The sequence below is a fragment of the Periplaneta americana genome, chromosome 3, assembly GCF_040183065.1.
Source record: "Periplaneta americana isolate PAMFEO1 chromosome 3, P.americana_PAMFEO1_priV1, whole genome shotgun sequence".
Lineage (NCBI taxonomy): Eukaryota > Metazoa > Arthropoda > Insecta > Blattodea > Blattidae > Periplaneta > Periplaneta americana.
The window spans coordinates 165,319,628-165,463,806 of NC_091119.1; the positions used below are offsets into that span (position 1 = coordinate 165,319,628).

The window sequence follows — 144,179 nt, forward strand, 5'->3', positions numbered from 1 at the left end:
TTTAAATATTAGGGTATCCTCTCAGAAATTTTTTATAGAATTTCTACACTTTATGTCTGATAATTTGTTAATATATCAAGTTTTACAAAACTAAATTTTTCTCCAAACTATTGTTTTGTGCCTTAGGTCGTTATAGAACTCGGCATCTCAATTTTTCTTATCATATATTGATTCCATAATTTTATTAAATGTAACTAAAATTTGTAATCCCTTTTTCAAACAGGTGTGGTGATAAGCACTAATCCTGACGGGACACAAGGTGTGTATTACTTGACGGAACAAGAGGCAGCACAGATGCTCCAGAAGCAGCAGAAACAAATTGAACAAATAATAGCTGCACCGATGAACATGTTGCAGGCTATGTTCAGCAGCTTCCCGTTCTTTGGCTAATTCAGTCTTTTTAAGAAATTGTAACATTAAATTAGAGATTAAGCTACAAAATAGCTGACAAAATGTAAATATCTCTTCAAGAATTTTACTAAATTAGGAATTACATGTTTCTTTATAAAATATATATTATTTTTAAATATCAATTACAAATTTACTTTTATGAGATCATAATAATACATAAAAAAAATATGTCACTTTTCTTTTGAACAATTTTTTCCCCCTTAAGAAGTATTGTATACGCGCCGGTAATAAAAGTTTTCGTCTCACATATCACCTTCATAAGAATAAAATGTAGACGAATATAAAGTATGAATTCAATGAAAATAATATTGGGGTTTTCGATCTGATGCTATAGAACACAATAAATGGGTAAATGCATATAGAATGAGGAACATGAAAGTGTAAAGTATAAATGTACCTAGCGTAATAGAAAGTGACCTTTGATACAATTGATAATGGCAAGACATTACACGATGTAACAGTTTCCCATGTTTCAAGTATAAATGGAAATATATACTGTAAGCTTACTGTCTTAGCCCCTTTTCTTTCAGTGGACAAGTAGACTCATTCTGAAGATATACACATACAGAAAACCTCAACTTAAATAAATGCATCGGTATTCTTACGTGTGTGGTGCAATAAATTAGTGAATGTTATTTTGTAATGCACGGACTTTCAGACTTAAGATTTATTCACTGTAAAAATTAAGAGAGATAAGTACATGTGATATTTTTTCTTCCCCATACATACCTGATTACATTTTTTTTACTTATCTAAATCTAGTTGCAGTGGTAAGTAACATGGTATCATTCCAAATTTGATGTTACTTATCTAAATCTAGTTGCAGTGGTAAGTAACATGGTATCATTCCAAATTTGATGTTACTTATCTAAACCTAGTTGCAGTGGTAAGTAACATGGTATCATTCCAAATTTGATGTTACTTATCTAAATCTACTTATCTAAATCTAATTGCAGTGGTAAGTAACATGGTATCATTCCAAATTTGATGTTACTTATCTAAATCTAGTTGCAGTGGTAAGTAACATGGTATCATTCCAAATTTGATGTTACTTATCTAAATCTACTTATCTAAATCTAGTTGCAGTGGTAAGTAACATGGTATCATTCCAAATTTGATGTTAACGAAAAATTTGAGAATGGAACAGATTTTGGAATATTCATCTTGTATATACCATGGTAGTGTCAGAATTAAAAATCTTACAATATTACAAAGTTAGAAACACTCTTATCTCTTACCGGTACCAAATTAAGCCAGAGTTCAGATTTCTGTATGTATAAAAAAAATAATTACCTACAGGTAAATAAAAAAATTGCCATCCATAAGAAATCATATCGGTACCTAATTAACTTGGAAAAAATTAGTTACTGTATATTACCAGCCGACTGTTGTGCACATGATGTTTGAGGTGCAACCTTAAACCTGTATGTCTTACTGTCATGGGTTTGAATCCCGTCGAAGGCACGGAAGTTTTTTCATTGCCATTGTAGTGTCTTCTATTGTTTCATGTAAAAGTCTCATACGGTATCACTTATGATATTTCAAAATTACACCAGTGTTATAGGTTTAAATCTTTTGGTTTATTAACTAACAAATTATCTAATTCAGTGCAAAACAATTTAATATTCTGAAGATGCAAAACTCAACTAACAATTAATGTCTTTAAACTACTCAAATCTTGTTTCCTCCAATTAATAAACTTAAATGATTAATCAGTACATTCATCACATACAAACTGAAAGAAATATGGAGATACCTAAATCACGGAATATTAAAATATTTCACAAAAGGATAATTTTCAACAAAATTAGATTGCATTGGTAGGCCTAAATGATAAATCCAGCATAAGAACATAATTTTTATTTAATGTCAAATTGTTATGGCTTAATTATATCGAATGCGAGTGTTCGAATTAATTGTGACTTTGCATTCATAACAGATAATTACTTTCATCATACTGTAAAGATAATGTTCTCGAAATTTTAAGTTCCAGTTCCTTACAAGTAAAATTAGTAGTGTACTGGTACTGATTATGTGTGCGTGTGTGTGTATTTGTGTGTGTAAGCCATATGACAAGAACTGATATTTGATTTCAACAATTTTCATACTGAGAGAATTTGTATTACCAACTGTGTAAATAAAATTCTTATAACAATGTTATATTTTCATTATAAGGAGAACCTGTTGAACCTACAGACATACCGGTATTGTACTTGTAGAGAGGGAATTTATTGATCAGTCAGTGGCGTATACTGGTTAAAGGGTTTGGGCTACCACTGACCCTATTATTACACAAAATATATTTTAAAATCCCTATAATAAAATTCCTTACATATTTATGTGAATTCCAGACGTCTTGATTGGGACGAAAATACGTTGATGACTTCGTCCTTGAAATTACAGTTGGGCCGCTTGCAAAGTTTCTGTAGAAATGACTTTTCAATGGATATTAGTGCCAAGCCGGATAAACGTTCTTGTGTATGAGTTGATCTACAGTAGGACTTTATTCTCTTCAACGCAGAAAATGTTCTCTCTACTGATGCTGACTTAGCTGGTAGTCACAATTAATGTTGCCAATTTAAGGACTTCAGGAATAACTTGGTTCAGCTGGTTTTCATATATGGCAGATAATATTTCATGGATAGGTTTGTTCGAAAAATCAAAGACTTCTGCTGAATATATTACACTTAATTCATTTTCCAAACGTACTTGATCAAAGTGACTGTTATAGGACTGAAATAATTTGTTTAGTGCCTCATTCGGGAAGTTTTCTCTATAAGCAGAAAATTTTTGAGAATCTAGAAGATGTGTGAACTGAAGCATTCCATAATCAGAAAATCTGTCAGTAATTTCCATGTGCATACGATCTAGTATGCTGTAGTACAGCTGCCTGTATTTCAATTCATCATCTCCTTTTCTTCACTTTAATGGTGATTCCATTGTATTGGCTGAAGAATTTTCATTTTCCATATTACTCCATATGGACGGAAACCCACTACGTCTGAACTCGGATATAGTATTTTTTTTTTAACTTTGATACCTCATGCAAGCAGTATGCTATGTCTAGACATTTTGTCTGAAGAATATTGTAGAGCACATCTGATGTGCGAACACTCTAGCATAGACTTCAAGAAGAAATATATTCTGAAACTGTGTGAAAAAATTCAAATATCCTTGAGCCTGCACATTTACAGCATCATCCCAGTTTTCTTCAGAGTCATTACAAATGATATTTTTAAAGAAAGCAGTCCGTTTTTCTCTGTATTCCTTTACTGTATTTACAAGCCGAGATGTAAAATTGCATCTAGTTGGTGCTACTTTTGGGAGTTTCTTGTTCATAAATTCTTTGAGTTTTCTGATCTTTTAGGAGATGATGAGAAAAATGCAGTTAAACCCGACAGTGTTTTGAAAAAAAAAATGCGGCATTCTGGAATGGATGAAGTAGTTTGTTGCAAAACTAAATTGAGAACATGGCTGTAACAATGGACAAATAGTGCTTGAGGATACTTTCCTTGAACTTTTGTTTTTAAGCCATTAATATTTCCCGCCATAACTGAAGCACCATCGTATGTCTGTGCAATTAACTTATTGCCGACATTGTATTCTGCTATAACACCTTCCACATGCTGAAACAAAGCAGCAGCAGTTTTGTCCGAACTGACATTTGTGAATCCTATAAACCTTTCTTGAACATTAGCAGTACTGTCGACGTATCTTAAAACAGTGGACAATTGACTCTGATTAGAGCAGTAACTTGTTTCATCAACAATAATGGCCACAAAAGGTTTTATGTTCTTTATCATAACCCCACTTATAGCAAATATTAAGTCATTCTGAATTGCGAGACAAGTTCCACGAAATACTGTTGAACTCTCAAGATGATTGGCCAGTAAATGGTCAAATTCACTTAAGGAACTTAAATATTCAATATAATTTCCTCTATTGTCTGATTCCACACTCTCGTTATGACCCCGAAAAGCCAATTCTTGTTTTCCTAGAAAGCAGACTGCGTTAATAAGATGCAGTAAAATCTCCCGATTTTTTTTTTCACAAGAGCATTGTGTTGGTTGATGTGTAGAGCTTTTCGCTTATCTAGCTGTAAATCAATTCTTGTCTTCCCAAAGTTTGCAAAGTTCATGCTACCGGTACTACAAATATGAGCTTTTGATTTGTCGTATTCTAGGACTGCCGTTCGAAGGGAGTTCATATTAGAAAACCCCTCTTTTGACCACACATTAGTTTCGCGGCTAGGTAACAAACATGGCCAGCAAAATAGTTTAGACAGTTTAGAACTACCACACAACCAATTCCACATACCATATGATGTTGAAGTGAAATGGCGTGTGTACTCTCGCTGTTTTTCTTTTACGTCCATGGACAAATTTAACTCAGGAGTTGGTCTTTCCATTTTCACAATTTCAACTTTCTCGTTGTTATGTACGACGGTTAAAAGGCACTTTTAATAAACCTTCTATTACACAGTCATTTTCAACACAAACCTCTCCAGAAATTTGTTCTGCCATATTTTTCACAATATCACTTAATTGGGAAATTAAAAACTTAATAATTCACAATTAATATAACTCTCAGACACTCGAACAAATCACAGATTTAAAATAATGCACTGCAAGAACACAATCACATTCAATTGCTAGCGTACTAAGCGTATTGCTGCTTCGCACCTGCGAAGAAACCGATCACGAGAGCGGCAACTCGCCCGGCCTACAGTGCACGATGGAAACAGAAGGGAGCGGGGGGGACGGGCAGTTGTGCGAAGGACAGCGTGAGCGAAACGGTCACAGGTTACCTCATGTATCAAGCGGTTTCTCCAGCGATGCCGCCTTGACAACTTGTTTCTTTTTGAGAGCAGAGAGCGCATATAAATCTAACAATTACTTTAATTTTAATTACTATGGTAAAACTAATAATACAAAATGATTACATTATGTTATATTATAAACTTTTTCTTTTGTAATTTCCTTGGGCTACTGCCGGTTGCCCCGGTAGTCCGCAAAATACGCCCCTGTGATCAGTGCTATAGAATTTATATATGTATTCGTTGTAACATTGCATTAAATATACAGTAAATTGTTTGTAAACAAAGTTTTGGCATTGTGTGTTTGTCAGTGAAGTCAGTAAGTACTGGTAAGTAATTAAGCGAGTAAGTACCTAGGATAATTTTGTTTTATTTGCCATAAAATCCTGTTAGCACATTAGTTTCGTCAATATAAGTACAAAACGAGAATATACAATTAATACAAAATAATTGACACGTAACTACATGCATAATTAATACTAACAATAGTCATCTAGACTATAATATAACATTTCTCAATTTTGAAATCCTACTATAGTAACATTTCTCAATTTTGAAATCCTATTATAATAACATTTGTCAATTTTAAAATCCTTTCTCCTAACAATTTTATATTCCCTGGCAATTTATTGAACGGTTTTCACCTGTAGTTATTTGGTCTCTTTCTAGATATTTTCTAGTATATACTATCCCATATAGACCCAATTTTTTGTCTCATATTGGTGAATATCGCTGTTTTTCAACAATGATCTAATTCATTTTCTCCTCCTTAATAGGTTAACTATATATAAAATAAATTGAGGTCACTGTTAATACTCCTTCAGACCTGAAAGCATCTCAACATACAGTATTTAATATAAGTACACATTATCTTCATAAATTTTTTCTTATGCAACACTGAAACTGGTTTTATGTTTGAACTGGTATTTCAATATCATACAGTAACTTACTGGTAAGTTTGGAAAAATTACACTATAAATACATAATTTTTTTAGAGTGTGCTTGTTGAAGTACCTGAATAAGAATTTTTAGTAGAAAGTTTCCTATTGTATGGTACATTCTTTTAACACTGATATAATCACTGATTAACAATAACTTTTTTACTGTGTTAATATTATAAAAATGCCTGGCTTACTAGTTTCGAGGTGGTGTCCCTCATTGTCCTAAGCCTATTGAGATCTAGCGCTATCTTCTGGTTTCCTGTTGTGGTGGAGTGTATTCATGATTGTGTCGAAAAAGGTGTGTGTTTTGAAATTCAGTTGAGTGTTCAGGATGTGCTGTGGGTGAGTTTTTGTATGTTTGTAAATTTCATATTGTACTAGTGTGTCAGGTTTTTGGTTTTTTGGCTGGATGTGTAGTATTTTCATGTCAGTGTCCATGTTACTGTAATTGTTAATGGAGTTTGTGTGCATTACGAGTTTCACGTGCAGTCACCATTTTAAAACTAAACTATATCACAGCCACCTAACGGAAAATGGCGAAACTATATCACGAAATGCAGGAAGCTTTAAAGATGATGTGTAATAACATTTCATTATTTTCCTATGAAAGGCAGGCGAGAAAAAAAAAATGATGTGCATTCCTTATTGAACCGCTAACAGAATGTGCTTAAAAGGACATCCTGCAAAACGATTTCCGATAATTTAGAAATCTTAACCTTATGTTGTGAGTACAGTACATTCTTTTCTTGATGATGTTTCATGTTAAAAATTAAAATATATTTAGGAAGAAAAAAACATGTATTGTGGGTCCCTATCACCATGGCATGGTGCATTCTCAGCTTGTGAATAGAGGAGACAGCCTCCAGATATGGAGGGTAGCTGCGAATATATTGAATAAGCAGTTTCGGACAACTGATAAGGAGTAGTCCTCCAGCTTGGGGGTTGGGCGAAGGGCTAATAACCCATCACCGTAAAAAAGAGTTTGTTACGAAATCTCAACATAAAAACCGATGGTGGGCTTATGTGAGGGTAGCAATAAACCTCCGGTTTCTCTACAAGCCATTTGTATGTAAACAAATAAGTAATAATGAGAACATCTATATAGTAATTTTAATAAAAGACACAAATCAGATCTTCATCCATCCTCTGTTAATCTTAGCTGTTACATAAAAAAGTTCACTATTCATGCATTGCCTAAGTATTTTGAAACTTTGACGAGCAAAGAGATAAAGTTTGGAACAAAATTAACAAAATTTCTCCATATTCACACCTTTTACTCAATTCTGATGAATTGTTTATGGTTGTATATTAAATTAATCTACTTACATTTTGATAATAATTATTTACGGTTTGTTACCTATATATTTTAGTATAATCTTTTACTTGTTCCACAACTCAAAGCTATATCCTGGTGTAATATCAATGCAATACAATAAATCATATGTAAGTTCCTTTCATCAAGTAAATTAACCGTCTATTTCATGACTGATAATTGACAAATATCATACGATTATTGTTTGCATAAGGAGATAAAGTAATCATAGTCCATTAACACAAAATTTCATATTTTACAGATTAAATAACATCACAATAAATTTGAGAACATTTTCAATAAAAAGGTACCGGTAAGTATTTTGTTTATCATACTCAAAATAACATATAAAATAAGATCAATATATGAACATATGCATTTTAATATAAGGGAAACAATAATTTTCATGTCTATATGTCTGTTTGTTTGAGCTGGACTTTCATTGCTCATTAGGATTTTGGAAAGAGTTCATATTGTTCCTAAAAGGTGTAGCGTTTCACCTACATAGAGTTATTTTTAAAGAATTCATTTGTTTTGAATAGATGTGAGACATTTTTTGTACTGTCCCAAAGAAAATTTGCTTTAAGAATCGTATCAACGTATGAACATGAGAGTGAAGTAATAAAATTGAATGATTTGTTTCCAGAACCTTTTTGCTCAAAACCCGATTTTGATCCAATAACATAAGAAACATTTATTACATTCTGAACCCAATGCTAAATTAATATTTGAGGAGAAAAATTCGCTCCGGCGCCAGGGATCGAACCCGGGTACTTGGTTCTACGTACCAAGCGCTCTGACCACTGAGCTACGCCGAATTCAATCCACAGCACCGGATCGAACTCTTCCCCTACAGTGGTCAGAGCGCTTGGTACGTAGAACCAAGGACCTGGGTTCGATCCCCGGCACCAGAGCGAATTTTTCTCCTAAAATATTAATTGTCATTATAACAGATATTATTCTGTTGGACCAATTAATAACATCTTTAGTAAATTCCAATGATTTTTTGCCAATTCCTGCTATTTTGGACCATGAACTCATTTCGCCATCATTAATTCACATATCATCATCATCCATACCATAGCCCCGGTTAAGTTCACAATGTGGAGTCTTGTACTTGTCCAAGAGCACAGCCGTTCGGCTACCCAATCATTCATAGAATAGGAGTGGTAAGCACAATAAGCCTCAAGCTGCAACGTAAGCCATTGGGTCCCTCCTACGTACAAGAGAGAGAGGGGGAGGAAAAATAAAGGCATCATGCTTTGGACCAGTATTAGTGGTATGGAATGAGAGCTGAAGGAAGAAATTTCCTCATGACAATTGGAACCAATGCCCACCCAGCATTGTGAGAAATTTGGTGAGTGACATCACATAGTGTAATTCGGTTTCATATGGTAACTATAATAGATAGGGGGACCATCGTGTTGACGATATGTTACCCATTTCCTGGTTGGATGATCTTTCATCTCTACTCAGACATGTGGACGTGGAGTATGCTAGTCGGTTTTGACCCTTCATGGGCTGTCGCGCCATCAATTATTATGCATACAATTTAAATGTAGCCCACATACACTTTTTGTTACCTTATTTTATACATTTAATTTTATATTAGTTTTTCTGTGTTAACTATTACCGTACATTAATAGCTTGTACAGGAGCATGTACATATCTTTCATGTCTCACTACGTCCAGTATAACTATTTTTTGAACTGAAGAGGTACTGCCCATATAATAGAACGAAGTACGCTATTGAGTAACATATAATTCAGCTTCGAAGCCAAAGTCTTGGTTTTTCTCAGTAGTACTTCCAAGCAAATACTGGAACTGTTCTTCGAAATATCCTTTCAAAATTCTCTTCTCTCCAATTCTTAATCATACCAATCTCTTACTCATGCTGAAACATTCTGCAGCTGAAACAATTGTTAAACAAAGCAATTAGTAAAGTTAATTAATTGCTGATAAGTGATAACACAATTTTACTTACATGATACTCGTACAATGCAACTTTTGCTGAGCAGAAGTCATTCGTTAGAAAAGCAGAAACAAAGATGGATTTGAAATTACCATACTGAAGTACTAAATGACATTAAGTAATCCTATATTTTTATTGGAAAGAGTTGTACATCCCATCTTTATTTACATAAAATTTACAAAGAAGATAGTAGGTACCGGTACCGGTAATCAGAAGCTACTATTACATATACCTATATATTTTTTGACTTCACGTGAAATGTTAAGTAACATAATTATAAATTATGTTGAAGAAATAACTGGGTGTATAACGACATAAATAATCGTACGCAAGTTGATGTAACATTAACATGTACAATTAGCCTATTAACAAGTAAAGGGAAAATACCATATTCTAGTCACCAAATTGATTAATCTGTATTTCTTACTTTTTCATTTTCTTATCAGCCAACTATAATTATTGTCAGTTTCATTGTATGTGGCTTATTCTTTTATCGAAGTTAAAAGAAAGAATAAAATAAGTTATATGTATATTGTTTGTTAGGTACGTCTAAATAGGATGCATTTTGCTACACGTAAATTTAACTTATATTCTTTTGTATATATATTCTGTGATTAACAGATATATACTTACCAAGCATCGAACATATTGCTATTTTAATAAGGTACCAGTAGTGTAACAATACATTGATGTATTCCATATAGGTCTATGCAGTACCGGTACCGGTATATGTATATTTTTACCGGTACACTTTCTGTATGATATCCTTGTCATTTCATTTCCTCCTACTTTCAGTACACAATTAAAGTGTTTAATAGCAAAGGAATCTGATGTAAGTAACATTAATTAACAAGAAATATATCTTACATTTTTTAGTGATTTGCAAATTGAAAATTGAAAGTTACAAGACGTGCTTGTGAATTGTGACTAGGAATTTTAAGTAAATTTCATAATTTAGATAACTTATCTTCTAAATGAAAATAAAATAGTAACAATAATAATGAATTATAAATATTAACATACTAAAGCACTTCACCCATGAAGAAGTAAATAATCCTGGCTTAACTATAAATACATAACCCTTAAATCTAAAGATGAAAATAAATAGGTATCGGTACCTAGGTTCTGTTTCATACTCTCGTATATGTAACACTTATTCGACAATGCATACCACAGTCTAAAATAATATTTAGAATATGAAATACTAGTAATAAACTATAGGTAAGCCTAGCAGTACAGATACAAAGAACATTATAGTAAGCTATCATATAATAAGCTGTAGCTACAAATTCAACTGAAAGATAGTGTTCTGTTATGATGTACCATGCAAGCATTTACTGAAAATAAACTTATAATAAGCTCTTTAATGAATACCTACAAAATAATTCCACATAATGAAAACGATTTTGATATATCTGACATGCAAAAGTTATGGAAATAATAAATTAACATTATTGGAATATTTTGGTGGTACTAACATTAAATTATACTAAGTGACAACAATAAATCAATATGTAAGAACTCAAGACATTCAATCTTACATATTTTATGTTCTATACAATGTTATATGTAGCACAATTTTTCTTTGTGTTTTCAGGAAAACTCAATCATTTTCTTAAAATTGGCCACAACCTTCATTTTTGCTAGCTGTAACCGACAGTACGGATTTAAAAATCAGTGTAAGGCACAATTGTCCACTAAAGGCTAAAGTGTTACTAAGTGACAGACCCATTCTCTACCATTCTCGTTATGAGCCGGATATGCATACGAAACCAAGAAATTAGCCAGTATGGCATACCATTAATAAGACTGATGAAAAGTGAATTTTAATTATAATACTTTTATATAAGGTTATCATCCATCCCAACAATTCGTTTTATTTAGTTTATATTTAATTACATATGTGACCCGTTGCGCGAAAAGGGACCTAAAGTCGTGAAAGGGAATTTTACAGGAGAACAAAATAATGAATTTGCGGTATAAAAACTGCATTTCTCTTTTTTGACATCTTGCGCTACCTGTAGGCTTTTTTACATACTAAACTAGGACGTAGTTTTACACAGTGGTTCTTAAATACTTATAGTTGCTAAGGAAACAAATGAAAATTTTAATTTGCATTTTTCTCGAAAAGTACATAATGTAATATCAATATTCAATAAGTAATATATTAAGAACTATAGCACCTAGAACCATGATTTTTTTTAAATGCTCAGTATTTCATTCTCTTTTTGAAACCACAAAAACAAAAAAATGAAAAACCCGACTTTAGGTCCCATTTCCTGCAACTAGTCACATATTATGAATATGATGAAAACTCCTTTATATAAGACACTAATTTTAGTGAAGTTGTTATAAATTTTCCATGTAATGGATCAACAACTTCTAATAATAAATTCGGGATGTAATGATTCATATACCAAATGGTAGCTGTGACTGTAAAATGAGGCAACCTGCTGCATGAACAATCCAAATTGCAGGGCCTTGTCGATTAGACTATAATTTCTCATTACAGTACAACATCAAATATGTATAAACCGTTTTATTCTACAAAAGCCACAGCCTGGCTTAGATTTCTGCACGACACATACAGGTATCTGTTTCAGATTTTATTAGACTAAACAACGTGTCCATACGCGAAAGAATATATAACCGTGGAAAGTTGTGACTCTTGTGACTTTTGGATAACAACATTAAATCTAAGAGTCTTACCTTTTAAATAAATAATATAGTAAGGTATGATTATCTTTCCATTAGTATAATTTTTAAATGTCCACTACTGTGGAACAATAGTTAGCATGCCTGTGAAATGAGCTGGCCTCGATTTAACTGGTTGATACAAGTTACCTGGTTGAGGTTTTACTAGGGTTTTCCCCTCAACGCATTAAGAGCAAATTCTGGCTAACTTTCGGCGCTGATCTGGACTCATTTCTTTGGCATTACGTATCACCCTTATTTCCCTCACGTGCTAGATAACCACTGCAGTTGATAAAGCATCGTAAAATAAGCCAATTAAACAATTTAACGTATGTTACTTGCTTATAGATTTCATAATTTAAATTTTTAAATAGGCTTAATTTTATGAACTGTTCCATTTTGAAGTCAATTTTTGTAAATTATTATGGATTCTCTTGAAATGATCGCTTCTACTCTTATTCTAAACACTGATTCTCCATATATATAAAAAAAATTACCTACGTAAATAGTAAAGTTAGTTAACGAACCACTAAGTTATTTTACTGCAGTAATGATACCACTAAAATTTGTAATAAATTCAGGTAACTTGTAATGGATAAAACATTAATTAATTAATAATACCACTTATAAAATTCTTATTACGGTATCAGTAGTTAGTTTCAACGTGGTATCTAATAGCAATAAAATTAATATTGTACAACACATTAGACATCAGTAATTTAAAGTGTGCTTTCTATAAACTGTTTATCACAGCTGTTCGTGTTTTTTATTTTAATAATAAATATTTGGCTTTTTTGTGTAAAACATGAAATTTTGTATATAAAATTATTTCTGAAAACCAGCTGTTACTTTTAATGTATTGCTTGACCAGGGATGTAGTTTAGCCAGGGCAATGTGAGGAATTTTCGCATGTCTAATAATACCGGTAAATATACACGCCATATTATAATTACGAGTACAAATATGTTATGATACTGAGAACAACGAGCATACACTAATTTGCATTTTGATAATATATAGAGCAATATGTAGCAAGCAATGTTGCAGCTGTTAGTTAAATAACGTGGAATTCAAAATACATTCGACTTTCATAAAGAAACTATACTATTAACACAAAATATAATATATTCCTGTAAGTTAAAATCTAAGTATAAAACATACATATCATCGTTGTTCCTGCAATAACTCCTTTGTGACATATTTATCGATTTTTAGATTTTTGCTCTCTTAAATAATTTAAATAGTAATTGCTCAAACCAAGAAATGGATTCGGAACACCTCAAAATCTGTGCTTCAGTGGCTGGCCATGATAATATCTTTGAAAAATATTGGAGTGCAAGAGGTCAAATGACTTTATTGTCAAATGCCTGGCATTAGAAAACAACAACAAATAGTAATTGATAAATCAGTTCTATTCAGTCAATACTTAACACTTTTTTATGTTAAGTATTGACTGAATAGAACTGATTTATCAATTAACATTGAACTTAACGGAACCAATATGCCTTTAAAATTAATCATTTAAATAGTGTTACAGCAAATAATAAAATCTCCTATAGCCTATGTAATTATATTTCTTTGTTTCGAAAATGTAAGAATTCACGGTCTCCTATGTGTGGCTGCCATAGAATGAAATTGTTTTTTCGTCCTACTGAAAAATTTTATATTTTGCACATAGGAGTTATTGCAGGAACAACGACGATATTCTATAGCTCTGACATAATTATAGGTTTAAAGAAGTACGATGAAAATTCAGTCAAGAGTACAAGAAACAATTCTAAATATCTCTATGTCTGAATTATAGAATAATAATCATACATTTCAAATAGTCTCTTCAGGATTTATTGTTTACAAATAAATACATACATAATAAGAATATGTATTATTGTCAAAACACTTAGTTCTTACATAAGTGAGTTTTCAGATACGATTTTAATACAATAGAAAACATATACCATTAAAAAAAAATCTAGAGACCCACCCTCTCTAGTATTGTTACAATTAAGTATAGGAATCCTGGCTCTTCGTATGCTACACCCCTGGGCTTGACCAGACTGAAGAAGCTCCAGTACGCCTCTAAATAAATTATTTGCCCATACTGTTCTTAGCTGGGACCAATACCTTCGAAAACCTCCTCCATGGAATACTGACAGCATTTTTTACATTCAAATTGCTATCGATGTAGTTCTTAATTTCAGGAATAAAATATTAATTTCCGTATGTCCTCCTCAGGAACACAGTTCGATAACCACTGGAGTTGAGTGGGTGGGTAGATATCAAAGGGTCTAGTCATATATTGCATTAGCATATAAAAAGTGTTGCTTGGAGGAGGGACTTGAAAAGTTCTTTGTTTGTTGTTAAAATGTTCCGGAATCTGTTTTCACAAATCTTGATATTTTCTCAACCAAGCACTCTGAGAGATGTTGTTGCTAAAAACACTACAGGCGCCATCGGTACTAGGTATCTTGCACCATTATCATCATCGTCGTCGTCATCATCGTCGTCATCACCATCATCATCCCCATCTCCATCGTCATCTTTTTTGTCATCATTATCATCATCGTCGTCATCATTCTTATCCTTGTCATCTCCATTATCTGAAATTACATTTTATTTTATTTTTAACTTGAAATATGAAAAGAACTATAGTTACATGGAGGCAAAACATGACAGGGGATTTTAGGAAATTCCTATGATTGCATACAACGTAAGCACAGGATTTAGGATAATAGAATTAGGATAAATAAATACAATTTGCTGTAAGATTTAGGAGTAACCTATCTAATGAATGGAATTAGTAAACAAGCTGCAAATAACAGTCAATTCTCCAACGAAATAAAACAAAACAAAACAAAACAATAATAATAATAATAATAATAATAATAATAATAATAATAATAATAATAATAATAATAATAATAACAATAATAATAACAACAATAAATGTATGTATGTATGTATGTATGTATGTATGTATGTATGTATGTATGTATGCATGCATGCATGCATGCATGTATGTATGTACCGGTATGTATGTATGTATGTATGTATGTATGTATGTATGTACCGGTATGTATGTATGTATGTATGTATGTATGTATGTATGTATGTGATAATATTTTTATTTTTAAAAAATCGTGATACTTTTAATACGTACTAATCAAAACATTCATAATTTTAATATAAAACATAAACCAGATCTCCATCTACTCTCTGTTACTCTCAGCTGTTGCAAGAAAAAAAGAGTTGAGTTATTCATGTATAGATCTTCAATGACTGACTAATTATCTCAAAGCTTTGAATGGTCAAGAGAAAAAAATTGAGAACAGAATTAACAAAACTTCTCCACATACCTTCTATTTAACTGTTGAATTGTTTACGCTTGTAAAATGAATTAATCAAATTTAACTAAAAATAAAATGTTGCACTGCACTGGTGCGACAATCAGTACGATAGTGTATAGCCATCTCTGTGGCACTGTCATCTTTGTTTCCAACTGTTCGTTTTCTTCTTCACAAAAGAAATCAGAAACCATAACCATCTCTAAATACATGATTTCTGGCCAACAATAGCAAGTGACTTAGTGAATTTAAAAAAATTCTTGAAACTGAGGTTTTCTTCAAGGGATATGAAATCTATCAAGAAGAAAGCTTGGAAAGAAATCGTCAAAAAAAAAAAAAAGTAATGTATCCTGTGTCCTAAAGCTTCATGCACATTTCAAAAACAGAACATTTGGAATATTGTTAAAGATCTGCACAGTACGAGAAACAAAACGAAAAAATTCAATATTGTTCAGGGTAAAACCATACATCTGGCAACCTTAGGCACTCAATGCCCTTAAACTCTGTACATTTTATCACCTCCAGGAGATATGTACCGGTATTACAGTTTTCAAGATTTTTTCGAAGGTAACTTGATAGGTCTATGTAAATCTAAGTTACAAAACAATTCAGCATTTTATTTTGAAATGCTCTTTCTGAACATTTCTAAAGTTATTGCTTTCAGAGAATACCTTGACAGACCTGTGATTACAGTTCGGCCTTTCAAAGCACGAATTATACAGTACTGATAAATTGTATCAGGGCATATAAATGTGTCAGTAACCCTTTTGAGGGTCTTTACATGTCACCTCTGTATACCAGATTTCTAGGAGAAATAGCTATATATATATATATATATATATATATATATATATATATATATATTGGCAAGGACTGTACCAGTACGGTAACGTAAATGTCATGGTTTAGGTATAATTTACAAGTATCTTGTACATAACAGAGGGAAATTTTGGACTGTCACACAAATTTCCTGATTTGCAATTATAAAACAAACGAAAAATTTCTGTTTTACATTGCAAGTATATTTCTGTTTTAAAGATAATTATAAACCCTTACATTTTAATTACATTTATTTGAAAGTTTTCTACAAAATTCAATATAGTCTACCAACTTTGAAACATCTTTTAAAGTTTTTGTACATAGAAATATAAATTTATAATTTTTACCCACAACAAATAGAATCTTATTTTTTCTGTTATTAACTTATTAGTAAATAAAAACTCGAATTTATATAACTTATTAACTATTTAAACTGCCTATTGTATAAATCATTTTAGCAGTATGCTGAAGACATGGTGTTATACAGATTTGCCAGATCCTGCCATCACAAATTCAGGACAGGTGATGGTACTGTGAACCTTAACTTGACTACACATTTGAATTAATTCAATTTGCAATACAACTGATTTTGTTCGTTTTAAGTGTATTTCAACTAATTAAATAGGACCTGCCTAAACTTTTAATTTTATTACATTTTAGTTAGATTGTGAAATATGCTTTGAATTATTGATAAAGTATGGAAAAATAAAGTCAAATTACAGCCAGATCTATGCAGAAAAAAATGCATAATACAGTGTTTAAATCCTATCAATAATAATTAACTTGCAGAAAGAATAAAGAATAAAGATACCATATAATACCTAATACATAATATAGTATTATTATCGTTTACAACGACATTCAACATAGGTTGGACAGGGTCTTGAAAAAATAAATAAGACATTTTAAAAACAGTTTTACAGAAATGAGCAAAAAATTGTATTTTTCCAATTTTTTTTACATTCCAGGATAATATCTCTCACCCTTCTATAAAATTGAGTACTGGGTCTTTCTCGGGGGTAAAAGGTGGTCAGAGCATGGTGCCAACCACACCATCTCATTCTAGTGCCGAGGTCATGGAAAGCATGGGGCTCTACCTCCATGCCCCCCCAAGTGCCATTATGGCATGTTACGAGGATACCTTTACTTTTTTTTTTTACCGGAACAATATAGCTGAATCCAGAACATACGACACAGCATTAAAATTAAGGATAATCCTGGAAAATCCAGGATGTCTGGCAACTCTGGTGTTACCGTATATCTAATTTAGATTAAATAAGAAATATTACTAACGTTATTCACAGCCTTTTGAATTATTGCAAATGTAATACAGTACATGTAATGTCTTTTTTTTATACAAACACTCGGATTACATTTTAATTAGCCTACCGGTAAAATACTTATCATAAATTGAAAATTGAGGGGTTGGATGCAAGGAAGGCACTTCTCTCAATGCGAGTTTTGAGAAAATTGATGTTGAAAATTCAAACCGTAATAATGTTATCTATGCACGCCTTTACATTTTGGATACTTCTGTCCTCTGTGATCATAGTTTTGAACTACAACTTGGTGATCATATGCATAACAGATAAGAGAACAGAATAAAGCATTTTACTCAAAAAGGGCACATCCTCTAAAATGCCCTTCTTGCATCTAGCCCCTCAATTATATACTATGAATTGTGTCTAAGGTTTGGATAGTGCTTGAATATTTTATTAAGAATTTGCAACGGTTAAATAAAACTGTAGGCATCATCTTTTGCAAAGAAAATTATAAAATGTCATTTTGAATAAGATCAATTATCTTAAAAATATAAAATATATCACCTCCACTGGCATCATTCTTATCATCTTTGTCATCTTTGTCAGCATCCCTTTTCATTGGGAGCTTGGCACTCCTTGCCAGACCACTCATGATGAGAACACTAAGCAGAAGTACAAGCCACAACCTCATGTTGCTGCTATAACAATACAAAATAAAATACTTTAACTTAAATTACAAAATACAAGAAGTTAGTAAATTAGTTACCCATACATGCTCTGAATATCAATATGGCTGAAGCAAGTGGCTAGCAACACGCTTCTTTCGTATATTTTTTTTTTAGTTGGTTATTTAACGACGCTGTATCAACTACTAGGTTATTCTTTCATATTATATTCCTGAAGAAAATCTACGAGATTAATTACTTTTCTTCTCTAATTTACACATTATGCACTGTAATTGTTTTTCAATTAAATTACCTCTAATTGGAATGACAATAGGATAAAAGTAATAAAACTCTCAAGAAATTCTTTAGAGGTCAAGGTCTCATAAGATCCAAAATACTCATAAACAAAATTATACAACAAATAAACACTTTCAATTATCTGGGATGCACAATCTCTTATGGAACAGAGAAAGATGTGGCAAAATTCTCTAAATTTTTGCAAATCATTAGAACTTTCAAACTTTCCATGACTTTACAATAAACTAGGTTAAAATATACAATCTAAATACACATGACAGGATCACAAACGTAATGAAGATGTTCACAAATCACAATGAATTTAAAACTGATCCCATTTTGACATACATTAATAAATGCAGTACAAAACCAGCTGGATCCAACATGTACAGAGAATGAACAGGGACAGAATTTCACAGATGATTCTCAAATACAGACCACGGGGCATAAGAAATCAAAGGTGTCCTCTGAAGAAATTTGTGGATGACTAAGGCATATGGCTAATTCTATGAAAGTCCTTGATGATTATGTTGCTTATTGCTGCATTTCACAATTTTTTCTGGATGTTCCGCGAGCTTACATTAATATAGGTTTTTAATTATCTAGATTATAATTTAAATAGTTTTCTGTTTACCATTTTAACTAAGTGATATTTTTTTCATCTTAAATGATAGTCTTCAATTTTATAATTTTGTGAATTGCAGTTCCTTTATAATCTGCGTACGTCACCTTTCCTAAATCGATGTATTTCTTTTTATCTTTTCTTTTAATACAGAAACTTCATTTCTTCTGCCTATACTGGTCTTAATGTTGTAGTCTGCTTGGAATATAGGATCCACATCTGTACCATAGTGTTAGTGATGATGATGATGATGATGATGATGATGATGATGATGATGGTGGTGGTGGTGATAATGGTGGTGGTGGTGGTGGTGGTGGTGGCGGTAGTGATCCTATATATGTGATATAGGTAGTAGTAGTAGTAGTAGTAGTAGTAGTAGTAGTAATAATAATAATAATAATAATAATAATAATAACAATAATAATAACAATATAACTGCTGAAGTGTTGGTTTTTGTGCAGGTACTGGTATTTGCTGTTCTTGTGAATATGTTGGTGATGATATTATTATTGTTGGTGACTGTGGTGGTGGTGGTAGTCGACAGCGGTGGTGATAGTGATAGTGATGGTAATGATGCTAATGATAGAGGTGATGATAATGGTAATTTTAATGCTAGAATTGGTTGATTTTTAGTAGGTTATTCAATGATGCGGAAACTGCCAGCTTATTTTGCGTTGAAGGAATTAGCGATAGCAAAATAGTATTTGGCGAGATGAGGCTTAGGATTCACTTTATAATTACCTGACATTCACCTTACAGTTGGGCAAAATTTCTGAAAAAAAAAAAAAAAACAACCAGGTTTTCAGCAGAGCACAGCTCCAGTCAATAGGTAAACTCATTATTGTTTTTGATTGTGAATACGATAGTGTTGGTGGTAGTAAGTGATAGTGATAATTATGACGATGGTGATTGTAATTTTGTAGGAAATGTGGTTGTTACAAGGATGATCGATGTGATAATGGGTACAGATATGTAAGTATGGAATAAACTATTGTTTCATATTGTAATGTTAATTTAGTGACATTTTCATTTTCTGAGGATATTCAGAATCTGTGAAATGATACAACAATCTGAATGCGACGCTTTTTAACATAGCAATAATGATAAAGTGATGATGAAGAAATTGTGGAATGAGAGGGCATGAAACACTGAATATGTCGGAATAAATCTCCCATAAAGCTCCCTATTTCACCATTAATATCACAGTTTTTTTCCCCTCAAACGTACCTCCGATCCCAGTTGACTGATCTGCAGTTACGCCTGCCTTTAGATTTCTTAAATTAGCAGTTTGTCATAAAGATGCCTGCTTTCTCATAAGAGTCGTTTCTTACTGTGCTGCTTCACTATACAGGTTGGAGCTTCTGCAGTTTGGACCCAGGCACCTATTTTAGTTGGCGACGAATTCCACAGACGTATTCAAAATAATGTTACAAGGTACTTGGCTCTATCTCTTCTTACGGGACGTTACAAGCCTTGCATTAAATAATAGACTACATCAAATCTTGAAACATTACAATTTTCAAAGATATTATTAAATAAGCGAATGTGCCCATATTTGGAAAGTAAGAGACATTGTCTTACTAAATGTATTGTTTATTACAATAGCAATGCAGACAAACAGGTCACCTTTCTGTTTTATTTTAAGCATTCTGGGTCAACTTGGCTTATTGTCAACGGTCACATTCAAGGTACCGTTGATTTTAAATAACGTAACGCAGTGCCAAGTTTCTTCCTTCTTTTTTAAATTAGGGTGACCCGGGTATATCGTTACTCTCCAACAACAAGGAAGTGGCTCTATAAAGTATTTGAAATCGTTCCCCTGTTGATTCAGTTACTTGTAGTAAAAGTTAACATATCATAAATAAAGAATCGGCGTCATTAGGATGATATAAACATTCCCACCATACGTTTTACTCACTTTATAACAATTCAGTTCTTTATCATGTTACTTCTTGAACCACTATTTGTAAGATACACGGAAATGAAATAATTTATTGTGCCCCAAAATAAGAAAACGAAGTTTCTTTTTCTGCATTACACACAAAAGGCACTTTTATACTCTCAAAAAATCAGAAATCTAACTTTATTTATAAGTTGTACAGTATAGGTAAATGTGTGTATTAATTCTGGATAATTTCCCATAATATAGTTTTTTTGCTTTAATTGCTTGTAACATTACTTTGCTATTAAGGAGACTCGATATTTAATATTAATAAATATATGAAACATATTAGTAGTTTAATAACAACTGAAGAATGCATGTGCTATAACAGCGCTGACTGTACTCACTACAAGTTTCCAGACCATGGCACCCTCTATAAAGGAGTGCCGGTAGTTCCTCTTATACAAAGTAATCAGAGTTTGGACACAAAAAATATAGGCTATGCTAACTGTAAGTGCTATACAAAGTTTCATACAAAATCTGTTAGAGAAGTTATTAATTTTGTCTAAATGCACCCCCTACAAAGGGGTACTGCCACTTAAACGTAATCAGAGCTTGTACACTATATATATATATATATATATATATATATATATATATATATATATATATATATATATATATGCTACCTGTAACTTCTGTACAAAGTTTATAAAAAAAATCCGTTACATAGGGGAGAAGTAATTAATTTTGTCTTCTTATACAAACGTAATCAGAGTTTCTACACAAAAAATATATGCCACCTGTAACTCCTGTACAAAGTTTCTGTTGGAGAGGAGAGAAGGTATTAATTTTGTCCAGCTAGATTTGCGTTCTGGCTCACTGTGGGCCGTACTGAGCCACGTGAAATAAAAGAGAATAGATATGTTGCTACTAAAATTCGTGACTATATTCTTTAAGAATTGATTGCAATATTCAAGTGCAAGGTTTAGCAAGTATGTGGTGGTCTTCTGAATGCACTAAAAGTAAATACAGATTTTGAAAAATATTATAACATTATCAGAGCGAAATGAAAGAGAAATTTAATATGATGTGGTCCAGGGGAATATCATTGAAATCGATTACTGTTGCATGAACTGTTAATGTCTACAGGCTGCAGTTCTTAGCCTCATAGAGAGCCGAACATGCTCCCAAATTCTTGGCATAGTTTTTATTGCCTGACAGCTTTGCAGAATCTGCTGACTGAGAGTTCCTTCATTATCCACAGGAGTCGAATACACCAAAGTGCCCTGACACCTAGATCATATATATCCAGATAGGTCGGCCTTATAGGCTTTGAGGTTAACAACTTTTGTCAGGTTTACTACACTGCCATCTAGTTGTTACATAAAGAGTCACGTCATAATTCCCATTTGAATTGCATTAGCGACTGTACTGCCATCTCGTGTTCGTTTATGGCAGACGGGTGGTGATTCTGGTGGTTGTTCTCTTTAAAGTGCTGCCGATTTTAACATAGTGATGAGTTATCTGTTACATATATGATCTAGGCCTGACAGAAATAAATGCAAAAGGTTGAGATCTGGTGAGCGTGGAGGTCAAGCATGTTCGGATCTCGATGAGACGACGAACTGCGGCCTGTATTCAGGCAGGAGGTGGACATTTTGAATAGTTCATCTAAGGAAATGTAAACAGAATGCATCATAATAATTCCAGCAAACAAACGTACTGGAGTGCACTATGATCATATTTGCAAGCCGTACTCAGAAATCAAGTATTTCCGGATACATGTTGACATAATCATTTTCTCTTCTATACATATGAGCAGGGAAAGGATTTATATGTAAATACATATTTACTTATAAAGCTAATATAATTTATATTTTGCTTTATCTTTATGTTTCACAATGTGTAGGGTTGAAAAATCCTACTTTTATTTTCCATATTTTTCCATATTTTAGAGTTTAGTACATATTTTCGTTAATTTCCATATATTTTCCATATTTCATATAAAACAGTCCATATTATATTAGGTTTAACAATAAAACAAAACAAAATTCCATTAACTTTTAAAAATACATTTCAACAATAGAGATTTAAACACATGTTCAGTAATCCCTTTAACATCAGAGTTATTTGAAAATTAGCAGTCCTATCAACAATGGGAAAGTAAGTTACAAAACTGTATTAATTTAATTTAAAATTTTTAACAGACTTCAGTTGTGCAGCTCAACAGTTAAATGCCAGTCAGAGTACACATAGGTTCAGTTTTGTAAATCATACTATAAAGACGGTAAATATGCCAAAAGTACGTCATTCAGTCAATTTAAAATCAAAACTAACAAGTTACATTTCAGAATTTAAAGAAGATGGTTTATCAACTGACAATAAAATATTATTTTGTAATTTGTGTCAGTGTGCAGTATCATCTACACAAAAGTTCCTGGTGCAACAACACATTACAACTAGTAAACATCAGGCCAACAAACAACTAAATTCCAAGCAGAGACAATTGTTTTTAACACAACCAACAACATCGAATGTAAGATCTGAGTTTAACATCGACCTGTGCCGTTCTCTCATCTCTGCTGATATTCCTCTCTACAAACTAAAGAATAAGGTCTTCAGGGAATTCCTTGAAAAATATACTCAACATACAATCCCGGATGAGTCAACACTTAGGAAGACGTATGCTCCATCCATCTACGATGAGACAATACAGAAGATAAGAGATGAAATTAAAGATAGTTCAATTTGGGTTTCCATTGATGAGACTCCCGACAAAGAAGGTAGACTTGTTGGTAATGTAGTTATCGGTTTGTTAAGTGAACAATATTCTGAACGAATTCTTTTACATTGTGATGTTCTAGAAAAGTGCAATAACAAAACTATAGTTAAACTGTTCAACGAAGCTATGGGTATCCTGTGGCCAAAGGGTATTATGTACGATAATGTGTTATTCTTTATTAGCGATGCTGCCCCTTATATGGTCAAAGCTGGACAAGCATTATCTGTTGTATATCCTAAATTGACTCATTTTACTTGTGTGGCGCATGCATTTCATCGTGTGGCAGAAGTGGTCAGAGACAATTTCCCTAAAGTAGATTTGTTGATTTCATCAGTGAAAAAAGTATTTCTCAAAGCTCCCAGTAGAGTTAACGTGTTGAAAGAAATGTACCCTGAAATTCCATTGCCACCAAAGCCAATTTTAACTAGATGGGGTACATGGCTAGAAGCAGTTGAATATTATGCCGAACATATAGACTCTATTAACAATGTTCTCCTTGCATTGGACTCTGAAGATGCAGTCTCAATTGATACTGCGAAAACAGTTACCTGTGACATAAGTGTGAAGAATGACTTAGCTCACATTCAGCATACATTTTCATGCATCATAAAAACGCTCAAAAGTCTCCAAAATAGGCACCTTTCACTATCTGAAAGTTTTGAAATTATAAATAGTACTGTGGAACAACTGAATCGTGGTAGAGGTAAAGTTGCAGATGCAGTAAGAGCTAAGGTGGACACTGTACTTTCAAAAAACCCTGGATATGAAGAACTACAAAAGGTTGTTGCTGTGATGAGTGGTGAATCAACAGTGAAGATTAACTTGGACTTATCCCCAGCAGACATTGTGAAATTGAATTATGTACCAGTTACTTCTTGTGACGTCGAACGCTCTTTTAGTCAGTATAAATCTATCCTCAGAGACAATAGAAGAAGATTCACTTTTCAGCACTTGAAAGAAATGTTTGTAACCTATTGTTATGGTAACAGACAATAAAAATTGTGTTTTGTTGAAACTACATTGGAAGATAAGGTACGTCCATTATATTTTTTGTTTAGTTTGATTAAAATGTACCAATATTTAACGTACATAGTCATTTTTTTTATAATTTTAAGTCCATATTTAATTCCATATTTTGGTAAAAATCCATATTTAATTCCATATTTTGGTAAAAATAACTACATATATATTTACATATTTCATATATTTTTAGTCCATATAAATCCGTTCCCTGCATATGAGCAATCCCTACCTGAAGTTTTACACACATTTTTGTTGCACCCTGTATATCCATACGGGTTGTAAATAATTACAATTGAAATTCAATTAAGGGATTTTGGACAAAAAGAACAGACTTGTTTAATCTTGTATTTCGAAAGTAGTATTTTCATGGAAGCAAAATAGCGACTATTATTGTTGTGCGAATTATGACGCCATCGAAACATTTTTAAGTGACAGCTTGTACTTTTTTAATATCATCTGAAAGAGCGTACATTTTTTTGTATCACTTTGCAATTCTTAATTATAGTTTTATACAGAACCACTATGGTTATGATTACTGTGATAATAATTTAAATGTTGATGCATTTTGTTAGTCCTTGTGTTATGAAAGCAGTTTTATTAATGAAATCAAAATTTAAAAAAAACGACTGAAAATGGTTGGCCGAGTTGGACGAGATCTGTTTTTTTTTACTTGCTTATTTAACGATAGTGTATAAACTATTTGGTCATTTACCGTCAATGGAATTGATGATAGTGAGATGATATTTGGCGAGATAAGGCCGAGGATTCGCCATAGATTTCCTGAAACTCGCCTTACGGTTGGGGAAAACCTCGGAAAAAGTCCAACCAGGTAATCAGCCAAAGCGGGAATCGAACCCACGCCCGAGCGCAACTCCGGATCAGCAGGCAAACGCGCTACAGCCTCAGCTACGATGATAGCTCTATGACTTATGTTAAAAACTGTGCATACCTCTTGTTGTGTACATCTTTTGTCATAAAACTATAATTATCAGGATAAAAAATCTCTTATTTTCTGTTAGGAATATCTTGTTTTATGTAGATTTCATTAATAAAACTGCATTCATAGCACAAGGACTAACAAAAATATAGGCCTAACAATAAATTAAAATACCATCCATAACGATAGTGCTTCTGTATAAAGCAAATGTCGTAGGCCTAATGCGTAGCATTACAAAAAATATCCCTTTTCTGATGGTAATAAAAACTATAGGTTGTCATTTAAAAATGTTCTCGATGACGTCATAAGTCCCGCAACAATAGTCGGTAATATGCTTTACAAGAGCGGTATGTTGAAGTTTTCATGTTCGAGGAAAAGTTTGAAAAAGTGAAACGTAGTTGAGCTTTTTTAATTTCCGAGAATTGAAAGAAAACATACCGCTCCTTTATCGTACATTATTTTGTGCGAAGATCGTTTATTACATACCTGAAAGAGGAATTGCTAATTAGTTGTAAAGAAATCTCCATCTTGGTTTCTGTTCAATGACGGCAAATTTGCAAAACAAAAATATCTATCTTCAACATTGTTGCTTTAAAATGTTTTCTGTGTTTACTATACTCTAGCAGGCCGTGATATACGTCTGTCTTTTTTTCCCCCAGTCTATAAATGCGAACTTAAAACAAACGGTAAGGTTATGTAATGATTAGTTTTCATTTTAACATTTTAACAATAGTATTTATATAACATATTGCAGTAATAACATCGGCAAGTTTAATTTTGCCGGTCTTGTTGATTTTTTCACTGCTTCCTTAATGTTCTTGCATCACGAATGCAGTAACTTTAGTGGAGTTGTAGTTTACTTAATTTTTGCAAATATTTAAAAACAATAATTAACAGTGCAATTTAGGTGAAATTGCAGTGGTAAGTTTCCAATTTATAATTATTACTATATTGAACGTCTCTAAAAAATAATGTTAAAAGCCCAAAGCAGTAAAATCAATATGACACTTAAGCGGTAAGAAGAGGGAAATTGTTATGTGTGTTAGGTTGGGAATACTGAATGTGGAATTTTAGACTTACCGCGGATTAGTTTTGTACGGAAACCAAGCAAATACACACGATCTCGCACAAAATAATTATCTTCCCATAAAAATATTCCTTTCTAAATGCAAGGTTTAGCATATCTGAGCTTTCTATTCAAAATTCCCTCATTCAATTATTTTAATTGCAAGGCCCAGGTTCGATTCCCGGTTGGAGCAAGTTACCTGGTTGAGGTTTTTCCGGGGTTTTCCTTCAACCCAATATGAACAAATAGTGGGTAACTTTCTGTGCTAGAGTCCAGTCTCATTTTACCGGCATTATCACCTTCATCTCATTCACACGCTAAATAACCTCAGATATTGATAAAGCATCGTAAAATAACCTACTAAAAATGTTACCTACTATTAAAAATTAATAGAAAACCTGCAAACGCTCCTGATTGTAGGTGCTTTCATTTTAATATAGTATATTTAAAAATTGAAGTGACATTGCAAAAATAGACACAAATTGGCAATTTAATAATTCCGTTTATGTAGTGAAAGAGTTTTAATTTTGTCTGTAGCACCAATTAACAAGTTTCACATAAACTCCACAACTTGATAAACTCGTGAAAAAAATCATGTAATTTGTCGCACTTCCGTTTTGTTCCGATAATACGTTGCACGTGAGCATTGCGTCGAAGTTATAAAGACACGATTTCCACTTTCTACCTTCATGGGACTATAAAACTTGTTCGCGGAATATTTTGCAAAAGGAATTTGGCTGTACGTTAAGTACCGCGGTAATGATGTAAGGATTGGAAACATTAAGTTACACAACATTTCCTTTCTATTTATTTATTTTTAAGTGGGTTATTTTACGACGATTTATCAACTACAATGGTTATCTAGCGTCTGAATGATATGAAGGTGATAATGCCAGCGAAATGAGTCCAGGGTCCAGCGCTGAAAATCGCCCGGCATTTGCTCTTAATAGGTCGAGGGAAACTTCTGGAAAAAAAATTCAACCAGATAACCTGTCCCAACCAGGATTTGAACCCGGGCCCGCTCGTTTGACGGTCAGGCATGCTAACTGTTACTCCACAGCAGTGTACTCTTTTTATTTTATAAATATACTTAAGATGAAGGGAAAGTATTGTGATGCTGTAAGAAACAGGGCTCAAAATTAGGATGCTATAGTATTTTTAAGAAAAAGAACTTAGGATATTTTCCTAAAAAAAAAAAAAAAAAAAAGGAACTAATTAACAAAGTCCAACAAGACAAACACTTGACATATTGTGATGAACATTTACCTTTGTATTCTGCATTCAAATGACTTTTCGATATTCAACTAGGTACGTCTTTGTATTCAATACAGTAGGTCGCCAATCGCTCACTAACGAGATCAAACAAAAAGTCTTACATTAGAGTCGCTTATAACTTCTAAAAAAATGAACATAGCTAAAGAAAAAGTATACCACTGTGTAGAAAAAGGAGTCTTGTAACCGTAAACATCCGCATGAAACCGGTCGGACTCTGCGCCAGGACTTATAAAAACACTTTATTTTTTGTTTCTGTAAATGATTTAAATGGCTAAAATTGATGAGAGGTCTTAGAAATTAAGATTAAAATATTAGTTTGGATTTTTAGACCAACCAGGTGTCATAAACATAAAAATATATAAAATTAAAATTGATATTAAACGAGTTAACTTCATCCTATTTAAACACAAATGCATGTTCTAAAACTCAAATGTGAGCGAAAAAAAAAATGAAAATTAGGAAATTTTGAAAACTATTCGTACAGAATTAAAAAAAATTATCAAATATAACTTTACTATCCGACATTTTTAAAGTTAAAAAATTTCTATTTCATACGAAAATGAAGATATAAAAATTTCCTCAGTTGGAATTGTTCATTAAATTACGTTACACATATTATGTAAATTTCAAATGACTATCCTTAATATTATTGCATTTTGAAGATTGAACAATGTACAAAATTCTGCTCTGTAGAAATGAAAAAAAAAAAACATGTATTTTATACAGTTAAATGCCTCGAGAGCGCGCATAACCACTTAAAAATAACTGGTAAGCTATTTGGCGTCATATTTTCTGTTTTCTTTAATGGTATTTACATAGATGAAGGGATTGTTTATATACGTAACACAATTTGTTATATTTGGTCAAATTTTGTTATTTTATATAGATCCTACCGGGCGCACCGTTAGCTGAACAGCTACAACAGTGGTCGGCAAATCTAGTACATTTAGTTTAGGTCTCGCAAGCAGGGAATACCGACGGAAGGAATGCGAATGAAACAATACGATAAGGAAGAGCGGGCGACAGGAAAGGTTACGAGATAGCTTGAATGATATTCAAGAATACAGTCGGAAGAGAAAATGACATCGATAGAATCAGTCTTGCGTTGTGATAGTTACATTACGACTTTAGTTTGTTCCACTGCATGTGAATACGTGTCTTGTATCGCACGGTATTATTATTTCATTCGTAAACATATGTTGCGCGTTTAATTAGCTTCGAATTTTTCTCTTCTACGGTCTTTATTTCCACAGCGATGTCCTCATTTGTTTATATTCTTGAAAGAGACAGTACTTCCATTGGCCTGCACCTCTCGCCTCCTCGGCGTACCTACATACAAACGTCAAAACAGACAGCAACGCCACCATTGCTTTTCGGTAATCGTTCTTTGCGCGATACTCCATTTTATTTCATGAAGTGCAGTTCGGTGGCTCCTTTGAACACCCACTTACAGATTTATGACTTCCTACACAAATACCTCTGACAATTATTGTCCCCTCGTCCCAAAATTGCACAGTTGCCACAATCCTGGTGACCCTCGAAATGAGACTGATGGAATTCTTGGAATTCGGAAAAGATGCGGCAACTCTGTCTCCATGTGGATTTGACGGGAACCTGTCAATTCTTCTGAACGAGGGTTGTGACTGGTTACTGACAGGAGAAGACAAGATTTCTTTCACAGTAAGGAATACATTTATTTATGACAACCAATTAGTAGGGGGCAGTAGAAGGTCTGTCGTCAAAGTCCTTTCTATGAAACTGCACTCCATGAAATAAAATGAAGTATACAAGGAAAAGAGCATATTGTGACCTTGTGTTACTGTTTACATTCTCCAGCTATCGACTGCGTCGATTGTACGTTATACAAGTCGAGTGTACGTTATACAACTTACATTGTGACCTTGTGTTATTGTTTACATTCTCCAGCTATCGATTGCGTCGATTGTACTGTAAACTGGGGTTACTTTGAACACAGAGGAAATTTTGAACATTTTTTCAGAAAATCATATTTAGGTTTTTTACATGCTGCACGTTATAGATGGAGGTAAATTTGATATGAGAATGATTTTTATGATAATTTACGTCCATCTATAACAAGTGCAGCATGTAGAAACCTAAATATGATTTTCTGAAAAATTGTTCAAAGTTTCTTCTGTGTTCAAAGTAACCCCAGTTCACGGTGCGTTATACAACTTATATCAGATGTAGCTACTTCTCATACCACTTCGACAGGTGGCCCGGGTGACATCCGTGTATCCGACCTGACAGGTGGACCATCCTGTCGCAGCCCTGAAAGAGACAGTTCCCATTCTCAAACGAGTCCCTGATAAGCCACAGAGACCCGGAGTCCCAAGCCCTTCTTACATGAGCAACGGAAACCCGTACTATCCCAAGACTTCCACCCAACTGATTTTTACTATTGCAGATGATAAATGAAATGAGGGGGAGGTGAAGAGTGTTGGCGGAATGTTAGAGGAAACGGGAGTACTTCGAGAAAGCTCTCTGCAACGTTTATTTTGCCCACCACAAATTCCATCAGGACCTGGTTGTGGAGGATCAAACCCGGGTCGTCTAGATGGAAGAAAGACCAGCGCGTTATCACTTGAGCCACAGGCGCGGAAATTTTCTGGGGCACTACAGTATTTGATTAATCTCTTTACTTGCCTTTAACAGACAAACCAGATGTTTCGCGTTACAGTTGAGAGAGTTTGCTGCTTTAACTTCTGTAGTATGTCAGTGTCTGTTATGGATTGTGTGTTTTACTCTCTGCCGATTATAACACAGTACGATAAAAAGGGTCGAAAATAGAATATTTATTTTGTACTTGTTCGACAGTTCTGGTTGATGAGAATTGAAGTCACGGAGAGCTACTTCAAACATGTGTACTCCAAGTCCAATGGCATTGTAAACGTTTTATGTTATTTCTGGATCATCTTCGGTGATCTAGTCACTAGTGGATTAGCATGCTAACCGTTGCGTTCAGAGATTCATGAGTTCAGAACCGACCGAGGATAATGAATTTCGAAGGTCGATAAAATCCTTGGTATATCTTTCTCCGGGAAGAGAGTAAACCTGTGGACACCTACACATCCAAAATCCCAGCGAAAAGTTTGGACAATTTTATTTATATTGCTAAAATCCCAAAATAGTCTACATATCGTCGATGATATTATGAAACCTCCTATGTGACAGTACAGAGTATCATTTTTCAGGAGGAAGAAAAAATTAATTAAACGTCTCTGATCCTCGATGATATCATATTCACCAACATTTTCTACCGAATTATCTAATATTTTTATGCAGGCTATTGATATTTAATTACTTTTTTTTCCTCCTGAAAAATATTATGCTTTGTACTGTCGCATAGGTATCATAAAATCAACGACGATATGGGGAATAGGCGTAAAAAATCCATCATACTTCTCCTGAGTTTGAAAAGTTGTGTTAGATAATGACAATCCATTTATTTAACTTCCTAAGTAATAACAGTAATGTATGAATCTCTAAGGATTTTGTTCATATTTCATAAATTAAGAAATTAAAAATAATATAAACAGACGTTAATTCCTTAGAGAGTATGTTGCATTATTCTTACTTACTTATGCCTTTTAGAGAACCCGGAGGTTCACTGCCCTCACATAAGCCCGCCATTGGTCCCTATCCTGAGCAACATTAATCCAGTCTCTACCATCATATTCCACCTCCCTCAAATCCAGCTTAATATTATACTCCCATCTACGTCTCGGCCTCCCCAAAAGTCTTTTTTTCCCTCCGGCCTCCCAACTAACACTCAATATGCATTTTTGGATTCGCCCATACGTGCTACGTGCCCTGTCCATCTCAAACGTCTAGAATTAATGTTCCTAATTATGTCAGGTGAAGAATACAATGCGTGCAGTTCTGCGTTGTGTAACTTTCTCCATTCTCCTGTAACATCATCCCTCTTATCCCCAAATATTTTTCCTAAGCACATTCTCGAACACCCTTGACCTCTGTTCCTCTCTCAAAATGTGAGTCCAAGTTTCACAACGATAAACAGTAACTTCACGTACAACTCGCAATTCCCGCAATAAATCATTATGTTATAATCACGATAAAAATACAGACAATATTCCGTCTGAATAAAATTGGTAAATTTAAATTTGAGTAGCATGCCAGATCTGAATAATATTTCCAATGTACCAACATAACAATTACAAAATTACTATCGTGATATCTGTAACCAAGGACGTTTTATAGTTTAACCTCTGTAACATACGGGTACTGGAATAAGTGCTACCAATAGTGAAGTGAACCTGACAGCTGGAAAAGCACTAGATTTAAATTGATGATCAAGTAAAGGGAGAAAAATATTAAAGTTGTATTTTAGTACTTCACCCATATGCTGCGTCCACTATACATGAGATGTGAAAGACGTGCGTATAGTCTAAACTGGTGGGCGTTCCACAGTACGTTGTTATCCAACTGTCCGAAGACAGGTTTGAACCTCATAAGAAAGGAACGGATTCATATGCACTAAAAACGGCAAAATATGCATGCACGTATGCACTTAAAACGAGTATATATATGCAATAAAAATAACAAAATATGCACTGTTAAAAATTGAACAAAAAATAATAACTTTTCGATTTTAACAAATTTCCTATTATTGATGATTTTCCTGTTATACATAAGGATATTGAAACATAATTTCATTTATTTCTGCTGGAGTTGCATATTCTTCTAAATTTTTAGGGAATAAGCTTTTTATATTGTCCACATACATGAATCTTTTTAAATGATGAGAAGCTTCTTTCAAAATCAGATGGCTTTGTCGATTGCCGCGGAATTGCCCACAGTGATTCGCCGATAACAGTGCAATAAATAATATATATATATATATATATATAATTTGAACTGGTAATGGAAATTACGGGAAAACGGCTGAACGGATTTTAATAAATGACCCCTCATTTTGAAGCTTGAAACTCAAAGTTTTTCAGAAAAATAGTAGTTTTCAGTGAAATGTCAATTTTTGAACATAATTTTCCTATTTTCCAAAATCCATCTGTCGTCAGTTTTGAGAACTAGCTAATTGCATTTCAGAATAAAACAAAATACAAACTATAGTAAACAATATTACACGAAGGCCATGATCTGCAAAAATGCTGACATATTTAGAGCTCAAATTAAATTGGTTATTAAAAACTTAACTTACTAAAAATAATTTACAGGTTCGATTCTGTGGTGTGTAATTTTCTGGGTACCGGTACAGCTGTGTATTGGATATTAAAAACTACAAAACTTGAGGTGGTTTGATGACATTATTACCATTATAAATGAAATATTATTGTAGTTAATGCCATGATGTGACTATTTTTCATTAATTATACATATTAATGCTATATTGATGATATGAAAGTGAAACGTTTTGGGGTTATATAAATAGATGTAGAGAATATCTTAAATTAGATTTTGATTCCTACATTTTACTGAGTGGCGGCTATATAGTATATGTTACTGAAAGCTATAAAACTTACGTAAGATAATAATATTATTAAAAATCAAATATTTTTATAGTTATTAATCAAGTGGGGTTGGGTCTTTTTCATATATTTAATGGTGGTATGGTGTCGATATTTATATGCGTGGTTCTCTTCAGTATTGGCTAGAAAGAGAGAGAGAGAGTATCTTTCTTTATTATAGAAACAAATAACTTTCAGAATGTCTGGTATTCTTCACTGAAATAAATCTGAAAAATGTTTATTTGAACGTCTAATGAACTTAGTTTGCAGCATTTGCTGCACAAGCCACTAGTATAACTGTAATGTATTTCAATGTTTGCGTTTCTTCTGTATTCCAGTTTTGCTGATTTTCCGTGTTCTCAATCTTGGTTTAAGCACTAGAATACTTAAAAACAACAAACTATCCTTTTATATGCGCTTAAAGCTGAAATCTGCATTAATTTGACTTGAATAACATTTATAACTGGGCGTTAAAGCATAGGATGAAAATAAATGGTTCTAAAAGTAAATCTATAACATTTTGTAAAACCCGAGAGGAAACTAATCTTAATTACGAATTCAGTGGTGTTGTAATTCCGCAAGAACAATGTTGTAAATACCTAGGAGTGTATTTAAACTCCAAACTTTCTTGGGGAGAGCATGTTGATAATGTTACAGGGAAAGCATGGAGGGCACTTCACTTTATTATGAGAATCTTGAGAAAGGCTAGCCCCAAATCGAGAGAAATAGCATATCTAACGTTAGTGCGACCGTTAATGGAATGCGGAACTACGTGTTGGGATCCCTATAGAATATATCAGATAAATTCCTTAGAAAGAATCCAGTATAGGGCAGCTAAATTTGTTAAAGGTAAAAGAGAAGATGGGAACGATACGATAAAAGAACTTAAATGGGAAACTTTGGAAAACAGACGTAGGAAAACTAGAATAACATCATTGTATAGAGCACATCTAGGTCAGAAAGCATGGGTAGACATAACGGCTCGGTTAGAAAAGCCAACGTACTATGGTAGGAACGATCATGATTTTAAAATCAAATGTAGGAAACAGAAAACGGATGTAGGTAAATTCTCATTTTTAAATAGAACTATAAATGATTGGAATGACCTACCTGCAGCGGTCTTTGAGGGCTGTCCTTCCTTAAGGAGATTCAAGAATAACTTAAAAAGTTGTGTATAAAGTGCAAATTAAAATTAAGGTGACATTCAACATTTAATTTTTTAAGGTGACATGTATTTATCTAGCCTGACGAGTTTACTTCCTTGGTTTGAATTGTAAATTATTTAAAAATAGCGTGTAAGAGGGCCTTAGACTAGAAATGTTTAGTTTAAATGTAGTTCTGTTTATAAGTATGCATAAGGATGCAATTATTTGAACTGTTGTATCAGTGAAGAGAGGTGAGTCAGTGAAGTTATGGTTTTACAGTGCAGTGAACAGTTCCGATCAGTGATAATTTATAGCGTCAATGAAATGTGTTCTATAGTGTCAGTGAAATGTGTTACAGAGTGTCAGTGAAATGTGTGCTAAAGTGTCAGTGAAATGCGTCATAGTGCCACTACAGGGAATGAGATGAGAGTAAAGTGAAAGAGTATTGAAACTTATGTAGGGCCTATACATAATTATGTAGGTTGTGTTGTAAAATTAGGTGTTTTATTTTATGTTTTATTATTATTGTGTTAAATTGTATTGTGTATTCTTATTGTATTGTGTATAAAATTGTATATGTGTTGTAAATTGTATTATGTATTGTAAATTTTATTGTGTGTTGCTTATCATTTTATTGTGTATTGTTAATATTGTATATACCACTGCCACCGGGTGCTTGCCCACTTGCAGTGTAAATAAATACGTACAATTCCTTAAATATGCATAATAATATGCACTATAAATTCTTGACATGTAGTTGCAAATAACTTTATACAGGGTGTTAAGGGTGTGAGTACACAAATTTTAACAGGAGATTCTTTGTAAGAAATAGAACCAATACTTCTAATGAAATATTTTTCCACAACGCATAGTTCAACCAATAAAATATAAATGTGTGGAAAGTTTCGTTGCCAATGTTTTCATATCTCTTTAAAATATTAAGGTTTACTATGCATGTCGCGACAGATATTAAAAAGATTAACAATTTATGCCTTTGTCTTTTTTTTGCATAAAGTGAACCGTTTATTCACAAATTAATTTTGAAATTTTATTGTCTGTACGTTCCGTGTAACTAAACCATTAGTATTGTACGTGGTTCATTTTATGCAAAAAGACAAAGACATAGCCTAAATTGTCCCACATATTATGTGGATCATATGAGGCGACAAAGAGAAAGGTAGAAAATAGGAAATATTGGAGAAAGTGGGTTTGCAGTGAAAGACCTGCCCTTGGACAGATCACTGAATGAATGAATGAATGAATGAATGAATGAATGAATGAATGAATGAATGAATTAATTAATTAATTAATTAATTAATTAATTAATTAATATTAGTTTGTGTTACTACTGTAATCGACAATATTTTTTTTAGTTTTATTCTCTTAATCTCTTCAACAGTAACGAATGCGTTGCCAGACGACGATAAAAAACAAAAATGTGAGAACATATAAATGACCTGACCGGGTGTGGGTAAGGGAGTGAAACTTAAAATGCGATTAACACTAGTTATAAACTCCCCCCCCCCCCAATATCTAAATTGACGTATTTGTTTGTTAAATTAAACTTAATTGAGATGGTTATTCAAACTGGGAACTTTTGAAATGAAAGCCCTGTATATAAACAGTAAGCGATTGGACACATTTGTAATTAAACATTATTATGCTTTGATGCTTTCTTTGTGAAAGGAAGTCAAAATCTCACATATTAACAGATTGATGAAATGATGATGTAAGTAAGAATAAAGATATTAACAATTTAGTAATTTGAAGAAATATTTTATATGACAAAAAGAAGAAGAAAAAGAAGAAAACAGAAGACTCATAGTATCCCTATAATTGTGTCAAACGTCTATGTTCTCGGTTGAGTGTTACCATAATATTTGCATTTGTAATTAACTAGTTTATATGTATAACTGTAATGATTATATTTATGATTCAGAATGAAATGCATATACTTAAAATAATATAATTTGTGTGTTGTATTATTAATTATTATTTTCCCCTACTTCTTTACTGAATATTTACTATATATCTGTATAAGTATTTACAATGGTATTACTAAGTTTAATCTGGTTCACCGTTGTGGCTGAGGGGTTAACGAGTCTAACCCAGCGGTCTCAGGTTCGATTCCCGGTCAGGACGAGTTGCCTGGGTGAGGTTTCTTCGGGGTTTTTCCCTCACTCCTATGGATGAATATCATGTAACTCTATCAGGCGATTGGAACCCCACTCATCTTCGCCACTTCCTTTCCTCTCCCATCATCCTTTCCTCATCATCCCGTTTCTAGTTTTTCAGATCACTCTACAGGCGGCCTCCCGAAGCTGCTGACTCTCTCGACCGGCCTCCGTGGAATGTAGTTCAGCGACGTTGGATGGCTTCTGCAACGAGCACCCGAGGTGGACCTACTCGGGGGAGGAGTTTCGCCTCGGACGAACGAGCTAGAAGAATATTCTAGCTCGTTGCCTCGGACCGACGGGGGGGGGGCCTTGGGGGAATTTGCCGAAGCAGGAATGGTATATGGATTCTGTCGGCTGTAGGGACCGGTCGGTAAGGGAGTCATGTGGTTAGGGTGGTCCGCGTAGGGAATCTGTGGCACGCAACTCATTCCATATCGAGGGTTAGCGCAATAGATCTCAACAGGTCGCAGTGCTGGGCCATCCGTGCGCCCCTCAGTTAAATTAAATTCCATTCCATTCCAAGTTTAATCTGAATTGGTTTATTGGAGAGTCGTTAGCATGGGTCTGTGATAACAGAAATAAGAAATATAATTCATACAGTGAAGTATCAGATTAGTGTGGCGTAACTCATTGTAACTAAAATGGCAAGTAAACACTGACCGATTCATTAGCTTCGTAATTAGAACGCTAAAGTCATTCAAGTGATTGACAGCGTAATTAAAACTTCATGGATCGTTGACTGGAGTATACATACATTCGCGTTCTCATACCAGCATAAAATAAATGCACCAGAAATGCAATTTAAATTAATAACTGAAGTGGCTATTATCTATAAATTGATTTTATGTTATCCCCTCATTACGGCATACCGATGGTTTGTGATGGGTTGGGCAGTTGAACGTAAACGCGTGACGGGCAAAGCCAAAACAAACGTTAAAGAATAACATTCACCATCCATCATTTTAAGGACAGATTCGATCAGAAAGTTCGAGAGGAGAGGAGAGGAGAGGAGAGGAGAGGAGAGGAGAGGAGAGGAGAGGAGAGGAGAGGAGAGGAGAGGAGAGGAGAGGAGAGGAGAGGAGAGGAGTTCAGCAGTGGAGAGAGGAAAGGGAAGAAGATACATACATACATACATACATACATACATACATACATACATACATACATACATACATACATACATACATACTGTCCGTTACTCAGAAGAAGACGAGCGGAAAGAATGTGACCGTCTTGACTATCGCTGTTGATTATTATAAACATCGCTCAGATAAGCATCCCAGTAGCCAGGTTATTACTCGTGCAGGAAACATGAGTAACAATGCGTATGGAAATTAAAGCTAAGTTGAACAGAAGGAGACCTAATGTTTCCGCTCACTGCAGTACAAATATTGCACCTGTTGTCGTACGTTATTTGTTCACATCCCTTCCTCCTCAGTCCGCTCTTGTCTTCTCCTGAGTCACTGACAGTACATACAGTCGACCTGGTTGGCGAGTTAGAATAGCACTGGCGTTCTATGCCCAAGGTTGCGGGTTCGATCCCGGGCCAGGCTCATGTCAGTACATTTACTGGCATGTAAAAGAACTCCTGCGGGACAAAATTCCGGGGCATCCGGCGACGCTGATATAACCTCTGCAGTTGCGAGCGTCGTTAAATAAAACATACATACATACATACATACATGCATACATACATACATACATACATACATACATACATACATACATACATACATACATACATACATACACAATTCTTAAAATCGGCTATTAATAGAGCTACATCAATTCTATCTTTGGGACTGGTGATATTGAATTGATCTACAAGGTGAACCTAAATTTCCGGAAAGCCCTACGTAGCATGATTCATCGTAAAAATGAAAAATATTATAAGACAATTTATATTTGGTGGGTTTTTGTTTTAAAGATGGGCTATCAAATAGGATCTAATTTCCTTAGAGATAAAACGTTATGAATCAAGTGTTAAATGAGGTTCTTTGGTGTCAAATATTTATTTAAAACAAAGATACTATTTAAAAAAAAGATGTTCAAAGCTTCCCCCCCTGATCACATAAATAAAGAGTACTATGGATATAATTTGTATTATATTTTATATAGTTTTTAAGGAAGAATCACTCTATGCAGAAGTGTAATGTGGATCCAGCGCCTGTAGTGCACTCTGGATAATCTCTGACAAAGTAAGTACTCTGTACTATGTACTTATCGACATCTATGCGCCCGCTTGTAGAGTCGGAGCGAATAACGACAAGTTAAGTGTCCTGCCATTGGACAAAAAAGAAACTTAGCAAATAATTTAATTTTGTTTTTTCAAGTTAAATTTCAGACCACAGTTTTGACTGAAGTAATTTCTATTTACAAAAACACAAACAGCAACAGAAACGTAATCATGGGAGGAGAGGAGAGGAGAGGAGAGGAGAGGAGAGGAGAGGAGAGGAGAGGAGAGGAGAGGAGAGGAGAGGAGAGGAGAGGAGAGGAGAGGAGAGGAGAGGAGAGGAGAGGAGAGGAGAGGAGAGGGGAGGGGAAAACCCATCAAATATATCGAAGGAATTTTTAGATATTTTAAAATATTCATTTCTCATTTTAATCCAAAATGAAACTAAACTAGTCTCACGAAACACTGGTTTTAGGAGGGAGTCATACGAGAGCTCTGTCAGGGAATCTTCGTTTGCTGATGTTAGGTTCATTTTGTTTAAGTTATTTTATGCCAAATGCTCCTTGATCCTTTCTATGCCCTCGTCTATAAAAAGGAAGTAAAGTCTAAGGACCGAAGATGCTCTTTGATACATTCTGGGGTATCTGTATCAACTGTCATTCCACCTGAGTCGAAGAAGTCATTCATCAGCGGAAATGCATCAGTGTAAAATATCGCTTTCATTCTTCTGTTGATATTTTTCACTTCACGAGTCATTACAGTTGCAAGCATACTATTTTATTATAATGTTAGCTGTCAAAAATTCATTCACATTTATTCATTATTCAAACTGAGTAAACATTATTTTTAAACCAAATAAGTTTCGATATTTAACATCTCAGATCATAGGCGGAGAGAGAACCGTTTCCTTGGGGGGGGGGGGAGCAAAGCAAAACCATAGAATTACGATATAACGAGATTACGGGGGACATCATTTATCTTCTACTCCCATTATAGCTTGACCTTGGTACAGTATATCGTAATATGATCTATACTGATAATAAATCTGTAGCCGAAATTGTTCTGGTAATTTTCGATTTTCCAAAAATAATTGGTCCTAACATATATAATTAACCGCCCTGAAACCGAAAATCGCTTTTTTGAAATTTTTGTTTGTCTGTCTGTCCGTCTGTCTGGATGTTTGTTACCTTTTCACGCGATAATGGCTGAACCGATTTATATGAAAATTGGAATATAAATTAAGTTCGTTGTAACTTAGAATTTAGGCTATATGGCATTCAAAATATTTTATTTAAAAGGGGGTTTATAAGGGGGCTTGAATTGAATAAATCGAAATATCTCCCTTATTATTAATTTTCATAAAAAATATTACATAACAAAAGTTTCTTTAAAAGTAATTTCCGATACGTTTTATTCTATGAAAAATTTTGATAGGACCGCTATTTATTGAGATGAATGAGTTTCAAAATTACAATAACAACGCCATCTAAGGCAGTGTCATGAAATAAAAAACAAATGACTTCGTCTATAAGGGGCCTTGGACAACAACAATCGAAAGCTATGAAACATAGCCTACAGAGAATGTTTTTGTGTTTGTATGAAGTAATATCGGAAGCTAAATTAACCGATTTGTATAATTAATTATTAATTCACCATTGGAAAGTGTAGTTTCTCTAGATGGACATAATGCTATAATGTTATTACAGTAACTTCTGAGTGAATCGAGGACAGGTAAGATTAAAATAGCTTCTCATGCACAGAAAACTTGATAGGCATTCGTTTCCTGTATTTCCTAAAATAATTTTTATGACCAGATGAGTGCTCTCTGGATCAAAATGATCGCATTTTAATTTTTTAATACAATTTAAATTAAGTAATATAATAAACGATTTATCCTTCTGTCAAACACGAATGTTCCCTGGATCAAATGTCCTATTTTAATTATGTAATTACTTTATATTTATTTCCAACGGGTGTAGCGGAGCACACGGGCACGGCTAGTCATTTAATAAAGGTATTGTAAAATAAAGTAATATTGTAACAAAATATACAGGCAATTTTACTTTTTTTTCCCTCTTGTAACGAAAAGGGATCCGAAGGCTTGCATTGCAGCCTGAGGCTTATTGTGCTTACCACTCCCATTCTGTGAATGATTGGGTAGCTGAACGGCCGCACTCTTATACAAGTATAGCACGCCACATCGTGAACTTAACCCGAGCTATTGTATGGATGATGATATGTGACTTAGTGATGGCGAATTGAGTCCGAGGTCCAAAATCGAAAATTACCCCGCATTTCTGCTTCCATTGGTTGAGGAAAAACCCCGTAAAAACCCCAACCAAGTAACTTATCCAAACCGCTCCTTTCATGGCCAGACGTGCTAACAATTACTCCACAGAGGTGGACTAATTTTACATTTATTTTATCTGCTTATTTAAAAGAGCAAGATATCACATGAAATGTAAATTCTAATTATTTTATTTAATCTCGTCTTTAAGTTTGACCGGGATCACTTTTCTTTTTTCTGTATTGTTCATTCATTCATTCATTCATTCATTCATTCATTCATTCATTCATCCATCCATCCATCCATCCATCCATCCATCCATCCATCCATCCATCCATCCATCCATCCATTCATTCATTTTATTCCACAGATCTTACATGAGCAATGAAGCTTTAAGATGTGGAAGAAGTCAAAATTTTACAATATTACAATTACAATTTTTACAAATTTTTACAGTTTTACAATTTAGTAATTTTCTACAATTTTTACATTTTCATGCAATTTTTTACAATATTTTGGTGAGATGTAGTGAGATGAGGTGAGGTCCGAGGATTCGCCAAAATATTTCGGCATTTGCCTTTTGGTTCAGGAAAACCTCGGAAAAACCCAACCAGGTAATCAAATCAAAGGGGTTGATGCCGATGTTGTGCAGTATGTTATTCATACTTCTTCAAGCGGCTGCTTGAACATTCCTCAGATGAGATATAGAAATTCTTATAACAAGGTAAAAGGTAAAGGTACCCCCGTAACATACCATGAAGGCACTTGGGGGGCATGGAGGTAGAGCCCCATGCTTTCCATGACCTCGGCACTAGAATGAGTTGGTGTGGTCGGCACCACGCTCTGGCCGCCTTTTACCCCCGGGAAAGACCCGGTACTCAATTTTATAGGAGGCTGAGTGAACCTCGGGGCCGTTCTGAAAGTTTGGCAACGAGAAAAAATCCTGTCACCACCTGGGATCGAACCCCGGACCTTCCAGTCCGTAGCCAGCTGCTCTACCAACTGAGCTACCCGGCCGCCATAGAAATTCTTATACATTCAGAAATTTAAATAAATATTATAGTCCAGACACATGGCCTGAAGACAATAATTCGTCAATTTAAGCATAGAAACTTAATCATAAACAAAAACAAGAAAAATCTTTTGAATTCAATATTTTCTAACGTTAATAGAAAAAATAAGTGTACGGTCAAGTTTGGGGGGGGGGCATTGCCCCCCATAACTCCGCCTATGTCTCAGATTAATATCTGATTTGTGACTGGCGTTGTCTCGCGACCCACACTCTGGGAACCGCCGGTTTAACATATTATATCATGCTGGATATTGGATCCAAATTTCGCGGGTTGAAGGTCAGCCGGGGGCGATGGAATTTAAAACGCGATAAAAACCCTTAGCATGGCTCCCTGCGGGAGGGAAGTAAAGATTTGGGGGGCCCCATGTCCCAGAATTATGGCACAACACGTGGAATATCCCTATCCCTGTTAGACGGCTGCAGACGAAATTTGTTGGATATTTCTAGCCTACATTTAATTTTGACACGGAATAACATTAATAACCTTAGCAGTGTCGTTAAAGAAAATACCATTATTATACTACAACATTAGGGAATATGATATGCGATTTTTTCTGGCTTTGTCTGGATTGAACAGCTTCTTCAGTCGATACAGTGTCGTTAGGGTTACCATCCGTCCGGAAAAAGAAGAACATGTCCTCTTTTTTAATCATTTTATCCTGTCCGGCAGGCATTAAAAAAAATTCGAAATGTCCGGCATTTCGCATTTCAACTAGAATTAATATGAATATTGAATAATGTGCGATATTGTGCATAGAATATCTAAACAAATGGTGAAAACCTATGAAAGAATTTAACTGCTTTCAATGGTTGAAGCTGGAGCACATAAAAAAACATAAAATATGATGACATATTGACATGCATTGAATTCTTACACTCTAAAAATGTCACTATTCATGATTCTAAGCTACTTGATCAATTCTGCAATGTACAAAGATATGCCAATCAAGTTAATTTTGGCAAAGATTTAACTTTAGATAAACAAGGGTGCAAATTCTTCAATTCCAATAGTTCTGCGAGCACTGAAACTTTCTCAGAACTTTAAAAAATATTCCAGTTCTAGTTCTCTATTCCAAGTCACAATGGAAGTGTTGATAGAATATTTTCCCTAATATCTGCTCAATGGACAAAAGAATGAAGTAGCATGCTAACGGAGAGTCAGGAGGTATCATCATGGTGAAATATAATTTCAAGGACATGTCCTGTGAAGAGTTCCATAGTTATTTGTTACAAGATAGAAGTTTGTCTGTGCAGGCTCTTGTGCACAAAGTGGGCTCCACCGATAAGTAGGGTACAGATGTAATACTGATCCAGCAACTAGTGAGAAAACTGACTAACGATGAAAGAGTAATGGAACGGAGAAAAATTCTCTCCGGCGCCGGGATTTGAACCCGGGTTTTCAGCTCTACGTGCTGATGCTTTATCCACTAAGCCAAATCCCGGCGCCCGCCGGAGAGAATTTTTCTCCATTCCATTATCTTTCATCGTATGATGACGCAAAATATCTGCATGGAAATATCATATGTACTTCGGTACATTAAAATAATAATATATAAAACTGACTAAGGTGAGCCATTATTTTTATCTTTAATTTTGTTCCTACTAATTTTTAAAAAGTCTTCTTTTTTCAGCAATGTCCTCTTATTTTAGATTCCATGTCCTCCTATAGAATTTCTTCTCATGGTAACCCTAGGCACGTGAAACATCCCTATCGCTGTTGGACGGTTGCAAGAGAAAATTTGTCGGATATTTCTAGCTTACATTGAATTTTGACACTGAATAACATTAATAACCTCTGCAGTGTCGTCAAATAAAATGCCATTATCACTACAATATCGGGGAATATGATATGCGATCTTCTCTAGCTTTGTCTGGATTGAACAGCTTCTTCAGTCGGTACGACGTCGTTCAGTAAGCGAAATGAATATAAATAGTACGTGACAGAAGCCACTGTTGCACGCACGTGGGGGGCTTGGAGGCGGTTTGGCAGAAGGGGCCGCTGAAATGTGTACTATTTGTGTTTATCCCATTCCAATGGCGACAAGAATAGACGCACCTCGCCGACATTTGTCGCAGAGACTTGTGCATGGCATTGTTAGCTCAACGACACGTTTTTAAACGGACATGAATAATTAGCGGCCAGATGCAGTGGGGAGGAGCAGTCACATGATATGATCCGTTCGCTCGATGCTGTGGCGGGGGTGTAGGTCACTGGGGCAATGTGACGATGACGACACAGTACCTAGGACTTCGTCCAGGACAGTTTCGAAATGCATTCCGCATGCTATCCCCATGCCTTTAAGACGGTAGGGCTCCCCAGATGGTTGGTTAATACCTTAGATCAGCGTTTCTCAAACTATGGTCCGCGGACCACCTGTGGTCCTCGAGGTCTGTCCTTGTGGTCCTTCAGAAACATAGAAGAAAAAATAAAATTCAAACGAATTGCGTATCACACTATAGCTTAAAATCTCAGAGTTTGGAAATGACACATGGCAATCGAATTTGGATTTTTCTACAAGTACTGACATTTTATGAAATTTATTACACTACCCGTCTATCGACTTCTCACTCTACTCTCAGCAACAAAATTGGGATTAAAGCACTATACTCGTGGCGTTTCTCGCCATCTTTTCCCTGGACATCTGGCGCCGCGCCTATAACCCTGCCAGGGACCTCCCGAATTCATAACAGAGGACCGAAGTATCGAACCTTAATTCAATTTTAAAATATAAGTATACTGGTATCAAAATATGTTATGAAAATGATAAATTTGTTTTCGAAGGGAACAAGAGTAACGTGGTCCGCGGAACTGTTCTGACTTTAAAAAGTGGTCCTCACTTCAAAAACGTTTGAGCAACGCTGCCTTAGAACAGTGGTTGTCAGCAGTCGCTGAAATGGGTAAAGGGTAACGAGTGCATCGTAATATGCACCGACGTGTAGAAGGGAGAGGCAAAAAGCATATCCGCCAGCAGCCACGGTTGCACGCTAGTGCAATGTCTTATCCGCGGGTAAGAGACGATAGCCCGAGGGTGCACTGTGTTGACGACCGCTGCCTTAGATTAACGTTAGGTAGAGTCAAATAGGGCTATTACTCGTACGATACAAAAAAATCAATCTTTTGCTGTAATTTTTCTATCAAAGCATATACAAATTTTAAATAAATAAATACATACATAAACAAGGGATGATTGATTGATTGATTCTTTATTCTATACATAACCATATACATGGATGTACACGTCAGATATAATTACATTAAAAATAAGAAACACAATAGGATTAAAAACACTAGGAATTAAAATACATTTAAAATAAATAATATATCAAGTAGTATTATACATATCTTAATTTGTAATTTAGGATTTTTTTTTTTACTGAATAAAAACATAGATCAGTTAAAACCTGTTTAACTTTCACTTTAAATTTTGCATAAGGTAAAGATTGTATCTGCAATGGTAATTTATTAAAGTACACCATGCCAGTATAGGCAGGCGATCTTTCATATTTTATAAGTCTATGATTTTTTATTGTAACCAGATGTGCATTTCGCGTGCTATAATTATGATAATCTAGATTATTATTGTATTTATTGTCATTCTGTTTCAAGAAAATTAGGCAATTGTAAATATAAATGGATGGAAATGTTAAAATTTTATATTGTTTAAAATAAGGTTTGCATGAGTCAATACTATTTAATTTAAATATGGATCGTATAATTCTTTTTTGTGCAATAAATATAGATAGATAGATGGATTTATTGAGTAATATTATACATATGGATTTATTGAGTAATATTATACATATAGATTTTTATATTATCATAGTTTTCTTTAAAATCCAATGCACGGGTCTTCTGACCGTACGTGCTTTGTACCTAAAACAAGTTCTATTTTGTAGGTTTCACCCCCCCCCCCACCTACGATTATATCCACTACTCTGTAAAAGAACATACATATTAAAATGAAAATGGCACACAAAACATATATATAAATATCCTATTAGCATTAGTAGAGTTACCCCACAAGAAGACGACATAACTGAGGTATGCATAAGCAAGTGAGTAGTAGTAGAGAAAGAAGAAGTGAATGAGAACTCAAATAAATAAATATAAAAAGGATAGGACAGAAGAAAGGTAGGAAAGTAGCAAACAATGAAGACGAAATAGATAGATAAATAAATGAAGAGAAAAGAGAAAGTAATAAGTGAAAGAAATGAACTTAAAGACAAGAAAGACAAAAGACGGGTAGAGAAGTAGCAAAGAATAAAGGAAGACAAAATGGATAAATAAACAAATGAATAAAAGAGAAAAGTAGAAAATTAAAATTAAAAAGTAGAATTTTATTAAATAAAGATAAAGACAGAATAAAGGCAGAGTAGTAGCACAGAATGAAGATCAATTGAGAAATAAATAAACAGAGGAAGGAAAAGGGAAAACAAGTGAAAGAATGTAAATAATTTAAGACACAAAAGACAGAAGAAAAGTACTAAAGTTGCAAAGGAAGACGAAAAAGTGGAGAAAGAAAAGAGAGAGGAGGAAAGAAAAAAACACAAAGTGAACAAGCAGAAAAGAAATTATAGAGTTATATCACAGTCTAGTATATAGTACCGTACAGTCACGAAGCTTGAGTTGTGAGGGTGCTAGGAACAATAGACTGTGCCGGTACTATTTCGCATTGTCTGTAATGAGGCGGTATTAGCGATCCTAGTGGTTAGCAACTATTTATGGATGCATATTTACTACGTATTGAGCTTCGTGACTGTATATAGTAGACTGTGGTTATATATCGGGGAAAATAGAAAAAAGTCAAGGAGGAATTAGGTAAAGCAAGAACAAAAGGAGCAGATAAAGAGAGATTTAGAGAGAGCGAGAGAGAGAGAGAAACGAGTTTAAAATGAGAGAAAGAAAGTAGGGAATAAGTAAAAAGAGAAAAAAGGAAGAAAAAATTAAAGATGAAATAATTAAGGCAGAATAAACAAAGACAGAGAGAAGAAAGAAATACAGGGGCAATATAATAAAGGAACATGAAAGACCAATTAAATTAGTGGTTTATTTAAAAGACTGGCTTAGCGTACGAACCCTATCACAGAAATCCTAATTTTCCCTCGAAATTTTCTGAGATTAACTTTTATAAATTCAGAACCACATGAAATTATTATGCTTTAATACACTAATCATGAACAACAAAATATATTTTTCGAACAATCATTTCATTTCACTTAGTGTTCCGCCCAAGGGCAGGTCTTTCACTGCAAATCCAGCTTTCTCCAATCTTTCCTGTTTTCGAACAATACAGGTGTTAAATACGAGTAACGACCATTGGAATAATGGTATTCCTCCTTAGTGCTCACACAGGTAAAAACAGTAACAAACACCTTTTCTAAATATACATAGTGTCGGCGGGTGGGGAGGTCATTGCTAATGTTCGTTGCGTCATTTGGCTCCGGTGATTACCAAGTGCGTATATCGTACACGTTTTCAAACAGGTGACAAGTGGTGAATACAGGGTGTATCGAACCTCTGACGTCTACAACACGAAGACAGCACGTTGTCCTGTTTGATTAGGTAATATTCATGTATAAAAGATTGAAAATACAGGAAAATCTCGTTAATTCGAACTCCCACAATCCATATATCGCTTAATATGAACAGCAAAAAAAGGAACCTGCGTAAAAATGGGAAATGGAAGATTTTGAAAGCGGCTGAAGTCAACAACTGAATTGATCATATAGCTCTGTATCTTAAGGGGTTAGGTACAGCTTACAATAGTAAAATTTTTGGAAATATTCTACACATTTTTTTCCTCCATTACTGTATCTTGTACAATAATGAAAATTGGTATGTGTAAAACACTGCCCTTCTGCTACATGAAAAAATATTTTTACGGTTTAAAAAATTATTTATAGTTTTTTTTTTTTTTTTTTTTTTTTTTTTTTTTTCAAAATTCAAAAGGTGGCAGTTCACTGTGCAGTGATAAAGCATTTCCCTCATAACTCATAAACTTGTTAACTTTTTCGTGTTGTCTCTATTTTATTTTATTCCTAAAACTCGTGTTTACAATATCATGCTCTTTCGACCACATTCCTTAATAAATAATATTTTTTTTATTTTGTATTAGAAAAAAATACTGATATTTGACCATTTTTAAATGAATTTATTTTTATCAGACAATCTATCAAAGATAGAGAAGTGATTTTGCGTCACATTGTAGATATGGCATGCATACATACAAACAACAAATTTCATCACAGAATGTTGGATAGTTTTTTTAGTTATGAGGGAAACGCTTCATCACTGCACAGTGAACTGCCATCATTTTGAATTTTGAAAAAAATATAATTTTTTTTAAATCGTAAAATTATTTTTATCATATAGGAGAAGGACAGTGTTTTACACACACTAATTTTCATTATTGTACAAGATACAGTAATGGAGGAAAAAATGTTGAATATCTGCAAAATTTTACTGCTGTAAGCTGTACCTAACCCCTTAAACCAGCCTTGTCAGACAGCCTAAACGGAGCGGAGCGCTCCACTATAACTCGTTGCGTGCTCCGGTGCTTCCACAGACATAAGCAAGTTCACGCTCCGACTGGACGTCTCTAGCACCACAACCGGTTTCGGAGCTTACAACTCTGACACCACTGCCTTAAACCAATTTCTGCAAGCAAGAATTTCGGCCAATTGAACACATCATCATAATTATCACATATGTACACTACATGTCATGCATTGCTAGGGTTGCCAACTTTTTTGAAGAAAATACGAGAGATTAAGAAATCGACAAAATTTCACATAGAAAATTAGCAAATTATTCAGTTCAATTACTAAAAGGCAACTTTATTGTACACATCTATGCTTAAATTAAGAGCATTTTGAGAAATCTTGTTTCGCATAATAGTTGAAGTCTTTCAGCTCTGATTTGATTAGATGTGTCGTGCTCCTGTTTCGAAAATCTGTCCAATTATTGCTCATGAGTAGAGGGAGCATGTTGATTAAAAGTCATCATCTCATTTTTCACATTAGGACGATGCCTATTAATATAGAAATTGTTTCTATGTAAATATCAACGTAAAAAATAATTTCTTATATTGAATTTTTTAAATTTTTTTTTACGTTTTTGAACTAATAGGTCATTCTTATATTTTTTCGGCATATTTTGGTCATTTTTAATACTTTGAAGAACTTTTAGATCACTTGGAATGCATTTTCTCTCTTCTTTATCGATAGGTCTGTTAAATCATTTTCTAAGCAAATAGATTAGTAGTAATTACCTACTGAATAAGTGAATAAAAGTGAAGTTTGAGTTTTATAGTTTGGAACAAACTCTAGTCCATCCCTCATTCCACTGAAGGCTTCACTTCATACAACGGAAGTAATATAAAATACTTGACAACAGCATAGTTTAAGTGAGGACATTGACAGCTACTGTTCTTTTGTCAGTACGAGGGTGTCTTTAGAATTTATGTTTGGAAGGGTGGAAACTTTCACCGTGTCCTGGACAGGAGGTTGTGTCCTCAGCATGGTTCGGTAGGGATGTCTATTGTAGTAGACAGTATTTTTAACACAAAGATTGCAAGGATGCATGCTGCGCCCACATTTGTTTTGTCATTCACACTCCCTCATCTGGAAGATCTGGTAACAAAAGTGAAGAGCGGAATGAGGAGAGGAAAATGAAGGCACTGACATGGACCACTCCTGATTGAAACACGTTGTAAACCCTCATTAAAATCTATAGTTTTCCCTTAAAACCTTAATTTTATTGCATGTTCTTTTCCTTTATCTTAGCCAAATTTCAGGAAGTTGTCTCCTCTGTCCGAAATTTGCAGGACAGTCATTGAAACAAGGTGACTAATTTTAAGAAGTTGTGGTGCGAGTACTTTGAATAATATTTAAATGTCATTTTCTTTTAATTTTATGTCATTTTTCCATTAGTTTAAGGGCATTTTAATGATCATTTTAAGTAGATTTTTAGGTCATCAACATCCGCCCCCTAGTCATGAGATAAAACATCCTCTTTGTATGAGCATTACTACTTGGTATGCATAAAACAAAACTAGCCAGTTTTTCCAAAATTATAATATTAATATTGTTTGATTTCAAACAGGTGAGCACTAAAACCCATTTCTGGCAGCATTACCTTCCGAAAAGACGGCACATTTCAATGCATCTCTTGAACAACAAAATTCATCGTATAAACAGTCATCATTCACGGCAAAATCAAATGTTTAGAATAATGATTTTTACACTGCAAAAATAAGGGAGAAAATTCTCCAAGAGAAGAAAAATACGGGAGGCGGAAGACTGTTAAAATTAGGGGCAAATACGGAAAATCCCGGGAGGATTGGCAACCCTATGCATAGCTTTGGAATGAAATGGCATTTTCGGGAGGGGGACACTATGGCCTAGCACTGCGATCTTTCACGATCTATTGCGCTAACCCTCAACTTAGGAGCATTCCCAAACCCACACCGGCTGACTACACTAAGGTTCGCTTCGTACCCAGATTTCGAGCAGGTAACCCCCCTCGTCCCTAGGGCATCCTCTCCATGCCTCACCAGTCGGCTATGGAATGATGACGAAATGGAGAAATGGTGATAGAATGATATAGATGCCTAATATACAGAAACGGGAGAATCCCGAGAAAGACCCCAACTGCGACCTTGTTCGCCACAAGTGCCATTATGGATTTTTAAATTAAAAATTCCAGACCCGATCGGGACTCGAACCCAGGCCTCCTGCGTGACAGGCCGGGGGTCACCATTTCGTCATCATTCTATAGCATTTTCCGATCGCCAGCTGATGACGCACGGAGGGGGCTGGCCTAGGGACGAGAGGGGGTTGCCTCTTCGAAACCTGGGTACGCAGCGGCGTGGGTTTGGGAATGCGCCTGGCTTGAGGGTTAGCGCAATAGATCGTAACAGGTCGTAGTGCTGGGCCATAGTGCCCCCTCCCGTAAATTCCATTTCATTTCATGCAAGTACTCATGCTGACTGCTCTGTTTACAATAAGAGTTCCCCGTCTCTGATCTACCGGAATCTTCCCTGCCATTATATACTACTTTCTGTCGAAATAAAAAATTCTATGAATTTTTTCCTTGCCTCATTCCGAGACCTTCAAAGAATAAGCGGAATATCCACTAGATCTGTAATATTTAATGCTGTTTTCTGTAAATTTCATATGAAAGCTTCCTGATTAAGCATAAGTGTTTCTTGTTGTATTACTTCCTCTGACAAGCAAATGTTCTGATGGGAACAGATAAAAATGTTAATTTTGTTCTTCCACCATGTTAATTAATGTCAAAACAAGTGCTTATACAAATTTTGACCACTCGAGCGCAATTACGAAAGCCCCCCAAAAGTAAGTTTACCTGTCTCCGTTTACAGAAAGAAAACACAATTTCATGGAAAGATTTATTGGAACAGATACAGATATTGTTGAACTATTTTTCAACATATTCCCCACTGGAACTGAGACATTTGTCATACCGTGGGATCAACTTTTGTAGTCTGCCGTCTGGGATCGGAACCAGAGTGTGAAAGCCGTCTGCACCTCTCTGTTGATCCCAGGGTATCATTTCCGGTGGGGAATTCCTTAAAAAATAGCTGCACAACTGCTGTATCTGTTCCAATAAATCTTTCCATGTAATTGTGTTTTCTTTCTGTAAACGGCCCCAGGGAAACTTATTTTCTGGGGGACCCTCATTATTGCGCTCTAGTGGCCAAAATTTTTATAAGCACATGTTTTAGCATTATGAACATAGTGGAAGAAAAAAAAATTAACTTTCTTATCTGCCCCCAAGAGAATGGTTTCTTGAGTGATAATTGTACAAGAGGAGACTAGGTTTCAGCTTTTTCTGCCTGAATTCAGAAAGAAGAGTTTTCTAAACATTCTGAATATCACTGTCAATAAAGACTAACTGATAATATGAAAGCACATAGGCTAGCTAATTCTTAGAAGCTCCATACAAACAGCTTTATAAATAAGCAGCTTCCCCGTCCTTGGATCAGTTGGGATATATTATTACATTATACCGAGAAATATATTCTTCTTATGAAATAAAAAGTTTCAAAGACTTGATAAAATGTATCTTACAGAGTATGCACACAACCAGCGACTCCTCGGCGTGAAACTAAATCCTTAATACAAACATATTATAACAACGTTAGTTAACATTCAATCATATACCGGCACGTGTGTTTGCATCCTCAGCAGCGCGTTTGCATTCTCATTCATTTACTGTTAGTCTCATTCATTTACTGTTAGTCTATTGAATTTTCTAGTTTGTTTACCATCTTGATGCAATGCGACATTCGGCTTCAGGGTCGTGAGGGTTTGGAAGAGAAATCTTTAACCACAATAAATTATACTTAATCTACTTTTTCTATACAATTATTTTAAATTTGTTTAGCAGTCCCAGCATTGTGTTTCTTTGGGGGGATTACGAACACCAAATTCTCTCTGGTATGTCCTTTGAGTAGCTGTAATTGAATTCGTAATCCAATATTGCTTCACAAGAGCCGTTGATTTAATGTGTACTGCATTTTCAGTGACTAAAACAAAATGTAGAAAACAGCTGTCAACAATAAGTGAGGAGCTTGGTATCAAAGTTGGACAACTCCACTTTTGCTTTTTTTTTTTTTTTTTTTTTTTTTTTTTTTACAGGAGAGGCGAAAAACTAGATCCTTGGAAACCAATGTCACTGTTGTACGTACATTTTTTTAAACATTCTCATGGGTCATAGAATGTAGTACATTATGCAACAAGCCTATAATGGTAGTAATTAAGACGCGAGTATGTTTATGAAACGAGCGCAAGCGAGTTTCACAATTTTCATACGAGCGTCTTAATTACCATTATAGTCAAGTTTCATACCACTTTTTATGCTCGACCATATTTCTAACTTGAAATTATTCATAAGTATTCATATTATTATCTGACTGAGGAGCGGAACTGACCTTGTGCAATACCTCGTAAATTGTGAGATGTGCGCAGACGTGAAAGTATTGATTTTTTCCGAGAAACAAATGTCGACATTGACCTTGATATAATCTAGAGAGTAAAATAAACATTAATCTTGATATAACCTTGAAATTGAATTAGACATTGAAAAACGAGATGACAAATTGAATTTATTTGAATATTATTTACAATTAACGCTAATTATTATAGTAACAGAACTAGTTGTCTTTCGATTGCATATCCGAGAATAATCGATACTTACGCTTTCATATTGCTACAATGGTGTTTTCTGATTGGTGGAACACCTGAACTTTAATGAATAGGCGTACTTTAATGAGGTCCATTAAAGGGCTGCTACCAGGTGTATAATTACTACATTTCGGCATGGTCGAGCATAAACATTTTTTCAGTCTCAAAATGTGATTAAAATTAATATTCAGGTCGCAATTTAAGTTTAAAAAGTGGAGTTGTCCATCTCTGAAACTAAGTCATGGAGTTGTCTGTTTTTGAAACCAAATGAAGCCTTGTTTAAAGTGATGTTGTCTGTTTTTGAAACCAAACGGAGCTTCTCTCTTCCTTTTGAGGAACTTCTTTGACATGAACTTCCATATTCTTAGTGAAATAACGATGTAACATAATTTTACAAAGAAAATTTACGTAAAATAGTATGTCTTATTCATCCACAAACCGATTATATAAACAATCAGCCATGTTGGATTCGCGATGCTTGATGGGAAAAGATGGTACGAATGTGGGCTTCTCATTGACTACTGAAGGAATTGTCCTAATTTGAAACCAAGCCACTGTGTCTATATTTTGATTCTAAAGCGCAAAATTAAGTGCTATTTTCTCTTTGTTCTGTTCGCTTTTTAACCTAAACAGTTCCAAAATCGCATTCAGCAAACAAAATTCTATGAGATAAATCGATATCTCAAAATCGAAAAAAATGGAATTGTCTAACTTTGATATTGTGCTCCTCAAGTAATAAAGAATAAACAACATCTTCGCATCTCCTCGCAGGGAATCAAAACTCCTGCTTAATTTGACGTTAAAACTGGTCATTAAGTGAATTTCCAGTCGAATAAATAAATAATTTTCAACATTTGCTATAGAGGTTAGTAATCTCTCAAAGATACTCTACATTTGAGGTATAACAAATTGTGGCTAGCATCATTCATTTTGAAAGAAAGAAAGAAAGAAAGAAAGAAAGAAAGAAAGAAAGAAAGAAAGAAAGAAAGAAAGAAAGAAAGAAAGAAAGAAAGAAAGAAAGAAAGAAAGAAAGAAAGAAAGAAAGAAAGAAAGAAAGAAAGAAAGGTGTTAGTTCAATATACAGTAAATCTCTATATATAATATATTTTAATGTATTTAAAATATCTTATTTCATGGGTTTTCTTAGGTAGGCCTATATTAGTTTGTTTCATTCGTGAAATAGTCCAAAGAAATAAAACTCGTAATTCTGAACATCTCAAGATAAATCCTCTCGACTCGCGAACTTATCGATAAGTTCATGATCATTCATGGCATTATACGAGTACCATGTGCATCTCTTGCCCCTATTTTTCGGTATGTAGGAAACAGTCAATAAATTAGTATTAAATTTTACCCAACACTAACATAATTCAATTTAAATCATGTCCAAATTCAACCTCGCAAATTTCTAGCGCACTAATTAACAATAGATCCCTATTAGAAACAACAATAACAACAACAAAATTTCTTGGCTTAAAAATCGACAATGTGTTAAATTGGAAAAATCATATTAAAGAAATTACCCCCAAACTAAATTCAGCTTGTTTTGCTTTTTGATCTATGCAAAAGATAGTAAATATCAATACGGTACCTGAAAAACAATATACTTTGCATAATTTCACTCGGTAATGAGTTTTTGAATAATATTCTGGGGAAATTCCACAGATAGTAACAGTATATTCCTATTACAAAAAAGAGTAATTAGAATAATAGTAGGTGCCAAATCTAGGGAATCGTGTAGGAATATTTTCAAAAAACTAAAATAATGCCCATGGCTTGTCAGTATATCTTTTCATTAATAATCTCCCTCGTATGTAATCGTGAAAACTTTGTAACTAATTCAACAGTTCATAGCATAAATACACGACAAAAAATGAATTTCATACTCCATCAAAAAGGAGTGCGTTATATGGCAGTAAACATTTTTAATAGCCTCCCTACCGATATAAAAATGAAACTCAAAACATAAGATTATTTAGGGCCAAATTAAAGAAGTACCTAATTTCTCACGCCTTCTATTCTGTAGGTGAATTCATTACATTCAATAACGCTTCATGAAATTGATACTAAAACTTTGTGTTGACTAGTAGACTATATTGTAAACCTCGTCTGTATATATTTCAATCTAGACTGTGACTATAAATTAAGACTTTATAATAGTATTAAGTTTTTTTACTTGTTCCATATTCTAGCTGTAAGCAATGTATGAATACTATGGAATGTTGATAAATGAATAAAAACACTGCATTTTATGGAATGGCATTGAAATTCAGGTGAGCTTCGTATAGGGGCATCTTCCTAACACAAGCCAGATGCTTTATTTCTACTCTAGCGGTGACTTTGATAAACAAGGAAACAATTAATTGCACGTACGAAACTGCCCCCGCAAGTGATACGCACATCTGCTTAAGGAGCACAGATTCGTATTTACAGTATTGCCTGTGAATGTATGGGATTATTCACTTAAAAAGGAATAGGGGCAAGAGTTATACCCGGTATATAATAATAACAAAGAATATATTTTTCAAACAGTGGCATCCAACATATACGTTTGATTTAGAAAGCACTTCAAATTTCCTCCTCAATTCTTGGATGCAATTTCTACCGCTATAGAAGAAGAGTTGCAAACAAATGTCACATGAATCGACAGCAGTTGTCTGTAATAGTAATATACGTTACAAGAGCGGTATGTTGACGTTTTCATGTTCGAGGAAAATATTGAAAAAGCGAAACGTAGTTGAGCTTTTTTAATTTCCGAGAACATGAAAACAAATATACCGCTCGTGTATCGTACATTATTTTGTGCGAAGATCGTTTATTACATACCTGAAAGACGAATTTCTAATTAGTTGCAATGAAATCTCCATGTTGGTTTCTGTTTAATGACGGCAACTTCGGAAAACCAAAATATCTTTCTTCAACATTGTTGCTATAAAATGTTTTCCGTGTTTAATATACTCCAGCAGGCCGTGATATACGTCTATCTTCCCCCCCAGTCTATAAATGCGAACTTAAAACAAACGGTAAGGTTATGTAATGATTTATTTTTCATTTTAATATTTTAACAATATTATTTATATAACATATTGCAGTAATAACATCGGCATCTGAAATCTTGTTGATTTTTTCACGGCTTCCTTAATGTTACTTGTATCAGGAATGCAATAAGTTTCGTGGAGTAGTAGACTTTACTTAATTTTTGCAAATATTTAAAAACAATAATTAACATTGCAATTTAGGTGAAATTGCAGTGGTAAGTTTCCAATTTATAATTATTACTATGTTAAACGTCTCTAAAATAATATGTTAAAAGCCTAAAGCAGTAAAATGAATGTCGCGCTTAAGCGGTAAGAAGAGGGAAATTGTTATGTGTGTTACGTTGGGAACACTGAATGTGGTATTTCACACTTACCGCGTATTGGTTCTGTGCGGAAAACAAGCAAATACGCACGATCTCGCACAAAAATAATTACTACAATTATAAAGAGGCGAAAAAAAGTGAAAAAGATGGAGGAAAAAGAAAAACTGCGCCGTCGGCGCTGCTGCTGGTGGTGCTGCTGCTGCTGCTGCTGCTGCTGCTGATGATGATGATGATGATGATGATGATGATGATGATGATGATGATGATGATGATGATGATGATGACGATGTTTTAAAAACAATAGTGGCCAACTATTTATTTCAACATAACATCTCAATCTTTTTTTTTTGACGTAGAACTACGTCTTTCTCATTACCAGGTATGGGGGGGGGGACTCCTACTCGCCATCGAGAACAAGGGGAATATTTTTATTTTCAAGTCGTTGATGCAATTTCTATCGTCACTGAACGAGCAGCGAGTGTAGAATCTGAAATTGTCACATGACTGGGTAGTGAGTGGCTGGCTTTGAAAACGTGAAAACGCGAGAGTGCGATGTGATCGTAACAGCTATGTAATTGGCCGTGAGATCACCACTCGGTCCGATTTCTCCACACGACGAGACAATTCCACAGGCCTCTACTTGGATACATACAGGAAGCAGGGGGCTATATTTAATTAATTGGGTCACAACTGTTTAGTCTGTAACCCCTTTATACATTCTATATTTAATTGGCGTGTTTAACTTTCCCAATTTCGTTTGGTGTACCAAATCTTAAATACAATAATTAAGGGCACAAGCGTTGGTTATAGCTAATTCGTTATCTCGCGAAACCTACCTGCGCGTGAGAGGAAGAAAAATGTTGACTGTGAAACTTCCCTTCACTCGTAGGGGAGCTGGTAATCAGCGCCACTTTCACCTTTTTTCCAACCGAGTTGGTGTACACTGCACCATCGACATAAATGTAAAGTGCGCCAAGTAGATGTTGTAAATTACGTTACCGACATATATTATGTAAAGTGCGGCACGTTAACACTTTCCTTCCCATTTTCCCAGAAGTAGGACTGGCTACGAAATTACGTAGGTATGATTAAAAATGTTAGGCTTAGTAACTTTGTCGCTTAAAAAATGAACATTCCTCTGAATGTCATTTCATTTTCATGACCACTTTGTTTTCATATGACGCCTTCTTAATGAAATCGAAACGTCATATTTCATTGTTTATGTATTGGTGTTTGCACTTGCATAGGCGAGAATACTTACAAATACTTACAAATGTTTTTTAAGGAATCCGCAGGTTCATTGCCGCCCTCACATAAGCTCGCCATCGGTCCCTATTCTGTGTAAGATTAATCCACTCTCTATCATTATATCCCACTTCCCTCAAATCTATTTAATATTATCCTCCCATCTACGTCTCGGCCTCCCCAAAGGTTTTTTTCGTTCCGGTCTCTCAACTAACACTCTATATGCATTTCTGGATTCGCCCATATGTGCTACATGCCCTGCCCATCTCAAACATGTGGATTTAATGTTCCTAATTATGTCAGGTGAAGAATACAATGCGTGCATTCTGCATTGTGTAACTTTCTCCATTCTCCTGTAACTTCACCCCTCTTAGCCCCATATATTTTCCTAAGAACCTTATTCTCAAACACCCTTAATCTCTGTTGCTCTCTCAAAGTGAGAGTCCAAGTTTCACAACCATAAAGAACAACCGGTCATATAACTGTTTTATAAATTCTAACTTTCAGATTTTTTGACAGCAGACTGGATGATAAAAACTTCTCAACCGAATAATAACAGGCATTTCCCATATTTATTCTGTGTTTAATTTCCTCCCGTGTATAATTTATATTTGTTACTGTTGCTACAAGATATTTGAACTTCTCCACCTCTTCGAAAGATAAATTTACAATTTTTATATTTCCATTTTGTACAATATTCCTTCACGAGACATAATCATATACTTTGTCTTTTCGGGATTCACTTCCAAACCTATCTCTTTACTTGCTTCCAGTAAAATTCCCGTGTTTTCCCTAATCGTTTGTGGATTTTCTCCTAACATATTCACGTCATCCGCATAGACAAGCAGCTGATGTAACCCGTTCAATTCCAAGCCCTCTCTGTTATCCTGGACTTTCCTAATGGCATACTCTAGAGCAAAGTTAAAAAGTAAAGGTGATAGTGCATCTCCTTGCTTTAGCCCACGGTGAATTGGAAACGCATCTGACAGAAACTGACCTATAAGAACTCTGCTGTACATTTCATTGAGACACATTTTAATTAATCGAACTAGTTTTTTGGGAATACCAAATTCAATAAGAATATCATATAAAGCTTCTCTCTTAACAGAGTCATATGCCTTTTTGAAATCTATGAATAACTGATGCACTGTACCCTTATTATTTTCTAAATTTCCAAATGCAAAAAAGATAAAAAGTGACATACAAAAGTTACAACTTTCTGACTCTACTTGTGTTAGGAGAGTTAACGAAATATCAGGAGACATGCTTCTTTATACTCTCGATGAAATTCGTGAATGTGAAGTTATTTCACCCTTGATATTCGTCCACAGATATTGGTTCCACCTCTCAGTTGCTTTTATTTGCCAAATATCATAATAAAATAGCGATTATAAAGAAAGAATTTTTAACTGTAATACCTATGACAGGTCAGACACGGGGAATAGAGTTTTTTGAAGCAGTTAAATCATTTTTCGACAAATACAAACTGATCTGAACAAACTTTTATCAATGTGTACTGACGCTTTTCTCTCAATGGTTGGTTGTCTCTGTTAAAAAAAAAACATTTAAACAGAGACCAGTTATTAACATACCATTACATTTTACATCAAGAAAATCTTGCTGCTAAATTAGATGAAACTTTCAAATCTGTGACGAAGAAAGTAATAAAATTAGCATTGTTAATTTCATTAAATCACGTGAACTGAATCATAGGCAATTCATAGAATTCCTCAAAGAGCTTAATTCGCAGTACGATGATGTTATTTATCACAGTGAGGTCAGATGGTTGAGTAAAGGAAGAGTTTTGGAACGATTTTTTAATCTTCGCCATGAAATAAAACTCTTAAGTGAACGAGTTAAAGAATACTCTGAATTATACTCTTTTTCACGGTAGTTAAATGTTGGCTTCCTGGCTGATATAACAGAAATATTGAATGATGTCCAAACTAAAATGCAAGGTACAAATAAACTTATTACTCAACTGATAAGTGTAATTTTTTCTTTAGAAGAAAAATTGAACTGAGTAATAGACCTAATGATTTTACTAGTTTCCCATGCTTCCAACATCTTATTCAAGAAAACTCAAAGGAAGAAATAAACTTGCAACGCCTTCATAGAATTGCTCACTGTACTACGCCATGATTTCAGCGCGAGATTTAATGATTTTCGGAAGTTTCGAAACCCATTTCGATTAGTTGAAAATCCCTTGTTGTGTGCATATAAAATTTTGTATTTTTTTTTTTTTTTTTGGATCAACGTATATTTGTGAAATGACTTTCAGCAAGATAAAGTTCATCAAGGGTAAACATACAGTAGATATCGTCTCACCATGTGAACTTGGAAAACCTGCTGAGGATATCTGTCACAAATCAACCAGCTCGTATTGACAAAATTGTGCAGGGGAGTAGCAGAGTTCGACCTTCAACTTCACAGCAGTAGTCTACATAACTGTAAGTTATCTTAAAATTATCTGATAATAATGATGATGATGATCATAATAATAATAATAATAATAATATAAAACGAAATATACGAAATATACAGACACACAAAAACACATCCAAATGAAATTCTCAACACACAACTCAATTTCAAAACATACACACTCTTTGACTCCACATTACACTACACAAACACACCCCCACAGGAAACAAAACAAAAGGTGCCAAAACTAGCAATAACCAGTTCTGAAGAAGGCCAAAAACAGGCCGAAACATGTTAACCAGGTACAGTAAAATTTAACACGGAAAATAGATATAATACATATTCCGAAGTGATATAGTGTTAAAAGTTGTGTAATCAAGATGTATAATATAAAACAGTTAACTATTAATAAAATATCAATGACAGTAATCAGTAATGAATGTGTTTATCCATAAGTGTAATAAGGCTGCGTGTTACCAAGTTTGAGTACTGTGAAATTTGGTGCGGCTCTCCGACAGATACTGTTTGTTATATTCGGTTCTGTTGTAATTTCTAGTGAGTACCACTGGCTTAAGTGGTACCAGTGTTGTCCTAAGGTTAAGAAAACATACTGTATTTTGTTTAAAATTTAAACGACAACAGATTATACAGAGTTTATTTATGTTAGTTTAGTACAAGTACAGACATCATGGAACTGTTACACTAATGTCTGTGTGTGTGTGTTTGAAAGTAGTAAAAATTCAAATCTGTGCTACTTGTACAGGGTGTTAAAAGTATCCACTATTTTAGGAGGTGATAATATGCATCAAAATAAGAAAATAATGTCTAATATTATGGATTCTACAACACATACATTCTGAGATCTGAACACTTGTTCATAGGGAGTGCTCAATGTGACGTTCATTCATGGCAAAGCATTTCTCTGCCCTACGATACAGCAGACTATCAGAAAATCATACCGTAGTTGATACCTTTGGCATGGAATACTGATACGTCGCAAGGAATACTGAAAACAAAAGTCTGGTTGCGGATATGAGCGGGGTTCAGCAGAGATGGTGTTGTGAATTTTTATAATCAGCATGTGTGGGTTGTTTAAAATTCCCATGCAGTTGAAGAAACAAGGCATCGATTCTCAACCAACGTATGCGTAGGCGTTCTAGGTGATATATTAACAGTGCCATACGTGCTACCACAGAGATTTGCAGGACTTTCTTATTAACGTATTGCCTGCCTTGCTGGAGAATGTGCCATGTCAGCAGGACTACAGATGTGGTTCATGAACGATGTCGCACCATCACATTTTCTCCGCAATGTGCGTGACATTTCAGGACTACTGCATTGGTCAGGGAAGCCCCACACCTTGGCCTGCTCGTTCCCCAAACCCAAATCCCCTAGACTTTTGGTTATGGGGACACATGAAGGAACCAGGTCAATTTCAAATAGTGGGTGATTCCTTACGGCAAAGGGCAGAGGAATGCATTGCCATGAATGGACGTCAGATTGAGCACCTCCTATGAAGAAGTGTTCAGATCTCAGAAAGTATGTGTTGTAGGACCCATGTTTATTAGACATTATTTTCTTGTTTTAATGCATACTAGCACCTCCTAAAATATTCGATACTTTTTTTTTTAACATCCAGTATGTGAGGCGCCGTAGTTACGTGATAAAGCTACAAGCTGGAAGATTGCCGGTTCTATTCTCGATAGGGTCACGAATTTTTTCTTTTATCTAATTCCTCCGGACGCACTATGGCTCTGAGTTCAGTCAGCCACTAGCAGATATGAGTAGCAGTTGTTTTCCTTTGGGGACAAAGGCGGCCAGCACGTAGAATTGACATCCATACTACACAGTGGCATTTCTTTAATGCACACTCGTTATCTATCTGTTACGACTACTGTCTGCCCGAATGGTTATGTCACATCTCGGTTTCCCCCACCCGTTTCTGTTGGCATCTCTGCAAAGGTTTGTGGCTGAACTGTCTTTGCTATTTCCTGAAAATATTTGCTGTTCATAATTGGACTTCTATGTAATATCATAATAATAATAATAATAATAATAATAATAATAATAATAATAATAATAATAATAATAATAATAATAATAATAATAATCTGTGGCGCTACAGCCCGTGAAGGGCCTAGACCGACCAGCCGGCTGCTGGCCTCACGCCCACATGCCGAAGTAGAGGTGGACGATCATCCAACCAGGATGGAGGTATCGTGTGGTTAGCACGATGATCCCCCCAGCCGTTATAGCTGGTATTCGCAACCGGATTTCGCTACCTATGGAAGCTTCCCAAGTGCATCACGATGCTGGGTGGGCACCGGTCCCATACACTGGCCGAGATTTCATGAGAAAATTTCTTCCCCCAAGGGGACTCGAACCAGCGCGCATTCCGTAACGCGAGTCCTAGGCAGGATGCCTTTGACCGCGACGCCACGGTGCGGGACTATGTAATATCATACAACTGTTTAAAATAACTTAAAGAAAAGGGCCCGTTAAGTAACTGCCACATGATTTTCTCCGGTTTCGATGACCCTGCGACATAACCACTCGGACAGATAGTAAGTTATATTTAAGAAGCTATGATCATTGTGGGCAAAACAAACATTTTAAAAACTTTTCAAAGAAACCACAGTGATGGTTTCTTTTTCTTTTAAGGCTAACAATAACAAAAACATTGCAGTAAATATGTTAGAAGTCTATTGTCGTTATGTTCAAGTTAAGATCAGTGACGTCATACATAAGAAAGAAAGAAAGAAAGAAAGAAAGAAAGAAAGAAAGAAAGAAAGAAAGAAAGAAAGAAAGAAAGAAACTTTTTCAAGTTAAAAGGGGGAAAATATTTCCTACTTATCACTAATAAATTTAAACTGTTTTTAATGACATTATACAAATTCGAAACAAAATAAAAGCTGTAGCGTAAGCCAGTACATAACTGACATATAAATTTAAATAACGTGTTTGTTAATTGAAACATATTTCTCTTTGTGTGCTAATAACAAGAAATATCGTCAACAGGGTGCGAATTAACGGAGGGGATGGGGGGATTTCCCCCCTTTTGAAAAGTTATCTCCCTCTCACAATTCATATTAACATTCCTGCAAGGGATAACTTCTATCCCCCTCACAAAATATAATTGTTTTAATACGAGTATGCTTTATAAAGTACAGTATAAAACTCTATTTATTTGTCTATGGTATAAAGTAAGCAAATAGAATAGTACTGATGTATTATCATCACCGGCAAGCTGACAACAATCAATAACTTAGGAATTACACATCTTATCTTAAGCCTGCTAATGAATATAATTATTATGATCAAGATGCAAGACAAGCAACTCAGTCCGACCAAGCGTTGAGCCGTATAGAATGAGGATAATAATAATTTTATGTACATATGGTATTCTCTATCTAGGATTCTATCCCCCCCCCCAATCAGAAATCTTAACTCGCACCCTGATCGTCGATGATGATGATGATGACAATAGTGATTATTATGATTATGATAATGCTAACGATGATGATAATGATGATGATGGTGACGACGACAATAATCTCACCTAAAGCAAGTCATCCATTGTCAATTTTATATCCTGTTTCGCCTCGGGTGCTACCGCCTATCATGAAAAATTTCCCTATGTTTTTCCAATTTTAGGTCGAAAAATTAAATATGGATTCAGGATATCCCACTAAACATTATGAATACCATCCATAAACACCGATAGTTGAGTTATATTGCAAAAGTTTGATTTTATAGTTTATTAACTCCAACATAAAAAATTGAGGTAATACTAGAACATAGCTATACAGTGTGTACAAAGATATTCTGATAAATTGTCGGAGACCGTATGAGGAGCAAGATAAGCAATTGTTGAATAGAAAGATATATCCGGAAAGGATCCGTGTACGAAATACAGTAGGTACGGAGTACGGAATGTTTATGTCAAAAGGTAATTTATTCACAGCACATCATCACGAAAATCAAGAAGAAATGAGTAGTTTCATTAAATTAATCAGTGAAATAAAGTAAACTGAAGTACAACAAGAAAAATAAAACACTACATTCTTCTGAATATAATGAGCATGTACTGTCGGTCACTAGAATTTGCGGCGTTTTTAATGCTACTTAGAAAATCCTATTCCTGATTTTACACCATTATATCAAATATTTAACCATTCTTAGTAAGAGGAGAGAAATTTTTGCTACTCAAAGAGAACCACTAATATTAGTGAGATGTTTCACTTTCCTCAAGAGTTCACATATGTTTTTACATCACCTTATTTTTTTTAATGTCGTTAAATAAAAGCACTAACACAGGCCGCCGGCGTAGTTAAAGCGGTAGCGCGTTTGCCTGCTAATTCGGAGCTGCGCAGGGACGTAGGCCCGATTTCCGCTTGGGCTTATTATATGCTGTGATTTTATCTGAAATTTTCCGCAATTGTAAAGCGAATGAAATTCATGACAAATCCTCGGCCTCATCTCGCCAAATACCATCTCACTATCGACAATTTCACTGACGCTAAATAACCTAGTAGATGTATACAGCATCGTTAAATAATCGACTAAAAACATTAATACTATTGGCAAAGTCCGTACGACACAACATAATATAGTAAAAATGGTAGCATATATTTGGTTGCTACGACTGAATTAAATCTGGCACAATGCAGCCAGTTTCAAGACGAAAATACCGCGATGACACCTAAAAATACTCGAAAATTAATTTTCTTTCATGTGTGTTTATATCTGTGACTTTCCTGGTATTTATTGTTCGGATATAAAGTATGTATAATTTACTACGCGACAATTCCAAGTTTCTCGATACAAATATCATGACGCTTCCTAAAAAGAAGTTAATTTTAAGTCAACTTTACTCATTTTTGTAGTTTTTCTAAGATGTTGCAGGAATATTTTCAAATAGTCCATGACTGAAGAGTAATAAACAATAGATTCTATTTCTCGATGTAAATCTCGTGAAAGGTTCCCTAAAAGACCTTAATTTTCAACTCTTGTCTCTATTTTTGTGCAAATAAATATTTAAAAGTTAAGTCACTACAATATGATTCAAGTTACACATAGTTTATCTATCAAAATCCCATAACGATAACTTCAAAGCGTCAATTTAAACTGCTTCTCTTCCTTCAGAGTTTTTCTTGAGATTTCTTACGAATATTATATTAAAATGAACAACAATTGGAGTCTAAAACGCAATAAAATGGAATCTCGTTACAAATTCCATTACTCTTTATCCCCTATCTTGCTTTTTGTGACTCCACCAGATTTTGTCGAAATATATATTAAAATAAACCACGTTTAAAGCCTGATGCACAACGAACCTGCTATCAATACATATACTATTATCGCACGTCCATATACATTAATCACGTTCTCAGATTTCCTGAAAAGTTCCAGATGTAATTATATCTCAACATGAACTAGGAAGGAAATCTAACACACAATTCACTAAGTTTGTCGATGAAAATATAACAATGGTATCTTAAATTTACATTAACTTTCACTCAAACATAATTTATTCTTCTGACTTTTCAAATTTTCCCAGATATAGTACTTTAAACCGAGTCACAACAGAAATATAGCACACAATTCACCGAATTTATCGATGAAAATTCCTTAATGGTATCTTCCAATACAATAACTTTCGCTCACACATATTTATTTTTGTAACTCTTCTGGGATTTTTCACGTTATCTTACATCTTAAATAGGTCACGACGGAATATTTGCATTACACCTACTATTTCGATATAAATACCAAATCGATACATTTTTAGATCTTAATTTTGACTCCTATACCTGTCCTTTTACTATTATTATCAGCAATTTTTCGGGTGCGTATCTTAAAATATTTACGATTTTGTAGTTGCTCTTACTCCGTCTGTAAGCATTACAGAAATTGTTGCTTAAAATAAGCCACGACTATCACCTGTTACAATAATCCCTCACTTTAAATGCCTAAATAAATTATAACCACAAGCAGTTGATACAGAATCGTTTACAACTATGTCATATTAAAACAAAGCTGCAAAAAACCGGACATAGCCGATCCGGAGCTGTAGGATCTGGTTTTGCACTGAAGCACTACGCGCTTGAAAATAGATTCTCAGGTACCGGCAACTCACCTGCTCTGTTTTTAACCTCACTCTCCGATGTTTCCCACGTCAACTGACCACTCTACTGCCAGACGAACTTCACAGATTTACCGCCGCGTCCCCCGTCTTTAATTCGCAAATTGCCACCAAGTGCCAACCAGGCAATGATAACGCATGCGCTCTTCATTTGTTTAATCATCGCTGTGTTATGTCCCAATTTTTTCTTGATGAAGATTTGGGTCCACTGAAACTTTGTTTTATATATTCTGATGTGATAGGATTTACACTTTATCACTTTGTGTCCCAGATTAGGTATTTCGGGACGTAGAGAGAATTCTCATGATATCGGAAAGGAGAGATTTATTGGTTTAAATTTCTGTACTGATCACCTAAATTGAAATAATGAACAAGTTTGGAAAATTATTATTATTATTATGATTTATTGTATTAACTTATTTTATTATTATTATTATTATTACTATTATTATTATTATTATTATTATTATTATTATTATTATTATTATTATTAAACAGCAGATATTTTTACAGGGGCGTAGATATACGGTTGTTAGACTGGCAAATGGACAAGGATTTACCCATTATTATTATTATTATTATTATTATTATTATTATTATTATTATTATTATTATTATTATTATTATTATTATTATTATTATTATCGAATGGTTTAAGATTTCAAAAAAATTGTTATACCTATAAGCCTAAATCTCTCTCTCCAGTTGTCAGATGCATGAAAGCTGCCTATTTACATTCTATTCATTCAGGTCCGTTTAATGTATAGTTTATTGTTTATTTTTGTAATTATCTATTCATTTTGTCATTATTGTTTATTTGTATTTGCTCTGATTTTAATAATTATTTGTTTGCACTGTGTCTTATATTATTCCAGTCTTCATTTATATGATTTCATTAATTCATTTGTAATTCATTTTATTTAATTGTCTTAAGTGTCTTATATTATTCCAGTCTTCATTTATATGATTTCATTAATTCATTTGTAATTCATTTCATTTAATTGTCATTATTTTAATTATCTCACTTACTAATTTTAATAATTATTTGTGCTATTTATTTTGTTACATTTGGTCAATGATTAATGTTGACTATTATATTGATTGTATTTCATCTCACTGCCATTTTCTATCATCCATTCTCATCATCATTTGTTGTTTTGTTTTGTTCTGTATCTTGTGCTAAATTGTAATTGGCCTTGTGCTGTTGTTTTGCACGTTAATATTATAAATAAATAAATAATTATTATTATTATTATTATTATTATTATTATTATTATTATTATTATTATTATTATTATTATTATTATTATTATTATTATAGGTAATAAACATGGCATGGAAATATCCACGGAAAAAAAAACAAAAATAATAGCATTCTGCGGCAGAGAACCTGTACGAAGCAAAATTTGTATAAATGGTAACATTTTAGAGAGGGTTAATGAATTCAATTATCTTGGTTTCAAGCTTTCTTTTCTACCTCATCTAGACACCTCACAAAAAAAATTAAATTAAATAAATCTGCAGGCATTATCAACAGTTTAATAAAACCTTCTTTAGTCCAGAAACATACCCGCAGTCGTCTGTACAAGACCTTAGCAAGACCTGTCCTTTGTTACGGCAGAGAAGCTTGGACCTTACGAAAAAAGCGATGAAAATAGAATCACTGCCAGTGAAATGAAGTTTATGCACCGAACAGCAGGATACACTAAATTGGATCATAAAAGAAATGAAGACATCCTACAAGAACTGGGAATGGAACCTGTACTGCAGTATATTCATCAATATCAATACAACGGGCTTCACCTTGTCAAGCGTATGCCTAGAACAAGGATTCCTCGAGCGATCTTGAACTACAGACCAACAGGGAAAAGATCACTGGGTCGCCCTGTGAAGATATGGCTTGAAAACTTTTGTAGACCGTAACAGTCCTTCTAGGACTATCACCTATTAGGAAGAAGAAGATTATTATTATTATTATTATTATTATTATTATTATTATTATTATTATTATTATTATTATTATTATTACTTACAATGGCTTTTAAAGAAGCCGGAGGTTCATTGCCGCCCTCACAAAAGCCCGCCATCGGTCCCTATCCTGTGCAAGATTATCCTGTTCCTAGTTTCATTTCCCACATTCCTCAAATCCATTTTAATATTATTCTCCCATATATGTCTCGGCCTCCCGAAATGTCTTTTTCGCTCAGATCTCCCAACTAACATTCTATATGCATTTCTGGATTCACTCATACCTGCAACATGCCTTCCCCAACTCAAACGTCTGGATTTAATGTTCCAAATATGTCAGGTGAAGAATACAATGCGTGAAGTTCTGCGTTGTGTAACTTTCTCCATTCTCCTGTGGTGATGATGATGATGATGATGATGATGATGATGATGATGATGATAGCCTAATAATAATAATGATAATAATAATAATAATAATAATAATAATAATAATAACCGAAAGCGTTCCAGACGGCAAATTCAAATTTGTCTGTGCACCATGGAGAAGTTCCGCTAGCGTTGTTTGCGAGATTTGGCTGCAAAAAAGCGAGTCTCAGCTCTGAAACAAAAAAAGAATGGACTTCTTTTCCTAAACTGTAAGCCTACTTTAATGGCCATTTTAAACTTGACAAACTAGGCTAGTCAGTTCTATGTTTTATTTGTAGACGTGTGATACAAAATATATATGTACAGTTTTGTGTTTAATATCAGTGTTTCTTTGTTTCATACTGCTCCTATAGCACAGGTACAATTTGTTTTCGTATATGATCCGTTATCCGAAAAATCAGTTATCCGAACACCCCGTCCCCAATTGTTTCGGATAATCGATGCTCTACCGTATTATTATTATTATTATTATCATTATTATTATTATTATTATTATTATTATTATTATTATTATTATTATTATCATTATTATTATTATTGCCGTCATCCTCATACTTTTATTTTTATCTATTTCTTCTGTTTGTTGCAATAACATTAATTAAATAGGCCTATTTTAAATACGTGGCATTCATTTCTGTGTACGCAATGCTTTGATAACAACTAATAGACTGACACTATGGGTGCTATTCATAGACATTTCGCTAGCCCACACTAAAAGCGTGCTGATCTAACCCCGGCTATCGACTGGTTACTTGTACGGGATTCATATATCATATCGCTAACACTGGTTTATGAATACGAAAAACGTTAGTTCGCTGATCATCCACAGGAAGCCCGCACTAGGAATGTCTATGAATAGGGTCCTAAGATTTCAGACTTGAAATAATAATAATACAAAATGTAGCATCGATCTTCTGCATAATACAGTACTAAGAGTTCGCAGATACGTACAGCAGACAATTCCTCAGTATTTCCGCGAGAAATTTTAAGTAAGCGATCAGCACTTAATAATGAGATTTCTTAAGCAACAACAATAATCTGCTAATTTTTTGTTAAATGCCACTATCTTTTTTTTTAACAGTTCTACTGCTAAATGTCTTAAGATTTGCATGTTAAATTAGTTGCTGGGGGATGCAACATTTTTTCGGGCCCATGTGCGTAGCACTACCTAAATACAGAGCTGCATATACTCATGATAACTGTTGTATTTGTGGATTAACATGCCATCCTATTGTGCCCCCCTCCAGGGAAATCGTATCTCCGCCTGTAGTTTCGAGTTAGCAACAACACTCAAATATTCTCTGCGAGGTTCTGAAGAATTATTATTAGTCCATTTGTGACATCATATACTGCAAAGCTGGGTACGAGTATTCGGCGATAGCTGTGATAAAAAGCAAGTACCGTGCGAAAATGAATGTGGAAGAGGAAATGAGGGGGCGGGAGAGGTGTTCATCCTCATTTCAAGGCTAGAGAAGCTCTGCTGTAACCAACGGGCTATTAGTTTTTAAATTATAATTGATGCTGACAGGTGGTAGACCCTAAATGTATTTTAATTGTTACAAACTAACTGATTTTTTATAGCCTACATATAAATTTCCATAGGATGAAACAATGAATTTTTTCATAGTTAATATAGGCACACAATTTGTTTGCAGGCATACAGAGTGGGCCAAAGAAACGGGAGATTTTTAACTAGTGAAATGAAGCTTTAGAGATTGTATTAAATTAACTTTTATTATAATATGAAAATACAGAATATAGTATGCCATTTGCATACAACCACTACTTCTTGAAAATGACATCCTTCAAATGTTCTCCACCAACGAGCATACATTCTTGTAATCGCTCTTTCAAGTTTCTCATTACACTTTACAACATTTCGACTATGATGACATTTGACATTTCTTCACGAATTCACGAATTGCTGTCTTCGTTTCGCGGTTCGTTTGCGTATAACTTACTTTTTAGATACACCAATAAAAAAATCACATGCACTTAAATCTGGGGATCGTGCATGCCAGCGAATGTCTCCATTTCTCGATATGACATAATTCCCAAACAAATTTCGCATTTCCGTCACAGAGATGGCTGCAATATGTACTGTTACACCAGCGAATAGGGATTATAAAGAATGGACACTTCGCGTCGGTACCTTTGATGTAGCCGGACTGATTTCAATGACCTTCAAGCCAGCTAAAGCGTGAGATTCTGCTTTCTCCCTAGAGTTGGCGCTGACATCACACCAGCTAGCAGTCGACACAGCGGAAATATAACATATATAATTAATACATCTAGGTACATTATGCACTCAAATAAAATAAATTGGATCAAAAAAATAATAAATCCGTCATTAACTGTAATGTCTAGACTCTAGAGTTCCTTTATAATGAGAGTTGAGACGTTGACTCCAACAACAATTAAAATATGTAATGATGTGATAGCGCTAAAAATGGAAAAACAAAACTCTTACGAGAAGTAAAACCATATACCTATATTATATTTTATATACAAATATTAAACGAATTCGATACTTAATTTTATAATATATTATATTATTTTATAATATAATTTATTATATCTGAAATATAAAATATTATTATTACAACTAGTTTGTCACTGAGAAATAAGGAAAAGCTGTTAACTTGAATTTATTTGAAGCAAAGCGTTACTGGATTATGCAATAAGGTAGGCGATGTTTGGATCCTGTGTCTTAACTCTGTTCTCAATTATTATCTTAGCGTATGCTCGATTACACTAACCTCTAGCGCTTGAAATTGGAACTATACGCTGGCGCACAGAGAAACAAAACACAGGAAATTTCGTTCAGTGTCCATTCTTTATAATCCCTATTCGCTGGTTACACCGTCTTGCTGAAACGAAGTTGATCTGTTGATACGAAAATTTCTTCTTCTCAATTGACTACTTAAAAATTTTGAATCATTGTCATATAACGAGCTGTATTAACAGTTTGCGCACGACCATTGGCAGTTTCTTCTTTATCCTGAGGTTTCTTCTTTAGTGCTGAGCTTGTTTCTTTTGCGAACCCAGGGTTTAATCGCATGAGAAGAGGGTACAGGATCATGACGACGGAATTGAAAGCGACGGCGAAATCCTTACGAGCAGCTTCTGCACGTTGACCATACAGATAAGATTTTGCAGCAAATTCTCGTTGCTCACCAGTCCAATGCCCCATGTTTGATAAATTGCGACAATCAGGCTACATCACAGTTTAGTATATACAGTCACGAAGCTTGAGTTTTGAGGGTGCTAGGAACAATAGACTATGCAGGTACTATTTCGCATTATTTGTAATGAGGCGATAGTAGCGATCCTAGTGGTTAGCAACTACCTATGGATGCATATTTATTACGTATTGAGCTTGTGACTGTATATGCTAGACTGTAGCTACATAAAGACAATGAATCTAAGCCTACTAAAGAATCCATGTACTACCAACAACAAAATTAAAATCTCCTCTTTATTTGTCCCACATTGTACAGCTTTAAGACACATAAAGTGACCGGCTGCCATACGCTAAGTCTTCTTCAGAAGACATCGGTTTATTCTGTGAGAGCGTAGATTTACACGTGAAGAAATTTCTTATGCACGATTCCGCTCTATTTTTCCTCTGTTTTGTTTGTTTAGTGCTTTTTCTGTCTGTTTATAGGACAAATGTGTATCTGTCTTCAATATCAGTCCAAAATATATACATATACTCCCCTAGAAAGCATTGGATTATAAGTCAGTGTTAAATGTGGAGGTAAAACTGACAAACAAACAAAACCTAGATGCACGTGAGGATAGCTAACGTGGAGCGAAGCCATAGGCTGACCAGACGTGTTTGTGGTTTTTCTTGAAATTGCCGATGTCCCCTGTTGGACCATAAAAATCTGGTCAGCCTAGCGAAGGTATTTGTTAATATTGAATTGGAATGTGGATTGAACCCTACAGATAAACAATTGGAGAAAACATTGAAAGTTTACATTAGTTACGTACACGACGTGATTTGACAATTTAATATGAACATTTTATAACAAACAGAAAAATTGAGAATTGCGAAAGATTAAACAATGCTGTAAAAGATTGCTTTATTGAACATTTCTCTTGGAAAAACAAAAGCTGCGAGATTGTGTGGAAAAAAAAAAAAAATTAAGAGGGGTCAGAGTACAGTAGAACTGGAAGGAAATATCACAGAACAAGTATCTGAATTTAGCTGTCTTTTGGCAACCTCATTTCCGATATAAATAATTATATAGACATAAAATTATATAAGAACAAGAAAATAAATTAAATTATTATTAAACGAAATTTAATAAAAAAACATATGTCCATACAAACAAAATTACGATTACATAATACAGTAAAAGCCTCTCTGAAATATAGCAGCGAATACTGCATCTTGATTCTACATACAATCTAAAACCAAACTATAAAAAACTCAAATGAGATTTTTACGTCTACTTTTAGATTTAAGCAGAATGGACAAAAAGAGGTATAGAGACATTCGGAAGAAATTCCTTCTTTCTTCATCCATTTTACCTCCTCTGTAATACTAACTTGTACACCGCTTTGGAGTAACGGTTAGCATACCTGACCGTAAGCGAGCGGGTCCGGGTTCAAATCCTGATTGGGACAAGTTACCTGGTTGAGGTATTTCAGGGTTTTCCCTCAACCCATTTATAGCAAATGCTGGGTAACTTTCGGCGTTGGACTGTATTCATTTTGTTGGCATTATCACCTTCATATCATGACCATAGATGTTGATAAAGCGTCGTAAAATAAACCACTAAAAAGTACCAATGCAGGGCCACAGCAGAGACATCACAGGACAATCACAAAACAACTGGCAACCATCTAGTCTCGTAGAAGGAAGATAAATGTTATTTCTTCCATTAATTGCACCGGATAGGGAGAAGTTAAACATTCGAAATATAATAAAAATACATAGGTATACCAAAAAAACGGTAAATTACCTACAGAATATGGAATCAACTCGTTTACCGAAGAAAGCATTCCACAGATATAGAGGAAGACCAAAACGACGATAGTCAAACCAAGAGCGTCTTGAGACATAGAAACAGACTCAAATGAACCTATACCTAAACCATGCATGATGAATTAGGAATATATATCTTAAACAAATAAAGAACCTGAATTTCATACTTATAAATTTCTATGTAATGAAATATTGAGTATTTTCGTAAAACGCCCATGAATTGAATATACGCATTTTATTATTATATACAGAAATTAAATTATAAACACTTTAAAGCAAGTACCTATATATTTTTACGAATCACAGAATGCCTTTTAATCTGTAAATAAGCTATAAAACAGTCGTTGGCCAAGAGTAAGAAACCAAACTGATGAAGTGTAAGATTTTCATCAAAGAACTTCGTGACAGAAAGCTGTAAGAAGGTGTACATCACAAAGCAAAGCGAGGTTAACAAATTTGAAACGCCCATGTAGTGGCTCAAAGTATGAAATTTGCCGTGTTAATTTTGTTTCTGTAGTGGGTGCCAAGACAACCAAAAGAATTATGTTCCAACCCACAAAAGAGGAGGAGTATGCTTTCTAGAAAATAACAAGTAGCTTCAGGCCCAGAAGAATGAGTGCTGACACACACACAGTTTATCTAACGTTGTGAATTTCTCAATATATGTGCAAATGGTCGTGATTTTAGAGTGCGAATTTATCGGGTTTTGCGCAAAATTTCTTGCCGTTGAGATTGTGTTAAATATTAGGTAAGTGAAGCACGAATATGTACTGAATTCTAGATTTTGTCTGAAATCTATATATGTGAAATTATATTACTATTTACAAATTTATTTACAATTTACATTTGAATTGAATACATATGAATAGATATCCGAAATGAGCAGGGTTCAAATAATAATGCTGATGATATAAATAATAGTGACAATGATAATGATAATAATAATAATAATAATAATAATAATAATAATAATAATAATAATAATAATAATAACAATAATAATAACAGTGATAAAACAAAAATATTTACAATAATAAAATAAATACTAAGACGGATAAAATAAAATATAAAACCACTAGCGAGAGTTAACACAACTTAAATAAGCATATAATAACCGGAAAAAATGACGAACTCGAAAATCAACAGAAAAGTTCGTTGTATCGCAGACGACAGCAACCGCCGTATTGACATTGTGTTGTAGGGGGGAGCTGAAAATCTACATAACTGCCGTTCTCTTCGAATCTTCTCGTACAATCTTGGGAAGTTAATGCTGCAAAAACAAAATGTCTACGAATCAAACTGTTCATTATTACCGGGATAAATACAAATAATACTGAAATATATTAATCGAGTTTCAGTTATAGATCTCTCCTTTCGTGCAAGAGGTATCATATCAAAATATTTTATGAATGGCGGGGAAAATATAAATTTCAAGAACTTTCTAGTGACAAGATATAGAGACAAGTACAATCAAGTGTATCTGTGGCGATGCTAAGGAATCATTTATTGAAGATATACACTGTTATTAATTTAAAAAATGATCTAATTTATATTACAATGTTTTATCTTATAAGTTACATGCATCAGATAAATACAATAAAAATTAGTACCATATAATGCTAGTAACACTTAAAAAAATAATAATAAAATTAAAACACTATTTTTAGAAACTAAATTTTAATCGCAGAATACCAGTTTTAAATTAAGTGTAAACTAATTTTAAAATTCTTCCAAAGTAATCTTCCTCGGTTGAAAATGCCTCAGTACAGTTGAAACAACTCACTAACGGAGATTGACAACGCAAAATGCGAACAGAATTGTGTTGTCTCTTAGTGTAAATAAGTGTAGTTCATCTGTTTTCAGCTGAAGGGCCAGGTGACACTTTGAAAATTAATTCTCGAGCCGGAATGATGTAACAATATTAAATTGTTATAATTAGGGACCGTGCTTTGTTCCAGAAGGCTACAAGATTAAGTAGCCTATTACTGGAGTTTTTAAGTAAACGACGCACATCCATCTAGCAAGCGAAGTACTTGACTTACGGTTCACGCGACTCTTGTTTCGTCAAGTGGGACAGAAAAAAATATGGGCCACTTTAACAATTACACTAACATTTACAATTTAAATTATGTACACTATGTACACTAGAATACGTCTATTTTTACTATTTACACTGTAGTAAAGAATGTAGGCCTACATTGATTAAACATTATCTACACATATTCAAAAAGGAGTAGGCCTACGTTACAAAAAGGAGTGCGTTACATGGCAGTAAAAATGTTTAATAGTCTCCCTATGGATGTAAAAAATCAACCTAAAAAACATAAGATTATTTAGAGCCAAATTAAAGAAGTAGGCCTATCTAATTTTTCAAATCTTCTATTCTGTAGGTGAATTCATGACATTCGACAATGCTTCATGAATATTTCTGTGTTGTATTAAATATTGATACTAAAACTTTGTGCTGTACTAGTTAGGAGAAAATCCACAAACTATTAGGGAAAACACGGAAATTTTACTTGAATCAAGTAAAGAGATGGGTTTGGAAGTAAATCCCAAAAGACAAAGTAGCCTATATGATCAATATGTCTCGTGACCAGAATATTGTACGAAATGAAAATATAAAAATTAGAAATGTATCCTTTGAAAAGGAGGGAAAAATTCAAATATCTTGGAGTAACAGTGACAAATATAAATGACACTCGGGAGGAATTTAAACGCACTTAGGTTTGACTCTCTCTATAGGGCCCATTTCCTCCATACATGACACTTCCCTCACATCGCATGCTCAGCAGCCATTTTCTGTTATACGTCTCGCACAGTTACCGCGAAATCGGCCGCTGTTTCTATGGTAGTACCTTAAGCTTCTAAAACCTGTTTATCGGGGAAAATTTTTATAAAAAACTTTAAAATGTAATACAAGCGCATCTTATCTGTGTTACAAGAGATGTTCAAAGTGTCCTCCTTCTTATGCTTCGATACATTTTTGACATCTCTGAAGATTGTTCTGAAATACTGGAATAATCACTTATTGTGAAATCCATGTTGAATCTTTCGTACACTACTTTTAACACTTGAATATAAATAATTCATTAAATGGCGATCTTATTTGTGTTAATTATAATATAGACACACACATAAATAGACACACTAAAACACACCCTAATAAAATACTCAACACACAGATCAATTTCAGAACACACTATTTGACACAACTCTTCATCGCACGAACGCACCCACACAACAGGCAGCGAAGTTGAGATGACGCCGAGACACAGAAGGCTCAGAGGATGGTGTGAAGTAGCACCGAAACAGCTGTAAGCCGCACATGCTTACATAATTAACACGAGTAAGATCGTCATTTAATCAATTATTTATTGTGAAATGTTCGAATTTATTTTTCGGATATTTTCTTCCTCTTTTTGCACAACTTAAAACTACAAAAACTCGCTGGAATATGCTACAGGCCTACAGTATACAGCGATCCATCGAGAGCCGAAAGTTATAGTCCAATACCCATTGTACCAATATTTTAAAAAATTCTCGAAACTGTCATGAAGCATCAATTAACGGATTATTTGGAACAACTCACTATTCAATATGCATTTAGAAATGTCGACATTGCATGCTGTCGAAGATTTAGTTTCTTCAGTCATTATGGGCTTTGGAAATCTTAATGATTCATATGCTATCTTGTGTGATTTATCAAAGGCATTCAATTGTGTATCCCATAAAATAATTACGGTATTAGTAAATTTGAGTATTATTGTATAAAAGTTATTGCCTTAGATTTGTTTAAAGGTTATCTATCAAATCATTCTCAAAGTGTATATTACAGTGGTAAATATTCAAACATTATTGTAATTGATAGGGATGTTCCCCAATGATCGGTATTGAGTCCTCTTTTACATTTAATTATGGCCAATGATTTGCCTGCTAATATCTATAGGAATGTATACACGAACATTAAGGTATGTGATTAAAAATTATTATTAAAGACTTATTATTAAGAGTTAAGAATGTCAACGTACTCGTATATGAAATAATAATAATAATAATAATAATAATAATAATAATAATAATAATAATAATAATAATAATAATAGCAATTTAACAATATAACAAACTAGTGCTTATTCTTATCGAGGAAGTAGACGTGACGACATGACGCTTAGAGTGAAACCTACAGAGCAACAATCGGTCGGCAAAATTATGTTTTAAAAGCACACCGCACGTTATTGTATGATGCCGACATGTGAAGTATGAGGCCGCGGCGATAATAACAAAACTCAGAATATGGTGTTTACTTTAAGACAGACGGTACTTCACGAGACTCAATGTCATGTTATTATCGCCGCGGTCTCATGCTGAACATTCGGCAGCTCTTTGAGCGGCCTCGTGCGTAACATTCGGCAAGTCTTTGAAATTTAATTATATTACTGTTTTCAATTTCTTGTGTCGCCGCTCCAATCACGCGCCTCAATTTCAATGTTCCAACCAATAAGCTGCTTCCATTACAAAATGACACCTTACTTACTTACTTGCTTTTAAGGAACCTGGAGGCTCATTGCCGCCCTCACACAAGCCCGCCACAGGTCCCTATTCTGAGCAAGATTAATCCATTCCCCATCATCACATCCCACCTCCCTCAAATCCATTTTAATATTTTCCTCCCATCTACGTCTCGGCCTCCCTAAAGGTCTTTCTCCCTCCGGCCTCCCAACTAACACTCTATATGCATTTCTGGATTCGCCCATACGTGCTACATGCCCTGCCCATCTCAAACGTCTGGATTTAATGTTCCTAATTATGTCAGGTGAAGAATACAATGCGTGCAGTTCTGTGTTGTGTAATTTTCTCCATTCTCCTGTAACTTCATCCCTTTTTAACAGAGAATCAGTCCCATTCCGAGGCTTATTTGAAGGATTCATAACAAGCTGTTTTTTACGGTGATGGGTACAAAATGACACCTACTTGTCTAATCCACGTGGACTAAAACCGAGGTTGCAATGTCTTGTGCTGAGGACGAACATTAAGGTATGTGATTAAAAATGATTATTATAGAGTTATTATTAAGAGTTAGGAATGACAATGTACTCGTATACTAATAATAATAATAATAATAATAATAATAATAATAATAATAATAATAATAGCCATTTAACAATATAACAAACTAGTGCTTATTCTTATCGAGGAAGTAGACGTGACAACGTGACGCTTAGAGTGAAACCTAAGGAGCAACAATTGGTCGGCAAAATTATGTTTTAAAAGCACATCGCGCGCTATTGTATGATGCCGACATGTTAAGTATGAGGCCGCGGCGATTATAAATTTAATAGCTTGGTATGACTGGATTTCAAACAAACATGGGAACCACATACAAATCATGTACGTGTTAGACTATCGAGGGTGATTTATTTGTTAAGACGATTAAAAAGCTTGGCATCTAAGGAATTTCTTAAGAACGCTTATTATGCATTTTTAATAGCATATTATTATGGTATTCAAATTTGGGGAAATAGTTTAATATAGAGTTCTAAAATTTCGAACGAAGGTTATTCGTATAATCATTGGTTCAGAGTTTGATGCACATTGCAAGCCTTTGTTTATTAATGAAGGCATACGGACTGTAATAAGTTTATACATATTTCAGTGCCTAATTGCAGCTACAAATAAATTATCCAAATATATAAAAAAAAATCCGAACTTCATGGTTATTCTACAAGACGTAACTATTCTCTGTTAGTGACTAAATCCAAAAAAATTTCCAAAACGATTGCCATTGACTTGTTCAATAGACTACCTCCAGAGGCCCATTCTATTTGTTATAGTAGATTTAAATCATCTGTTTACAACTGGGGCTAAATAATCTATTTTATAATATTCACGAATATTTGGTGTTTCTATTCATATTATCTTTTAACAGCTCCTTTTACTAATTTAATACATTTATTGTATACTAGTTTTTGATTCGCCACATACTCTTGGAGTTTTTGGCTAAATTAAGATTGATTGATTGATTGATCTTTCTCAATCAGGAAAAACACAACAGATTGTACTACACTTCGCACGAATTAGCAATCCCTTCAATGTTCTCAATAAAAAACAATAGTTTGCATTACAATACGCACGAATGAGTATTATCTTCAATGTTCTTATACGTGCATTCAGTAACCCCTTCAGTAGCTCACAACAGCCTAAGGTAAACTACATGCATGCAACGCCCAACAAATGACCTTGAGCTTAGGTGCGTACAATAAGCGCATTAAAGGAGTCAACGTTTTCATACATCTCGTAGTGTCATACAGGCTGCAAAAGAATCTGTAACACCGGTACAGATATTATATTTTATCTCTGTCTCTGTGCAACGTCACATTTGCGGTGGGGAAGAAAGGAGATGACAGAAAGGTTGTAATGCTTTTTAATACGCTGAAGCCCACGACTAATACACACCACTTGAAAATTAACGGTCACTGGCTGGCAGATACAAAATTAAAGAAGATCTACGGTGTATTTTTATCCAATTAAACCACCCTCGTAGCATTCAGTTTAAACCAATTTACCAATAGCGAATTATGACGCATTTTAATTTGAGAAATGATTCTTCGCTGCATATCAAGTGATAATATAAGCAGCCACAGAAAAGTCAACCCCTGTGGAGTAACGGTTAGTCTTCCTGACCGTGTAAAAAGCGAACTCGGGTTCAAATCCTGGTTGAAACAAGTTAACTGGTTGTGTTCTTTTCCAAGGTTTTCCCTCAACCACTTGAAGCAGAATTGCTGGGTAACTTTCGGCGTTGGACCTCGGATTTATTTCGCCTTAATTAGCATCATTCCATTAATAATCTTCAATAGTTGTTAGTTGGCCAGGAGGACATGGCGGACGTGGTTCCAGGATCTGCCTACAGATGGCATGTCTGCGGAAGCTGCACATATCCCAGATAAACTGCAGAGGTACTGCAGCAGACAAGGGGAGTGTAGCTCCCTCGGATAGATGGCGCCTTGGTGAGTCGTGGAATCGCCGGCGGCATGTCCATCTGGTTAAGGATGCAGCAGATTCAAGCACGTGAATTTCAAACACATACCATCTATCTGAGGAGGCTGCAGAGGAACATCACAGGGAGGCGGAGGGGCGTTCCTATTCACTCGGACTCCGTCAGACCTGGATGCTGTGGCTGAATCGATAAGATGGCACCAGACAGTGAATCACGTGCTTGATGAGCAGTCCTAAAGACTTCAAAATCATCCCAATATAAGAAGGTTGCACTAAGGTTCGTTGCATACCCAGGTTTCGAGCAGGCAACCCCCCTAGGCCAGCCCCCTCCGTGCGCCGCCAGCCGGCGATCAGGAAATGCTATGGAATGATGACGAAATGGAGAAAAGGTGACAAATAAGTATCTATTATAGGAAAAACGAGAGAATCCTGAGGAAAGCCCCAACTGCGACCTTGTTCGTCACAGGTGTCACTATGAATTTGTCAATGAATAATCTCAGATCTGACTGGGACTCGAACCCGAGCTGTCTGCTTAACGGGCCGGAGGTCTTACCACTCAGTCACCGCAGGAGACAGCCATGCAAAGTATTTGATTATTCCTTGAAATACATCGCACCCGGCGGGTTTATACTCACGGACTTCGGATTCAACGATCAGACCATTGAACTACCGAGAATGACGCTTATCCAAGCAGCAGTAAGTGGTTGGTGGAACGAATAAATCGTCATAACGTTATAAGCTATGAGGAACTATGTAGTAATTAAATGCTACTATACATATAACTTACAACGGAGCTTGTAGTTTACTTTTCAGTCCGGAAAAAAGAAGTAGCTAGGACTTTCGTTGGAATGATATCCAAGGATTTTAAATGGATTTGAGGTTAACAGAAAAGCCTTGACAATTCTTTCTCTTGGTGAACGTCTTGTTTTGAGTTAGAGACACAAATAAAATAATCAGTGAAATCGGAATATGGAGCCAGTTTAGAAGAATTTGTGAAAGAGCGTCACAAGTGAGAGGCGAGAAGTGTGCTGGCACAAGAACAGTAAAAGTTGTTGAGGTGCCAACTGATTTAGTGTATTCTTTTTGTCTCGCGTTCCAACAGAACAAAACCAATAATCTCTGTCACCTATGTGACAATGGCGAATTCTGAATGTCATGTTTTATTTGTAAAAGGTTTCATATACTCTATTTTTTTTCATATCACTCATTTGGTACTCTAATTGATCTATTTATTATTTTTATTTAGTTATTTAACCACGCTGTATCAACATCAACTGCAAGCCTACCTAGCGTCGATGGAATTTGTAATTGTGAGAAAAGTCCGAAGATTCTCCATGGGATTACTTGACATTCGTCTTACGTTGGGGAACACCTTGGAAAAACCTGAACTAGGTCAGCTCAAGAGGGAATCGAACTCACGTCCGAGTGCAGCTTCGAATCAGTAGTTAAACGCAGTACCTCCTGAGCTACTCTGGTGACTAAATTACCTGCCCCGATTCAGAAATAATCTCTATCTTCTTTTCAGGTCTCCAACATCTCGAAATTCTCTATTGATTTCATTATTTGCACTTTCAATATAAACCATTTTCTGAAATAAAAAAAAAAGTCTCGTGAAGATTCAACACACTTTCTAATTGATTACAAATTTTATAGCCTACGTTTCGCAGCAATTCACTTCTTTCTTCATGTTACGAATGATCATGCAGTAATATTGTTTATAATTAATTTTCTTGAACTATTATTCAAAAGAAATTACGTACTACATTTTCATGGAGTATTCAAATCGATTTGTTTACGTTTATCGTACTGGATATGATCCTCCGTCCCCGTTTTCGTGCAATTTTCGATACGTATTGAAAACGATTTGAATACAGAAGCTGAAGTTACGAAAGTTCGTACTGAAAGTCATGAGCAGCATATTGCTATAATTTCAATTTCAACAATGTCACAAAAACGATTATATGATCATAATCTACAGACTTTACACTATGTATTGACATATTGTGACGTCATTAACTTCTATCATGTGACCACAGGCAATGTTTGCAAAATGGTCGACAACGATGGTTCGTTTCGACAGCCTGCTGTCATTATATTCCTTGTTAAAGAAGAAACGTCTGCTGCTGAAATTCACCTCAGACTTCAGCGTGCATACGAAGATGTGTACATGGGTGCCAGCAGTGTTAGGAGATGGGTAAAACATTTCGAAGATGGGAACACGAGCATCCAAGATGAGCCTCGTAGCGGTCGCTCTCGAACTGCCTCCACGGAATGCAACAAGGAATGAGTTGATGAGTTCTGGGATGAATAAAATTTTGGTTGAATTTCTTAAACCTAGACAGACCATAAATGCTGTCCGTTATATTCAGACAGTTTTGAAGCTCCGTCGTGCATTGAGCAAGAAACGCCCTGGAAAGATCATCCTGCAACACGATAACGCGTGGCCTCACACTGATCGTGTCAACGTCGAGAAAATCAGAACATTTGGATTAGAAACTCTTATGCAATCACCCTACAGCCCCGACTTGGCACCCTCCGACTACCATCTTTTCGGTTCTGTGAAGGAGCAGCTACAAGGCCAACGTTACGAGACGCTGGAGGACATCCGGAAAGCAGTGCGCCAGTGTCTTCGGGAGGATGAAACGGACTTCTACAGCAAGGGAATTTTCAAACTTACAGAACGACGGGAAAAATTTGTGCAAAGAAATGGAGACTATGTTGAAAAGTGGCAGAAAAGTCTGTAGATTAAGATGATGTACCTAGTTTGTCTAAAAAATAAAAATTAACATTTACAACAATGGATTGCTCATGACTTTCAGTATGACCCTCGTAATTATGTAATAACACGTCATCACTCATCAGCATGTTGCTCAACCTGTAGGCTTCGGATATAAACAACGTTACGTTTTCTAAATGAGGAGCATAAAAACTTCATATTCTGGTTGTTAATGTAGAATAGTATTAACACAGTCTAGTATATAAAGTCACGAAGCTTGAGTTGATGAGAGTACTGGGAACAATAGACTGTGCTGGTACTGTTTCACATTGTAAGTGATGAGGCGATAGTAGCGATCCTAGTGGTTAGCAACTATCTATGGATGCATATTCTCTACGTATTGAGGTTCGTGACTGTATATACTAGACTGTGGTATTAATGCCTTTTAGGAAAATACAAAATATTATGTGTTATAGAATGATTTTCAACATTACATTGTTTTGAACGAACGAATCATGATCCAGTAAACGAAATGAATCGATTCCTTCTTGAATTGAAAGTTCAATCGTTCGTCTTCTCGGTCGTCACTCGTTACGAATCTTCCCCCCCCCTCCCCCCCAGTATCGGGGATGCTGAAAACGTGCATTTCAAATAATTTTTATTTGATTCTCTCATGACACCGGACAACCACTTTATAAAATGAAGATCACAGAACACAACGAACAGTCACGTCCAACGCGGAATACAAACCCACGTAACGTGAAAATTCCAACTGCTTAATGACATAGGCCTATATCATATAGCCCGGCGCTGGCTTCTCCATGCTACCAATTTATTTTTATTATTAAATGTCAATATTGCTCGGTTTTAGCAGTAAATTACGACTGGTAGTAGCGTGCCTATTCATATTTTTAATACTCGTAGTAAAAAGTGCAACATTAACTTGTATACATTAATATGATTCATTCAGAATAAAATAGTGATGAAACTTACATAACCTCGACAACATGAGATGACGCATGAACTCCACCCTCTCTGTTTAATCAATCTCTTCACCATGGGGGTGATGGTTTTCATGTTCTCTCTCGGTTTCGAAGTACCGGTACACAATTTTTTCCACAAACTCAGAACAGTTTAATCCTATATTTTGTCACTTACACAAAGCACAACTCATCACTGTAACCGAATTATAATATTTTTACTATTACCAAGATATCACCCACTATGACCATAACACAGCTGAATTACCGAACTACAAATAGCTACAGCTACTCTTTAGATCGACTTTATCTGTCATCAATATCGATTAACAAGTTATTCTGATGACATTAGGATTCGTTGCAAATTTGTTTCAACAGCGCGAAAGAACTGTTGAAACCAGATTGAAACTCGAGATTCGAGTAATTAGCAGTACGTAATCCTGTCATTAATCTAACAACGACGTGAAAACAAAAAGCGATCAAGAAACAACCTAAATACGTACCGGTGCCGAATTGATGTTTATATAATGTCTAGATGCCGTTTTACATATAATTTAATACATAACATTTTAGGGATTCCCAAAGTATTTTTTTGGATTATTTTCGTAGGAAATAAAGCCATATTTCATGTGCATTTTTTGTAGGCGATATCATGAGAAATCGTTCGATAATTTTTAACACGAAAAGTCATTTCGATTTTATTTATGCGTACAATGTCTCTTTTATCTGACAGCAGCTGTTTTCATTCACTTTCATATAGTTTTTTTAGTTTATATCTTGAAGACTTGTCTTGTACGGTACTGTTACTTTTATATCTAAAAACTTCTGTATAACAATTTTATGTTAAGAAAGCCATAAAAATAATCTTTTGTAACTCTGGATGGTTAGGCATTCGATGGAAATCATGGTAAGAACGTTTTTCGTAACAGTGCATCTTTACTGTGAGCTTATAGTGGGAAGTCATTGTAGAGGAACAAAAAAGACAACAGTAGTTTTTTTTCCTACAATATTTTTGAAAACATTTCATCAGTTGATAAAAAAATTAATACTAAAGCTGTAATAAATGTTAAAAAGTTTCCATTTTAGTTGTATTCCTACATACCTACACATTTATCATGTTACTGAGACAACATACTCTGACCAAGGAAATAATACGTTGATTATTATTGGTTGCTGGTGTTCAATACCGCACTCCAAGATGTGATCGATTAAGACTTTTTCAGATTACTAGCTTGGCAATGTGAAGAATTTTATTTCTTATTATACGATATTATACAAAAGTGGGTGAAGAAAGAATAATGCTGAAATTGATCAGGAAGGGAAAAGAAATTGGCTGGGTCACTGGTTAAAAAGAAACTTGTCTGCTAAGGATGCATGGGAAGGAATTGTGAACGGGAGAAAATTCGGAGCACAAGAAGATATCAGATGATAGTTCGATTTTTGATGTGGATCAAAAAAGGCTGAAAAATTTTAATTGAAGCCATGTTCTTCACGGACTAATTCATTTACACGCATTTAACCAGACACTGTTTTACTTCCTTTCCAAAAGAAGCTACGATAAAGTTTTTTTTTTTGTTCTAAAAACATCGGGGTTGGCTGTATCGGAGACACAGTTGCAAGTTTTATGCGTGAGTAAGTCTATCGGAATTAGTATGCTGAATTTAAGGTATCCATTGCTCATGCGCCTATTCCCATTTGCACTGCATATTCCTCAACAATGAAAACTTTCTCCCTTCACTCGCGAAATGTTTTAAATTTAATTTGTTTCTCCCCAGAATGACATTAATGACATAACCTAAAATAGCTGCTGCTGTTGTTAAAATTAAAATTACTATTCCTATTGAACAGGTATGAAAAAAGTTATAGAAACCATAATATATTGTTGCTCAATTGAGATTGTAGCCTGGTTCGTTAAAATCGTTTGACACCACTGCGAACGTTCTATCACCTCACATTCCCGAGTTACACTGCTTCTGCTGCTGTGCCACCCACCAATTCGTGAAACTTCCCTGCTTCCTTTTCATGTATCGCTAGATGACGTCACCTCAAGATTACTTTGGATACATTGATTCTACAGCTATCAATCATAGTTTACTTCATTGGAATATATCACCTGATAATGTGCGGTCGACTTTCTGAGATGGCATCCTAGTACTAGACCTAACTTACAGATGGATTGAAATTTGAAAACAAATCCAAATGACATATATGGCTTTATAAAAAAAAATGTCGGATAACTGTTGAAATTCAAATTAAAATCTCAAAAATAAGAAATTGTTCTTAAGTTACTGAAGGTAGTGATGAATTCAAGGGCTGACCCATGTAACGATTTTCCCTCTTACCCGCACAATAATATATTAAAAAAAAGAAAAACACTACTCCTTTTTCTTGTAACTACAAAATGTAGTATTATTTCGGGGACTGATAATGATAGGGGAGATTGCCAAGGTACCGGACAGTAGCCAGCTCACTATCTTATCTGCTAGATAGCAGAAGTTTACTGACATGAGAATATAGAGTCCCGTGAGGATTGTATAGATGAAGAGATTATGAGAGACTTCTGTTAGTGCATGTGTGTTACAGAGTGTTCAACACAATCTATGTTTAACAGCCATCATGAGCTATTTTCACGGTCCATTTGCTATCATTTAAATTGAATTTATAAATATTGCCAAACACTTTGACACTTCGTAGAAATTTAAAAAAAAATTAAATTATGGTTTATTTAATGAGGCTTGCAACTGCCGAGGTTATATAGAGTCGCTGGTGTGCCAGAATTTTGTCCCACAGGGGTTCTTTTACATGCCAATAAATCTACTGACATGAGCCTGTCGTATTTAAGCACACTTAAATCCCATTGACCTGGACTGGGATCAAACCCGCAACCTCGATCACAGGTGGCCAGTGCTATACCGACTATGCTACGAGGTCGACTATTATCTTGAGACAGAGCAAACACAAATTTTCCATAGAGCATCCGATCTGACAAACAATAGCTGTGAACAGTGGAGTAGCCAGAAATTTAAGATCCCTGTGGGAGGGGGCCAAATTTGCCTATATTTACATGCAACATAATTATTTAAAAGATAATAATTACTGTCTAATACTGGACTATGAAATTTAAACTTCCCAAAAGTAGTTATAAAGCAAAATCCATTCTCCATCATTGCAGAGTGAATGAACAGATACTAACACTAAATAAATTACTTAATCTAGTAGTTGTGTTGAGAATGGTAGCTTTATAATTTCTTTGAAAGTTATTGGTCATTTTAAAACAACTGCTAACAGAAATATTTTGTACATTTTAAGGAAATATTAAAGTCGTTTTCAGAGCATGAACTTCATAACCCTAATGATAATGAATATCCCATGACCAAACTAAAACAAAAGAAAGATCAATAAAACTGAGTATTCATATTTAAATGTTTACGATTTATAATCAATATTAATATTTACGAATTATAATCAATTTTGTAATTAATAGAAAGTTGAGGTAGTTTTTAATTTCATTTGTAATAAAATCACTGATATACAGAAGAATCAGTACATAAAGACAGACAGTGAATAAAGTTGGAAGATATTCACATATTTATACTTCTTTGGATTGCATAAAATAGTGAAGTGCACTCCATAACCTCTCCTACTCAAATCCCATCCTCATCTCCCCATCTTGTGGTGCAAACTGTTTTTAACAAACGAGGCTCTGGGGACCAAAACAAAGTGATATAATCGTTTCATCAAAAGCAGGGGAAATGCCACTTAAGCAAGTGAACATGCATAAGCATTCTCTAAGTAATAAAGAAGGGATATGATTGGTGGAGTTGTATGACAATCCTTCCGGCTAGATCTTTAGGACTTGCTAACCAACAGAAGGTGTGGTCCTCCGAACAGTTTGGGAATTGCATGTAAGTGATATAACCGCCATAACATAAAAATAATGTGCCTACATTAAAACAGTTATATGTTTCACTACATTACTCTTCTACAAGGTGATTCACAAGGAAAGGTAAAAAATTTAGGATGTGAATTCTGAAGTCATTCTGAGTCAAAAAGTTCATATGAATATAGGTCCGTTTTCAAACGGTTATGGAGATATGGCTCTTTGATTTCACAAAAACTTCTGGGATTCCATTGTACTAACTCGCATTTAGACAGATAACGGACAAATTTAAAGTTTATATTCACGTATACATACATACCTAATATTCTAGATGTCAGGGTCAATGTTTTCGCACATTTTTAAAGGTACCTCCTTCTGCTTCAATGCACTGTCGTGATGGGGCATGAATTGCACTCATCTCGTAGGAGAATTGCTCATGGCTGTTCTTTATGTGGTGTGCAGCATCCAAAATATGGTCGATTAGTGCCTTTCTCGTTTCCACCTTCCTTTGCTATACCAAGTCTTTCACCCAACCCCATAGACAGTAAATACTCTTCGATATGGTACTCTTCTGTTCAGAAAACGTCGTTCATATTCAGCGACGGCATGCAAGGAACTTCCATCGCACAAATCATAAACATACACAATATCGGCGTATTCTGCAGTCGAAAATTTATAAGGCATCTTGAAAAACACAACTTGACACTTCTGATAACTGTACCTGTATAACTACTGTACTGTAGGTAGCTGACTGAACTGCTGTAAACTGATAAGTGGTAGTGTATTTGTGTTATGTGCGGGATCTGTGTCATTACATCAGACAAGGGCAGGTGATTGGACATTTGTAATGCCACATCATCTGGTTTGTGAGGTGAATGAACACTCTCTTATCCACATCACTCACAATGCAGATTCCAATGTTATATCATTCATTGCGATCCGTGACCTTGTCTCACACCTCACGTCAGCAGCATATGGTAACATCTGATTCGCATTGGAGTGAGACTTTTTATAAAAAAACATGCATCTAGCTCTGCCATTATTTGAAAACAGACCCAAAATGGCCTAAGATATCGTATCCTAAATTTTTTACCTTTCCTCGTGAATCAACCTGTATATTAGAGAGCAAGAGAGTTAATGGTTTTGGTGCCAAGAACTTACCATAGCTAATCAATCAGTCAATCAATCTTCTTAATGTATCCAGCTGTTTGCTGACAACATAAAGTCCACTATAGTCCACTGTAATCTATTCAGTTGTTGTTTTTCACGAGAAATGAGGGGTATTTTGATCGATGTTCATTATAGATGCGTGTTGCTAGTAGCCAGAGTTGGGGTGTAGTCAATATATACTGCAGGGCTGTGTCTTCTTTTGTGGTTTATGGATGGACAGTATAGAAGAATTACCATAGCTAACATCAATATACTTTTTTCTTCTCGAGGAAAGGTTAGAAATAAATGACCAAAGAATTCATCCAACAAGAATTTAGATTTATAAACACAAAGCCAAAATTACACCGTAACAATTCTTAAAATACATCCACTGTGCATTAATGATACAAAGGGAATGGATGAAGTACTTAACATAGAACACGTAATGTAAACCTGTATAAATCTTACTCATTACCAATACACTGAAGATGAAGTAAACAATACAAATTGTAGAGATAGTTGTACAACAAAAACAATAATATAAAATCACTGATTCACAGTAATTCATGAAATATTTATAGAAAAAGAGACAGTATAACCTTCTCCCAAAACAGTGCATATTATCATTTATAACTGCTTAAATTTTAAACATACTGAAGTAATCTTCAGTGGATGATTATCAACTCTGACAAGCAATCTATTACATAGGCCTAACTCCAGTTAAGTAACAACATATAAAAGTCACACTTTACAGATTTTATGTATGCAAATCACAGTAGCCATTATATTACCGATAATTTTTATTATTAAATTGGAAGAAAAAAATATTTTTGAAAAAATGCAACAAATACAAATTTTAATCAACAATGCTGAGATTACCGGTATGTGAAAACTGTCACATATATTACTACTTTCATCAGATGTTAATACTTCCGTTTACATGTTTCAGATCAAGCTTGAATTTAATATGAAATATCAACCAGCATTATGTTCATTGTAACAGTGAGAATTTTTATTATTCGGTCTTGAACATGTTCTGTGCAGCTAATTTTGCAGCTGAAACAGAGAAAAAAATTATTATTAGACATCAAAATTATATACACAATTCATCTAAAAATAGGCGCAAGAATCTGGAGATCGAGATCTGATAAATATAGAAAGTTACCACTGTCTGAAAATTGAAAATACAGTATTTACAAAATATGATAAAACTTCACTGCATTAAACTGTATGAAAAATGGCAATATATCTTAATTGCGCTATACAGCCATTTCGAAGTGGTGTACTGTACTTCATTGCCAGTGGTCTACTGTTTCGATCTTGTATCTTCCAGATAACTCACTGTCGTCTATGGAAGGGGAATAATATATATGAGTATGGTAATGGGAGGTGATGGAGATGCATTTTTTTTTACTTGGTTATTTAACGACGCTGTATCAACTAGTGGGTTATTTAGAGTCAACGGAATTGGTGATTGCAAGATGGTATTTGATAAGATGAGGCCAAGGATTCGTATAGATTACTTGAATTACACCTTACGGTTTGGGAAAACCTCGGAAAAACCCAACCAGGTAATCGGACAGGTAAGACAAACTCATATTTAATATACAATTACATTTCAATTCACATACACTCTTTGACATTATAATACACACTAAAAAGGCAGCATCACTACCACTTCCCACTACCATACCCAATTACCCATACATCTCCTTTCATAGAAGACCGTGATCCAGATTATACAAGACAAGAAATGGCAGCATAAACAAAGTTAGATTACCTTCTTCAATACATTTTAACATGGAAAAGTTTTAAAGTTTTATCATATTTTTTATTTCGGAATATGTATGATAAGACTTTCCTGTGTTAAACTTCAACGTACCTCGTTTACATGTTTCGACTTATTTATGGGTCATCTTCAGAACTGGTCGTTGTTGGTCTTGGCACCTCTTGTTCTGTTTCCTGTGAGGGTGCGTTCGTGTGGTATAGTGTAGAGTCTAAGAGTGTGTGTGTTTTGAAGTTGAGTTGTGTGTTGAGAATTTCGTTGGGGTATGTTTTCGTGTGTCTGTATATTTCATATTGTTCTAGTGTGTTTAGTTTCTGGCTTTTTGGTTGGATGTGTAGTATTTCCATGTCTCTGTGGGTGTGGTTAGCATTTGTGATGTGTGTTGTGCATATGTGGAGGTGTTTTGTAATTTTGTTATGGCTGTGATGTGTTCTTTGTAACGTGTTTGAAACTATCTGCAAAACACCTCCACATATGCAGAACACATAACAAATGCTAATCTCACCCACAGAAACATCATCACAGACATGGAAATATTATACATCCAACCAAAAAGCCAGAAACTAAACACACTAGAACAATATGAAATATACAGACACATGAAAACACGCCTACAACGAAATTCTCAACACACAACTTCAAAACACACACACTCTTTGACTCTACACTATACCACACGAACGCACCCTCACAGGAAACAGAACAAGAGGAGCCAAGACCAACAACGACCAGTTCTGAAGATGACCCATAAATAAGTCGAAACATGTAAACGAGGTACGATGAAGTTTAACACAGGAAAGTCTTATCATACATATTCCGAAGTGATACAGTATTAAAAGTTATGCAATCAAGATGTATAATTTTTATTATATTAAATGTGGTATAATGTGAATCTGAATTAAGAAATGTAATCTACACTCGATTTGATACTGTATATTAAAATAATTAAATTACATAAATATATTTTAATACACATAAGTAGCCTACTGAAAAAGACAAAATAGAAGATTAATAATATGTATTTTACATAAAGTGTTGTCCAATTACAGAGATCTGAATCATTTTTAACACACATGCATAAAGGTTGCAGCAAAGACAGAGTGTAATTAGCACTTGTTTACTTGTAACAGTTTCACCATTCAGGGATCTTTATTCATACCGCTCAGATTTTAAATTTTCTCTTGAATGTAGTGTAAAAATATACAAGGTAGAATGGGGTAAGTGGACCATATTTTACACCTCCAGATACAAACCATATACATGAAACTGTCGTTAATGCGAACTCGGTTAAGACGAACACCTTAATATGAACAATTTTTCTGGTCCTGGTTCAAATACAGTGGTTTTAATGGATTTTTATCCGGTTAATAAAAATTTCTGTTTATACGAACTTCAAACAAATTTTCAGTCCGCAGATTTTTGTCCTCTCCTTTAATACAAGCAAAAGACAACTTTTATATACATCCTTTACAGTTTACTGCATGGGAATTCCCTTCACTTGCTCTCATAGTAAAGGCTTCAAATGTCCTTCAAGATATTGACTAGAACATGCATAATATGCACTGCTATATATATCACGAGAACAAGAGTAGTAGCTTACGTCTTTTGTGTGTCCTATCTCGAGAGGTACCATTGAGTGCTACAGTGATTTAATAACTGTTAGTTTCTCATAACCAGTGTTCGGGTTAATACCTCAATACGAGAACAACATGAGTAAAAGATGGAAAAAATCTTACTTACTTACTGGCTTTTAAGGAGCCCAGAGGTTCATTGACGCCCTCACATAAGCCTGCCACTGATCCCTATCCTGAGTAAGATTAATCCAATCTCTATCATCATATCCCACCTTCCTCAAATCCATTTTAATATTATCCTCCCATCTACGTCTCGGCCTCCCCAAAGGTCTTTTTCCCTCCGGCTTCCCAACTAACACTCTATATGCATTTCTGGATTCGCCCATACGTGTTATATGTCCTGCCAATCTCAAACGTCAGGATTTAATGTTCCTAATTATGTCAGGTGAAGAATACAATGCGTGCAGTTCTATGTTGTGTAACTTTCTCCATTCTCCTGTAACGTCATCCCTCTTAGCCCCAAATATTTCCTAAGCACCTTATTCTCAAACACTCAAACACCCTTAACCTATGTTCCTCTCTCAAAGTGAGAGTCCAAGTTTCACAACCATAAAGAACAACCAGTAATATAACTATAAATCTATGGATATTAAAAGGAAAGTTAAAATTTTGAATGAAGTGTCTCATGGTACTATGACAATAACTCAAACTGCAAAACATCTTCAAATTTCAAAATCTACTCCTTCGACCATAATAAAAAAAACAAAGATAAAATTGACATTGCTGGAGCTTCCGGTTCTTCATTAGGCAAAATTAAGCGAATTCGTGCAGCAAAATATGAACAAGTGGAATTTGATGTTCTTGAATGTTTTAACAATATGAGGACAATATAAGTGAGTTAGAAGTGATTTAAATTAAATTCAATGTGGTAATAACAACGATAATTTTTATAATAACCCTTACATCTGGAAGAGGAACTTAGACGAAATAAGGAAAAGATGGAAAGTATTGATGATACATTCTTCTAAGACAGTATTCAGAAAGGTTCACAGGTACGTAATTCGAAATTCATTATTACTAACTACAAACCATGAGAAAATGTTTTGAACTGAAACAGCGATAGGAGATTCATTGCAACAAAAATTGATTAGAATTCGGATCAGATCTTGAACAATAAAACAATTGCAAGTAGAAAATTTAAACTCTGACTTTGGTGGAACCTAGATTAGCTTACTGTACCAGTTCCTGCGAGATCACCCAGCATGTTGTCTACTTGCTCCTGATGTTTAAGAAACCTTGGACGAATGATGCGGTTATAGATCACAATTGAACCATTGTTCTCAAGAGGTACAAAGCACCAGATGTGGAATAAGCACTGAAATAAAACGCACTTCTGTCAATTAAGATAATTATACACACTGTTTTTAAATGTCAAATACTGTAATTCTCAAATTGTTTTTTTATATCAATGAACAAATAATTAATCAACTTCTATAACATGTCATAACTTTATATTACAGACTATAGCCTACATTGAAAGAAGAGATTAGAATTCTTACGACTTCTGATAATGGACTTTGAAAAAGAAGTTAAGAAAACATTTGTGGAGGAAAAAAGATTGGAAGGCCAAGATTCATTGGAGGAAGAAAAAAATTAATTTTCAAGAGATGAAAATAAAAATATGATGACAGCAGGCAGAAGTAGAACAGTATATGCAGAAGACCGATGTCCTCAAAGGACAGAGAAAATCAGGTAGTAAGAGTACGACTCTCACAGAAGAAAGGATATAATAGCAATAAACAGGCAACAACAAAAGGCTATTATCATAGATCCAACTATATGCATGGAGAGAGATCTAAACCAAGCTCATCAGGTTGATCAGGAAAAGAGGGCCATTTATGAACCTTGTATTCTCTACCTTAGTTCCAAGTATAACATCCCTCTCTTCAATTGGTCAGTGATAGGTTTATTTTTTGGTGCTCTGAGTTCTTTACCAAAATTTACATACAATTTTTTAAAACAATTATCAATATCATCTTTTGAAATTCAAAAAATCATCTCGCAAATTCTTAAAGATTCCCTGCAGATTATACAGTTTCTTTTATACCACTCAGAAGGCCTTAATTAAGGATATGCTAATTTTAAATAAAATCTTTTATTTATAAGTATAATTTTATAAGTTAGTCATCTTCTAAGATTTTATTTTATAATTGATAATCAATGGTGCTTAATTATTACATTTTATTTTTATAACAATATTCATATTTAATTGATTATATTTGTTTGCTATTAATTTCCGGATCCTCGTGGTCATCCTTAATTAAGGCCGGATGAGTTATTTCTTTCTCTCTCTCTCTCTCTCTCTCTCTCTCTATATATATATATATATATATATATATATATATATATATATATAATTTTTATATAAAAATAGTTTTGTGCCAAATTAAACAACTTTTTATAATTTACATTTCCAAAAGAATTGAATTACGTTTCATATGTTAAGTTCCAGCCCAACATTTGCTCTTGCATACTACTGACTGGGAAGAGAAGTAGTAATATTGATTATAAGGTTATTCAGATATTGGATTGTCAATGCTGGTATATGTGTTATCAGTTTAGATAACTGAGAAAAAAAATTACTTATCCAGCTGACAAGTAAGAACTTACATGAAATTTCAAAATGAAATCAGAAATGAAGAACCGAATTACTTAACATACAAGGCACTCTGACGTAGTGTAAATATAAAACAAACTTTACCGCAGTAAAACTACAGTAAAGTCTTAATACATTAAGCAAATCCATACAACGAAACTGATGTAACAATAAACATTTTATCGGTCCTGGTAAATTTTCTACATTTTAAATATGTTTTATCAATCATTACAACAATGGTCAAATTTTGGAAAAACTCTAATGGAACCATAAAAACATTATTATAATTTTTTTATTTACTTTGTTTTCATGTTCAAGTTCAATACTATTTTACTTTTTAATTGGTATTGCCCTCTTGAAGATGTTTTCTCATTATTTCACCTACTCTCATACTTTTACTGACCGATCTTGGATTTCTGTGAAAGGACTAAGTTACAATAGAACTATAACTGCTTCAAGGCCGCGTGATCTGTTAACAGATTTGCCTTTATGATTCTTGCCATTGGCGCCTTTCACATTTGAGCGTTAGTTGTTAATGACGACAGGTGTAACACGAAAATAAATCAGTTTGGAGACTTAAGCCTGGTTCAGACGGTGCTAGTTTCTATGATGGATTCCAGGGTGGATGCGCTGATGGCTCCCTGTGTGCTCACTTGCTGGCTCCCGTGTTGGCTATGGCGTTGGTGGTTGTTCACACAGAGTTGGCTCTTATCACAGTTCAAATTGGAAAATCATCTGCTGTTTCATCTGTTGCCAACACTCATGGTCAAAAAGAAACTAAACCGTGAGTGGAAAACAACTAAAGTCCTACATTAATTTTTTTTTTTTTAGTAGGTTATTTTACGACGCTTTATCAACAGCTTAGGTTATAGTCCTACATTAACAGTAGTAAATGTCGTAATAAAGTAATTAAGCCATAAGTGCAAAACAGCTAAAGTCCGATATTTAATTGTTGTTTCTTAGAAACTAAAGAATATAGAAAAAAACAGGTTTAGTTGGAAAACAACGAACAGGGCGACATGGTTTCAGTGGTGATATTATATGATCATCTTTGGTTCCAGCCTGCAAACCATCACGAAAAATAGCAAGGAACCTACCCTCGAAATCCAACAAGCTAGCCATCCAAGGAGCAATCAGAGCGCATTACTTCTGGCAAGTGAGCATGCAGGCTACCCATCAGTGCAGCCACCTTGGAATCCATCACAAACACACGCACCATCTGAACCGGGCTTAAATTAGCTGCATTTAGTGATTCAGGTAGGGGAATTGAAGCAGACTAAAGTGGCTAAAAATATGGATTTATGCAGTCAAACGCGCAAGATTCATAAAGAAATTCAAAGAAATAGAAGACAGTGTTGCAAGTGGTAAAATTAATCCTGAACCTGAACCTGCGGCAGCAGATGATGTTGACATTGCTATCTTGACGTGGTTTAATGAAATGAGAGCATTTAACATTCCTATAACAGGCCTTATTGTGTGTCAAAAACAGTTTAATTGTGCCAGTATACTTGCTGATTCAAAGTTCAAAGCAAGTAATGATTGGCTTGCTTGCTTACATAAAAATGGCTTTTAAGGAACCTGAAGGTCCATTGTCGCCCTCACATAAGCCCGCCATCGGTCCCTATCCTGTGCAAGATTAATCCACTCTCTATCATCATATCCCATCTCCCTCAAATCCATTTTAATATTATCCTCCCATCCCCCCAAAAGGTCTTTTTCCCTCTGGCCTCCCAGCTAATACTCTATATCCATTTCTGGATTCGCCCATATGTGCTACATGCCCTGCCCATCTCAAACGTCTGGATTTAACGTTCCTAATTATGTCAGGTGAAGAATACAATGCGTGAAGTTCTGTGTTGTGTAATTTTCTCCATTCTCCTGTAACTTCATCCCTCTTAGCCCCAAATATTTTCCTAAGAACTTTATTCTCAAACACCTTTAATCTCTGTTTCTCCCTCAAAGTAAGAGTCCAAGTTTCACAACCATACAGAACAACCGGTAATGTAACTGTTTTATAAATCCTAACATTCAGATTTTTTGACAGCAGACTAGATGACAAAAGCTTCCCAACCGAATAATAACAAGCATTTCCCATATTTATTCTGTGTTTAATTTCCTCCCGGGTGTCATTTATATTTGTTACTGTTGCTCCAAGATATTTGAATTTTTCCACCTCTTCGAAGGATATATTTCCATTTCGTACAATATTCTGGTCATGAGACATAATCATATACTTTGTCTTTTCGGGATTTACTTCCAAACCTATCACTTTACTTGCTTCAAGTAAAATTTCCGTGTTTTCCCTAATCGTTTGTGGATTTTCTCCTAACATATTCACGTCATCCTCATAGACAAGAAGCTGATGTATCCCGTTCAATCCAAACCCTGTCTGTTATCCTGAACTTTCCTATTCTAGAGCGAAGTTAAAAAGTAACGGTGATTGTGCAATATTTTAAATATATACATGAGATTACTTTCATTAAAGTGGTAGCCGGAAAAGAAAAATTAAATAGGGTAATCAAATGGTGAGTAAATGTTATATCATAGCACAGAGAGTTCCTATGAAGACTGGTTCCTTTTAACCTCTACCTAACAAACTCTGTTGTCTGGCAGCAAGCGGTCATATGCTGGTGTATGGACACATCTATGCTCGCTTCCCTCACACAGACTAGTCCCACTCCACTCCTTACCACTCAACTTCTTTGGGCCAGGTTCTTCGTACTACCATCATTAAACTGACGGAACATTACTATCTGGAACAGGTCTTCATAGAACTCTCTGTATGTGATGTTGTTTTGTACGTAATCAATACTATATTCTCTTTAGGAACACAAATTTGGGCAAAATTTCATAATCCTTCAATACAACAATTATACTGATATAACAATACAATTTTTTTAGTCCCAGAAAATTTTTGTATCGAGGTTCGACTATATTTTCTCACCATTATTCTATTTGCTATACTGTGCCCGTTCAAATAATTTGTTTATACACAAAATTTGTACTCATTCTCTCCATACTTTAATTTCAATCAGATCATAAATAAAATATAATTACTGTACTACAACTCACGATTTTCATGCTTTTATGTTGTAAATTTAATGTGTGCTACTAAATTCGTGTAGTTAAGGAAGTGGTTATGCACTATCTCTTCTTATCACAACACTTCCCTCCAGGAAATGTTAAAAACTAGTCATAAAATCTATTTCTTTCGAAAACAAGCAATTGTCTCTAAATTATATTTAACTGAAATGTTGCACTTTACAGTCGAATAAGCTATTTAAAAGCGTAATGTATTATCTACTAATTGTCCATTCACAGTATTGATTTAAACTGAGTCCAACAATTCTGTTCCAGCACTGTTTTCCTCAAAAGGAATTTTATGTTAACTTATTAAATACCCTTTTCTCATTTTGTTACGACATCTTAATGTTTTAATTTTGGCAAATGATTCAAATCAAAGAGAGAGCACATACTTTTATGTAAGGTGGTAGACGGATCAATCAATGGTGAATAAGGTTCGAATTTTTACAAGCAAACATTACCTAAAAATGAGGTGTCTTAGCAGTCATAAAACAGCGGATTTTGAGAAATCTCAGTCTCTCATACATCAACCTCTTGGTCTTTTTGTATTGCCCCTTAACCCATCACTTAGCTTATTTTAACTATTATTATTAATTGTAATTATTGTGTGTAATTAGGTTACCACTACCACCGGGTGTTTATCCACTTGCAGTGTAAATAAATACAAACATACATACAAGTTCTAGTCTTGTTACTTACTTATGGCTTTTAAGGAACCCGGAGGTTCATTGCCGCCCTCACATAAGCCCACCATAGGTCCTTATTCTCAGCAAGATAAATCCAGTCTCTACCATCATATCCCACCTTCCTCAAATCAATTTTAATATTATCCTCCCATCTACGTCTCGGCCTCCCCAAAGGTCTTTTTTTCCCCTCCGGCTTCCCAACTAACACTCTATAATTACGTATTTCTGGATTCGCCCATATGGGCTACATGCCCTGTCTATCTCAAACGTCTGGATTTAATGTTCCTAATTATGTTAGCTGAAGAATACAATGCGTGCAGTTCTGCATTGTGTGATTTTCTCCATTCTCCTGTAACTTCATCTCTCTTATTTTGGGGTTTCGTAACAACTGTTTTTTATGGTGATGGGTTGTTACCCTTCGTCCAACCCCCAAGCTGGACTAGTTCTGTATTCTTAAAAAGTTCCACAACAACAAATAGGCTCACAGATAACTTTGGAGCTCAGACAATGATAAAGGTTTTTAAAAAAATAATGTATAATTACAATTCAAATTGAATGAGGGGATATTGAACATTAAGCTCAGACACGTCAAACCCTGTATTTAGAAAGGAACAGTTTTATGGAAACAAAATAGGCTACTGTTGTGCCAGTTATGACGTTTGTCGAGAACTTTTTTAAATTACACCATATAGATTAATATCATCTGAAAGAGCTTTTTTTTTTATATTGCTATGCAATATTTGATATATTTTATAGGGAAGCATTATGGATATTATGGTGACAATTTAATTGTTGATAGATTTGGTTAGTCCTAGGGTTACCATACATCAGCATTTATGCAGATATGCCTGCTATTTGATAATAAAAATAGCTGTCTGCATACATTTTTTGAAAATCCTCTAATTTGTCTGCATTTTCAATATTGAAATCTTATTTATTCATTTTTGTTTCTTTTGGTCTCATGTTGCTGTGAGCTGTGAGAAGCGTATTGCTGTGTATGTGATTGTTAAATGTGTAAATGCTGTTCAACCAGATACATCCCTCATTTTGTTAAATACAAGTGAACTTATAAGTAAGTAAGTACGGTAAGTAACTAAATTTAATGAATTACACTTACCATCAATTCTGTGAAAGGGCTCGTTTTAATGAAATTTAATTTCAAACATTTTACATGCAAACGTATGTTTTGACTATTTAGATAGTAACAAAGAATTGTAAAGAAAATTAGGTGTAGTGATAAATATACAAAAGTGATATCAGTGACGAAGTTGGTACACTGACTTCAAAGATACCTGACCTTTACTAATCGATAGTGATCGATAATTTATTCGTGTAAGTATGACTTCTTTAGTTATTACCTCTATGAATAGTTGGCGAAATAAGTCAGTACATGTAAGTCGCCAATTGTACATAAATTAGCTATATTTTTTAAATTTGATTTTTCAATAAAGTTTGAATTGGAGTATTAATGAAGTAGTTGTAAGTAGTATACTGGCATTGTGGATGGTTATGTAACGTGTAAAAATGAAAATATGTGCACATTATGTAATGAAACATGCAGTTAATAAAGTATTAAAAAACACATTTTATTTTCACCATTAGGTAAATTGACGTAAAAACTAATTTACAAGGAGAGTTTTTAAGGTATTCTCAATTTGTGACACAAAATTAATACACGGAATCTGCCTTGTAAAAAAAAAAATACGTAATTAGACCAACATTCTGTAGATTTTTGACACTGACCTGATGAGTTAGACAAAATAAAGAAAAAAAAAAAACATGTTTTATTTAATAACGCCCACAACTGCCAAGGTTATGTCAGCATCACCAATGTGCCGGAATTTTGTCCTGCAGGAGTTCTTTTACATTTCAGTAAATCTACTGACATAAACCTGTAAGCACACTTAAATGTCATTGACCTAAGTCAGGATCGAACCTGCAACCTCGGGCACTCTGCCGACTGCACCAGGGAAATAAAGAAATGTAGTTTAATGTTTTGTACTGTAATTGCTCAAATGTTTTGCAATATATCTTCGTATGCTATGGTCCACCCAGCAACTTAAGGTCACAAGTTAACTCACAATTTCTAATGAAAATGAATAATTGAAACGTCAGTCTCGCTACGCACAACACAAAGGAATGACGTCTGATTCGTCTTGCGGTATTTCATGATGAAATGAAACTAAGAGATGGTGTAATCTACTACATCTGGAAAAATAAATAAGCGAGTTTTCCTAAGGTCGAGAATAAGTGACAGGTATATTAAAAACTAAGGTATTTGGGGTGGGATGCGTTGGTTTATAGCTTAGTTTGTTCAGGATTTTGAACATGTCTTGTATATATGTTTTTTTGGTTCACAGATTCAATGTGAGCTTTAGTAAGGTTGAGGATCAGTGACAAGTTAGGTTCGGCTTGTTCAGACTTTTGGAATGCCTTGCATATAAGTTTTTTGGTAGACAGAAACACAGACAGATTTACCCCAGAATGAAGAAAGGAGTACTTCCCAGCGCATTGCAACATCACAGTAATATCAATGGGTTACATGATCACTGCATGTGAAAATGTTTGGAGGAAATCATCAGATAGGTATGTTAGAAATGAAAGTATTTGGAGCGGGTTAGGTGGGTTTATAAATTAGGTTTCGCAGTGATCACATCATGTCTCTACAATTCTAAGGTTATTTTTAATTATTTAGGTACTTTTTCCCTCACATGTGTGATGCAATAGCAAGTTCGAAACTTCTCGTTTACATCAGTTGATAACAAACGGTACTATAATATTGACAAAAAAAATTTGCGAGAGACAAAATAGTTTTAGGCTAAACAAAATATGAGCAAGTGTGATAATCTTAAGTTTTTTTTTACTTGGTTATTTAATGACACTGTATCGACTACTGGATTATTTAGCGTTGATAGTGAGATGGTATTTGGTGAGATGAGGCCAAGGATCGCCATAGATTATCTGACATTCACCTTATGACCTTCACCTCGGAAAAACCCATCTAGGTGATCAGCCCAAGTGCAACCCTGGATCAACAGGCAAACGCACTACTGAGCTATGTCAGTGGAAATCTTATGTTGAAAATGAAAAAACTGGCAAGAGTAACACAAAAAAAAAAAAAAAACATTTATAAAGGAGGTTCAAGAAGCTACATTGTCACTAAGGTACGAACTTGAAGAACCACTAATTTTACATAATAAGTCAAGCTAAACCTAATTTCTTTACAAAGAAAACTTTATTATGAACAGAAATTATTTGCAAGCCTATATCCATGAAGCAATTACTGAAAAATATTTTTTCTTTAGATAGCTTTCATTCATCATTAATCTAACGAATAATTAAGAAAACATTTGACAATCAACAGGGGGGGGGGGGAGTAGGAGTTACCCCGAGACCCTTATGATGCCGAACCACAGTATCATACAGGGACAAAGTAAATCCGTTGGCTTCTAGTGTTCTTAAATACTGCTGTACAAAAAAGTCTTTTTAAAAACAAAATCTTACAAATAAGAAACTGAAAACTTACCTTAAAGAGCCAGTAGAATGGAAACCAACTCAAGAGAATATTTGAAAAATATTCTACAACGGAGAAAAATGCAAATACTACCCAGTATGTTAGCCACTTTGTATCATCTTCTTTACTTGGACTCTCAAGTGCTTTTATGGAACGGTAGGCTGGATACAAAAATCCAATGATATTACACAATAATTGTGCAGCATATCCAAATACCATATAAAAGGCCAGACAAACGATTAGTACTGAAAAAGAAACGTAATATTTTACTTTTGTATACACCACTTCGATTTCATTTAATAATTTAAACAGTGTTCATAAAAATGAATGAAATGAAAATTCACGTCGGGAAGTCTTAGACTTAGCTGAATATTTTATGAACCTAGCCGGTCCTACAGATAAGTTTGGAAATGTTAACTAGACATACACATTAAAACAAAGGAGACATACACTTAAAAATAATATTAGTAGGCCTACATTCCTGCGCCAATAACTAATTACCACAACTATTTCTCTACATATTATTAATATTTTAAAACTACTAAACATTTACTGTACAACTTCTGGTTATTGTAATTTAACAGAAACATACAATGGCACTGAATCTACTTTACTACATACAATGTGTTTCAGTGAGTAACAAATAAAATGAACAAAACCCCATACACTTGACAACACGAACGTATATATGTAATTTTTTAACTTAATTAATGTGCAGGAATTGAAAGTATTTTTTTTTATTTCGATGTAGCTAAACCAATTACCTGAGGATCCTAAAATTCCATTGAGTCCCAGACCAAACATTTCTGCCTTAAATTTGGTGACCTGAACTAACTGCAGTACAATACATGTTTCTAAAATAATGGTCTAGACTAGATATCTATAATTAGAAGCTGGGGATCTTGTTATCTAACTTGACTCACCCATGAACAAATACAATCGTTTTATTCCAGTCTTGCTCTCAGCCCATTCAAATGCAGAAGTCCAAGGTTGATTTTCATCATGAAGAGATTTTTCAAGAGATTCTCTACATCCTGCAATTCTAGTACCCATCTTTGAAATATTGGTTGTTGATATACCGTTTGCGGTATAAATACGTGTTTAAATCACAGCACAATTATTCTGAAATACCGGCAAAGAGAAGGACAACTATCACGTACTGAACAACGAAATTTACGCCATTATAAGCATGACAAGCATGACCTTCAACTACATTGTCAAAGCTATAATTTCATGTCATGTTATCACGAATAATCCACAGCCTTACTGATGTGTAATGTATCGGTTTACACAATAGCACTGTGAAGAAGTCCGTAATTTAATCGTCACAGAGTATATGTATAGATAAATTCGTTCAATAGGAATACTGTACGTCTGTCCGAAAGATTTGAAATAGTTTCGAAAGTACAATGGAGCTATAATGTTATATTCTATAACACAATTTGCCCATTTTTATTATAATTTCTGACATGTTAATATGTGATGTATATCAATTCAATATCATGCATTATGATTTCCAACTTAAAACTGCATTTTTCTCTAAAGTATGAATACAATAATATAAATATTATTATGATGCTAATTGCCAATTCCTTCAAGCGGCCAATATTTTGATCGATCATCGATGTATCGAATAATCGATGTTCATTATTTGTTGTTCTTTTTGTACTTGAAAACAGCATTGTAGCAGTGTCAAAGAGATTATAATTTCTACGAGTCTATAATAATTATATGATGTCGTCTGCTACTGGTTGAAGTTAATATTCGGCCCGTAATTAAAGTAAACAATGTCATCAGTTTGCGAATTACGAGCAGCGGGATTTGTCGTGTTTAGATGGGTCTGTAACCAAGTAGAATACTTGTTGTTACAGACTTCATATGGTAAAAACCATTGGACGCCACCTAAAGGTAAGAATGGAATATTTGAAAATTGATTTCAGGAATGCTGAGAGTCAAAAGATTTTGAATTGTCATTGTATTTCAAGCAGAATAGTATTTAAATTACAGGTATTATACTGCTTAACCTAACCTCACATTTTTGCTACAAATATGAAAGTGATCATTTTTCACGCTAGAATGCACTCTCACACGCTTAATCGTGGCGACCCATGGCGACAAGTATGTTAACTAATTTGGACCATCACAGTATCAGACTATGAGACCAGCGGACGAACGACTATCCAAATCTAATCTATAATGATTGTAGTCATTGATGAATGATGTAGCAATGTTCGAGCTCCGGTAAACCTTAGTAATAAGATGTATAAAAAAATACAATGCAACTACTCTGTCATATAATTAAAAATAAATAAGTAAATTCTCGAAAATCATAAAATGTAGGCCCATCTAGAAACTTTACATCAAACAGAAGTTCATTGGGCACCATAAACTTAAACCATGAGAAACATTCAAAAGCCATGTACTGAAATCATTTTATACTTTGATTCCTCAAGTCTGAGTTTCAAATGTTGAATCCATTGTAGAAAAATAAGAAAAATACTGTGGTAAACCCATCCTTGGAAAAATTAAATGATTTGTCACATCTAAATCATTCCCACATAATCTGTTTAAATTTATAGAATCTGACAATCATGTAAGCTTATCATACAGTTTTTTGCGCAAAAGTCCCGTATTTTAATGGAACTCCATAATGTAAAAATCAGTAATTTCTCTAACTATTGTTTATTTCATAAATTCATGTTGAAATTAGTGTTTTAATTTGTATAAATGTTTGCAAATGTTTGATTTTAAAATCAGTAAACATGATGCGAAAGATAGTAGACTACTGTTGGATAAAGAGATACCCAAGTGCAAAGCACTGTCATGTGACGTAAATGGACATGAATAAACATTGTTTAAAGTGTTCTTTATATTGTTAACTCCCTTGTTTCAGTCTTAATACATTTTTCAGTGTTTTCCAACTTCAGTTTCTTGCCAAAAAAAATGAATGGATATAAGTTTATAAAATAATATACTAAGTTATATACTGGTACGTAATTAGTTATAAATTGTAAATAAACACCATGGTAATATACTGATATACCTACAAATGGACTATAACTATGAAAATAAAAGCAATGAAAAGACTTGCACTACAATATAATTGTAGCCTAACAGATCCTGTCATGTTGTTATTTTGTTTAATTAATGTGTTATTATTGCAATTTCTTCTTATTCAGGACATGTTGATCCTGGAGAATCAGATTTGGAAACTGCTTTGAGAGAGACTGAAGAAGAAGCTGGTCTCAAAAAGACTGATTTGAATATCCTGGAAGATTTTAACAAAGTAATTAAAGTAGGTATTTATGTACATTCACACAGCATCATCATCATACACTCCAAAGTCATTGGCGTAATCTACAAGTGGGATTCATACTTGTTGTGAAACTGCTGTTGGGCATGGGTTCGAATCCCGCTTGGGTTGATTCCTGGTTGACTGTTGTCCGAGGTTTTTCTCAACTCTTGAAGGTGCGCCGTAGCTTCGTAGTTACAGAGAGATGTGCTACTGAACTTCGGTCAATTTTTGTCATTTTCTTCATTTTTTTTTAAATATGGTGTCAAAAATCTATGGTGTTTTGAGGAATATTGTAGTGAAGATTTCATTGCGATATCTTTAGTCAAAGTTAGAAATTCAGTTTGTGACATATAATTAAAATTTATAACACCGGTATGCATTCTGAATATAGTAAAGTGATTTTACCCAAAATGAGAATTTTTACATTTTAACTTACTGGAAATAATACTGCTTAAAGAAACCTATTTTGAAATTTTGATAGATTCTGAAAGTTTTCTACATCCTCGAACTGAAAAAGTTGGTTTTAATAACTTCATTTGACTTGTATCTCAAGACTATTATACTTGTTTCTGTATTATTACTTTCCTAGTTGATTTATCCAAAAAAGAAAGTAAATAAAATAGTTACCTTTACATTCACTTCTAATAAACTTTTATTTTATTTACTAATTTTGTATGAAATATACGGTAATGTCCAATGAAACAGCATGTAAATCATATTTACCATGCCTTTAGATATGAGTTATTGTTGCATGCTTTACCAGTACTACAAGTAGACATACGTCGACTGCAAGTCTGCTACAATTTCTCTCAGCTACAGGGGTTGTTTCACGCAGGTATAAATATGAAATGGTTGTACATGTAGGAACAGAATGGAATTTGGGAAAGGTATTAATGGACGATTCAAATGATAAAATTGTATCTAAAATTTCATTTATTTTTTACTAAGTAAAGCAGCTAATGAGAAAAAAACTAATAATATTTCATGTCTCTTTATTTAAAAAATGTATAATGCCAAAAACGAAATTAAAAAAATGATAAAGGCAAAAATTCTTTCAAACTAAATACATCAATTTCACATATCTTTTTATGAAAAATTTTGTAATACAGTATTTATACAAATTAAATAGTTACAATATACTGGCATACCATTTCAGATGATTTTATTTCTACCAAGAAGGGAGTTACAGGAACTGTTGATTAACTGTTACACGTAAAAAAAAAAGAAGTATTGAACTGCAGGTAGAAAGAAATTATTTATTTAGAAAAATTGTCCTTGTACTATAATTGCTCTGTACAACATGACCATCCTTTCAACATTGGAATAATGCAAGTTAATTATGCAGTGCATTCACCAGAAAACAGCTTTCGATAAGGTAAATGCCAATGGTATTTCACTGTTATAGATCGATCGCAAATGTCAAGGAAATTGTGTATATTTTCTCTGGAAAAGGTTTTATTTTGCGTATTATGGACATATAACATATATAACACAGAATTAGTGTACAGCTGATTTCCATTCAGTGCAGTTTAGTTTGGCAATGGAGTACACATCAGAACAGTAAAATCTTTATTTTGTGATCCGTACATTATGAAGAATCGTATAAAAAGTGTCTTACTATGTTTCTCCAGATACATCCTGGCATTCTACTACCATCTGATTCAACAATACAGAATTTAGTGAAAAAATTGAGAGAATCTACCTCATTTTTAAATAAAAAAGAAGGTACATAAATCACGTTCTAACTGAAGAAATACTCGAGGATATAGGCTACAGGCTAGAACAGTCTCCCACGAGATCGTTAAAGTTATTTAGTTCAACAGGTCCAGGATAATAGAGGGGGTTTGGAATTGAACGGGTTACATCAGCTGCTTGTCTATGCGGATGACGTGAATATGTTAGGAGAAAATCCACAAAGGATTAGGAAAAACGCGGGAATTTTACTGGAAGCAAGTAAAGAGATAGGTTTGGAAGTAAATCCCGAAAAGACGAAGTATATGATTATGTCTCGTGACGTTCTCGTATTGTACGAAATGGAAATATAAAAATTGGAAATTTATCTTTTGAAGCAGTTCAAATATCTGGGAGCAACAGTAACAAATATAAATGATACTCAGGAGGAAATTAAACACAGAATAAATATGGGAAATGCCTGTTATTATTCGGTTGAGAAACTTTTATTATCCAGTCTGCTGTCGAAAAATCTGAAAGTTAGAATTTATAAAACAGTTATATTACCAGTTGTTCTGTATGGTTGCGAAACTTGGACTCTCACTTTGAGAGAGGAACATAGGTTAAGGGTGTTTGAGAATAAGGTGCTTAGGAAAATATTTGGGGCTAAGAGGGATGAAGTTACAGGAGAATGGAGAAAGTTTTACAACACAGAACTGCACGCATTGTATTCTTCACCTGACATAATTAGGAACATTAAATCCAGACGTTTGAGATGGGCAGGGCATGTAGCATGTATGGGCGAATCCAGAAATGCATATAGAGTGTTAGTTGGGAGGCCGGAGGGAAAAAGGCCTTTGGGGAGGTCGAGACGTAGATGGGAAGATAATATTAGAATGGATTTGAGGGAGGTGGGATATGATGATAGAGAATGGATTAATCTTGCTCAGGATAGGGACCAATGGCGGGCTTATGTGAGGGTGGCAATGAACCTCCGGGTTCCTTAAAAGCCAGTAAGTAAGTAAGTAAGCAGTTGTGTCCAAGACATCAATATGGAAAGCAACGAAATTGTTAAAATTAAAGCCTTATAAGACAACAGGCTTTCATAAATTGAACGAAATGGGCGTGTACCTAGGGTTCAGTTCTGTTGACAGAGATGAAATATTTTCAGAAGGTGTGAAATGTTCATTAAATAGTATGGTCGACAGTTGCAGCACTTAAGAATGCCAATAAATTACATCTGTAATATAACGTGTACGATTTTATTGCCGAAAGTTGACGTGCTGAATAACTACTAAGTGACCCATGTTACTTTTCTAATAGGCCATATGCCCATACTAAGCAAAATCTATTTCCACGCATACATTCGTTATAATTAGCCATATTCCACAGAGCTCTTTCTTTACAAGAAATAGGAATGTTCACTATTTGTCTGGGGTGTTGGATGTACTGTATTGGATAATATAGAAATGTTAACTTACCAGTTACATATCCTAGCTAAAAATATAGGTGATCAAGTGTCTGTAAGTTCTATGAAAGTAACACTTGACTAAAACCACAGAAAATTCATAATAACATTACTGTTTGAACTTACTTTTGTCATTTCTTTGTAAGGTAAAGGGCTGGAATAAAGATGTTGATGATGAAGAATGCATGAATGATTTTTTTATTCTACTGCGATACTTTAAAAGAAATACGGTAATATTTATTTATTGTTGATTACAAAATTATAAACGTGAAGGAAATAGTTACGTATTCTTAAAACTATAGAAACTTTCTTGTCTCACTATATTGTTGCTATTACTATTGTCTAAATCAGCGTGGTAATACTGCAAATTACTTTAATAATATTTTTAGTGGACACTAGTTGCTGGGAAAGTTTCCACTGAGGAATTAGGTTTACTTTGCGTTTATCCATGTGCATTCGATTTGTTGTTGTCTTGCAGAATTTTATTAATTTTTGTTATTCAAAATGATCGTTAAAAGAAACTGTCGCATCTTGACATGATTATTGTAAACTGAAATAATAATTAGGGCCTGTACTAGCCATTTGAATACCAATACCAGTACAGAAAATGTAAAATACAATTCAGGTAACTGATTTCATGTCCTGTGTTAATAATAAAAATAATAATAATAATAATAATAATAATAATAATAATAATAACAATAACAAGAAAAACAAGAAGTTTCAAGAAATAATACACACAGCAGTATCCCTACATCATAATGTACAACATACGTATGCACAAAAAAATCAACAAGTACATGGAATTAGCCTCAGAAATCAAGGTCACCTGAGTCACCATACACCAAAATTGTATGTACTCTCAACCAATGACATTATACCAAAGACATTAATTCAGCAGCTACACTCTCTACATTTGAAACATATTTTACCCACTGCTTCAAAAATCAGTAATTTTAGGCACATGTCACGTTGTATGACATTTCTTAAATTTGTGATTTACTTGATTTAAATCTGTATCATAAACCCATGTACAGTTTTTTATTGTAGAAAAATGAGAAAAATAAATTCATATAATGATGGTGATGATATTCATTGAATGTTTTATTTATTTGTGTTGGTTTTAAAATAACTATCAATTTAAGTTTGTTAAAATTTTATTGTGTTAATTTATTAACAACAACAACAACAACAACATTAATTTATTCCATGTTGAATCTTTCGTATACTACTTTTAACACTTGAATATAAATAATTGATTAAATGGCGATCTTACTCGTGTTAATTGTGTAAGCATGTGCGGCTTACAGCTGTTTCAGTGCTTCTTCACACCATCCTCAGAGTCTACTAGATCTCGGCGTCAACAGGCAGCGAAGTTCGAGATGACGCCAAGATCTAGTAGGCTCTGAGGATGGTGTGAAGAAGCACCGAAACAGCTGTAAGCCGCACATGCTTACACAATTAACACGAGTAAGATCGCCATTTAATAAATTATTAATTTATTATCATTTAAATATTTTATTGAATTATTATTTGTTCATCATTTATTATGATTGAATTATTAGTAATTTTTATTATTCTAATAGCCTCCCTTTGAATATAAAAAGTCAAACTCAAAACATAAGATTATTTAGGGTCAAATTAAAGAAGTACCTCATTTCTCACGCCTTTTATTCTGTAGGTGAATTTATGACATTCAACAATGCTTCATAAATATTTTTGTCTTGTATTAAGTACCGTATTGATATAGAAACTTTGTGTTGTACTAATAGACTATATTGTAAAACTCTTCTGTATATATTTCAACTAGACTATAATTAAGACTTTATAGTAGTATTAAGATTTTTTTGACATGTTCCATATGTGGAGTGATGTACGAATACCATGGGAAGTAAATAAATACGATACAATATAATACACTCTTTTCGACACAACATTATCCATCATAAACACACTCACCAAGATACTAACAAGAAACCGGAAGTTAGCTAGAATTCAGAACATGAACACCATGTCGAAACTAGTCAATTAAGTTAAAATACCACCATAGTTTAATATTAACATAGTAAAGTATAAAAGCTGTTTATTTAAATAACTTAACAGAGTAGTGACATGTTTAATAAACTGCCTATTGCAGCCCACTTTGTAAGTATCAGCAGATTTGAATAGTTAAAAAAAACTTCCTTATTTTGAGTCCATTTTATAATCTAAATGTATTCTATTAACTTGTTTCTGCTTTTATATATTTTATTCATTGTATTTTGACTACTGTCCATAATATCGGTTAAGTATTATGATAACAGAAATGAAGATAAATAATTGATTAAATGGCGATCTTACTCGTGTTAATTGTGTAAGCATGTGTGGCTTACAGCTGTTTCGGTGCTTCTTCACACCATCCTCAGAGCCTACTAAACGACATTTCATACAAGTTGAGAGGATACGAAGGCATTTCTTTCCCCTTCTACTTTCCCAGAGTCCGTCAGTAACAGAACGGTAGCTGTTACCTCTTATACCTGCACCCCCCCAAGTTGTACACACAAGAAAATAAAATATTAAGTGAAGTACATAAGTGAATATAAAATACAGTGACACGAGTTTGACAATTACACGTTTGTGTATATTTTAGTGTCGTTCTTACAATATTTCCAACTAATAATTAAATTAAGAAATGTTAGTTTGTATGATGTCAGGGGGGAGTGACACAGTGCAGATTGTCCCATTGTGTATACTATAGAGTAGCAACTAGTGGTGAAGAAAACATTTATCTTCTGCTGTCAGTAGCTTTTTAATGTGCCAGTTGATATAAATAGGATATAACAGAGTCGCCAGTATGAAAGGATAATTCCGAGCCTTTGGCGTGAGACGAACTCGATAGCTCAGTGGTAGAGCACCTGACCGGAAAACAGGAAGTCGCAGGTTCGATTCCCGCTCGAGGTTGTGAAGTTTTTCTTTCATACCATGGCATGATTGTGACTATAATAGTATTCAATTCAAAATGAAATATTAACGCTTAGTATACGCTTTCGAAATATAGATTGCTGCTAACATTTTCAATAATAAAATTTTGTCAGTGTGTTGAAAGTCAATTAGTCGAACGTTAGTAAGATGGACAGTAGCAGCTTCCCCTTCACTGATGGTAGAGAGTGTGAGTAGAGGGGAAAGCCTATCAACCAAACTGAAATGGGGTTTATATCTCGGCGTCATCTCGAACTTTGCTGCTTGTTGTGTGGGTGCGTTCGATTGTTGAAAAGTGTTGAAATGTGGTGTTGAATAGTGTGTGTGTTCTGAAATTGATCTGTGTGTTGAGAATTTGATCAGGGTGTGTTTTAATGTGTCTGTATATTTCATATTGTTCTAGTGTGTTCGAGTTTTTGGTTTTTAGGTTGTATGTGTAGGATTTCCATGTCTGTATTTATGTTATTGTATGTGTGGTTAGCATTAGTTATGTGTTCGGCATATGTAGATGTATTGTGTCCTCTGGTTATTGCTTTAATGTGTTCTTTGTATTGAGTTTGGAATATCTGCCTGTCTGTCCAATGTAGAAACTGTTGCAACTATTGCATGTGAGTTTGTATACGCCTGTGTGGTTGTATTTATTTGTTTGTGTTGTTTGTGTGTTGAGATGTCTTTGTAGTGTGTTTCTGTTCTGTATGCTATGTTGTATTTCTGTTTGTATTTATTAAATCTACATACTTAGACTTCAACAAACAAAATTTGATAACACAATCCCAAGGGAAATAATGGAACTCTCTGCATCAAAATCCACAGTTAATTCCCGATTTACCAAGAAAATCGTCTGTAGCTGCATTTAGATTGGCAACAGGCCATGATTGTTTGGCTAAACACCTGTATAGAATTGGAATATATCAGTCCCCTAACTGCCCATTGTGCAACTCAAACCAAGAAATGGATTCGGAACACCTCAAAATCTGTGCTTCATTGGCTGGTCATGATAATATCTTTGAAAAATATTGGAGTGCAAGAGGTCAAATGACTTTATTGTCAAACGCCTGGCATTAGAAAACAACAACAACACATTTCTGTTTTCTGAATGAGGATGCGATCTTGTGTGTGTTTTTGTTTTCGTATGTTAGTGTGATGTATTTCTTGTGTTCTTGTAAGCCGCACATGCTTACACAATTAACACAAGTAAGATCGCCATTTAATCAATTATTTATATTCAAGTGCTAAAAGTAAGTGTACGAAAGATTCAACATGGAGAAATGAAGAATTGAATTGAAATGGATAGACTAGAAGCTACTATTTCTTTAATGTTGACAGATGTCAGGTTTCAAGTTTACTTGACATCATCAACAGTTCTGATCCATCGAGAACAGCCTTTAGCATTTTAATATTCTAACCTGTTTTTATTTTTAATTGCAGTATGATGTTGAAGGAGTACCGAAGACTTCTATATATTTCCTGGCTGAGCTAATCAAACAAGATACACCAGTTAAGCTATCTGATGAACATATTAGTTTCCAATGGGCGCCATTAGACAAGGCGTGCGAATTAGTGGTCCATCCCAGCCTTCAAGACGTACTTCAAGGATGCGAAGCATTTCTGAAAAAAAAAAAATAAAAACTATTACAATAATTATATTCTGAAAATGGGTAGACTTTGTAAGTCATCCACGATATGGTGAAGGTTATGTCCAACTTCATAAAGTTTGGAAATTTTCAATAGTTATGGTCCCTCCTGTTAAAAGTATTGCCTGATATCCAAATAAATGATTTGTCATACAGTGTAGAGGGCTTTGATATTATTACCACTACTGCTAGGGTTGCCATCTCTCTTTGAGCCTTGGGTGGAACACTCCAAGAAGGGATGTTTGAGGGCATCTGGAAGAAGTTGAATTATAGTGAGTGCAATTACATTGCAGGAATGTCAACCATGTATGAGTAAAGGCTCGTCTCCACTATTAAACATTTAACAACAACATGTTAAATGTTAAATTGTTTACCATTAACATCCCAACATGTTGATTGAACATGTTAATGCTAATTTCATTTAACACTTTGTCCACACTGTTAAACATGTTAAACTTGACTTTCTTTGCATAGTCCACCATAAAGAGTCTATGAGATTTTAATGTAGATAGTGTCTTATTTTCAAACCTTGGACAATGGACTCAGATGATGATTTGGCTTTTGTAATTGCCTCTGTAGCTTGTTACAAGGCCTTGAAAAGGAAGAAAATGAGAATGTGAGTGTGGCAATATCTTAGTAACAGACACTATGCAGAAGACATTCTAAACGAGCTTAAAGTTGAAGATCGATTTGGATTCAAAAACTTGCTGAGAATGTCAGAACATGATTTTAATTTAGTGCTGCAAAAAATACTTCCTGTTACATCAAAGAAAGACACAATTTAAGAGCAGCCATTTCATCTCAATTAAAAAAATTACAGCACGAGTGATTGACTATCATAGGACCTACGACATGATAGATGTAAAAGGAGCGGGTAGTATATAATTATTCTTTCCGAAGTTTTACGAACGTTAACATACATCACCAAATACGACCATTACTGACGTCAACATAGCATTAACGTTGAGCGTACTAAAAGAGTGTGAAAACTCTCTATTGTATTCTCGAGAACAATTAAATAATAATTCCAGTTCTCTAAAACAGTCGGCCTTCTTTGTTTTGTCTCTGTATTCTATTGCAGACACATCCCACAAACAAGGTCTTTCCATCAGTGCATTAATCTTATTCTAACGTATTTTCTTTCGTCCACTCCATTCCTTCGAACGATTTACGGCCAACACCAAGGATCAATGATAGTATAAAAATGATCAAGATATGCGCCACAAAATCGGAAGTTAGTTGTTGCTATGGAAACTGTACGAACTTTGCCGAACTGTACCGACGCTGCACGAGCAAATGAATTGACTTGACATGTTTTCCATTGCTGCTGGAAAATACGCCAACATGTTAAAAGTGTTAACTTTAACATACTCAGTCAACATGTTATGTCAATTGAGACTTGAAATGTCCATATACATGTTAAATTCAACATGTTATATTTAACATATTGTTGTTAAATGTTTAATAGTGGAGACGAGCCTTAAGATAGCCATAAAGGTAAGGTTCCACAGAATACAGACCGAACTTGACTTTACCGTCTTTACATGACTCGAATTGAGAAGGAAAATCCAGCATCACTGTTTTAATAGATCACACGCAACTGTCTACTAGAGCTTTGCATTTTATTAAGAATGACTAACCGAGAGTCATAATGATAATGATATTTTTCGTATATAAGACAGAGTATAAGATATGGCCCCACTAGATAGTTATCAACAAATCCAACAGAAAACTTGCATTGATTGCGGAGATTCTCCAAAGCTTTAGGATTCATGTCACTCCAAATGTGAGTGTTGTGACATACAACAACAAACGAACTTCAGAATACATACAAGCCTACCTTTTACATCCATGAAAAGACTAATTAAAAACAAATCGGAATATGTATGATAAGTCTTTCTTGTGTTGGATTTTAACGTACCTTGTTAACATGTTTCGACCTATTTTGGGTCATCTTCAGAACTGGTCGTTGTTGGTGTTGGCGCCTCTTGTTTCCTGTGTGGGTGTAGAGTCAAAGAGTGTATGTGTTTTGAAATTGAGTTGTGTGTTGAGAATATCGTTAGGGTGTGTTTTCGTGTGTCTGTGTATTTCATATTGTTCTAGTGTGTTGAGTTTCTGGCTTTTTGGTTGGATGTGCAGTATTTCCATGTCTGTGTTGATGTCTCTGTGGGTGTTGTTAGCATTTGTGATGTGTTCTGCATATGTGGAGGTGTTTTGTAATTTTGTTATGGCTGTGATGTGTTCTTTGTAACGTGTTTGAAATGATCTGCCTGGGCGTGGGTAAAGGGTCGAATACCGTACTTTTCAGGTTAATGACACCAGTGAGTTCAATGGCGAAAGTGTTTCATTTCTGTTACAGTACATTGCTGAAAATTACATCGAAAATATTCCACAAAAATAGTGTATTATGCGGGACTTGAGCACAACAAACGGGGTATTTTATGAAGGCGTTATAATATGAAATGTGCAGGGACCAGACAGAAAAAGCGTATTACATGGGATAGCGTAATAAGCAGGCACGTCTTATAGAGGTTTTACTGTATTAAGAAAAAATGTTTATTTTCATGCCCTCTATCGCATCAGAAAATTAGGAATAGTTATTCTGTTACACCCTGTGTAACAATAATAATAAGAAAAAGAGGGGAGGGAATTTTACTTGACATGAAAAGTTTGTAATTGAACCAAAATTTGAAATCTGTGTTGAATGAAAAACAAATTTGGGACTTTTTTTTAATCAATGGCGAGTACTTGACTGTTAGTCACTTGTCCACATGAAATCAGTTATGTAGACCAATTTATTTTTAATTGTTTATTTGACGACGCTTTATGAACTGCTATGGTTATCTAGCATCTGAATGAGATGAAGTTGTTAATGCCAACAGGGCCCAGCGCCGAAATTTACCCAGCATTTGCTCTTAAAGAATTGAGGGAAAACCCCGGAAAAAACCTAACCAGGTAATTTGTCCCAACCAGGATTTAAACCCGACCCACTCATTTCACGGTCAAGCATGCTAACCATTACTTAACAGTGATGGACTGTAAACCAATTTACCGACAGAGTCATTGTCCAGGGTGCTCTGTAGGAGGCTGGTCTACGTTACACCCGCTGTAAGATGAGATGATTATGGAGATTTGTTGGGATATCACAGGGGAGGCAGAACTCCAGAGAAAACCCCTATGTTACCTGGATCACAGGCTTGCCCAACAAAAATTATAATTCAGGGATATGCTGGGGATCGAACTCGGATCCACAGGATTATAAGTACAGCGTTCTAGCCACTATACATCCGTGGTTTAAAAAAATATATATATCCATATTTATTAAGAGAATACTAATAAAATTTATTAAATGAAATACATAATTAAAACTCTTGAGGTTCATTTATAGTTTATCTACATAATTTGACAAAAAGTATTTGAGTAACAGTTCACATTTTTGACATTTTTCTTTAATAACAAAAGTTCCGAAACCCTCTTAAAAGGAGGAAAATTATTTCAAAAGTTATTGTAGATAAACATTAAAGTCCACACCTGTGGAATAACGGTCAGCGCGTCTGGCTGCGAAACCAGGTGGCCCGGGTTCGAATCCCTGTTGGAGCAAGTTACCTGGTTGAGGTTTTTTCCGCGGTTTTCCCTCAACCCAATACAAGCAAATGCTGGGTAACTCTCGGTGCTGGACCCAGGACTCATTTCACCGGCATTATCACCTTCATGTCATTCAGACGCTAAAAAACCTAGATGTTGATACAGCGTCATAAGATAACCCAATAAAATAAAATAAATAAACATTAAACATAGAACACTAAATTCTTTTCAGAAAATTACGGTAAGAAGAAGAATAAAAAAAAAGGTTTAACAATATTTTAGATTAGGATTCGAAGGATTTGAATAATGAAAGAAGCGCAAAGATTCAAGTTTTCGAATCTCGAATATTTTTCAAGATTCGTGGGATTCAAGGATTCGGATGTTCTGTCTCTAGTCCTGATACTTTATTTGGTTTCTGGTCAATTGAAGGGGTTTTCCAACCCAATCTGACCAGGTTTTTCATTGTCTTCTATACATCGACGTCCAGGTATCCAGGTGTAACCTATTATTCTTTGAGAATTTTAAGAAGACTGGCAAACATTCCTACACATGTAGTAGTGAAAATCCGGCTGAAGTCCTTTTGTGATACTGCACATAAGTATAGCATATTGTAGTTGCAGATCAGGTATTTATTTGCTGGAAGCAGAATATACAGGCGTAATAGTAGTATAACAGAGTTCATGTTGCAGTTTCATGTTTCTTTTCAAGGCCATCTTTTGATTGGAGATTAATGGAGTAATAGCACATTGTGCTCTCCCATCTGCCCCCCTGGATTGCAGTATTTTCAGATTGAAATTACCTGAACATTGCATTAGTGATTGTAATTCAATATTATAAGTATTTAATATTTCACTGCTATATTAAATGCCGTTCAATGTAAAGTTATAAATTAATTGAATTTGTTTCTTTATTTATGAGTGTTTCTTAACCTATTTCGGATGGAAGGATTCGGATGTTCTGTCCCTAGTCCTGATACTTTATTTGGTTTCTGGTCAATTGAAGGGGTTTTCCAACCCAATCTGACCAGGTTTTTCATTGTCTTCTGTACATCGACGTCCAGGTATCCAGGTGTAACCTATTATTCTTTGAGAATTTTAAGAAGACTAGCAAACATTCCTACACATGTAGTAGTGAAAATCCGGCTGAAGTCCTTTTGTGATACTGCACATAAGTATAGCATATTGTAGTTGCAGATCAGGTATTTATTTGCTGGAAGCAGAATATACAGGCGTAATAGTAGTATAACAGAGTTCATGTTGCAGTTTCATGTTTCTTTTCAAGGCCATCTTTTGATTGGAGATTAATGGGGTAATAGCACATTGTGCTCTCCCATCTGCCCCCCCTGCATTGCAGTATTTTCAGATTGAAATTACCTGAACATTGCATTAGTGATTGTAATTCAATATTATAAGTATTTAATATTTCACTGCTATATTAAATGCCGTTCATTGTAAAGTTATAAATTAATTGAATTTGTTTCTTTATTTATGAGTGTTTCTTAACCTATTTCTAATATTCCATGATGAATCATGTAGCTATTTGAAAAGTTTGGGAATAATGAACAATCAGAATATCTAGTATTATGCTTATTTTAGTTTCTTATTATAAGAACTATAAAGAAAGTACTGTACCTATATGGATTATATATAACATACTAGGACATTCGAAAAGTAATGGAAACATAGTTACTGTTTCACACTAAATTTATTTAGGTTACTTTTGACATTACATACTTCAAATATAGGCTCCTGCCATGTCAACAATACGTTTCCAAATTCTTGGAAGATGACGGACTCCATCTGCAGTATCATTTCTGGATATCTCTCTCACTGATCAATCTAAAGCTCTTCGGATGTCAACTCTTGATTGAAAGTGAATTTTTCGCTTCCACCCAACTTGCAATAGTTCAGTATGGTAGGACTTCTCTCCCACAGGCTTCTTGTAATGCCCTAAAGCACTGAGTTGTATGTTTTTCTGTTGGATTTTTATGAAGCACCTTTGTTCATACCTTAGGACTGTATTGTTTACTACAAATCAGAAACAGCCACTGTATTTACAAAATATGGCTACTTCGAGACTTTCAATATTACAAATTTATGGAACAATCACTGCTCTATTACGTAGCACAAGATTTCAATAGTCACCGCTAGGAGCACTGATTTACAGCATTGTTGCCATTATTTATCGAATGTTCTAGTATGTCAATGAAACATGTTATACTATAATTTTTGTATTTATATTCAAAATGTTAATCATTTTACGAAAGTTTTTTTCAGGACGCTTCTTTTTATATGAGAACTTGGTGAACTTAAATATATAGTCCTCGCCTATTATCAAATTTGACAAATGTGTAATATTATGTGTATAAAATTATGTATTTTACAGGGCTATAGTTTGCATATTTGTTTTGATGTATTTTGTGAATTATGACTAAGTAATGATGTGTTGTTTTTATATACGATTATTTTTTATATGCTTAAGTTTATTTCATATTCTTGAAATTTCGTAATGTAGATCTGTAATATTCATTGTGTAAATTATTGTTTTGGAATAAATTAATTATCTTGAGTCAGCATTAATTTTGTTGATATTTGTTTTCCCTTGCTCAAACATATCTGTGGAATTTTCCTTACTAGTTGTAGTTTTGAAGTGACAAAACAAGAGGTAGGCTAGTGCTATGAAGAAAGACTGAGTTTGGAGTAGAGCAGTAACAAGTACAGCTTTGACACATTGAGAGAAAAGGGAGCACTTCGTGAAATTTTTTCGTGCAAAATGTCTTCTGCTAGTGGTTGGTATATTGGTAACATATTCTCGGAGACAGTATATTATAATTTATCTTGCCAGATTATCAGATCTTGTGCATTTGAATTCAAATTGTTTTTAAAATTTTTAGTTAAATTAATGTGTGTGTAAATAATTACAGTAAGACATTCTTCCTTCAGCTACACATTCTTTTGTAAAAATTTAGTTATGTTACTACTAGTACTGTTAATTTTTAACCCTTAGAAGCCAGAATACTTATACCACTCTTGCACGCAAATGTCTAACTCTTAACCAGGGTTCGTATACCTGCATAATCGGGTAAATTCGTGTTGGGTTCGTTAGCCAAGTAGTTTAAGGCGCACATGATATGTCTGTGCATATTGTGCCTAATATCACAGGTTTGCATCCCGGTCACTGCAGTCAATTGAGCTTGTGGTAAAGGATGGGGAGGGCCCAAGTAAAACAATCGGTGTAATGGTACGCATGGAAGCTGACGGGGTTTCAGTTGACTGCAGTTGAAACGATCTTGCTTCTTTTTTAAGGAAAAAAAAAAACATTACAAAAAAAATTTGTTATTGTTTTAATCAAGTGAAATGTCCATAATGTTATATAAAATTAAAGAATGTCAACGTATTTTATATATGACATACAGTTTATAACATATTATATCACGTCATGACCACAATACTAGCTGGCCACTGTAATGGACACACGGCTCCTAAGGGTTAAACCAGCGTATAGATAATTAAGTATGGACACTTCGCGTCGGTACCTTTGATGTAGCCGGACTGATTTCAATGACCTTCAAGCCAGCTAGAGCGTGAGATTCTGCTTTCTCCCTAGAGTTGGCGCTGACATCACACCAGCTAGCAGCCGACACAGCGGAAATATAACACATATAATTAATACATCTAGGTGCATTATGTACTCAAATAAAATAAATTGGATCCATAAAATAATAAATCCGTCATTAACTGTAATGTCTAGACTCTAGAGTTCCTTTATCATTAGAGTTGAGACGTTGACCCCAACAACAATTAAAATATGTATTGATTTGATAGCACTGAAAATGGAAAAACAAAACTCTTACGAGAAGTAAAACCATAAACCTATATTATATTATATACAAATATTAAACGAATTTGATACTTAATTTTATAATGTATTATATTATTTTATAATATAATTTATTATACCTGAAATATAAAAAATTATTATTACAACTAGTTCGTCACTGAGAAATAATGAAAAGCTGTTAACTTGAATTTATTTGAAGCAAAGCGTTACTGGATTATGCAATTAGGTATGGGATGTTTGGATCCTGTGTCTCAACTCTATACTCAATTATTATCTTAGCGTATGCTCGATTACACTAACCTCTAGCGCTTGAAAGTGGAACTAAACGCCAGCGCACAGAGAAACAAAACACAGGAAAATTCGCTCAGTGTCCATTCTTTATAATCCCTATTCGCTGGTTAAACCTTCTCATTTATTCTACATTATTCTCAAATATAAATGTTTCTGAGAATGAAAAAGTTGTAATAAATGTAGACGAGCATGGGATTTGCAGGGCTTACAGAAGGAGCAACCAGCCAGAAAAGGTTGGGGACCACTGACTACACAAATAGCACTCTTATGGAGCTAGGTAAAGGATTTGGAACAGAGGTTAATTCCTTCTACAGTATAAAAATGTTAGAAAATATGCAAGGAATTTTGGTAGCGAGATTGAAGCCATTTACATATCACTCCAAAATAATTACACCATGTTACTTCGTTGTATAAAAATGTTGGCAAATATGCAAGAATTTTGAGGGATAGATTGAAGCCATTTATATATCACTCTAAAATAATTACACTGTGCATCATAATTTAGTAAACAACTTCAAAGATTTATTTTGCCTAAACTGCCGGTATATGGAATACAAGCATGAGGTTTGTTATGCAATAATCCATATAACAATTTAAGTTATTGGATGTCTACAAATGTTCGACATGACTTCCGCTAGCCATGGCACACACATTCCATCGAAATTCAAGTTTTTGCCACATTTTCCCCATGAACTTCTCATCCAATACAGCAAGGGCATTTTTTATTCTTTCTTTTAGCTGTCCCATATTCTGTGGCACAGGTGACACACAGAATTTGTCTTTTAAAAGCTGTAAATGCAGAAGTTCAGGAGTGTGAGATCTGGGGATCTAACTGGCCTTCCAGTGTGTTTCTTTGTACACAATCAGTTTCAATGAAGGATCTGTGCCACTAGCAAACTGATTTCCTTGTTGGTACTGGCTTCTTGTGGGTAGTACTTAGTTTCATTTTAACACACAGCCTGCTTTCTCTGATGTACTGAAGTGTTGCGCGCGAGGGGGAAAAAAAAAACAACAAACCTCATTCTAGTATTTCACATAGTTTAAACATAATGAATATGAGAAGTTATTTACTAAATTATGATGCAGAGAGTGTATTTGTTTGGTTATACAAATACAAAAACACAGTTTTCCTATCTGATTCCAAAGGTGCAATCCAGACCTTCAATTCAACTACATTCCCTAAAATGGAAAACAATTAAAGAAATCCACTGCATAGTAAAACAAATTCAAAATTTAAATAAGAATATATTTTTCCAATGGATTCCAAACCACTGTGGTCTGACTGATAATGAGAAGGCTGAAATATTATCCAAGAAAGGAACTAAAATCAATAAAAGCAAGTAATTAATTAAATGGCGATCTTACTCGTGTTAATTATCTAAGCATGTGCGGCTTACAGCAGTTTCGGTGCTACTTGACACCATCCTCAGAGCCTTCTGTGTCTCGGCGTCATCTCAACTTCGCTGGCTGTTGTGTGGGTGCGTTCATGTGATGAACAGTTGAGTCAAATAATGTGTGTGTTCTGAAATTGATCTGTGTGTTGATTATTTGATTAGGGTGTGTTTTAGTGTGTCTATGTAAATTCTCAACACACAGATCAATTTCAGAACACACACACTATTTGACTCAACTCTTTATCACATGAACACACCCACACAACAGGCAGCGAAGTTGAGATGACGCTGAGGCACAGAAGGCTCTGAGGATGGTGTCAAGTCGCACAGAAACAGCTGTAAGCCGCACATGCTTACATAATTAACACGAGTAAGATCGCCATTTAATTAATTATTTATATTCAAGTGTTAAAAGTAGTGTACGAAAGATTCAACATGAATAAAAGCGAATTAGAAATTTTCATACGAGTCCATAAAATGGGTTATGAAAAGTAGAATTAACTCCAACCATCACAATATTTTAATAGTGGAATACCAAAATTTAAGATGGAAGAATTCATTGAAAGATTTAAGTTAAAATTAATTTCTGATCTACCTCGAAAATCTGCGGTGGCCATATTCTGACTGGTTATTGGTCATGATTGTCTCAGTAAACACCTTCATCGAATTTGTTTAGTCACTTCCCTTAAATGCTTGCTGTGCACAAAGGAAGAGGATATGGATATGGAATACCTGGCTAAATGCGAATCTCTTGATATTTTTGTAGATCTTACGTCCAAATATTGCGAAACAAGAATGAAGGTAACTTCATTGTTGAATCCTGAGCATTAGATAGCCTACGCACACACTAATGTAAAATGTCCAGGTACCCATTGGATAGGGACTGAATAGGACCAGGAGTTAAAATACAAAATTCATAACACCCCTCTTGAAATAAAACCATTGCAGTCCTAGTTACTTGTGTTATTGCGCTGTATGATTAGGTGGGTATAATAGAACTGGAATAAACTTCACATGTCACATATGAAATTCACAAATTACATTTTCAACCGACAGTGAACTTTTATTTGTATAAGAGTTTAATTGGAAGGAAGAACATTTGAAGAACAAGATTTTTCTAGATGTGGTATGGTAGTACTGTTGTTATACTGTAATAAAAAATATCCAAGGTTTAAAAAAAAGAAAAGAAAGTGACAAATGACCCTAATATGAAACATTATTGGGGTTTGTAACTGCACACTTAATGGGAAAAAATGTTTATTATATCTTATATACAACCAAGTTCGTTACTGTGGATATGTACACATGGAACAAAATAAACAACTCGATTCGTTACAGTTTTAACAAGGCCAAACAATATTATAACCTGTATGACCATGTCTGTAAGAAGTTTCATATCAGTGTCATCACTTAGAAAACTTGACTTTTTTTTTATTTTTATCACAATTAATTACCAATGAAAGATGCTTCTTGGTGAGCTTTGTGCAAGTGGTGATTCCACAGTATAAACAAGATTTATCAAGCTACAATGAAGTGTATTTTAATCATAAGAATCACTTGGGTTAGCAAAGTCTTGTGCAAGTACCAAAGCATGAATGTTATTTTTAGTTTTTTTTTTTCAACACACTTGGTTTTACAAATGAAATCTGTTGCACATTCCGAAACTGTAATTACAAATTAAACATATCACATACGTAGAGATGTGTAATTATATTGAATATTTTATTCTGGAGTGCAGTAATTCCCAAACTAAATTTTTTTTATACAGAAGAGACTTTATTCTAAGGAACAAAAGGCCTCCATCCATTGTACTCAGATTGTTCTGTTAAAGAACTTCAGTTTTACAAAATAATTCAAGTAATAAAACCTAGTTAAAAAAACCTTAAGCATGGCATAAATAATTAGGATTGAATATAAGTTTAGGTAGGACCTATCTAATTATACAGGATATTTCAGAAAAACTATTCCTAATTTCAGATGCGGTAGAGGGCACGTAGTTAAATAATTTTTGTACTAGTCTCCGGAAATGCTTTTGTATTGAGATTTAACGATATAAAATAAATTATTTCAAAGAATCTCAAAATGAAAAGTACCGTAACTAGTCACTATCTCGAAGATGTTGTTCTAACTTTGAAAATGTTGTATGAAAGAAAATATGATGCTGAGCATAAATTCGTGGTGCATGATTAACATTGCTGTAAGTTGCTTCATATGCCTTATCCATGTCAACATTTTAAATGATGCATTTTTAATGATTGGGAATTTATAAACAAAATGTGATCAAGTTATTTTGTGAGATGCAATGGAGACAAATCAACTTCAATTGTTTCCATGGTAATGGGAATAACTTAAATACATTGTTGTCTTGGAAGAAGACAGTCACAACTCAGAAATCATCATTCTTTATTTTTCCATAAATTTTAACTGCCAAAGATGTTAACTTTTATGTGGAAAACCGTCACAAAAACTCTTTTACTTTCTGCAAAAAAATAAAATAATTACTGGTATATTCTAATAATGAAATCTTTGTCTTTAATTAATCTAAAATGATCTCCCAATTATTGGGGAAAACCGTCATAATAAAAGAGGGCTTTATAAAAGGGATTATTATTATCATAATACTCAGGGAATAAGGCCTAATGTAGTAAATAATATCTTCATTTCCCACATAAAATCGTTTTTTAATATTTACTTTTTGGACTGAGATATCAGGGTTTATGTAACGACTGATTTTTAAAATGCTTCTCCTAAAAATTAACACATTTTGAAATGTGACAGTCTTCTTCCAAGGTGACAACATATTAAATAGAGCCACCGAGTTTTTTTTTTTCCTTGATACAGAAATATTTTCGGATACTACTTTATAAAGAAAGAATATTTAATTACATGCCCTCTATCATATCTAAAATTAGGAATAGTAATTCTGAAACACTCTGTACATTTATTCGTTACTATATTAATGTTGTATGTACCAGTAGATAACAAGGTAAACCTTCCTTTGTAACTTCTACTTAAATTTATAATATTCAAGCTATATATAAATTCTGAGTACAAAGTTTGTATTAAAATAGGCCTAATATCGATATTGGTATGAATTGGAATAATTTAATTTTTTATAGGAATTTATATAGACTTCTAATCAGTAACAATAGACTAGTAAATAGTTCCAAGCACAAAGATTGGGAAGTACTGCCAAATTATTTTTCAATATGATTGATTAATTTCAACAAGGTCTTTAATTAAAATTTATTGTATATACTGTTTTTACTTTATTTTTTATAATTAGAGGCTTATTTAACTTATTATCTCTTATGTAAATTTCGTTCAAGTTATGTGCTTCTGTAAGAATATAGAAATATACCGGTACCTCATTTAATGTTCTATTACTTTTTCATTGAATACATACCTTATTTAGAATATGTTGAGATTTTACAAATACCGGTACTGGTACGTAAGTTAACTTACTTTAGTTTTATAAAAGAACGGTACATGTTTTAGAAAGCATTACAAAATTTTAACTCAATTTATACAATCAAAATTTAAAATTCATCCTGTGTTAACACATAGATATTATGACTATGTTATGGCAATTACGTATAATTAACAAAATATAATTATAAATGTAATTGTATTGTAAGATTCTAATGCTTGTACATTTATGAGAGTGTAACTTGATCAAAATATCAGTTCGTTCTTTGATACCGGTATTTATTTAACATTACACAGTCTTTTATGACTGATTATGTGTATCATGACTTACCGGTACTTTAGGAAATGGTAATTTTCTGGAAATATGAGTGTGTTATCTATAGAGCCTCTTTCTTTATTTTCTTTTATACATTACAATTTTATGTGCGTACAAAATGTATATCTTATATCCAGAGCAACTTTAAATACAGAAAAGAATTAAACATAGCTTATATAATTACTATGATTTAAAATAAAAGTACATTATCATAACATAGTAACATAGTAATTGAGGTTAAGATTACATATTTACACTGTGATGTATTTGAAATACGTCTCCCAACCTCCCTTTCCAAATCTTACTGCTGATTTCTATTTAATTTTCACAGAAGTGCTTCTCCAAGTTGGAAAACTAGAGTCCGAAGTTCGATCATGCATTTCAACTTCGTAATTAAAATGTAGCCTATAGGTACAAAAAATCCGTGGTGCTACAACCCATGAAGGACCAAGGCCAACCAGCCAGCTACTGGTCACACATTCACTTGTCTCAGCAGGGGTGAACGATCATCCAACTAGAACGGAGGTATTGTGTGGTTAGCATGATGACCCCCCAGTCATTATAGCTGATTTTCGTAACCGGATTTCGCTACCTACTGCAGCTCCACAAATTCATCACGATGCTGGGTGGGCACCAGTCCCATACACTGACAGAAATTATATGAGAAAATTTCTTCCTCATGAGAACTCGAACCAGCATGTCTCAACATGAGCCCTAGGCATGATGCCTTAGACCACGACACTACGGCACAGGACAATTAAAATGTATAATCTATTTTTAAATGTTGTATTTAACTTTGCTAGTGTTGTGTGTTCTGTTCTTCGTTGAATTTTATATTTCGAACACATATGTAGTCTGGATTGGAGTCTTCAACATTTCGACTTTTCGTACGTCCTTGAATACCTGGCATTGTTAATTTAGTACCAGTACCATTCCTTACATCAGTTTTCATCGTTTTGTCTAAGCCTTCAGAACTTTCGCATAAATACTAGGATTTTCTGTCCCCTTCTCCCCCCGTTTCAACCATCAACCATACACCTTTGCAATCTTATGGACTCTATATTGCAGTTCCACAGGGCTGCAGAGAGATTTGCTTTTGAAATAAATTTGACGAGAAGTAACAGGTAAATTCTGCATTGAATTCTCAAACAGGGACAGATTATTATTATTATTATTATTATTATTATTATTATTATTATTATTATTATTATTATTATTATTATTATTATTATTATTATTATTATTATTATTACAGAGAGTTGCAAGATATGAACTTGTCAACCAAGAGCTTTTATAAGTACAGTACCATATTTCCAACCCAATCTGTCTTGGAAAACTGATTTCTAGTTCGTAATTCTGACAACTTCGAATCATTTTCTAAATTGTCACTATATCTTAGTCGGAATTTGCTCTACCATATAGTCATCTTCATTCTGTTCTTTCGGAGCTTTGATATTAAGTTCTTATAAGGCATTCTGTTTCAATTTTGGAAACTATGTTAGTATCTGTTGTTTGTCTAATTCTATCCAACTTGCTGGATTACTCCAAAAATTTTCTGAAAATCTTATTTCGAAAATACATAATTTAATTTCATCCAATTTAGATACAATCTATGTCATTTGCATCCCGTACATCAGGAGCCTCCGATTTGACTTCTCTTCCGAAGATCGTTGCTTAGAATAAAACAAATTCGGTCAGATTTTAATCCTTACAAACCATCTAAATACCGGTACTCTAGGCGTCCATAATTATGCCTATAGATGAAAGAGATGACACAAACAGGTTATAAGTCGTTCATTCAAGAGATGGGCAGTCATAAATTTATGTAATTATTTTTACAGAAAGAGTGAAAAATCAATTTTAAACTGTTAACACATTGAAATGAGACAGGAAAGTGTTCCTGTAACCAAAAATATGAAATAAACTGGTTGGATCGCAAGAGTGAGACTTTAAATCTCAATCTGAAAAACCGAAGATAAGAAATAGCTAAAGGCCAAGACAATAGCCTACACACTGAATTTGAAATGTACCAAATTGAGAGCAAAATATGTTGTTCCTATTTGTTCCTATAATTCCAATTGATGCTGCTGGTTAGGAGTAAACATTCAACGGCCTCACTACAGAACAAAGAGAAAGGTGAAAACCATTCTGCAGGAGAAGAACCCCCGGTATTTGTCTGACAAGATTGTGGAAGCTACCCTCAAGATTGAATGTGCGCTCCCTTTGTTCATAACAAGATATTTTATACATATGCATATTATATTGATAATGTCTGTTAATGTACTGTATAGTATTCCTTAATTAGGTAATTTAAATTGAAGTACATTTCAAACATTATATACTTTAGTAACTATCTTTTATTAGAAAAGTACAATATTCCTCAGTTTATGAAATTATAGACTTCCACTATATAGAGTTTGGAATATTTTGTGTTTTCCAACAACCATGTGTTGAGATATGATTTCTTTAATGTCTCGGAAATACTTTCAGGTTCCATAATCAGGATCATGTCAATCAAGATCCAGAAGAGTCAAGTCTAATGGATAAATCAATATTATTCTTATAATGGAACTTGAACATAATTTCTAAATGTCTGAAACGACTCAAGACAATATATCTCAAAACAGGTTGAAAACCTAAAATTTCCTTCTGAATGCCTCAATTTAACTTAGTACAATTTTAATGAATTCCATCTGTGAAAATATATTTAATTAGGTTTGAGCCATTTAAAATATTAAATAGTTAATTGATTAACTAGTGGACTTGCTCGTGTTAATTATGTAAGATTTGTCCAGCTTACAGCTGTTTCAGTGCTTCACGCACCATCTTCAGAGCCTACTAGATCACGGCGTCATCTCGAACTTCTCTGCCTGTTATGTGGGTGTGTTTGATTATTGAAAGGTGTTGAAGAGTGGAGTCAAATAGTGTGTGTGTGTGTGTGTGTGTGTGCGTGCGCGCTGAAATTGATCTGTGTGTTGAGAATTTGATCGGGATGTGTTTTAGTGTGTTTGTATATTTCGTATTGTTCTAGTGTGTTGAGTTTTTGGTTCTTGGGTTGTATGTGTAGGATTTCCATGTCCGTATTTATGTTATTGTATGTATGGTTAGCATTGGTTATGTGATCGGCGTATGTAGATGTATTGTGTCCTCTAGTTATTGCTTTAATGTGTTCTTTGCAGCGTGTTTGGAATGATCTGCCTGTCTGCAATAACCAGAGGACACAATACATCTACATATGCCGATCACATAACCAATGCTAACCATACATACAATAACATAAATACGGACATGGAAATCCTACACATACAACCCAAGAACCAAAAACTCAACACACTAGAACAATACGAAATATACAAACACACTAAAACACACCCCGATCAAATTCTCAACACACAGATCAATTTCAGTACACACACACTATTTGACTCCACTCTTCAACACCTTTCAATAATCAAACACACCCACATAACAGGCAGAGAAGTTCGAGATGACACCGTGATCTAGTAGGCTCTGAAGATGGTGAGTGAAGCACTGAAACAGCTGTAAGCCGGACAAATCTTACATAATTAACACGAGTTAAGTCCACTAGTTAATCAATTAATTGTATTCAAGTGTTAAAAGTAGTGTACGCATGATTCATAATGTATTAAATAGTGTATCAGGTAATTATAAATTTGTTTACCGGTAGTAAATGTAATGGGAATTTCACTTTCATAACTTGAAATTTAAATCATCATAAGAAAGAAGTAAATATCTTGTTTAAAATAAAGTCTGTAATAGAATTTGACATTCCCTAAGTGTATAACACAACATCTAAACAAATTTAATTTTTCTTTACTGTAGTTGATTTCTAGTGACGTGAAAAGTTACACATCAAAAGCATGTCAGTTCAAATTTTATTTTTCCATTGATGAGAAAGCTTTGGACTACGTGAAGATATAAAAAAGGTATTAGTTTACTACTCTATCAACATTATTTTGAATAATCTAGTCATAATTATGCTTTCTGATCCACTTCAGTTAACTGCGCAGTCTATAAAACATCACCGTTTGTTTAGCAAACCCTTAGTATTATATAAAAACTTTCTCATCTTTCTCAGTCACAGCCTTCCATAGTAGTTTGTACCTTTGTAAGTGTTGCTATTCCAAAGCATATTTACATATTTGTTCTTCTTTGTCATAGAAGAATTTGCTATATTTGTACAATTTTTTTTTCTGGCATACACGTCAATTCACAGTCACTGAAATATGAGGTTTACATACATGGAATGAAATATAAAATAACTTATCGGTTTTTGCTTCATGCTTTGTGTATTTAATTATTATGACTTTGCTAACCCAAATTATTCAGTCCTGTACCAGGACAGCACAGACTAGGATATGAAACCTCTACAACTTTTACTACATAGGAAGATCAATTAAGCAAGGGAAAGAAATATTTTCTGTAGAAATGTTCTAGTTTAATTATGAATGTTAAAAGTTTCTACCTAGTTATTTTATTTTTTTGCTTTTTTTTCCTAAATGTGAATTACAATCTGTTAAGGTTTTTGTTAACTCTACTGTGTAGGATTATTAAAGGTATTAATTCCTCTAGATGAGGTACCAGTATTCATATTCAGTTCTTCCCTTACCCCATTTTTTGTTGCCCGGAATGAGCATACTTTTTATGAATATCAGTAATAATAACACCCTAGCATTCAAATCACACACAAATAAAGAATTAAAACAATATTACGATTTTTCCACATACACTTGGCATATGTAAAAAATAAAATATAAGTAGACTCTATATGTCACTTCTAGAACTGTGCCATTAAGACAGAGTAGGGTTCTTCAGGTACTGTTGGTGTGGTTTCATCACCCACATCCTGTAACCCTTTATATAATAATATAATATGCAACATGATGGAGAAATATTATCACCTTGTTGACATATGCTCCATTGTTAATGGGGACACTTCCAATATTTCAAATATTGTTGCAAGATTTTTCTCTAAAGCAGAACGGTTACTGAAAATTTTGGTGTTAACTTACATTTTTCTCATATTAATAGATAAGATACCTAGCGACTAATCCACTATAAAGATCATGTAACAATATCTCTTATATTATCAGTATCTAATTCCATAGTATTGGTATAGCTTTATGTTTCCAGAAATATTTCTTATGCATTATAATTGAAAAGATGTCAACATTTAAAGTCTATCAATTGCATTTCGCAGTTAATATGGGGGGCAGAACTTGGTGTGCCTTACATTGAATTCACGTAACTTACAGCAGACACCGGAACGTCCCCAATTAAATTTGGTAAACATGATCTGTGGCAAGACTCCAATCCTTTGTAAGTAAAGGTCCTTGATATCGAGAAGACCAAAAGAGGGGTTAAGAATGTTGATACAAGTTTTTATTTCTTATTTAAAATTTTGAAAACTCTACCATTTATGATGACCATTAAGTAGCTTAAATTATATTATGTAAAACAGTGGAAAAAATTTGATTTATCTCAATATCTTAACACTTGCACTTTTTTGACAATCTTTTGAAGGTAGAGAATTTATAAATGCTTAAATCAATACTAAATTCTAGAAGTAAACTGTCGGAAACTTGTCTTTGCATCTATTAAAAAATAGGAGCATATCTGTTGATCCTATATCCAACAGCTATGAAAGACCCTGCTCTTCCATCCATATTTCAAATTTAAGATTAGGGCTCAGATGTTTAATATTCTTTTCATTATTTAAAATTGTTAACACTTTATTATTTCAGTTAAATAGGCGATAAGGATTAATGTTTATAAAATACACCTAATAATGTCAATTTTTTGCATACTTGAAACTGAAATTCTGTAGCATAACTACAAACGAGATTATTGTTTATGGTATTAGACAAAATAACATGTGTAGACACATATGAATGATTGGTATCCATCTATATATTTTGACTTACGTTTTAGGTATTTCCGAAACATCACATCATAACTTGCCACAAAAATATTAATTTACATTGTTTCTTTAGCTCTATGTACATTGTATGTATGTTTTGATTTTCAATTGTTATATATCGTTTAAATCAGTGTGAAAAATATAATATTAAAACTTCAGAATTAGGCAAGACGATTAATACTAGCCTATTTTCCTGGTCTGTAACCGTGCATCATGACATGGAGGTAATTTGAGTGTGATGAATTTAATTTTATTAAATTATTGTGAAACCACTTCGGATATAATAGCATTTCTTACATAATCATTTAAAAATAATGTATTTATTGATAAGTCATATAAGATGAGGGGAAAAGGTTTCACGTATGTGGCATATGAACTGCAGTAACAAGGACATTTGTGCTGAAATGTATTATTAGATAGTACCTGGGTTATTTAATTTGTATCATTTTTGTGGCATTCAAATCTGTGATGTAGGCTATCGGAAAATTCGGCCCCTCCCCACAGTAAACTTCTGGAGTCCCTAGTAGGTGTAATACAAATTGGATATTCTTCGTATACCATGAAAATTTATATTTCAGGATGAAATGTGGTGATAAATAAATAAATTGAAAAAGACCAGAAATTAAATACCGGAAATGTAGTAATCCTTCAAATAAAGATATTCACCCATTCTTAATTTTTTTCAGGGAATGTAGGAACTATCGCGAAATACTGATCTCAGTATAATTTCGTTAGGGTTTTTTTTATTTAACTCTTTTCATTGTTTTTATTATATTTATATTTTAATTAATTTTAGGTTTTTCACTGCTTTTCTCTTTTTAAACCCTTTTAAGCACCTACCTACTATAAGTACAATCTAAAGAAGGTACCTAATCACAATGCTTTGTTAAGAGATTACTCGTCATATTAGTCATTACCATATAGAAATATGATTATCAATATTGTTGTTTTATTTATTTCTCTCACATACAAATGCAGGATGTACGTCCTTTGTCCTCTGTATTGTACTGTCTTAAATTAGGGTCGGCACTAAGTAGCAGTAGGGATGTGTTCTATGTGCCTACCACTTTCGTCCCCAAGAAAATGTTTCTGATGCTCATTTCTGTTAGAAGCTGAGTGAGCCCAGGGCTATAGTGTAATCGGAAGAATCAGATTAATAGAGAAAAGTTATAATCCCATCAGGAATCGAGCTACAACCTTCCAATTTTCAACTCAAGACCTTAACTGCACGCCCCATGTCAGCTATGAATTTTGGTACAGGATTTCAAAAACCTCAAGATGGACCATGTGAGGGTAAGGAAAACAGGAAAACAAGCAGTCAAGACGTGCAGACCAATTTCTCAAACATTATTTTTGTCGACATAATTATTAGCTGTTATTTCTAACAATGTAAGATCTATTGTTGGACATCATAAAATTTTCATGAAATGACTGAAGAGGGTTTAGTTCACTAGCAATAGACAATGAAATTATGAAACTGATCACTGACTATTTTGTGAATGACTCAAGTCTACCACAGTAGGTCCCATTTTTAATTACATCTATTGATAACATACATTCATTTCGGTGATTGTGTAATGTACAACAGTGCCATTTTTTAAGCTTCTCAACACCCTGCAAGCAGGTCGCATAGCTCTGGAAAGCTTCCCTTCGCCCAGGAAACATGCAGCATATGTTTCAGTAATAAAATAGGCTGCATCTAGATCATACTTCTAAGAAAAATTGGTATAGGTACTATTCCTCATTAAAAACTACTTATTATGCCTGTTTTAATTAATAATGACCTTAGAAAGATAGTTGAGAACAGGATTACAGTAGCGTGCAAATTAATCCGAACACGAAATATTTTTACATTTTCTGTCATTGTTGGCCTCACAGCTGCTCATACCACTTTAATTGACATCTGTAATACGTGTAATTACATTGTGGAAGGTCTGTCATTATTTTTTTTATAATATGTGACATTTTGCCTGTCGTTTTGTACTTATAAGCATTTCAGTTGTTTTGAAGACTTAATACTGCAGTCCTGTGTACATTCTGTCGTCTTCACAAATGGATACAACTCCACGAAAACGGTCTAAAATTATAACATTAGCACAGAATTCTTCTATGACACAGAGGCAAATTGCTGCAGAATGTCACATCGGTTTGGCTACTGTTAATTCGATCATAAAACGATACAGGGAGATTGGATCCATCACACCCCAGAAAAAAGGAAACTGTGGCCGGAAAAGGAAGACTTCACCTGCAGATGATCGTTTAATTGTCAGGAAAAGTAAATTAAATCCTAGACTAACTGCTGTCGACTTAACCCGCGAGTTAATGGCTACCACTGGGGCGAATATTCACGTCACAACAGTGCGGCGTAGGCTTTTGGAAGCTGGACGAAGGGTTTGTAAGCCTATTAAGAAGCAACTGCTAACCCCTGTTATGTGCAAAAAACGCTTAATGTGCGCATAATTACATCAACACTGGACAGTGAATGACTGGAAGAATGTACTTTTTTCCAATGAGTCTCATTTCGAGGTTCACGGCCACCGTGTTTCTTACGTACGGAAAGGATCCGAAAAAGTAACAGCAGCTCATCTCCAACAAGCACCCAAATACTCCCCTAAAGTAATGTTTTGGGGTTGTTTTACACATGAAGGGCCTGGAGCATTAATACTGTACCTATCAAGGGAATGATGAATTCTGACAAATATATCCACTTATTGGAAACCAGAATCGTACCCGAGCTGCAAAAATCATTTCCAGATGGCAGAGGTGTGTTCCAACAAGACCTGGCACCATGCCATACGTCTCGAAAAACTACAAAATTCTTCAACAAGAAGAATATTCAGGTACTCCCTGCCCAGGCAACTCACCTGACATCAACCCCATTGAGAACTTGTGGTCAATTTGCAAAAGAAGAATGCAAAAAATGGACTGTTCTACAAAGGAGATGATGATTTCTGCCCTCATTGGTGTATGGTTTCGCGATGAAGAAATGAAGAATATTTGTGGGAAATTAGTGAAATCCATGCCAAATCGTCTCAGAGCTGTTATTAGGAACAAGGGAGGCCACATAGATTACTGAGGTATGTCTTAGATCCTTTTTTTATCCCGTTTGAGTGTTTTTGCATAAGTAATTACGTTGTTCGGATTAATTTGCACGCTACTGTAAATCGCCCAACAGAGCTTATTATGCACTACTTCCAGTGATGAAGAGCCAGAATGTATTTAGAACTACCAAAATCCAAATCTATAAAACCTTGATTAGACCGATGGTTTTATATGCCACTGAAACATGGACTTTGAATGCGGATGTAAGCGACTCGAGGTGTTTGAGAGGAAGGTACTGAGGAGAATTTTTGGAGCGGTATGTGAAAATGGTAACTGGAGGAAGAGACATAATGTTGAATCAATGGCCATCTATGATGAACTTGATATAGTATACGATTAGACTCAGCAGGTTGAGATGGATAGGACATGTTGGCAGAATGACGAGTGAAAGGAAGGTGTATCAGATATTCCACAGTCAACCAGAAGGGAGAAGGAGGAGAGGAAGACCGAAGAATAGATGGTGGGATTCAGTTCAGGAAGACATGAGGAGGTGCGGAATTACTGGATGGCTACTGTTGGTGAAGGACAGAGCAGCATGGAAGAGGACATTGCAGGAGGCGAAGGTCCACTTTGGACTGTAGAGCCATGAATGATGATAATGCCTATTTTAATAGTCTTTTAAAGTATGAGATTATTTTGTGGGGAGATAGTCCTCATACTGACAAGGTGTTTAAGTTGCAAAAAAAAAAAAAGGGCAACTAAAATAATCACTAATTCTACAAATAATGAACATTATCAACTACTCTATTCAAATGAAAGGATATTAACTGTTACTTGTTTGTATATTTTAGATTTATTATTATTTGTAAAGGATAATTTTAATGATTTTATTGTAAGGGAAGATACTGACAATTATGACATAAGACAGCACAAAAAGAAACATTTGCTCATGGCAAGACTGTCTAAAACAAAACAGAATTTTTTAATGATGACAAAGTGTCAAATAAATTTTATCATTTTATTTTTAGTTTTAAGAGAAACTTGTTTAAAAAAAAGAGCATTTCAATGGTTGGTAAGTAGGTCCTATTATAATCTTCATGAATTCTATTGTGATGTTAAATATTTAATCTTAATGTTATGTATTTCTTTTGTCATGTAACTTTAAGACAACGTCTCTTGCATCTTGAGTGTTCATAGACTGTAAATTAACATTTTTTTATTTTAGTAGGTTATTTTACGACGCTTTATCAACATCTTAGGTTATTTAGTGTCTGAATGAGGTGAAGATGATAATTCCGGTGAAATGAATCCGCTGTCCAACACCGAAAGTTACCCAGCATTTGCTCATATTGGGTTGAGAGAAAACTCCGGAAAAAAACTCAATCAGGTAACTTGCCCCGACCGGGAATCGAACCCAGGCCACCTGGTTTTGCAGCCAGGCGCACTGATCATTACTCCACAGGTGTGGATGTATGATGTATGTATGTATGTATGTATGTATGTATGTATGTATGTATGTATGTGTGTGTGTGTATGTATGTATGTGTGTGTGTGTGTGTGTGTGTGTGTGTGTGTGTGTGTGTGTGTGTGTGTGTGTGTGTGTGTGTGTGTATTCTACTTTCATAAAGAAGGACATGAAGTGCCATAAGGGAGTAACATTTTAGTTGTGTGTTTTTCCTTGTTTTACCCTCTATGGTTCCTGGACTGTGTTATATATAGCTTGAAATTTTTTAGTTTTATGATTTATGTCTTGGCCTCTTTCATTTATGCTACTCCACAGCTTAGATATTTGAATGCTGTAACCTTTCCCGTATATAAAAAACACTCATCACTCTCAGGAAAATATACATAATTGTAATTAAATAATCATAAACATAATCATCATCGTCGTCGTCCTCATCATCATCATCATCATCATCATCATCATCATCATCATCATCATCATCCTCCAAACAAGTATAAGGCCTAAGGCCTATTACAGTCTCAGTGAGTCATTCTCGGTCCACATTTTTTTTTTAATGGCCCAAAGATATCTTCCCTTGGAGAAAGTATTGAAGCATGGTTTTTGGAAGTCTATTACAATTCATTCGTCAGCCTTTTTTTTCCACTGCAGCTTGTAATTATTTTTTTATAATTAAATAAAAAAAATATTTCCTGGTAGATCTACTTTAGAGAGGGCCCTACATAACCTGAACATAATAGCTAAAGAATTTAACTTAAATATTTCTTTAAAAAAGACAAAAGTTACGGGATTCAAAGGAAAAACACCAATAAGATTAAAAATAATTCTTAATGATGAACCAGTAGAACAAGTGAACCATTTTGAATATTTAGGCTGCACATTATCATATGACAATATAAATGATTTTGACAAAAAAATATTAAAATTTCAAAAACTAGTAGGAACAGTTAAAAGAACCTTCGTTAAGAAGGTAAGGACAGATACAGTTCTGAAGTTTTACAAAACAATGGTTTTATTTATTTTATTTTATTGGGTTATTTTACGATGCTGTATCAACATCTAGGTTATTTAGCGTCTGAATGATATGAAGGTGATAATGCCGGTGAAATGAGTCCGGGGTCCAGCACCGAAAGTTACCCAGCATTTGCTCGTATTGGGTTGAGGGAAAACCCCGGAAAAAACCTCAACCAGGTAACTTGCCCTGACCGGGATTCGAACCCGGTCCACCTGGTTTCGCGGCCAGACGCGCTGACCATTACTCCACAGGTGTGGACAAAAAAACAATGGTCATACCATCATTGGTATATGGCTCAGAGATTTGGAACCTAACTAAACAGCAAGAAAGAAGAATAGAGACAGCAGAAATGAAATTGTTGAGACCGTTGGCAGGATATACACTGTTAGATCATAAACAAAACAAATACATTAAACAGGAATTAGGCATCTCAAATATAATTGATGTAACACATAACTATATAAATAGATGCACGAACATGTAGAGAGAATGTCATCAGACAGAGTTCCAAGAAAACTGCACAACTACAGACCCATGGGACGATGGGATGTAGGAAGACCGAGACGACGATGGAGTGATCAGTTTTAGACTTCAGTTTATTGGGACTGAACAGGCCGGATAGCCTAACCCCTGATGTTTATGATGATGATCTAATTTAGACAGGTAGGTTACGTATTGCACTGACAAAAGAGAAGTTAGATAAAATTTTAAATCCCTTTCCTAAGCATATGCCATGTATTTTGTATATGTGAACTTTAGGGGTGCTGATAAACCACATTAGAAAAGAAATTTCTCTGATACCGGTAACCCGTCCTCCCTGCAAAGAATTTCTTTTAACTTTTAAGAAAGTGCCAGTTATGCCTATATTGCAGTGGAGGACAGACTGCTATGAAATGTTGTTAATGTATTAAAAGCAAATCCAATCTTGGCTGCTTTTATATCTACAGTTACACTAATATTTCACAGGAAAAATGATGGTCATTGTGTTAAGAAGCTTGCTTGCAGGAGATTGAGTAGCTTAAAAATTAGGTTATTAAATTTGTCAGCACTTTGTATTTTAAAGCAATCTTGGAATAGTTAGAATTAATTTCTTTTAAATTTTGAACACAAAAATGCACACGTAAAAGAAAAATTAATATTGTGCAAATACAAAACTGATGACAGATGAGAGCACTTACCAGACAGAGCAAGGAACCCACATTGTGAGATAGATGATCACCAAATTTATTGTTCTCACCATGAATCCCTCAAATAAGGAGATGACAGTTCACTGAAAAAAATTCGTCATAATGATTGTTAATTATTGCCAATTGATAGGTAATTTTTAAGTACTGTATAACGTTTTTATCGCCAAATATGAACAACTAAATGCAGATTAGTTTATGAAAATTAATATTAAAAGTTTAAAAAGTCTGTATTAATGTTCCAATATCTATTACAATAGAGTATTTTGGACAATATTCGTACTCCTGCTGTACACTGATTCTCACAAAGTGAAAGAATAAACTATTTTACATACCGTACCATAAACCGGGGTTAGGTTGGCCTAGCGCATGTTACTTTGGCCCACACAAAAAAAATTTTCTCACTGCGAGTTTTATCCACACCATCCATTTCTACACGCCATACGATAGTCAGATATTTTAAAAATTACTCCCACTATCAGGATTGTCTATAACATCTCTGTTGGACAACTGTGCTGTTCATGGCTTTTGTTGTAAAAATAGTAAATTAATATTGTGTAAACTTCCTTCTTCCCAGATGATACTAGTGATTTAAAAATCAAGTAAGCAAGCCTATATTTTTTGTAAGCTCAAAGTATTGGCATACAAGATATGTAAACAATATTTGATTAGTGTAAAATTCCTCGTTCAGTATTTTCTACCCAAAAATAAATAGCATCTATTCACATGGATAGGGGTACATTGGCCCTGGCCAATGTAATCCCTAATGCTAAGTTTTCTTTCCTTATACTAATTGTTTACAGACTATGTTAGACAACTGAAATTAAAATACCCAATCATTGGCTGTTGGAAACTTTGTGTAACTTGGAAAAGCCAGTTATATTCAGCTGTTATCAATAACATGGAATTTATGCTGACTATGCATGCAAGTCTTACTGGTCGGTATTGGGTATGGCCTCAACAGAAGAACTAAAATGGAATTTATGCTGACTGTATGCATGCAAGTCTTACTGGTCGGTATTGGGTATGGCCTCAACAGAAGAACATTTTATCTTGCTAGTGAAAAGATGTTATCAAGAAAATACCCCCCCCCCCCAAACAGCAATTGAAGAGGGATTTTCTCAGTGTTCAAGGCATCAACTGAATAATATAAAAGATCTGTAGTTCTCTTGTGTTTATTTTGTTTTGCAGCCATATCAACATAATTTATCTTTGTGTACCTCACACCTTACCATTTTAGACATTGTATTGTAAACATTACTTGTAAACAAGAATTTGTAGCATAAAACATTGTAAAGGTTTAAATATTTGTCTTAAAATAAATACTGGTATGTTTCATGTTTCACACAGACTTATTTTTAAGAATATTGTTGCCAGTTTGTAGTTCAATTTTCCAGGTGTTACATTAATTCATTCATTTAATGTTCTCCCCAAGGGCAGGTCTTTCACTGCAAACCCAGCTTTCTCCACTCTTTCCTATTTTCTGCCTTCCTCTTTGTTTCCTCATATGATCCATATATCTTCCCAGTTTAATTTTATTATAGTTATATAGTGGGTCAAAATAACCCCATGTGACAGTTAACTTTGGCCCACAACTTTATCACATGTACTATTATCAGTGACTATTATGATTTTTGAAATGCTTTTAGGAAATGTTCCCGCACTCGCATATAAAATTTGGAGCTTTATCTCCAAAATTTTCACAGGAAACCAATAAAAGATAATTTAAAAATGTATTTCAGTGGATCAAAGTAACCCCAATTTACGGTATGGTACTCTTGAATTTGTAGGCCTACTAATCTGCTGAACTAAACTAAATTCCAGTTTTGAAAATAAATACAAGCAAAAGACTATGTCACATGATTCTTGAAATCTATATTTTAAAGTGCATTCAAAATAAATTCTTTAGCTTACAGAAATTTTTTCATGCGAAGTGTTAACTGATGAGTTCAATATAATATATCTAGTTCTTGAAAATATCGAGATATTTTTCATCTTGCCACCATTTTCAAAAGTAACTCCAAGACTTTCCACGATAAAAAAATGATTTTATGATTTTATATTGTCATGAAAGTTTAATGTGATGAAGTATAACCCACATTGTCCCATTTCTATTTTATGGAAATTGTTTTCAAATAGTATAATACTAAAATCAAGTGTGGCAGAGTAGGTCCAACTGTAATACCGGTATATGTACATAATTGTATTTTTAGTAATACCTGTACTTCGTTAAATAGAGAATATTCTGAAAAAGAAAAGTCTATGGAAATACACCTCTAGTATATCATTACGCCACTTTACTTCTTACTGGTACATTTGAGTTTAAATTATATTTTCACATTAGGAGTAAATTTAAATGAATTAAAGTAAAAAAAAAATCAATAAAAAGAGATAAAACAACAGAACTTTGGTTGGATTGAAACTTATTGAGAATGTAGGTTTTTATTGATAGAAAGAAGTTTACAATGTGGAAAACATTATGGTTAAGGATAATATCTATTTTTTTGTGATATTTAAACTTTAATGTTTTCATATTATTTTATTATCTTAAATGTGAATGTACCTGAATCCAATATGTAATTTAAAAGTGACCTTGCCTTCTTTGTGAAAATGTTTATGGAACATGTCATTATGTACTTTATTGTATGTCAATAAATAAGTGAATAAAAAAAAGTATCTACACAATCTTTAAGAGTTCTGTAGGTTCAGAGTTACTGATACTTACTGATGCTTTGTCAAAAGGAAATTATTACCGGTATATCTAAAAATTGACTTTATTTAAAAATGGATTAAGACTTAGGGCCTACTATTTTTTCCAGATTGAATAACCTAGTTAATTCTAATATAAAATAAATTCCGGTACAGGTAGTAGAAACAAGGCCGGATTTACGTATGTGTAGCCCCTGGGCGGTATGCACGTGGGAAACTCCAGAAACCCATATAAATTATGTCACAGCTTATCTGAGAAAATGTAAAATTTAAGCAACTGTCCGATTTTACACAAATGTAATGTTAACAAAATAAAGAGAAGTAAGCTATATAGATACAATAAAAATGGTACTTTATATAAACTTAGAAAATTCTCATGAATTGTTAAGTTAATTCTTGTTTTATTGTATATGAACAGAGCATATCAAATAATATTTGGGATCAGTGTGTTACAATTTTCATCTACATATTAGCCTATTTTTGATAATCTTGACTCTCAATTGTAAACTCTAATGAGTATTTGTGATCATTTTGTTTTATCTTTAGTGGTATAATAGAATATTTTTCATTTTAGTACGATAATAAAATTTCACACTTGTAATTTGACAATGTCATTAGCTTTTGCTGTAACGATAGCTAATAAGTACTATACTGTACTAGTATACTATACTATACTATACTATTATACTAACTTTCCTCACTTTTTTTTTTTTTTTTTTGCAACAAACATGTCAATAATGCCTTTAAATTTCATTTCATGAAACTTTCCATGCTAAGTAAGAAAAGTTATGTTGGACAATCTGGGTTCATGGTTGTATACAGCCGATTTTTTTATTAACTTCATTTTTGAAAATTCAATTTCTCCACTACACTTTAACATTATAAATAGGGTGATCAACTCGTCTATTTGAGCTAATTTTTTTGGATCTTCCCGGCTTCCATGCTGATATCCTAATCCTCTCGTATTTTTCTTTATTAATTATGATCGTCAATTTTTTAATGTAACCTAATAATAGGCCTAACCGTTAAGAAATATATTTATATAAACTGGCATTAATATCGATAGTTTAGTAGGTACCAATCAACACAGAAATTCGGTTTCGGTGATCTTATAACTGTATGCATATATGATTGTAAAGTTTTTTCAGCTTCAATAGTAAGAAAAAAGTAATTAAATTTAAATGTTCTGCAGCATCCTGTTGACAAAATATGCAAACAAGTTAAAACTAAGAAAAATGCATGTTTTTTAATATTACTGCATTCAACATTGTGACGTAACTCATATTTGTATTACAATTAAACAGATAGTTTTATATTATTTAATATTAACCATTTCATCACACCCTAAAAAATTGAGCTAAAATTTATCGTGACTAAGTCTCCTGTATTTTCATGATCAGACGTTGGTCACCCTAATTATAAGTACTAAATATATTCTTAAAAGTATTTCAATGTTGGGGAATGTTTCTCTAAAATTGTGTTCATTGAAAATTTCATAGAAGAACATTTCCTTTGAAACACGGTATTTGTAGTTTTCTTTCATATCTATCACTACCTTACTGTTGAAAACTTCTAGTTCAATCCCCAGGTAGATTCGAGATCATTATTGTATTCGGTGGCAAAGATCGGTAGTTATAGTTAATATCTCGGATGGATTTATAACATCAGCTGAC

At 34.2% G+C, this 144,179-nt stretch overlaps 3 protein-coding genes across 4 annotated transcripts; 1 reads left to right on the forward strand and 2 right to left on the reverse strand.

The window, feature by feature from the left end:
• Positions 1 to 13,965: 13,965 nt before the first annotated feature.
• Positions 13,966 to 67,009, reverse strand: LOC138696820 (uncharacterized). Its single transcript, XM_069822255.1, has 3 exons — positions 66,856 to 67,009; positions 18,133 to 18,266; positions 13,966 to 14,743 (listed from the first exon to the last, which is right to left on the reverse strand). The coding sequence occupies exons 2-3, from the start codon at positions 18,257 to 18,259 to the stop codon at positions 14,547 to 14,549; spliced, it is 324 nt and encodes a 107-aa protein (XP_069678356.1). The 5' UTR covers positions 18,260 to 18,266; positions 66,856 to 67,009; the 3' UTR covers positions 13,966 to 14,546.
• Positions 67,010 to 90,290: 23,281 nt separating this feature from the next.
• Positions 90,291 to 104,618, reverse strand: LOC138696821 (receptor expression-enhancing protein 5-like). Of its 2 annotated transcripts, none has more exons than XM_069822256.1 (4): positions 104,196 to 104,618; positions 103,285 to 103,517; positions 94,572 to 94,707; positions 90,291 to 91,028 (listed from the first exon to the last, which is right to left on the reverse strand). In XM_069822256.1, exons 1-4 carry the CDS (start codon positions 104,323 to 104,325, stop codon positions 90,988 to 90,990), a joined length of 540 nt encoding a protein of 179 aa, XP_069678357.1. In that variant the 5' UTR covers positions 104,326 to 104,618; the 3' UTR covers positions 90,291 to 90,987. The 2 variants fall into 2 exon arrangements, with proteins under 2 accessions (XP_069678357.1, XP_069678358.1); XM_069822257.1 differs by lacking the exon at positions 104,196 to 104,618 and adding an exon at positions 104,037 to 104,186.
• Positions 104,619 to 104,919: 301 nt separating this feature from the next.
• Positions 104,920 to 120,458, forward strand: Datp (purine phosphoribosyltransferase family protein Apf). The gene is made up of 3 exons (XM_069822258.1): positions 104,920 to 105,180; positions 106,452 to 106,567; positions 114,093 to 120,458. Exons 1-3 carry the CDS (start codon positions 105,060 to 105,062, stop codon positions 114,288 to 114,290), a joined length of 435 nt encoding a protein of 144 aa, XP_069678359.1. The 5' UTR covers positions 104,920 to 105,059; the 3' UTR covers positions 114,291 to 120,458.
• The last annotated feature ends 23,721 nt before the right edge of the window (positions 120,459 to 144,179 follow it).

Coding starts and splice junctions, on each gene's coding strand:
- LOC138696820 (XM_069822255.1), bottom strand. CDS start 18,259: ATGAGGTTGTGGCTTGTACTTCTGCTTAGTGTTCTCATCATGAGTGGT. Junction 14,744..18,132: donor TAAGAATGATGCCAGTGGAG/GTGATATATTTT, acceptor ATGTAATTTCAG/ATAATGGAGATGACAAGGAT.
- LOC138696821 (XM_069822256.1), bottom strand. CDS start 104,325: ATGGGTACTAGAATTGCAGGATGTAGAGAATCTCTTGAAAAATCTCTT. Junction 103,518..104,195: donor ACGATTGTATTTGTTCATGG/GTGAGTCAAGTT, acceptor TTTCTTTTTCAG/TACTAATCGTTTGTCTGGCC. Junction 94,708..103,284: donor CATTCTACTGGCTCTTTAAG/GTAAGTTTTCAG, acceptor GTTTTATTTCAG/TGCTTATTCCACATCTGGTG.
- Datp (XM_069822258.1), top strand. CDS start 105,060: ATGTCATCAGTTTGCGAATTACGAGCAGCGGGATTTGTCGTGTTTAGA. Junction 105,181..106,451: donor CCATTGGACGCCACCTAAAG/GTAAGAATGGAA, acceptor CTTCTTATTCAG/GACATGTTGATCCTGGAGAA. Junction 106,568..114,092: donor ATTTTAACAAAGTAATTAAA/GTAGGTATTTAT, acceptor TTTTAATTGCAG/TATGATGTTGAAGGAGTACC.